Below are 137,451 nucleotides of genomic sequence, written 5' to 3' on the forward strand. Positions count from 1 at the left end.
CTATTGCTCCAGCCCCTGTGTCTGCTTTTATACCCATGTATGAAACAGTTTCGAGCGACAGCGTTTGCCTTGCATGCGGCTGACCTGAATGTGATTCCTCCATCCGTCTCGGAGTGCCCAGCAAGCTACCGAGAGTATCTCGCCCTCACAGCAGAGCCTGGCAAGCTACCGAGAGTATCTCACCCGCACGGCAGAGCCTGGCAAGCTCCCCGTGGCATTTTCAATATGCCAAAAACAGTACCAACAAGTCTCACCATGGAGACGTTACTGGTGCCCGCTCGAGCAAATCGATGAGCAACAGGATGACAGTGATACAAGTGATACAGTAATGAAGTAATGAAACAGTTTAGTCCTCACAAGGTCAGAGGGTGTGTAGGTCCTGTCCTCCTCTGACCCTGTGAGGGAGATGAGCCCAGAGCCCAGAGCCCCTTGCTCCAGGCCGCTCTGTGGCAGGGCTGAGGCGAGCGGGAACACGGAAGCTGTGGAGTCTCTCACTTCTTCACTAGCCCCTGCCTGTGACAGGCACGAGCCACGCGCCGGGGGTGGCAGAGGCTGGGGGCCTGGGAGCAAGCGGCACCTGAACACAGGCTGTGTGTGACACGTTGGGGACACACGGCCACACCGTCTGGGTGCCCAGGTGAGCCGGCCCCCCAGCCTGGCTCCGGGTTCGTGCCTGGTGGCTCCGGCTCTCCCCGCCCGCCTCTTGGCCAGCCCAGCCCCCGAGGCCCAGCCTCTCCGGGAGCCGTGGGTGGAGGGGGCGCTCTTCCATCCCCCGGTGATGACACAAGTCCAGATGGCAAGAGGCTGGGGGTGGGGGGGGCAGGGGTGCGTGGGGGCGTGCGGGGAGCCAAAAGCTAGTTTCACCCCCCCCGGGTGCTCTTCCCCCCCTCCCGCCTTCCTCCCTGGCACCGCCAAGTGGCCTCCGCTGCGAGGCCCGGCAGCGTGTCGGTGGGGAAACATGGGCCTCTATTGTGAAGTGTTCGCACAGATGGACCCCTGGCCCGTCTGCTGTGGCGGGCCCCCGGCAGACGGCATCTGGTGGGGTGAGGTGGGGGGAGGTGAGAAGAGGCAGCGAGGCACAGGCTTCTGTTCTCACTCCCGGCTTTTCCCTGAAGGACCCACAAAACCACAAAAGGGCATCTGTTGACATGGTGGGGGGGTGGAGGGGCACTCAGGGCTGGGGGGTGCTCAGGGCTTAGTCCTGGCTCTTTGTTCGGGAGTGATCCTTGGCTGCGCTCAGGGCACCGTACACGGGCTGGGGATGCAAGGCAAGCGCCTTAACCCCTGTGCTGCTTTCCCAGCCCTGACTTTTATTTTTTCTTTTTTTTTGGACTGGAGCGATAGCACAGCGCATAGGGTATTCATCTGGCATGTGGCTGACCTGGGTTCGATTTCTCCGTCCCTCTCGGAGAGCCTGGCAAGCTACCGAGAGTTTCTCGTCCGAATGGTAGAGCCTGGCAAGCTACCTGTGGCGTATTCGATATGCCAAAAACAGTAACAAGTCTCACCATGGAGACGTTACTGGTGCCCGCTCGAGCAAATTGATGAACAACAGGATGACAGTGACACAGATTTTCACTTTAATCTTATTTGGTTTTCAAGTCACACTTGGCTGTCCCCAGGGCTTACTCCTGGCTCTGCACTTGGGGATGTCTTCTGGCAGGGCTTGGAGGAACATGAGGTGCTGGGGCTCAAACCCAGGCCGGCCTTGTGCAAGACACGCACCCCACTTGCTGCACTCTCTCTTCAGCCTCCAGCCCTGTTTTTTTTTTTTTTTTTGTGGCCACACCTGGCGATGCTGAGGGCTTACTCTGGCTCCGCACTCAGGAATCACTCCTGGCAGTGTTCGGGGGACCATATGGGGTGCTGGGGATCGAACCCGGATTGGCTGCATACAAGGCAAATGCCCCACCTGCTGGTTCTTGTTTTTTTTTTTTTTTTTGGGTCACACCTGGCAATGCACAGAGGTTGCTCCTGGCTCTGCACTCAGGAATTCCTCCTGGCGGTGCTCAGGGGACCATATGGGATGCTGGGAATCGAACCTGGGTCAGTTCTGTGCAAGGCAAACGCCCTCCCGCTGTGCTATCGCTCCAACCCCAACCTGCTGTATTATCGCTCCAGACAACCCAGCCTCAATTAAACAAACAAACAACACTGTCATGGAAGTCACCTAGAGATGCTGGGTGGGGGACAGGTGGTGCTGGGAGTCAAACCCGGGGCCTCGCAGACGCTGGGCAGGACTGCCTCATCCACCTCCCCACTCCCGGGCAGTGTCCTGCTTAACTTCTTCAGGGCAGACCACCCCCAGGGGTAAGGGGCAGATCCCCCCTCCGTCCCCTGGACAGGGCCCGCGGAAGGCTGGCAGCCTTGAGGAGACAGGCCCTTCAGGTGGGGACCAGGGTGCCTGGGGCGCCGGGCCACCTGCCTCCCTGCCTTCAGGAGGCCCCTGAGAGCTGCAGGTCACCCCCGCTGCCCGCGCTGCCCGCGGAGCACCCTGGATGGAGACGCCCAGCCCGGGCGGCTCCAGGATGCCGTTTCTGTCAGCAGTTTCCTCAGGTCCTGGAATTTCGGGGCCGGAAAGGACCTCACGGTCCAGAAAGGAAATCCTGCGGCCCGAAGGCTCACGCCAAGGAGGCGGCTGAGGGCCCTGCAGGGACTGAGGGTAGAGGAGACGGTTTGTGGGACTGTGAGATGGGCTGACTCTGGCTGGCAGCTCCCCTGCGCACTCAGAGAAGGGCGTCGCCGCCTCCACCCCTCACCGGCGCCCTGACGGGCTGCTGGTGCCCTCTGGTGGCCACAGGTCTCCTGACAGACAAACCTTTTATTTATTTATTTACTTTTTTGCTTTTTGCTTTTTGGGGTCACACCCAGCGATGCTCTGGGGTTACTCCTGGTTCTGCACTCAGGAATTACTCCTGGCGGTGCTTGGGGGACTATATGGGATGCTGGGGATCGAACCCAGGTCGGCGGCATGCAAGGCAAATGCCCGTCCCGCTGTGCTATCGCTCGGGCCTGACAAACCTTTTGTTTTTTCTCTTTTTTGCTTTTTGGGGTCACACCCAGCTATGTTCAGGGGTTACTCCTGGCTCTGCACTCAGTAATCACCCCTGGCGGTGCTCAAGGGATGCTGGGAATCGAACCCGGGTCAGCCATGTGCAAGGCAAACCCCCTACCCGATGTGCTATCGCTCCAGCCCCTGACAAACCTTTAAAGGCCACTGGGAACAGCTGCTCGTCCTCTGGCCTCCCAGCCAGCCCCCGCCTCCTCCTCACCTCCTCTCCTGTCACCGAGGAGGGTCTGTTCCCCAAATGCCAACTCCCCCCTACCAAGTTCTGTAAACTTACACTTGTTATATTCAGGAAGTGTCTTTTATTTACTGTTTTTGGTTTGTGTTTTGCACTCACACCCGGAGGCGCTAGGGGCTACTCTTGGCGTGGTGTTGGATGCTGGGGGGGCCAGGCAGTTCCAGGGGTCGATGAAAAGTACGTGCTCCAGCCCTCTGAGTCACCTTCCGGCCTGATGACTCCTGGCTCTACCCTTAGGGATCACTCCTGGCAGGCTCAGGGTAACAGGGGGGCCTGAGATCGTACCTGGGTTGGCCACATGCAAGGCAAATGACCTACCTGCCGTACTGTTGCTCTGGCATTCCACTCTGTGTTTATCTTGTTTTAAATCCTAACTGGGGGGCAGCCTGCTACAGGTGAAATCCATCAGGGCCAGGGCGTATGGTCCCCTGAGCCCCACAAGGAATGATCCCTGAGCCAAGAGTAAGCCCTGAGTGAAAGAAAAGGAAAGGAAAGAGAGAGAGAAAGAAAGGAAAGAAAGAAAGAAAGAAAGAAAAAGGAAAGAAAGAAAGAAAAAGAAAGAAAAAGAAAAAGAAAAAGAAAAAGAAAGAAAGAAAAGGAAGGAAGAAAGAAAAGGAAGAAAGAAAAGAAAGGAAGAAAGAAAGAAAAGGAAGGAAGAAAGAAAGAAAAAGGAAGAAAGGAAGGAAGAAAGAAAACAAAAGGAAGAAAAAGAAAAAGGAAGGAAGGAAGAAAGAAAAAAAAGAAAAAGAAAGAAAGAAAAGAAGGAAGAAAGAAAAAGGAAGAAAGGAAGGAAGAAAGAAAACAAAAGGAAGAAAAAGAAAAAGGAAGGAAGGAAGAAAAAAAGGAAGACAGAAAACAAAAGACAAAAAGGAAGTAAGGCAGTAAGGAAAGAAGGAAGAGGAACAAAGAAGCAGGAGAGAAGGAACAGCAGGTAGAGAGGGTGCTTGCCTTGCACAGAGCTGACCTGGGTTCGGTCTCCAGTGTCCCGTCTGGTCCCCGAGCCTTCAAAGAGTGATTCCTGAGTGCAGAACCAGGAGAAACCCCTGAGTACTGCCAGGTTTGGCCCAAAACCCCACAAAAAATAAAATAAATGAAATAAAATTTAAAATAATTTTAAAGGGAAGAAAAGCAAGCAAACAGGAGGACCAGACAGAAACTCCCAGGCCACCAAGGGCGGCTCTCGGCCACTGCGCCGGGCAGGGGCAGGCCCCTGGTTGCCTCTTCCAGCCTGTCTGTCTCCTAAGCTGTCTCTCTTGTCGTATCTGCTCACCCTCACCCTCATACCAGGACACCCCAATTCTCCTCCCTGCAGGAAGCTGCCTTCCAGCCCGCGCCTCCAGCAACCCAGCCTGCACCTGTCCCCGAGCCCTCGGTGGGGTGTGAGCAGTCGGGAGGGAGGGGCTGGCTAGTGACCACCCCCACCCGCCTTTGTGAGGGGCCCCGTCCAGACACCTGTCATCCGAGGCCCCCTGGAGCTGAAGCAGGGCCCCACCACGATGCTCAGGCTTGGGGTGCTCGGGAGCTGGAACTCGGGGCGGAGCTGCAGAAGGCCACTTCCCTGGCAGCAGCACCCTCACGACCAGAATGGAAGGGATGCCAGCGTGGGGGGCTCCTCCTGGGTGCCACCCTGCGTCCAAGCCCGGGCACTGGCGGGGAGAGAGGCTCAGCTGCTGCTCTGGTCTGCAGGAATGAAGGGCTGGGCCAGTCACGTGACAAGGCCTCCGGGGAGCAGCTGGCAGGGCAGGGCGGCCCTCGGCTCATCCCCGCTTCTCGTGGTGTTGGAGATGACCCCCATAGCCCTGTGGCCTCACACAGGCAGGGCTAGTGCGGCACCGCCAAACCACAACCCCGGCCCTGGGGGTTGACTTTCTATTTATTTATTTATTTATTGCCACCCTGGCAGTGCTTGAGACCATCAGGGTGCCAGGGATTGAGCCAGGTCCAGCTGTGCACAAGGCAAGCCCCTTAGCTGGCTTTTCCTAACAGGCTCCCGTGTTGCAAGTTCCCGAGAGCTCGAGTCACGGGAACCAGGGTGCCTCGGGCTCCTCGAGTGGGGAGGAAGCACCGTCCTGCTCTCATTCCCCCTCGGAGCAGGGACACAGAGCAAGAGTTCAGTCTGTGGAGCGCCCCGCTTGGCAAACACAGCTGCAAGGGCGCTCCCCCTGCCCCTCTCTGCGAATAGCGCCACTCATGGGCTAAGAATCTCTCTGGCCAGCTCCAAACTAAAGCAGGCCCTTCCTCTCGCTGAGGTTTCTACTTTCACTTACTTGGTTTCGTTTTTTTTTTGGTGGGGAGGGGGGGGCGTTTGGGTCACACCTGGCGATGCTCAGGGGTTACTCCTGGCTCTGCATTCAGGAATTACTCCTGGCGGTGCTCGGGGGACCCTATGGGATGCTGGGAATCGAACCCGGGTGGGGCGCATGCAAGGCAAACGCCCTACCCGCTATGCTATCGCTCCAGCTCTTGGTTTCGGTTTATAGACATACCCGGCGGTGCTCAGGGTTTACTCTGCCATAAGCGGTGCTGAGGATTGAACCTGGGTCAGTTGCACGCAGAAGCTCCTACCCCACCATACTCTATCTATGGGCTGTTTTTTTGCGTTTTGGGAGCACCCCCAGTGGTACCCAGAGCTTACTCCCAGCCCATGTGGTGCCGGAGATGGCACTGAGGGCTTCTGCTTGCAAGGCAGGGCAACGTGCACACAGCCCTTTGAACTGACTCCCTGGTCCGAGCATGCTCCCCCCACCCCCACCTCGCCGTTCACACCTGACATGCGGCAAACCTGTGACTTGACCCAATCCGGGCACCACATACGGTCCTGAGCATTTTGCCTCCTGCCACAACCCAAACTGCTCCCCACCACCCCCGGCTCCACCCCCGGCTGCCGGAGCACCTCAGACAGACCCATCCTGGCATGTACCACATTCCTTCCATCCCATTCTGTCTGAAACCGGGGCTCTCGGCAACTCACGCCAGAGTGTTTGGCCAACACACTAGATGTGGCCATCAAGGCCTAGATTTCTCCCTCTTCCTTCTCCCCATCTCCCTTTTTCCTTCACCCTCTCGTTTCTCTGGAGAACTCGAACACACCACTGCCCACTGGATCCAAACCTTCTCTTCAACCCTACTACATGGATCAGTGTCTGGGCTGGGCTCAGCCAGCACGTACCCCTGACCGTAAAGATGAGTGGGGAGGGACATTTAAGACGGGTGAAACACAAACCCAGTTCCGGGGCCAAAGATCAGGAATTCTCCCTGTATGTGGCTAACGTTGTCTCAATCCGGGCAGCACATACGGTCCTGAGCACTCTGCCTCCTGCCAAAACCAAACTCTGCCATGGTTCGAATGGATTGTGATCTCCTGTATCAGAAACCTTTCTAGTAAGGGGGCAGACAGAGGGAACAGAATGAACTTCATTTCATCATTCCCTTGAAAGAATTTTTGGTGGTGCTGGTGAGACCCAGTGCCTGCTACGTGCAAAGGTGACCCACTGCGACCACACCAGTGCTGCTCATCCTCCGGACAGCCGCGCCTACTGACGCCTCGAATACTCACAGGCTGACTTTGAACTAGGGTTTATATTTATGGCAAGGTCTTTCCACCTCTGGCTACATGAGCAGTCTGACTTCTCTAACCTTCAGTTTTTTTTGGGGGGGGGTCACACCCGGCAATGCATAGGCGTTACTCCTGGCTCTGTACTCAGGGGACCATATGGGATGCTGGGGATTGAACTTGGGTCGGCTGCGTGCAAGGCAAACGCCCTCCCGCTGTGCTATCGCTCCAGCCCCTAACCTTCAGTTTCTAAATCCAGTTTGCCCTTCGCTGGTGGCTGTGGTGGGCAGGGCTCACCGACCTGCTGAGTGTGTGCAGACAGGCTGGCGACGCGTTGAAGCCCTGAGACGGCCTTCTCCTTCCAAGCCATTTCCTACGCCCCCTCACATCTTGCTTTGAGGGTCAGAGCAGTTAATGGACGCACAGCAAATTCTGTCGAGCATGCAGTCCACTTTCACACAGGGTCTGCTACTGTCAACTGAAGAAACGCTTCAGCTTTGTCGGCCTTGTCAACAGGGCAGCTGCGTCCGAGTATCTCAAATATTCTCCTCATGGAAGAGACCAACTGCTCTCACCTCGGGAGGGTCCTGTGGAGGCGGTCAAGCCCTACCACAACTTCCCCCATGAGGACCACCTGCCCTGGACACGTGGCTGTGCGTTTCAGAACACGAGGCCCGTGGTGTCACAGGGAAGCTGAGGAACAGACGAGCGTGTCCTACGTGAGCAGCCCTGATGATCTTGCCTCAATTTAAGACCAAGCACCCCTCACTAGGCGCTGTGTCTGTAAGGAACAAGTGAAAAACATTTGGCATGTTTGTTAATTCTAGTTCCTTTAATAATAATCTCTACGGCACGTAAGTTTGAAGCCTTTTTTTTTTTTAAGTTAATGGGTGGGGGTGGGGAGGTGGGGATTGCAGTGCAATTGCCAATCCACAGGACTTTGGTCTTGGCGTTTGTGGGAAAATCTGAGGCCCTGATTGCAATCTCATTGTACTGTGATTTCCTTTAGGTGTTTTGCGCTCAGTGAAACGTGTCCAATAAAACTTCCTTGTAACCCCCCCCCCAAAAAAAAAACCAACCAACCACCCCAGGACTGTGGACTCCCTCAGTCGGAGACAACAGACATCCTCCTCTCCACACGGAAAACACCCAAGTGACCCCCAAGGAACTGACCATGACCCCGAACTCCCCCCGCCCGGAGGGAGGGTAAGCAGGCAGGGGCGGCCTGCAGTTTGCTGTGCTCAATCCCCGGCACCACGGACCATCCTGAGCAGCTCCAGGAGTGGTCCCGGGCCCCCAGAGACACTGTGCCTCTCTCCTGTCACTCCCACGACAGCCTGCAGAAGGGACAGAGGCACCACAAGAGCTCTGTGAATAAAACTTTAATAATGTACAGCAGAAATTGGACAGGCTCATTCTTATATTAAAACAAAAGATTTTTTATATTACACATATTTACATTTGCATACTGAAGAGGTAAAGTGTCTAAGTGGCTATTTTACAGTCCTTTCTAATAAAATGTACAAAAACAAACAAAAGTACCGAGAATGCCGTTCGGGGGCCTCGATGGCGGCGACAGAACGGGCTTGGCCTTGGTCTGTGGACCGGGTCCACAGTGCGGCAGCCCCGGGGCCCAGAAACCCAGTCTTTCTGTTCCTCCCGGCTCCGGACTCCGAGCTCTGGTGTTGCAGAGAGGAGTGGGGGGGGGGGAGCTTCCCAAGGACCTGCCCAGGCTTCCCAGAGGTGGCGGCCGGGCTGCACGCGGGGAGGGGCTTGCGGAAGGGGGTCCCTGGCTGGCGGAGTGTTGGCAGCTCCCAGAGGCTGGCTGAGACCCCAGCAGGCATCTAAGTTCATTGTCACCGGTCACCTGCCAGGTTCTGCAGCAGGGCAGGGGGGCAGGAAGCTCCGCACGACACAATTGGTACCACGGGCAATCAGGGGCCAGTAAATTGGCCCAAGGGCGAGGGGAAGGTCTCCTCTGATGCAAGGACGCAGACGTCAGGAAATAAATAGGGGAGGCGACGGAGACTCCGCCCCCTCCAGGCTTTGGCGACTGGCTGGGCTGGAGGCAGGCGTGGGAGGGCAGGAAGGGGGCTCAGAATGAACGCAGTGATGGGGGTCAGGGGTCTCACGACCCACCTCCGGCCCCCATGCTGGGGTGGGACCCTTACTTCTCAGTGGTCCTAGATCAGAGTGACGGGCCTAGCCCCAAGGGCTCCCAGGAACACTGTCCCCGACAGACATCCACGCTCTCCGCACCCAACTCAGTGCCCGGCACCTGCAGACGGCTCCTCGGAGCCCCAGCACAAGGGCTCCCGGCCCTGGGGGTGGGGGTGGGGCGCAGGAGACCCAGGAGGGGCTCTGGGGGGAGGGCGGGGGACAGGCTCAGGAACAAGGTCATTTCCAGTGTGATCGAGCTATGTGCGTTCCAACAAGATTTTTGTGGTTGTTTTTGTAGTGATTTCTTTAAAAACAAACAGATCGAGAGGTAATCATCATACAGAGATGGTTTCCTTTTATAAAAACAATATTAAAAAAAGTTAAAATCCAGACCCTTTGAATAAAATTAAAAAGAAAAAAAAATCAAACCACTCCAGTTAAAAGTTATGGCTTCAAAGTTCTATATCTAAGATACGCTGACCAAGCCCGCACGGCGTCCAGCCACGGTGACAGTCCACTCCCTGGGGAGTGGGCGCGGCTGGCCCGGCCCTCTGGGAGGGCCCGACACGGCCTCACGCCGCCCTCCACCGCCATCAGCTAATCCAGTAACAGACCCATGCGGCCGCCACCCCCCACCCCTCCCCGGCCTCCCCCTTCCCCACCCTAAACCCACCACCACCAAAAATATACACTGCTGTTTCCAGAATGTGGGATATGAGAGACAGATGTGACATTCCGACGGAGTCCCAGGATCTGGGCTTCGAGCGCCTCGGTCCTTCCGTGCTGCTGGGGGCGGCTCACTGGCCACGGCACTCCACAGCGGCCGAGATTCGCTCCTGCCTGCTGTCACACCTCTCTCCCTCCAGGGACCCTTGGCGCGCAGCAGCCAACGGGGCCAGCTTTGGTGCCAGTCCGAGACGGAGGACTGCGTGGACATGGGGTGGGGGGGCAGCCTGCTGGGAAGGAACGGGGGTGCCGCCGCGGCGGGGGGCACACAGACGCTATCACTACTGACCCGAGGACCGGCACGTACAGACGCACGACGACCACCCCACCCTGTACATGCACGGGAAGCTCAAGCAGGTAAGTGCGCACCGACCGACAGACACACACGCGCGCACGCACACACACAAGCACACGCACGCACACGTGACGGGCGGGGCACAGAGCAGGCACACAGGGACGCACCTCGGCACATGCACACATGGCCGCACACAGGCGCAGACGGACCCCCGGGCAGCCCCTCCAGATGTCCGTGCGAGGTGGGAGGGGAGCACAGCTGCCTGGAGACGGGCCGTCTGCCTGGGTCTCGGGGGTCCCTGGAGGAAAGCCCGCGGCGCCGCTTAGCACTGGCGACACCTGCTCCTCTGGGCCCGGGGCCGCCACCCTGCGGGACCCCCCGCTCCCACCAGTTCAAGTCGTGGCACCGAGTGCTCCACCCCGAGGGCCCCGGAGTCTCCGTGCCTTGGGAGGTAAATAGAAAAGGTGTCTGTGTCTCAGGCCCAGGTGGGAGTGAGCGGGTCTCCCGGGCTCGTCCCTCTCGCGGGCCAGGGCGCTGGCCGGAGGGCTGGGCAGAAACGAGAGGTAGCCTCCAGCGTACGCTCCCACGGCAGCTCCGCAGTTCCCGCCGCCCAGGGCGACGCGGAGGGAGGGGCAGGCTAGATCTTCACATCCTCCTGCACGCTGAGCTGGGACAGGGTCTTCTTGATGCGCAGGGCCGTGAGGCGGGCCGCGCCGTTGGCGTACCAGCACTCCCGCATCATCTTCCCCATGACCCGCAGCGCCTGCGGGAGAGAGCAGCGTGAGCGGCCCGGCTTCCTCTGGGGCCAAGGCGGGAGGCAGCTCTCGAGACGCCCCCCACCCTGCAGCGCAGGGCAGGCAGGAAAGGACCCTGGGGAGCCAGTGTTCGGGGGCCATCGCAGTTGAGCTCAGAAGTCCTGTGTTCTGGGGGTGGCTGTGCTCAGAGGCGCCGGGGCTGCTTCGTGGCCGCCTGCGGCCAACCAGGACAGAAGGTCTGGCCTGAGCCCAGAGGTGCCGACCTGCCGAACCCGGCAGTGGGGGTGGGAGCACCTGTGTGGGGCTGGCCCCGCGCCCAGGAGCAGACGCAAAGCCTTGGCACCCCTTTCGGCTCTGGGCTTCCCGACTGAGCACGCACCCGCCCTGGAGCTCTGCCAACACCGTGTCCCACGAGCACGGGACCAGTGCAGGCACGCCGGGCGCAGCGACACACAGCAGCATGTCGCATTTTCCCTCTTTTTTGAGTCTGGCCACACCCAGCAATCCTCAGTTCTGACTCTGCGTTCAGAGATCACCTCGGGCGGGGCCGGGGGCCGTATCAGGTTCCAGGGACCACCCTTGGCTCAGCTGTGCACACGGCAAGCGCCCTACCGGGGGTAGGAACTCACTGCCGTTCCCTGTGCGACAGACACTACCGTCAGGCCGAGGAGGGTGTCAGCATTGCCTGTGGACAGGGGGCAGGGGGCCTCGGGCAGCCCGGGTGAGGAGCCCATTCTCCCAAGCAGGGCCCCGCCTCTGGTCAGAGAGCTGCGATCTGGAACTGTCACTCGGGGAGGGTCCCGAGGGCGCAGTGGAGGAAAAGCTCATGGGGCGAAGGGAAGAAGCCCCAGCGGCTGTGAGCGCGGCTCTGTGCGCCAGCGCCCTCTAGTGGCCAGACGCACTCGGCGCAGAGGCAGGAGCCTGCAGGCACTAGGTGAGGCTTCGAGAGCCCTGGGGAATTCCACATGTGTGGGGAACTAGGTCATCACTCTGTCTTCAGCTAATGACTTCCGGCAAATGCTACCACCTTCCCCTGCCTACCTCACTTTTTAAAACTTTGGGTGCTCAGGGCTTATGGGCTTGGGGGACTACACAGGGTGAGGGGGTCAGACCCTGGTCAGCAGCGTACGAATCCTACCTGCTGTGCAACCTCCTGCTCCACTGGCGCCCCATCCTCTGCCATCCTGCCCTCACTCACGCCCCCTCCTCTCGGGATTTTACAAAGGCCATATATTTTTTTTCTTTTTTGGGTCACACCCGGCGATGCTCAGGCGTTACTCCTGGCAGTGCTCAGGAGACCATATGGGATGATGGGAGCTGAACCCGGGTGGGTTGCATCAAGGCAAACGCCCTACCCGCTGTGCTATCGTTCCAGCCCCAAGGCCGCTTTCCTCGGGCAGTCTCCTCGACTCCCCTCCGGCCAGTGCCCCTCATCTACATCTTCGAGTGACCCCGCAGAGCCCTCGCTGGTCATCTGGGGTAAGGAGAGGGCTCAGTACTGGCTCAGGCTTGTCTCCGCCTCGTGTGCACCAACTCTCAGCTGTGTCCTGGCAACGAAGCCCTTTGCTCCTGTCAGTTACCCACGCCCAAGAGTATGACGAGGTACCCAGGAGCGGAGCCCATGGTCCCTTGGGATTCTGCAGGTAGCCAGCTCTGGGGCCGGGGCGATGGTTCAAGGGCTCTGCGTGTGGGAACCGTGGGTTCAATTCCTGGCACCACAGTGCCCTGAGCCCTACTGTGCGCTGCCCCTAATGAAAGCGCACACAGAAACAAACATAACACAGGACAGCGCTTCAGGCTCCGAAGATTAACCCTGGGAGGCTGGCTCTGCTGTTATCACTGTAAAGTCTGCAAATAAGGCAAATGGCCTGGAGAGATGGTGTAAGGATAAGACACCTGTCTCGCAGGAAGCCGACTGATCCCAGACACGCCAAGGGCCCCCCCCCTGCAGCACCAGCAACAGCCCTGAGCACAGCCAGGGGCAGCCCCTCAGCACCACCAGGTGTGGCCCAAACCGCCCTCCCCCACCCAAACAAACAGAAAACAACCCGGAAAGGCCGCGGAGTGAGGGATCCTCCTACCTCGTAACTCTGCCACCAGTTGGGGATGTTGGGCCGAAGCTTCTGGTCACACACGACCTTCCGCATTTCTTCAATGGAAGGGTCAGAGGGCACCAAGTCATAATATGGCAGCTGATACTCTTCGTGGACCCCTGGAAGGGAGAAAGGCATGACTGGAACAGAGCAGCTGCACTGCCGCTTCCCGCCGGGAGAAGCAGCTCCCCAGGCAGGGGCCCGGTCAACTCTAGACATGGGATAAGAGATACGCGAGATTAGCCCGTCACATCTTTTTCATACCACACAGCGAGATAACTGTCAAAGACTGGGGCCATGTGGAAGGCACCAACCGGAAAAGCTTCCGGCCAGACAAAAAGGAGAGCACAGGGGCCGGAGAGAGTGCGGTGATAGGGTGCTCGCCACGCACGCGGCCAACCCGGGTTCGATCCCGACACCCCACATGGTCCCCAGAGCCTGCCCGGTGTCATCCCTGAGCTCCAAGCCAGGCGTAAGCCCTGAGCACCATGAGGTGTGGCCCCAAAATAAAAAAATCCAAAAAAGGCAAAGGACATTCAAGCAACAATAACAGATAATTTCAATAGAAACAAGTTTTTTAGACTTTAAAAGGAATTTTGGATGCCAAAAACCTAACGCTGAATGACTTTGTAATTCATGGTGCTTTAATGAAATTCTGAGGGAAAAAATAAAAGGGTTATTGGGCACCCCAGCAGGCCGGCGGTGCTCAGGGGTCACTGTATTTAGGGAACGACACGGTGTCAGGGGCTGAATCGCAGCCGGCTGCCTGCAAGGGAAAGTGCCCTCACCCCACACTCGTCTCCAGCCCCGGGAAGCGCTCCTGAAGGAGGAGAATAGCGCAAACATGAGCTTCTCTCACGCTCGCTTCTGTGGGATCAGCCTGGAGGTGCCCAGGGCTGCCCCCTGCCTGCGCTGAACGCGCCCGGCTGTGCCCGGGCTGTATCCCGCGCCAGGGATCAGAATGAGGCCGGCTGTGCATCAGACATCACCTAACCCCCAATACAGAATACTGGCATTTCCCGAATGAATTTAAACTTAGACAACGATCGTGTCACCGTTAACAGAAAATAGAGCATTATAGACGTGGGTGTGTGCACGCACTCCCTCCAACACTTGGTCACTTAGTGTTGGACACTTTTTTTTGTTAACCTAGGCTCCTTCCTTCCTTCCTTCCTTCCTTCCTTCCTTCCTTCCTTCCTTCCTTCCTTCCTTCCTTCCTTCCTTCCTCCCTCCCTCCCTCCCTCCCTCCCTCTCTCCCTTCCTCTCTCCCTTCCTCCCTCCTTATTGAATCACTGTGAGATAGTTACAAAGCTTCCATGTTTGACTTTCAGTCACACAATGATCACACACCCATCCCTCCACCAGTGTATGTTTTCCACCACCACTGTCCCCAGTATCCCTCCTGTCCAGCCACCCAGCCTGCCTCCTTTGAGCTGCCATGTGCAGAGTGACATGATGTCAAGGGTCCTGTCTCGATTAGAGAGATCACAGAAAATGTCCTTCTTACTCTCTCACTACTCTTGGGCATTGTGGTTTGCAATACAGATACTGAGAGGCCATCATGTTTGGTCCTTTGTCTACTTTCAGCACATGTCTCCCAGCCTGAGCCATCCCTCCATCACTGACTCGGTGATCCCTTCTCTATCCCAGCTGCCTTCTCCCCCAGCTCATGAGGCGGCTTCCAACCATGTAGCACTCTTCCTGGCCCTTGTCTCTACTGTCCTTGGGTGTTAGTCTCATGTTATTTTATATTCCACAAGTGAATGCAGTCATTCTATGTCTGTCCCTCTCTTTCTGACTCACTTCACTTAGCATGATACTCTCCATGTCCATCCACTTATAAGCAAATTCCATGACTTCATCTCTCCTAGCAGCTGCATAGTATTCCATTGTGCAGATGACACCAAAGTTTCTTTAACCAGTCATCTGTTCTTGGGCACTCGGGTTGTTTTCCAGATTTTGGCTATTGTGAACAGTGCTGCAATGAACATGCAGGAGCAGATGTCATTTCTACTGTGCCTTTTTGCAACCCCGGGATATATTCCCAGAAGCGGCATCGCTGGGTCGTACGGATGCTCAATTTCTCTTTTTTTTTTTTTTTTTTTTGCTTTTTGGGTCACACCTGGCGATGCACAGGGGTTCCTCCTGGCTCTGCACTCAGGAATTACCCCTGGCTGTGCTCAGGGGACCATATGGGATGCTGGGATTTGAACCCGGGTCGGCCGCGTGCAAGGCAAACGCCCTACCCGCTGTGCTATCTCTCCAGCCCCTCAATTTCTCATTTTTGAGGAATGCCCATACTGTCTCCCAGAAGGGCTGACCAGTCGGCACTCCCACCAACAATGAAAGAGAGTCCCTTTCTTCCCCACATCAGCACCAGCACTGGTTGCTCACGTTCTTTCTGATGTGTGCCAGTCTCTGGTGTGAGATGATGTCTCATCGTCGCTGGACACGTCATTGCTAGGGCTCAAGGCCAAGGCCCCCAAGGGCCACAGCCTGTGGTTGTGCGGGGCAGGTGCTTAAGGTGCCAGGTTCATCTCGGGGCGTGGCACAGGCCGAGCACCCACACATCCCTGGCCCCAAGATATTTGTAATCAGTTGATGTTTGGGGCCACACCGGCGATGCTGAGGGATTACTCCTGGCTCTGCACTCAGGCATTACTCCTGCTGCAGTGCTCAGGGGACCTTATAGGGTGCCGGGATAGAACCTAGGTCGGCCGTGTGCAAGGCAAGTGCCCTACCCACTGCAGTATCTCTCTCCTATCTGTAGCTGTAAAGATATGTAGGGGTCATAGGAAATTCACAGAACAGCAGAACATACAAACCCACAAAGGAGCCACCCGAAAAGCCTAGTGAGCACTGCTTCACAGGACAAGCAACCTGGAACTGCCAATTAGGAAACACTGCTGTAGCGGAGGAAATGCGGAAGGGCACTGTGCACGCGAGTCTAAGAGGCAGGGCATCCGCCAACCGCAGCGATGGACACTGCCGGGAGGCTAATTTTAAAAAGCTGGAAGAAATGAGGAGAATCAGACTCAACTACGACCGGCAAGAAATGAATAGTAAGAACTGCGCCAACGACACGGCTCCGAGGTCGCGCCCTTGCTTTGGAGGAGGCCCTGGGCTCGACTCCCAACACTGCATGGTCTTCAGTACTGTGTGGGGACAAGAATGAGCACTGAGATGAGAAGTACTGAGCACCAGGTACGTATGGCCCAAAGCCCTCCCCATAAAAAAAAAAAAAAAAAAAACCTACAAAAAAAGGTTTAATTTTCTCTCTTGTTGCTATTTGGGGGCCACATTCCACACCGGGCTGGGTCCTGCGTCTCCCGCACGCAAAGCACGTGCGCTAGCCCGCTGAGCTGTCTCTCTGGCCCCAGTTTTACTTTTATTTTTTGGTTTTGGGCTACACCCAGCTATGCTCAGGGGTCAACCCTGGGCCCGCTGCATGCACGCCTCACCCACTGCACAGCAGCGCCTGCCCGCCTGCCCAATGCTTACTTTGGAAGTATGAGAAGTTACTCTTGAAGTGCTTATCTGTCAGAGCTCCAAACTTTCCCCTGCTCTTTGGTCCCAGTTGGTGGCGCTCAGTGGCTGTTCCTGTAACTGTCTGGGAAGTTACGTGGTGCTGGGGGCTGAACCCGAGGCTCCCACATGCAGACTTGGGCCCAGCTCCTTCTGCTTGTTCACACCCAGCTCTGCTCAGGGCTCACCTGGCTCGTACAGTGCCGGAGGTGAAAGTGAGACTGCATGCAAGGCAAGTGCAGCTTCTGCAATTTTTCCAGGAAGACCCCTACGGTGCCGAGCTAACGACACAGAATTTTTGGTTTTGGACCACACCCAGCTGAGTCCAGAGCTTACTCTCGCCTCTGTTCAGGAATCACTCCCGAGGGGCTTGGGGGACCACGCGGGGTGCTGGGGTTCAAACCCAGGTTGGACACATGCCAAGCAAGCACTTTACCCACCACACAACTAAGCTGGCTCCACACAGATTTTATTTGTACAGGGGTCACACCCTGGACTGGAGGGACAGCACAGCGGGTAGGGCATTTGCCTTGCACACAGCTGACCCGGGTTAAATTCCTCCGTCCCTCTCGGAGAGCCCGGCAAGCTACAGAGAGTATCCCGCCTGCACGGCAGAGCCTGGCAAGCTCCCCGTGGCGTATTCGATATGCCAAAAACAGTAACAACAAGTCTCACAATGGAGATGTTACTGGTGCCCGCTCGAGCAGATCAATGAACAACGGGACGACAGTGCGACAGGGGCCGCACTCTATAAAATGTTGGGGAATGGGCATACAGCCTACCTCTACCATTTGAACTGTCCCTTGTACAGATTTGTTGTGTGGGGGGGACGGGGGTATACCCAGCAGTGCTCAGGGCTTACCCCTGGCTCTGGGCCCAGGGATCACTCCTGGCGGGGCTCTGAGGGCCATATGAAGAGCTGTAGGTGCCCCACCTCCTTTTAATATCACATCAGCCACCCCCACCCCGTACAGATTTTTTTTTTTTGCTTTTTGGGTGACACCCAGCGATGCACAGGGGTTACTCTTGGCTCATGCACTCAGGAATTACTCCTGGCGGTGCTCAGGGGATCATACGGGATGCTGAGAATTGAACCCAGGTCGGCTGCGTGCAAGGCAAATGCCCTACCCGCCTTGTACAGATTTTAAAGGTTGACATTTTTATCTGATCTGGCCTCAGTCCACCAGTCTGAATCCTACTTCATTAGCTGTGTGACCGTGGACAAATGATCTGAGAGTGACACTAGCACCACTCCATAGGTTTCCATGAGAGAGCACTTGACTTTACACATGGCAGTGGGAGTAAATGTCAGTGGTACTAACATAAACTAAGCCCCAATTCCTTCATTCTAAGAAAAAAAAAAGCTTCTCACAGTTTAAGACCCGCATGACCAGATTTTCTGAACCAGCTTTGTTGTATGTATGTACATAACGACCCAAACTTAAGATGCGCAATTCCATTCATAATGCTCCGAGTCGGCCGCCTCCGTAACCTGGAGTTCACCACACATCTCTGAGCGGAAGAGAGGAAGTGACTTACAGAGATACTGCTGTAAGATCAGCGGCCTGATGCCGGAGAGACAGTACAGTACAGGGGCTAGGGGACCGGTTTGATCCCTGGCACGACCTATGAATGGTGGTTTGATCCCCGGCACCAACCCTGAGCAACTGAGGCAGGAGCGAGCCCCTGAGCACTGCTGGGTCGGCCTCACCTCTGCCCCCCAGAAAACAAAGACCCACCACACCCTCTGGCCTGGCATCAATGACAGAGGGAGGGAAGGTTCCTGGTCGTTCTTGAGTCTGATCACGGGGCAGAAAGGCTGGGAAGTCACTGTAAGAAGCTGGTTTACCAAGCTGCTTTCTGCTGAGCCTGATACTATCTTTCACTGGACTCTGATAAGAATCGGCAGGTGGAAATACCAAACCCGTTGGTATTTATAGCTATAAAACTCGGAGAAAATTCTACACATCAATACTTCCTCCTACAAACTAAAAAATTACAGTTTTATGAACACAACTCGCAAGCCGAGTATGTGAAGGAAACCCTGTGTAAAGGAGGCTCCCTGCACCGGTCAGTCCCGCGCGGGCCCCTGCAGCATTCCTGGCTCCAGGGCCAACAGAGATTTAACGTAAAACACAGCGGGGCCGGAGAGACAGGACAGCAGTAGGACACTTGCCTTGCACATGGCCGACCCATAGTTCAGTCCCCAGCACCCCATTTGATCTCCCAAGCCTGCCAGACAAGCTCAGTGGCCCAGTATGCCCTCAGTGCACGCTAGAGGTTCAGAGTTCAACCCCCAGTGCCACCACATATGCACAGTACAATCTTGACGGCCTCGCTGTCTGCACTCCTGAGTGGTGCAAGTGGTTTCCAACTCAGCGCCAGGAGGGAGTGGGGAATACAGAGAAGAGCCGTGACCCCGGCAAGCACCGCACCTAACGAGATGTGCGAGCACAGGGCCGGGAAGGGCCTCTGTGAGCTAAGCGTATCAGCACCACAGCCTGATGCAGGAGTCCCACAGCTGGGCATGTGTGTCCATCCCAAGTCATCAAAACATCAACAAAAATGTAAAGAGTGAGTGGCTGGAGCCAGATTACGAAGGGCAGGTGCTCACCTGCATGTGGTGGGCCCAGGGTGGATCCCCTGCACCCCGTGGGAAGCCCTGAGACCACCAAGCTCTGCCAGGAGTGATTCCTGAGTCAGAGGCCGCCTGGAGCATTGCTGGGTGTGGCCCCAACCCCACCTCCCCTGCCCTCAAAAAGTGAGTGAGTACAAAAAACCAAACACCGCCAACTGAGTCTCCAGACCCAACAGGAGATGAGGAAAACAGTCTTCTAGACTCTCCTAGAAGCTCCTCTGAAGACCAGACTGGGCACAGCAGCTCCGGCTCGGAGGCTGCGCATCTCGGGGAAGAGATGAACGTGTTTGGAGCTGGAGCAGCGCAGCCAGTGAGTACGCCATGACCTGGGTTCAATCCCCCGCACCCCCAGGGTCCCCTGAGCACCGCCAGGAATAAACCCTGAGCATCGCTGGGTGTGGCCCCCCAAAGCCAAAACAAAACTGAAAGCATAATGGGACCCAACTGGGTGTAAGAAGAGAGGGCAGGAAGCAGACTCAACCCCCAAGTGGCCCCAGGAAGGCGGAGAAACTCCGTACCTCCAGAGTTGCACCTTCGCGCGATCTCCCAGTACACCAGCCCCAGGGCGTAGATATCTGCACACTTGAAGGAGTCGAAGTGCTTCATGTTGATGGTCTCGTCGAGCACCTCGGGGGCCATGTATCTGAAATTGCCAAGGACACGCGGTCAGCAGAGAGGATGGCGGTGTGGACACTTCCCAGCAGCGCCGGGGACCAAGCCAGGCCGTGCGTAGCCAGCAGAGAAGGGCGTGTGTGATGGCGGGGCGGGGGGCGGGGCAGAGAGAGGGCGGGGAGGAGGGGGAGAGAGGAGCGAGGGGGAGAGGGAGAGCAAAGTGGGCCCAAATGACTTGCTTTGAAACCAATCTCCATTCAGGGACCCTCTGAAAGTGAGAAAACAACACCCAAGAAAGCCCCTGAAAGAAGGACCAACTCGATCACAAACGCCCCTAAGCCAAGCACTCGGGCGGGCTGCGCGACAGCCCCCCGCTTTCCAACCAACAAGATTCACTGACGTCTGGCCGCCCAGTGGCGTCTCGGAGGCCCTCCCGGCAACTCTCCTGGCCGGCGGGGTGGCGGCTCAGTGCGAGGGCCGGGGGCTGTGCTCAGGCCCTGCAGAGCCGAGGGTCTCCGGGCGGCACCCAGCAACGCTGGGGAACCATGCGGTGCCAGGGAAGCACCCGAATCCCTGCACTAGCTCCACGACCCTCAAGACTTATTTGAAGCCTATGGCCAGAGAGCACAGTGGGTAGGACCTTAGCTGGGGTTCGATCCCTGGTATCCCCATGTGGTCCCCCAGATACTGCCAAGAGCAATTCCTGAGCACAGAGCCAGGAGTAACCCCTGAGCATTGCCAGGAGTGACCCAAGAGCAAATGAGCAGATCTATCTGAAGCATGGCTTTACTTCCTGGCCGAGGCACTGGTGCTGGGTGTCACAGTTAGTCTGAGGGTACTTTCCAACTGGCCACTCTGTGCTGAGTTGGGGCTTTTCACTCTGCTTTGTGGTTCTGTTTTGTTTTTGGAGCAGGGGTGGCGGGGGTGGGGTTGGGTGGGGTGTATACGCTTGGCCCTGGGCTCAGGGATCACACCTGGTGGCAGAGGCTCTTCACTCTAGACTCCTAACCAGTGCTCCACGAGTCCCCCCCAGTGCAAACCAGGGCATGTCTTGGCGCTCACACTCTGGGGCCTGGCTCAGGTTCAAGGTTCCGGGAAAGGAAACGGAGAAGCACAATTCAGTGAGACTCATTTGATTCGGCCACAAGCGGTGGTGCCGGGGTCGCTCCCAGAGGTGACCCAGGACCACACAGGGTCAGGGGTCAAAGCACATGCAGGAGCACCTCGAGCTCTCTCCCCAGCCTGAGCTGCCCCACGACACACGACACGAGCCCAGTGATCCCTGGCAAGACGGGCGCCTCCTGCCCAGCCTGGCGTCTACACCGCCCTGCAAGAATCTTGCCCAACTCCTGCTGTGTGGCCCCGGCTCTGATGCCCGGCCCGCACCTCCTCCTCCTACCGTTTGGTGCCCACCCGCTGGTTGGGGGCGATGTCGATGGTGTCGGTGACGGCATCGTGGCGCACGGCCAGGCCCAGGTCTGCGATGGCGCACATGCCGTTCTTCTTCACCAGGATGTTCTTGGACTTCAGGTCTCGGTGAGCAATCCCGGGCTTCCCTGGCAGAGAGAAGGGAGCTCTTCAGAGCGCGGCAGGGCACGTGTTAAAAGCACAGAGCCCGACGCCAGGAGCCAGGCCGCGTCCTGGGATGCAGAGTGACCCACCTGAACCCTGTCCGCACAGAGCGACAGGCCAACCCCACACTCAGCTCACGGGGACGCGTGAGGATCCGCCACAGGAACGGCAGAGCGGGGTGCCCAGGGGGGGCGTCCTGGGCGGTGCCTTGCTGCTCTGCCGGCCTTCCCCACGCTCCCGTGCCGGCCGGGCAGGACCCGACTCCCCTGGCTGGCCCTCTGCCCTGGCCCGAGGGCTGTGGTCCCGGTCAGCGGGAGCACGGCTGTCCCTGCGAGAAGGCCCAGGCTGCCGAGGAGCCGGGGGACCGTCAATAAGCAAGGAGGCTCCAAACGCGTTTCCCTCTGGGCAAACCTTCCCGAGTCACCTGCCCAGGGTCCAGCCCAGCAGAGCCCCCAGTGTCCCTGGCAACGGCGTGGTGCCACCTCCTGCATCCCCAGCTCCACTCCCACGCGGGCTTCTGGGATGATTAATCCCTAGCAAGCACCAGGTCACCAAGGAGCAGAGTCAGGCCCTCAGGGAATAAATCCACGCGTGTTTACACTCCAGTCCCGGCGGGAGCGCCAAGAGGTGAAAGGCAGCCCTGGGGACCCGCCTCTCCCTGGCCTCAGCTCCGGAGGCCCAGCGACGAGGGCGCCAGCCACTCACCCTGCGTCCCCACGATCTCCATGTGCAGGTGGGCCAGCCCGCTGGCGGCGGACAGGGCCAGCTTGATCATGCCCTCGATGGTCACCGTGTACCGGTTAAGGTAGTCGAACAGGGAGCCATGCTCGTGGTAGTCCGAGACGAGCCACAGCTGCGTCCAGGTGCCGTTATCTGCAGAGGAACCACCGGGAGTTCAGACGGGGCGAGACCGCGCCAAGATAAGCCCCCCTTCCCTCCCGCCCTGCTGCCTTCCCGCCGAGCCAACGGGAGGGCAGCAGCTCCAGTGTGGGGACCCCTGAAGGGCTCCGAGTAGCCCAGATGTGGCATGGGAGGCACCAAGGAAGCTCCTCTGAGGGGCAGTGACAGTAGCATCTGCTCTGGGTCCTGGCAGGCCCGCTGGCTTGTCCCTGAGCCTCCCATGTAGCCCGAGCCAGCCCTGTGCCCTCCTACGGCCGCCCGCAGCCCGAGCGCTAAAGCAGTGGCAGGCGCGGCGCCTGGTGTGATAGCACAGCGGGGAGGGCATTTGCCTTGTGCGCGGCCAACTTGGGTTTGATCACCCGCATCCCACAGGGTCCCCCGAGCACCGCCAGGAGTGATTCCTGAGTGCAGAGCCAGGAGTGACCCCTGTGCATCGCCGGGTGTGACCCAAAAAGAAAAGAAAAAAGGCAGCAAGTCCTGCCCCACATAGGCGGTGCGCACTCTTTCACTCGCGGAGGAGGGGAAGGCGGACTTTCCGGAAGACAGTTCAGCGCGAGGGCAGCTGAGGGGCCTCAGCGACACGCTGCTCCTCCCCGGGGCTCTGCAGACACTGTCCTCTAACAGCCACTGGGCCACAGCAACAGGCTGTCCCCATGACCCGAGGTTCAGCACTGCTCCTGGGCATCAGGTACACGACCCTCCCCGAGGACGGCCGCCCCCTCCTCCTGGGGACGGGGCAGGGACTGTCTCCAAGCAGCACCGAGAGGGTCTGGGTCGGTTTGGGATGCTGCTGAACTAGAGAAGTTTCAATTACTATCCACTTTTTTGGTTTGTTTTGGGGCCACACTCCGGGGTCCTCAGGAATTACTCCTGGTGAGCATGGGCCATAGGGGACGCCGGGGGATTGAACCTGGGTCAGCTGCGTGCAAAGCAGTGACCTACCCGCTATGTTCTCTCTCTGGTCCTCACTATCTTATTCTTGGGGGAGGAAGCAGTTGGGTCACAGTGACTCCTAGCTCAGTGCTTGGGGGTTACTCCTGGCAACGCAAGGGGTGCCCTGACAGCGGCCACGAGCTGGGGGCTCCCTCGGCAGTGCTCGTGCTCCAGCCCTTCGAGCCACTACCTGCAGAGTAAAACAGCCTCTCCAAGAGGCCCTTCACCCATGCTCCGTACCTGCCCCTCTGGCCCCGACTGGGACCCCGGAGCCACCCGCGGCTGCCCTGTGCGTGCCTTCTCCCGGGCCAGCGCGTGCCCTCCCTGCCGCCCCGCCTCCGTCCCGCACCTGCGACCCCTCGCCCCGTCTCTCCGGGCAGCTCGCTACTTCCTTACTTCCTGTGACCGTGAGTCAGCCAGGTGTCCAGAAGCAAGGACCCGCGCAGACGCAGGTGAGGGAGAGGCCGTGGGAGCCTCCCGTGCACGGGGCCGGGCGGAGCTCCCCTCGCCCTCGACGGAGTGGGCAGGTCACAACAGGCTTTTCTGGGCCGATCCTGTCCTGGCCCTAATGCCTTTTTGGGGGTGGTGCTGGGGACGGAGCCCCCCCCACGGCAAGTGCCCTACTGCTGAGGCCCATCTCTGGCCCCGAGATCTGCTCCGTTGGTTTCTAAGGCACATTTGCTGGAGCCCCTCAGGGGTGACACTGCAGGTGGGCTTAAGGGCACGAGGGAAGGAAAATGAGCAGCTAGACTCGAGTTTTTCTCTAGTTTCTCTGCTTAAAACCTGGTCTCGCAGAGCCAGGAGTTACCCATGAGCATTGCCGGATGTGTCCCCAAAGACTCTAAAAAAAACCAAAACCCCAAAACCCACTCCATAGGCGCTTTTACTCGAGGAAGTCTGAAAACAATGGCCTTTTTTTTTCTTTTTGACTTTTTGGGTCACACTTGGTGATGCTCAGGGGTTATTCCTGGCTCTTCACTCAGGAATTACCCCTGGCGGTGCTTGGGGGCCCCTATGGGATGCTGGGGATCAAACCCAGGTCGGCTGTGTGCAAGGCAAACGCCCTCCCCGCTGTGCTGTCGCTCCAGCCCCAACAACGGCCCTCTCTGGACTCTCTTCCAGGCATAACTCCGAAGGCCAGCAGGGCCGTGCCGGGCCGCAGCTCTCCCGCCCCCGGGCACCCACGTCCGGCCCAGCCCGGCCCGTCACCTTTATTGTCGGCAGCAATAAACCCGAGGATGTTCTCGTGGCGCAGCATGACCGTCTGGTATATCTCGGCCTCCCGGAACCAGGACCGTTCTTCCCGGGAGGAGAAGATCTTCACAGCCACGTCACCGCCCCGCCAGCGGCCACGCCACACTTCTCCAAACCGGCCCTTGCCAATAATCTCCTGTAAAACAATGGTTCGGGCCACTGTGCGCTGGACAAAAAGGGGCAGCCCTGTGGACGGAAAGAGGAAGAAAGCTGACATTGTGCATCTGCCCGACCCTGCGGCTCCCACGCGCCTGTCGCGCGGGAAAAGCGCCCCGTCCTGCTACACTGGCCGCTGGTTGGGAGCTGGAGGTCCCTGTCACTCGGATAGGGCCAAAGACCCCCCGAGGCAGCCGCGGCTGGGCTGGTCCTGAGCCCCAGCCCTCCAGCCCGTCAGAGCGCTGGAATGACGGATCTGAGTCTAAACGTCTAACCGGATCCACCACCTCTGCAGCTAGCCTCGTGGGCCAACCCGCCCACGGCTGCTTTATGCTGACGGGGAGAAAATAGAGCAAAGACGGTGCCGCCCCCTGGGTCTGTTCGCTGGCCACCAGGCGGCGCTGCCGCGTGGCTCAGGAAAATCACACTGCGGGTCCAGTTTCCCACCCCGCTCCTCCGAGACCAGAGCTCAGCCGGTGGGGGGCACCTCAGGGACAGAACGGGGGCTACCAGCCTCACCCTACGGCCCAACCCAGTGCTGCTCTAGGGCCTTGTCACCTGGACCATATAAAGATTCTTTTAAGTGCCACCCCCCTTTTCAGTCTTGGAGACAGAGCCCCGCCGGGACCGCACGCTCGCTACGCGCTAGACCCCGCTACAGACGCACGTGAACCCATTTCCTCACAACCACCTTTAAGGCAGTGAAATCAGCACTACCCCTGCTCCACTCTATTTACTTTCAGAGACCACAGCTAGCCGTGCCCCCCACCATGTCTCACCCACGCCGGGTGTGTGCTTTAGCACTCGGGCCACATCCCCAGACCCTACTGTCCCTATTTTACAGATGAGAAGACAAAGGCTCAAGAAAGTTAAGTAACTCATTCAAACTCACATAAACAGGAAGTGGTAAAGCAGGAAGTGATGCAGCAGATTAAAATCTAGGACTGTCCGATTTTAAAGTTTATGCTTTTAACTGAGAGTATATAGAACCACCAAAATGCTGCTCCAATTAGACCCTCGCCCTCCAAGCCCCTCTGTGCCTACGCCAGTTCCGGACCTTCTTCAAGAAACTTCCAGCTGGTGTTCCTGCCTCACCTCTCCCTGTCACACGCCCCGCCTCACCCAACCCTGCCAACAGGCGGCCGTGAATGAACTCATCCTGCAGGGTGCAAGGGAATTCCCTTCACAGGGATACGTGAGCACTCACTCTCCCCCGAGGTCTTTCCAGTAGCTGCCTCTCACTTGACTAAACCAGGCCTGGCGCCGAGGGTCCCCCCCTGCCCCGGGGGACAGCTGCTGCCAGCCCCGGCAGGAGACAGTGGCTGGGCTCTTTCTCCTTCCCTCAACACAGAGAAAACCTGGGTGCCTTTCTGGCCCGGGAGGGTCCCTGCCCTCTCACCTCTCCTGAGGCTCCCAATGCTCCCCAAGACCTTTTTATCATTACTGTCACGATTATCTGGGTTTTGTTTTTGAGTCACACCCATCAATGTGCAGGGGCTACCCCTGGGAGAGGGTCTTTTTTCTTACCGAGAACACAAATCAGAACCATCCTGAAAACAATTTACCTCCAAACGAGGTAAATTCACAGGTACGTCTGACCGCAAGCTGAGTGAATCCTGAGACCTCAAGGACCCTGGTTCCTTCTCAGTTTTGGTTTGAAGTTTTGGGCCACACCCAGCGGTGCCCAGAGCTTACTCCTGACTGTGCTCAGGGATCATTCCTGGCGGTGCTCGGGGGACCACTCGGGGTGCTGGGGCACCCACTGGCTGTACCATCGCTCGGCTCCTCCCGAGGCGGAGCTGTCCGGCCCCACGCCCAGCCCACCTGGCTGGCAGCAGGAGGCGTGGCTGCGGCGGGGCGCCCGGGGCAGTGGGTCCAAGCCAATGATTCACCAGAGCCCAGCCCCGGCCCTCCCTGCTGCCCCCTCCCCGTGACTGTGCAGGGGTCAATGATTAGCTAGGCCAGCGCAGGCCCGGCACACTCCTGCTCTCCAAGGGCCCTGAGAGGGCGCACCCGCTGCTCAGGTGGAACCAGCCCCGCTCCCCGGGCACAAGGCGGCCAGGCCCGCTCCAGCCAGGCTCCTGCACTTGACTTCGGAACCCCAGGGAAGGGAAGACAGGTGTGAGCCCATTGTCTTATCTTACTGCATGCCCGACTCCAAGAGGCCAGGAATCATAAAGCCGAATGACTCAACGCTAGTGGCAACTAGTGCAAGGCCGATCTGCACCACCACGGTCCCGCCCTGCTGGGAAACGGCGAGGGGCCAATGACAGACGCGGGCCCCAGAGCCACACCTGAGCCAGAGCCTGACGTGGAGAGATCGTAGACGAGATCCTGCAGCGTCTTATCTTTGGAGAGGCACATCTCACACGAGGGGTCCTCCATGTCCAGCCTCTGGCGGTTGTGGTAGACGCGCTGGTGGTAGTTGATGACCAGGAAAACAGTGATGATGATGAGGAAGAGGAGGAACACGGGGCCGGCAATAATGCCCACCAGCTCCACGGGGCCCCACATGGAAGGACGCTCGGACTCCTTGAGGTGACCTGGGTCAAGCGAGAAAGGAGGAGAGACCAGAGTGAGATCAGGGACAGCAGTGGTCTGGTGGCCCCCGGCCCCCGCCCGGCAAAGACACCCACCCTGCCAGGCCCGTGTGCTAGAGCGCCCTCCGCGTCACTCTGCCCGGTCTCTTCCTCTCCTCTCATGCCCCCAGGAATTGTGAGGGGAAGAGGCGGCCTGCCAGGGGGTGACACAACCAGGCTCTGTCCACCGTCCTTTCCCAAATCCTGCGCATCCCAGCAAGCAACTCCCTGCACGCGGCTCTGGGGGCCGTCCCTGGGGGCCGTCCCAAGGGGCGGGGGCCGAGGAGAGCGGGAGGGCGCACTCACCGCTGGGCACGCGCAGGTCGATCCTGTTGCAGAAGTCGGTGTAGCAGCAGTGGGTGTTGCGCAGGTCCTCGGAGCTGAGGCAGTAGAAGGGCTTCCCGGCCGGGACCAGCTCCACCTTGGGGATGCAGGTGCGCACGTGGTGCTCCAGCCCGTCCAGGTTGAAGATGGACACCATGCAGGCGCCGTCCGTCTCGCACGTGTAGTTGGCCTGCAGGCAGCTGGTGCAGGCACAGAGCAGAGCTGCAGGGGAGGGGCAGGCGTCAGGGCGAGGCGAGAGCTTGTCCCCAGTCCTCCCCAGAGTCCGCAACCCCGGGCCAGAAAGAGGATCCCTGGGGGGGGGGAGCACGGCCGGCTCCCCGCTGTTCCCTAGCAAGGCCCTGGGGCCTGCCTTTTCCTTCTACCAGCTCTATTCCGTGACTCGAGAAACAGAAACTGTCTTTTGAACTTACCAATAATTAGAATTTTTTTCCTTTCCTTTTTGCAGGGCTAGGAACAGAATCCAGGACCTCATACGTACAACGCCACGGGCTCTAACACTGGGTTCCCTACCGGCCTTTACTGTCATTATTTGATGTCTGGGAGAGAAATCTTCCCTAACATGCAGCTGCTGAGTTCAAGGAGAATGTGGGCACGTGCCTTCTGCGGCCCCCCCTTCAGCCCTGAGACCCCCGGAACCATCCTCCTCCCCAGGCGCCTCTGCCCTCTGCACTCTGCCCTGAGCCCCCCAAGTTCCCCCGCCCCTGCAGTCCTTACAGGCCTTTGCAATTCCGTTTAAACATCGCTCCCTCTGAAACGCTTCCCCTGGCCAACCAACACTCCTCTGCCCTTCAATTCGTGTCCCCTCATGAGAAACAGAAAGAATGTCCTCCGGAGCAGATAATATTAGGGCCTACCTCATAAAGTTATTGAGGATTAGATGAGCTAATGCATAAAATGGGCTCAATAAATTTAGCCCACTCTGGAAGGCACCTGGGCATCACTTAGAGGATTTAGCCGCATTTCGGCCCCAACAGGCAGTGGACACGATCACCCCTGGAGGAGCGGCCGGCTGGTGTGCGTGACTCGTCAGCCTGCGCTGCTGATAGGAAATGACCGTACGCGAATCTGGCGCCTCCCGCCAGCTCGGCAGCCCTGGCATCTGGAATCCTTTATTTAACTGCCCAACAGGAATAGCACAGACAGCAACAGTTGGCTCTCCCGCACCGTCGCCCATGCGCGAGGCCGTCCTGCCCTCGGGCCTGCCGAGAGCCGCTCTGGCCCTTGCTCCCCTGGGCTGGCGGCAGGAGGGCCCGCCCGAGTCCTGCACTGGACTCGGACCTACGGGGGTATCAAGTGCGAATCTCTGACACGCAGGCCCAAAGTGACCCTTGCGGCCAGGCCCCAGGGAAATCGGTTTCGCCCCTTTAGACTGAACAGTCTGACGTTCTCTCCCCTCCAAAGCCCGGCGGGCACTTTGCCCGCTCCCCAAAGCCCAAGACGGGCCCTCAACGCCTCTGGTCTCCCACACGAGACACGGCCTGGCCTATGTGCAAAACATATGCTCGGCCTGTTGAGCTACCCCTGCAGCCCCGAAGCAGGCGCCATTTAGAGGAAGGTCCAGATTATAAGAAGAATCTAAGGGGCCGGAGCGGTAGTACAGCAGACAGGAGGTTCTTGCCTTGCACACGATCCAGGTTTGATGTCCAGCTCTGTATGACCCCCGAGCACCACCAGGAATAATTTCCAAGTGCAAATGATTTCTAAGTCCCCCCCGCCCCCCAAAAAATACTGGGGCCATACCTGGTAGTGCTCAGGGTTACTCCTGGCTCTGCACTCAGAACCACTCCTGGCGGTACTTGGGGGACCACATGGGATGCTGGGGATTGAACCTGGGTTGGCCACACGCAAGGCAAGTTAAGTGCCTTACCCACCGTGCTATTGCTCTGCACCGCCCCCCCCCCAAGATTTTAAGAGGTAAATTCCTTCTAAATTTCAATTCCAACTCCGGCAGACAGGCCTAAGGAAGCGCCTCATCCCCCTCCCCATGTATTTTCCTTTGCGCTCTCACTCTCTCCCCCTCCCTCTCTCACCTTCTTCCCCTCTCTCTCTTTCTTCTGGCTAACTTAAATGCCTACTGCAACTCTCAGAAGACTGTCCAGACCTCTGCCACTCTCCCTGGCACCTGACCCACTGGCCGCCGAGTGCCAGCAGGACCCGCAGCTACAAAGGGGCTCCCGGTGGCGAGCGGCACCTCTCAGGGCGCGAGCTGTGACTTCCGGCAAAGAAAATAGCAGCGGGTCTATTTTAGGAAGCAAGAAGGGAAACGACAACTCCAGGAGGGCTATTCTGAGCACAGCAGGACACAGGGCCAGACCGGCGGCCGCCTTTGGAGAGAAGGCTCCCCTGGAGCCCGGGGCCAGGAGGCTCACTCCAGGTCCTCCTCTCCCCGGGCTGTTCCCGGCCCCTTCAGTGATTCACTCTGGCGAGTGAACACACCCACTCGTGGCTCATTATTTTTGGGAAGTACTTAAACAATCTTAGGGTAAGACAGGAAAAAACAGAAAATGGTGAAATCTATGCTAGACAGGACCAAGATCGGAACTGGGAGCCGGGCCGTGGGGCTCTGATAAGGAACCAGGCAAGTCCCCAATCTATCAGGGTCTGGCTGCCCAATCTGACACCCGCCACCCAGGGCCAAGCGCCGAGGCCCTGGAGCTCTCCTGCTTCCACTGCACCTCACGGGTGAGAAAGACAGTTGGGGACACACCCCCCCCAGAGTCTGGCCTGCAAGGACCCAGGCACAGGTACTAGTCAGCCCCTTTCCCAACCCAGTGTTCTAACATGTAAAACAGGACGGTTAACAGTGACACCCCCGCGCCCCGCATGCAGGGGCTCCTCACGTGGCTCAGATGGCACCTCATGCGGCTCCCCGCAGAGCAGCGCCAGATACAGGACCCCTGGGTGCAGTGCTCAGAAAGACCAAAACGAACGAAAAAGTCACAGGACTGTGCAAGGATGTGAATTAACATATTCCAAAGTGCTCAGCAAGTAAATGCTCAATAAATCTTAATCCTGCCTCTAAATGTAACACACACACACACACACACACACACACACACACACACTCTCTCACGTCAAGTGTGTCTGTTCAACCACTAATTAGGAAGTGGCAAGTTGTAGCAAGATCCCGGCAAGAGGCTACTGCCGGGCCTCCGCTCTGCCCGTCACTGGTCACGTGGGCCTGCCCTGGGCCGGCGCCTTCCTTCCTCGTCAGTGCCCAGAAAGAAGGGCTGAACTATATGACCTCTACAACTGTCCCGCTGAAATCTGAATCCAGTTTTGTTTTTTGATTTTATTTTTGATTTTTAGGCCGTGCCTGTGTCCAGGGCTTCTGGCTCCGCGCGGGGACCACTCCTAGAGCTGCTCTGGGACCGCATGTGGTGCCAGGGACTGAACGGGACCAGCCACAAGCAAAGCAAGTGCCGCACTCCTCAACAATCTCTCTGGGCCCCAGTTTTGTTTTTATTTTATTTTATTTTTTTATTTTTTGCTTTTTGGGTCACACCCGGCAATGCACAGGGGTTACTCCTGGCTCTGCACTCAGGAATCACCCCTGGCGGTGCTCAGGGGACCATATGGGATGCTGGGAATCGAACCAGGGTTGACCGCGTGCAAGGCAAACACCCTACCCGCTGTGCTATCACTCCAGCCCCCCCAGTTTTGTTTTTAGTTTGTGATTTAGATTCACATCTGAATCACTGATGTACCTTTTCCTGAATTTCCAAATCAGACCTTAATGGAGGGGCCGGAGAAAAATCCAGAGGGGGCCCCCCACCCCCACGCTGGGTCCCCAGAACCACACGTGGCTGCCTTCCGGAGTGGCCCAGGAACAAACCCTGAGCACGGTCTCCAACAAAACAAAATCAATGTAAACCAAAAACAATATGAAAGGGCAGCACTCAGGCTATTCCTCTGCTAGTGCTCATTTCCACTGCAACAAAGGGAGCATCTAAGTATCTGAGCGGGGCCAGAGACCTAATCCAGGGATTAAGGAGCCTGCCTTGCACTCAGCAGACTCAGACTCAATCCCTGGTTTCAATCCCAGCACCGTATACAGTCCCCTGAGCACCAACACATGTGATCCCGCAGCACAGAGCTGGGAGTGAGCCCCGAGCACTGCTAGCGGGGGCGCAAAGGGTATCTGAAAACACCATCAATTTACTAACACAGAGTCACATTCACCCAAGGGTGAATCTATGAAAGCTCTACCTGGGCCCAGTGGTGACAGGAAGCTGTGAGTCCCACCCCAGTGCTGCCCCCGGGCACCACACCCAGCCCAGCAATGCCGCTCTTCAGGACCCCTGGCGGTCCCCAGCCAGCCCAGCCCAGCGGCAGCAACAGAGGGGCCCGGTGGGGGGCGAGTCCTCCCTGCACTAATAACAGCCCTCTTTGAATCTGTCCCGGCAGCCCACACACGCGCACAGAAAGTGCACGCTCAGCCCCTCCTACTCTCGTGCCGAGGGGGAGGCAGGAACAGAACCCTCGGAGGGGTGCAGGAGTCTCGCCGTGCTGCCTTGCTCTGCATGTGCCCAAGTTTCAAGTCCTGGCCCCACTCTGGTCTCCTGAGCACGGGCACCAATGGGCACGGCCCCGGGCCCCAAACAGCGAAGCCCAATCCCACAAGCAGAGCCTCCTGTGTGGTGTGGGCGGGGCCACAACTGGTCGTGCTTGGGGGCTCTGGCTCCCCACAAGGGTGAAGGAATTGTGGTGCCCGGCACTGCCCATGTACGGCAAGGCCTTGGTCCCCGAGCTCTCGCACGGTGTTCTGTTTCCGCCAGGTTAGCCTAACCGGGATACTTGGCAGATCTGAACGTGCTTCCTGGGTGGGATCCCAAGGCCGTCCCTGCAAACCTGACTCACGCAGGACGTGCTCTGGGGGAGTCTGACTGGCCCCAGCCTGGGCAGTCCCATCCGAGTGGGCCGTTACGGGGACAAGCTCACAGTCCCCTGCACTGGGCCCAGGCCTGTTCTCTCTCGCCCACTGCAAGAAGCTGCCAGGACATCTCGAGTGCAGGGAGGGCGACTGGGGATTCTCGAGACGCGCCTGAGACCACCCCACCGGGGACAGGCGGGGGAAGAGCGCAGGCAACAGCCCCAACAGGCCAGTGGCACACGGCAATGCCAGGACTTGGGGCTTATGTTAACTGCTCACTGGGGCGGGAACATGGTCCAAGAGCACGGGAGGCCATGAGTTACCGCCTCAGGACCTCAGGGCCTCGGGCACGGCCAGGTACGGCTTCAGTGGTCCTGAGTCCCATCAGCACTGCCGCAGAAGAATCTCATCAAGGTCTTTTGAAAGTCCAAGTGTTTCTCACTCATAAGCATTGTTTCCTCCTAAGGAAGTTCCGAACTCTCCGACTAGCCTTACCGATACACCACTGCCACCCCCCAAGGGCTGTGGCTGTCTCTGGTGCTACGGCCCTTGTTCCTCCAGACCCACCAGCACGGCGGCCACTATCTCCCACGATTCTCCTGCAAAGATCAAGAGCGACCGTTTAACCAAACAAGACTTCTGGCGGAAGAAAGAAAGGACTATTCCTCTCTACTCTGACTCTGGCTGAATGCTAGGGGGCCCACAAAGTCACGTGCTTAAAAAAAAAAAAGGCCATATAGGTCATACGCGATAAACTTTCAAAACAGGAGGAAAAACTTCGTTCCCGTTTCCACAACCACATAACAGATTACCCCAAGAGGCGTCCACATGAACTCTGGGGTCAGGAGTGTGTGTAGGGCACGTCAGGTGGTCTCCACGGCACAGAATCTGGGTCTTCAGATGCAAGGCTCAGCCGGAGGCTCCGCCACCCAGAGCTGAGGCACTGGTGCTGGCTGTGGCAGGCCTGGGCTCCTCCTCCCCTAAGCTTCCCCAGCAGCCCCTCGGTGGAGGCATGCTGACTGGTGTCCGGGGGGGCAAGGTCCCAGAAGAGTGAACTGGGCAGAAACCATCTTCTTTCTGGGGCGTAGCCTTGAAGTCACAGAGCAAGTCATCCCCCCAGGGTGGAAGGAGTCACATCCCCATCCAAGTTAAAGGGGGGTGTTGCTGGAGTGATAGCACAGAGGGTAGGGCGTTTGTTTGCCTTGCACGAGGCCGACCCGAGTTCGATTCCCAGCATCCCATGTGGTCCCCCAAGCACTGCCAGGAGTGATTTCCTGAGTGCAAAGCCAGGAGTAACCCCTGTGCATCACCGGGTGTGACCCAAAAAAGAAAAAAAAAGGGTGTGTGTGTGGGGGGGCATAGAGTCATCTGCCACGTAGTTCTTTTATCGGCTCGAAACATCCTGTGCCTTTCAGAGTTTTAAATTCACAGGCCACTGGGGCCGGAGCAACAGTGCAGCAGGAGAGGCACTTGCCTCGCACACGCTGGCCCGAGGTTCGAGGTTCGATCTCGAGCAGCACACTTGGTTGAGCCCTGCCAGGAGTGGCCCCTGCGCGCAGTCAGGGGTAAGGCCAGAAAACCACTGGGTGTGGCCCCCAAACCAAAAGAAAGACAAAACTTTAGAACCCAAATTCAACGTAAACCAAATACGAACACAGGACTGGTCTAAATCCAGCCGACTGGAGAAGTGTCTAATAGCCACAAGATGTGCGTTTCAAAGGCACTTTGGGATGTATATTTCCAAAGAATGCTTCCCAATTAAAATGAGAAATAATTCTTTTGGTTTCTTGGCTATCTCCTCTATCACTGAGAGCACCTTTTGGGAAATATAATTATACAGAGATTAATAGCCTCAACTCAGGGGTCAGACAGCCTAAGACCGAATCCTGACCCCATTACTTTGGCGGAGCAACACAGGGCAAGTTTCTTATGTGCACGAGCCTCAGCTGCCCAATTAATAAGTAAGGTGGGGGTGAGGCCTCCTTCCCGGATCAGGAGGCCCCTGGAATCTAATCGCTGGTGCACACAGCCCTCGGCAAACAGCGCACGGAGTTTAGCATACTGCAGCGTCAGGCATTCCGCGGGCTTCTCTGGAGGGTCTCCCAACTTTTAGTGCCTTTAAATAGCGCCCATCTTTCATTACTGAGAGAATCTCCCGCAGCTTAAAAACATCACTATCAGGGCTGGAGCAATAGCACAGTGGGTAGGGTATTTGCCTTGCACGCAGCCGACCTGGGTTCGACTCCCAGCATCCCATATGGTTATCCAAGCACCACCAGGAGTGATTCCTGAGTGCAACCCCTGAGCATTGCTGGGTGTGACCCAAAAAGCAAACAAAAAAACAAAACAAAACAAAAACCCACATTGTTATCCACACATCAATAAGTGCCAAGTCTTAATACTCATCAAATACTCAGTTAAAAGATTCTCTATCATCTCCAAATAAATAAAGAGGTTGGTTTGCTCAAAACAGTCTTCTCACTGCACTTACCTGACAGGCATTTTTGTTTTGCCTTTGGGTCTCTCCCAGCAGTGCTCACGGATCATGAGGTCTGGGGATCAAACTTGGGGCTCCCACATGCAAGGCATGTGCTCCAATCCTTTGGGTGTTCTCTTGGGTCCCAGGTCTCTGAAGCCTCTCTTACCCTACAGGTTTTCCCTTCACACTGCTAGTTCTCCATGAAGGAACCAGCCCATCTGTCCCATACTTGACTGTCCTGGATTTTACTGACTCATGGCATCATTTATATATTCCTTTTCCCCATAATTTCTATAAATCACCAGTTCTGGAAGTCTGGTCTGACTTGAGTTTGATCTTTTGGCTAGAATATTCACTATCAGTGTGAGTGCAGCTGCCCCTTAAAGCACCAAGGGATTAGGAATGCCAGCCTTCACCAAGGGATCAGGAACGCCAGCCTTCACCAAGGGATCAGGAATGCCAGCCTTCACCAAGGGATCAGGAATGCCAGCCTTCACCAAGGGATCAGGAACGCCAGCCTTCACCAAGGGATCAGGAATGCCAGCCTTCACAATGCCCCCCACCCCCACTGGGATCATGCACAACTTCTGACTGTCCCAAAACGTTACTGCTGACCCCTGGTACCAAGAGAGGACCACCAGGCAACCATGTTTCCTCATTAAAACTTTTTTCAAACCCCAAAGAAATATATAATAAGAGGTTGAAGGCTTTGATTTCCTGCCCCAGAGATAATTACTGTTACATGTTTGGTGTCTTTTCCTCCAGGGTCTCCTAGGTATACTATTTATAACAGGAATTTTGTTTTGCAACCTTGGCAATGATAATAAGAGAGATGAGAACCTGAATTGTTCACTATAGACTATTATTACATACGAACTCTGAGATGAGCCAATACAATCTCTGTCCAAATTCCTGCTGGAGGGGCTGGAGAGACAGTACCAGGGGCATCTGGCTGTGACACAGCTGACCCGCTTCCATCCCTTCTGTTCTCAGTACCACGTATGGTTCCGATGGCATCACAGGAGATACGCCTGAGCACCAGAGCGTTGCCCGACCTTTCCACCCTTAAAACAAAATCCCAATGGACTTTACTGTGATGTAAAAGGGGACATTAGAATCCACAGGGAAGAGCAAGTTAATCTGCTCTCAATACTGGTTAATCAGTGCCCCGAAAGTAAACACGACAAAGCTTAAGAACTGACACTTGCAAATCCAAAACTTACCACACAGCTAGCTACCAGAACCGGGAATACAGTATGATACTGGCGTTAAGCACAGACATACAGGTCAATGGGACAGACTGACATTTCAGAAACAAACCTACACATCTATGATCAACTAATTTCCTCCTTTCTGGGGGCCACACACCCCCCTCTTGGCTTGGAATCCAGGCTTCAGTGACCGAGCTCGGGTCCCCTGCAAGTCAAGCACGCAGCCCTGCCCAGCAAGCTCTCTCCAGGTCCTGATCAACCGCTTTGTTGCTGTTGTTTGGAGGTGGGGTGGGGCACACCCTGCAGTGCTCAGGGGACATCTGGGGTGCTGGGGATCCAACCCAGGTCAGCCATGTGCCAGGCAGACACCCTACCCACCGTACTATTGCTCTGGCCCCAAGATCAATTAATTTTTAACTGGAGTGTTGAAAATATTCAAGGGTGAAACTAGTCTTCAAAAAAATGGCCGGGGAATAAGAAAAAGAATGAAGTTGGACGCTTACTCCTAACACATGCAAGAATAAACTCAAACTCTATCAAAGACCTAAAATTTCTATAATTTTGTTTTAGAGGCACACCCTGCAGTGCTTAGGGGCCAGGCTGGAGGTGTTGGGGGAACATCTGCCACACTGGGATTTAAGCAACTGCCATGGCCACCGCTGCATGCTGTGAAGTGCCCGAGCTTCCATATCTCTTTGACCCTAACACGTCTACAGTTTTAAATAAAATAGGTTAAATCTTCATGAGTTTGAACTGGGGTGGGGGGGATTGTTTCTTATATTACATATCATATCAAAAACACAAACTAAAGAAAACTTGATCAAAATTAAAAATATTTGTGATGTGGCCGACCCGGGTTCAATTCCCAGCATCCCATATGGTCCCCTGAGCACTGCCAGAAGTAATTCCTGAGTGCAGAGCCAGGAGTAACCCCTGTGCATCACCGGCGTGACCAAAATAAATAAATAAATAAATAAATAAATGTTTGTATACTACAGGGCAGAATCAAGACAGAGAAAAGAGAAGAACAGAATGGGAGAAATTATTTGTTAATCATATATCTAATAATGGTCTAGTACCCAAATACATAAGGAAGTCTCACAACCAAACAACAAAAGTTAAAAAGGAAAGGACTTAGTGCACCAAAGAAATAGTACAGCAGGGAGGGTGCTTGGCCCACCTGTGCCGACCCCAGTGAGAAGCCCCCCGGCTGCTCCGCGCGTTGCCAGGTGCGGCTCTCACAGTAGAGCAGGGTCAGGTGTGCCCCAAGCACAAGAACCCAATAATTAAAACACGTACACAGGGGCTGGAGTGATAGCACAGCGGGTAGGGTGTTTGCCTTGCACGCGGCCAACCCGGGTTCGATCCCCGGCATCCCATATGGTCCCCCAAGCACCGCCAGGAGTAATTCCTGAGTGCAGAGCCAGGAGTAACCCCTGAGCATCGCTGGGTGTGACCCAAAAAGCAAAAAAAAAAAAAAAAAACACATACACAAATTTCTTCAAAGACACACAAATGGCCAAAAGCTCATGCGAAGGTGCTCCACGGCATCGCAAACGCCAGTCCCAGAGAGACTGGGACTGAGCGGCCACCGCACAGCCCTGGAGAAAGGCACAGGGAAGGGGCAGCCAGCGCGCAGAGCCAGCGCTCACCTGCCCGGTGTGGGTGAGGCCCTGGGTTCGAGCCCTGGCACCACCAAGAATATTTAAAAGTAAAAATTTGAAGAAGGCTGAAAAAAGAAACCCAGTGAGTGTTAATGGAGACTCTGAAACAGGAACCCTGATCGTTGGCAGGGCTGGAAAAAGGTGGAGCCGCTGTGGAAAATAGATGGTTTCTCACTAAACACAGAATTCCTGAAAACTGTTCAAACTCAAACATAAACACTCACGAAAGCTCTACGTGCAACAGTCAAAACACGGGAGCGGGCTGGGGAGACTGCTCAGAGGGCTGTGCGCACGCCTGGCGCGCACGAGGCCCAGGCTGGATCCTCTACACAATCCCCCAGCATCACCCGGAGAGACCCCCAAACCAGACCAAAACAACAAAGAAAGTGGTAACAGCCCGAATGGCCCTCGGAGAGTAAAGGGAAAAGCACAACGTGATATGACGACGGCGCCTTACTCGACCGTAAGGAAGCAAACTAGGCCGGGAAACAAGCTCAGCGGAAGAGAGCGTGTCGCACTGACGCTCGGCCTGGGGTTCCCTCCCCACCACTAAGCACACCCCTAGCGGCCCCCCATCACTGCACATTACAAGTTCTGAACCCCTACGGTGGTGTCCCAGCACGGTCGGGGGTGGCAGCCATAGAAAACATAATTACTGACTTTATTACAAAATGGATGAATGTTGGAAATACTAGGTTAAGTGAAAGAAGCCACATACTCTGATTCCATTTATACAAAATATCCCCAAAGCGTATGAGCAGTTGTTCAGTCTGGGTGGTGGGGGTTAGGTGGGGAGTTTAAAGGGCTACAGGATTTTCCTTGGTTTTACTTTGGTTTGGGGAGGGGGCCACACTCAATGATGCTCAGGGGACCGTATGGGATGGTGCCCTACCTTGTCTGCTGTCACTCAGGCTCCAAGGGCTATGGGATTTTCAGGTTCTGAGGCCACAGAGGTGACTTGAGGGCTGGAGGGCCTGCTCTGCAAGTTCAGGCTTCAGATTCAAGCCCCCAGGAGCACCAGGAGTGACCCCTAAGCACCTAGCTGGAAGTAGTACAAAACACTTTTTTTGGGGGGGGGGCGCTCCCAAGCAGTGCTCATGGGTCTGGGGGCCACTCCTGGCAATATTTGGTTGATCACAAAAGACAACTCCATACAGAGCTGCTTGGGTCCTGTGGGGTCTGGGACCACCAGGGTCAGCCTGAGGTGCCAGGCTCTCAGCTTGGGCCTCAGTGATGAGAGCACGTGCCCAGACCCTAGTCACTTCCCCGACTGGCAGCCCGATAATTTGAGAGAGGGAAGGTGGCTTTGCCAGAGTGGCTGGCTCAGCTGTTACCCTTTGTTTTGTTTTTCATTGTTCTGGGCCACAACTGGCTGTGTTCAGGACTTCGTCAAGGCTGTGAACTCAGGGATCACTGCTGGTAGGCTGGGGGATCATAAAGGATGCCAGGGTGCAGACTCAGGTCACACACGCAGGGCGACTGCTTCACCTGTGCTCTACTGTATCTCTGGCCCCAGTTTTTATCCATCTTATATACATTTCTACATTTTATTTTTAAAGAGTTTCCACTGCTTTAAGACAGAAAGAGGACCAGAAAGACGGTACAAGGGGGAGGGTGCCTGCCTTACACACAGCTGACCCAGGTTCGAGCCTCAGCACCACATATGGTTCCCCAGCACCGCCAGGAGTGATCCCTAAGCACAGAGCCGAGAGTCAGCCCTGACCACTGCCAGTGTCATCCCAGCCGAAAAAGAAAGAAGAAAAAGAAAGGGGGGGCTGAGCGATGAGGCCCAATGGGCCGGGGTGCACCTTTGGCACGTGTAAAGTCCAGGTTTGATCCCAGCACTACACCTGCCCCCCAGCACTTCCAGAAGTAACCAAGCCCAGAGGCAGAGGCAGGAACATGAGCAACTCCAGGTGTGGACCAAACACAAACAGAAGGTCAGAGAGGAAAAGGGAAAGTTGTTCAGTGACCACTATGCTAAACAGTGGCCAGAATGTTTATGGAACTCCTGAATCCGACCTCAAAATGCAGTTTCTGGCACGAAACTGTTATCAAATAAGATTGTGTTTGTTGCTGCCAGTGGACAGCCAGGACAGGGGGTGTCGGTCAGTAACTGGGAGCTGACACGGTGCCCGTGGCCGAGCACTAAGAAAACCCTCGTGGCCTTCAAGCAGCACGAGCAGGGGCCGAGAGAGAACATGAGATGCGGTTCTGCACGCGACTGAGCCCGGGCCAATCCCCGACTCGGCACGGGGTCCCCTGCGTACTGCCGGGGGGCCCCAAACCCCAAGTAAGTGAAGCTGAGCAGCAGATGCTATCAGCAGAGAAATGTACATTTTACCAAGAAACGTCCTTCCACCTTCAATTCTCACCCAAATCAGGCTTTTTGTGGCTTTGGGCCACAGCTGGCAGGGCCTGGGGACACCACCCGATGGGGTGCTGGGTGTGGACCTGGGACCAGGCAGTGCCCTACCCTCTACACCACTGTGCCAGCCCCAAATCAGGCTGGAAAGCACATTCAGGGGAGAGGAACAAAGGGCCCAACAGGCTCTGCCTGCTGCTGACCGGGGCACTGCACGGGCACCCCAAGCACTCCACGGTGTGCGCCCCCCTCAGTGGTCAAGAGAACAAGCCCTGTGGGGGCTGGAAGCGGAGTTCAACTCTGACACTGCCGTGTTCACCCGCCCCACCCCTGCACGGCTGAGGGCAGACCCGGCGGCCCTCCTGGCCTGCTGAGCACTGCTTGGGAGTCCCCGCCCCTCCCTCAAATCAAAGCTCAGAGGAATAGCACAGGGGCCAGCACACGGCCCACGCCAAGCACAGTCCCGGGAGCTCTGCTGCCTGCGGCGCCCCCCACCACAGCTCGGGCGCCTCAACCAGGGGCGAGACCCTGGGCGGGCACCCAGACTGTGTGCACCTCCGCTAAAGGGGGTGTGCAGCTTTGGGTCAGCCGGACAACAGAAGCAGGGGAAGGGATAAAAACGAAATACAGATGCTGGAGCGATAGCACAGCGGGTAGGGCGTTTGCCTTGCACGCGGCCAACCCGGGTTTGAATCTGAACATCCCACAGGGTCCCCCAATCACCGCCAGGAGTAATTCCTGAGTGCATGAACCAGGAGTAACCTCTGTGCATCGCTGGGTGTGACCCAAAAAGCAAACAAAGCAAAACAAAAAAACCATGAAAACAAAGACCTCTCAGGTAAACAAGAGTCAACAAAATCACAGTTCAAATGTGTGGTTGGTGGAACCTAAAACAAAAGCCGAAGAACAAACAAACAAAATGTGCTGGTAAGGAAGCACCTATGTGGGAAAAACATGAATGGACTTAATAAAGGAAGCTATTCGCATGGGGGGAGGCACCCACACATCTAATAAGACCCCTGATAAACTTGGTATTTAATTCCAACCTGGGAAAAGGCCTCCGAGCGGGGTCTGCCTCGGAGAAAGGTGTGTGAGAGCCAGCTCCATGCTCTCTGGCCTGCGAACGGCCTTCCCGACACTCTGCTCAGACAAACCCAACCCTACAGAGCTGTTTAAACAAGTTCACCCTTAAGCCTCAGGTCTAGAGAATGAAAGCTTTGTTCTCACTCAAAAGAGACGTTTGATGTTTATGCTAAGGAGACCTGTCATTGCAACTTAATTTATGGCTGCCTGTAAATACCTGAGCCCCGGCGGGGCCCACCTGGGGCTGAGAGAATGCCCGGGCAGGAGGGAGACCAGCATCGAGGGGGCAGCGTTAGCGTCCAGGCCCTGCTGTGGAGTCAGTACCTCAAGGCCCTCCCGCCACCTGGCATTTTCCCTGTTTTAGTCTCTTTTGAACACGTAAAGCCACTCGGTTTTCTGTCTCTCAACAGGCATTTCCGGTTCCTGGCTCATCCGAGCAGGGGCTGAGATCTGCCAGGGATGTTTCGCGTCGCTTTCCCTGACCTCTTTACGATATGACGGCCGAGGGCAGAGAGCGCTACGTCACGGCTGAGAAGAGGGACGGAAACGATTGGGCCAAGCAACTGGGCCAACGGAGGAGGAGGGAAAAAATCAGCCAAGGCTGAGAATAAAACTAATGAGGTTGAAATGAAGTTCATTTGACTAAAATAAAATGGGTAGATGTTACAATAACCAGAGACAGAAGAGGTAAGGGAGATTATTACGTTATAGTAGCTCACAACATACAAAAAATGTCTTCAGGGCTGGAGCAATAGCACAGTGGGTAAGGCGTTTGCTTTTCACATGGCCAACCCAGGTCTGATTCCTAGCATCCCATACGGTCCCCTGAGCAAAGCCAGGAGTAACCCCTGTGCATCACCAGGTGTGACCCAAAAAGCAAAAATAAATAAATAAATAAAATAAAATTCTTCGCAGCAATGGAAAACAAATTATCAAATGCTTCTTTTCAAGCAGGTCCAACTCTGGGGGGGGGGGAACTCCAAACAATAATAATGAGTTTTTTTGTTTGTATGTAATCAAAGTAAAGAGAAAGTAAAGTGAAATTTACAAACTACAAAGGCGGGGTGGGGGGCTGGGGGGCGGTGGGGTGGGTGGTTGGGAGGTTTACTGTGGTTCTTGGTGGTGGAATATATGCACTGGTGAAGGGACGGGTGTTCGAGCATTATGTAACTGAGACTTAAGCCTGAAAGCTTTGTAAACTTTCAACATGGTGATTCAATAAAAATAAATTAAAATAAATAAAATTCTTTAGCATTCTTGAGTGACTGGTATAAAAATTTATATTGAAGAGATAACAAAATGACAACAGGTCAGAAATAGAATTCTCTAAGACTGCTGAGAGGATAGGATAAAATAATCTAATTAAACAAATTAACTACTTAAAATATGTAAGGTTCTGTCATAAGACAATGTCATATGAAAACCTTAGAGATCAGTCCCTGGGGACCAGAGAGATAGTAGCATGGGTGGGGCACTTGCCTTCCACGCAGCAGATCCAGGCTCGATCCCGTGCACCCTCTAATGGTCCCCAAGCCCGCCAGGGGCGACGCCTGGGCGTGAGCACAGCCAGTGTGGCTTCCCCCCAAACCCAAACAAAACAAACCCAGTTTCTGGCATTCGTTTGTAGAGCGGGAAAGCAGGAGGACAGACGACTCTAATGAACATGAGCCTCTACACAGCAGCAAGACCCAGAGAGAAAGGCAGAGACAACCACGGGGGCAGAGCAGGAGCGCGAAGTGCTAAGGCACTCTGGCTCCCGGTAACCAGAGAGGTACAAGGACACCAAGGGCCCTGAGAGCCGAGGACAGAGGGAGATGAAGGCACGGGCGGCTGGTGGTGACGCCAGGCAGGATCTGGAGTTGACCCTTGGGCCCACCAGGTGTCTGCCTGTTAGCGCCAGCGGTGGGCTGTGGGACAGTGGCAGATGCAGGCAGAGGCTGGTTAGAAGTGCCACAATGATCACCATAGCACGGAAGTCGTTAGCGTATAGGGGACAGAGCACGGGCTTTAAAGTCACAGCGGCCTCGGCCTAGTGCCTAACAACTTTATGCCCAGGTTTTAAATATTTAGTTTGGGGATACATCCTTCAGAAGGCAGTTTCGGACATAGCTTGTTAGTTTTGCCATTCACGACCCCTTTTGCCCAAGAAACACAAAACTGGCAAATGCAGCCTGAAGCTTGTAGGGTCATCACGCAGCTGAGTTTGAATCTACTTTTTGTTGTTAAGCATTCAGAAATGAGGTCCGAGCAAGACAGCAGCTAGGGAGCTTGCCTTGTACCCGGCCAAACCGGGTTCGGCCTCCCTGCTGCCCGCCAGGAGTGTGGGTCCCGGGAGCAGAGCTGGGAGCAAACCCCCCCCAGCATCGCGGGCTGTGGCCCCAAATCCAGAATCAAGCGACCAAACGAGAAGCATCCGGAAACATTTCACTCCAGCCACCTTTTCCACAACACCCCCCGCCATCTGGGGTGTTCCCGCCCCAGTACAAGACTCGAGGGCACGAGCAGTAGTTTTCTATACAGGTCAGTCCTCAGGAAGAAAAAGGCTGAAAGCCACTGACACGGGTGGAGCGATGACCCACACGTGCTCAACACAGCAAGAGAAAATAAACACTCAGCAAGTCAGACGCCTTATTACTGCCGTCCCAGCGAACGAGAAAGGCCTGAATTCCTCATAGTTCTGTGGTTGTTCCAACAGGCAGAAGAAAAGCCAACAGGCATGTTACACTGCTGAAGAGCAAGGAAGGATCTCCTCTCTCTCTCCCTCTCTCTCCCCCCCACACCCCAACACACAGCCTGGTCCTGGGTACTAGAAATAAACTCGGACCGGGGAGAGAGCTCAGAGGTAAGCTCGTGCTTTGCACACAGGAGGCCTGGGCTCAACCTGCCAATGCACAATACTCTGAGCACTGCCAGGAGAGACACCCCCAAGCTTAGGGTTGGGATTAGGTGTGGCCCAGCCCTTCTCTCAAGAACAAACAGTTTGAATCTGATACAGTCTTAGGGATGACAGCATAGAATGTAATATACGAATGGACACCAAGAGACAGCAACATGTAGCTCTGAAGCAAGGCGAGTTGTTCTCTTAAAAACGTTTCAACTCCCTGACCCTCAGCTCAAACATCACAGCCATCTTAAAAAAAAATCACTCCTCTCTAAAGCATCCACAGTCTCCTTTCTCTAACACCCAGCACACAGTGTCCAGGTAAAACTGACAGCAAGAGATGAAAAGTCACACGTGGTCAAGAATGTTCTCACAGGCAAGCTCCACCACCAGGCTGTCCGGGCCCCGGTCACAAGGACCTGCAAACCTGTCTGGGGCTGTTTCTCCTACGCCCCTCGACTGCTCTCTTTCTCCTCACATCATCATCTGACTCACCACACGCACACAGTTTTTAAAACAACATCTATTTATTATCTCCCAGTTACTGTAGGTCAAAGTCCACAGCAGGAATGCGTTAGCCGGGGCTGCCCTCTCAGGCCCAGTGGGCACTGTTCAAACCCACGGGCGGCAGGTGGAGCCCATCACATGCAGGAGGAGAGCTAAGGGCCTCAGATGCGTCCTTACTGGCAGCCGGGGGCCACGCGGGCCACACAGGGCAAAACTCGGGGGTCACTCCTGGTGGCGCTTACGGGACCGAATGGGATGCTGAGATTGAACCTAGGTTGGCCACATGCAAGACAGGCGCCCTACTGAGGGTAGGTAAGAGAGAAGAGACCAGTCAAACGGTAACAGCTGGAATGATCACGCTGGACAGGACCTGAGGGTTAAAAGTAGGCAAAGGAACATTCTGGACAACTCTTTAGTATCAATATTGCAAACGACAATGCCCAAAAGGAAGAGCGAGAAAGCAAGAGAGAAAGGAGAAGAAAAGCGCAAGTGCCTGCCACAGAGGCAGGCAGGGAGTGGGGGTGATGGGAGGAGCCTGGGGACACTGGTGTTGGGAAACGTACACTGGTGGACGGATGGGGTTGGAACACGGTATGACTGAAATCCAATCATGAACAGCTTTGTAAGGGTCTATCTCACAGTGATTCAATAAAATAGTTAAAAACAAAAAACGACGTGCCTATCTGTTCTGTTAGCACTCTGGCCACCACCCGTGTCCACCCTGAATCGAGAGCATTCTCAGCAGGACCGTGACTTCTGCACGGAGAGGACTGTTTCTAAAGGCCTGCCTTGCTTAGCGCAGGGCCACCAGAGCAGTCCTCCTATCTGAAGGTCAACAGGTTTGGGACCTCAATTACCCTGAAAATGCCTTCATAGGAGCAGCATGCTTAACTGAGTGCCTGGGAGATGGTATGTGTACGCCAGGGCTGGGGGCAGAGATGAACGGCTTCCTATTTTCTTTCTTCTGTCACTATCTCACCTGCAAGAAGGTACGCTTCACAGGGGGCATTTGTGTCTCCCTTTGTTTACTCTGGACTTTTCAGCACCTCCAACAGCGTGAGGCACATGGAAGTAATTCGATAAATATGAAGAAATCTTCAGATCACCACAGAATGGTATTCAATATGTATATGCAGGTAAGTTTAGTTTAGCTGGAGACTGGGTATGGGACTTCTAACTATGTATTACAAGTCCAGCTCTGTGAAAACATCTAGGACCCCTGAAATTCTATGTGGTTTCAGTACAGCTTTAACAAAACACAGTTGATCCTCATTATTCATGGGTTTCTTCTCCCTTAATTTGCTTACTTGCTAAAATTCATTTGTAACCCCCAAATCAATCTTCTCGGTGTTTTCATGGTCATTTGCAGATATGCACAGGGTGGTAAAAAATTTGAGTCAACCAAGGCATTTGTTCCACGTGTAGTCACAGTTGCGACATCACGCCTTACTGCGGTCTCCTACTAGCAGTAGTGCCCTTTCCACGGTGTGTTTAACGCTAGGCTTTGCATCACTCTATCTTTTGCTGGTGGCACAAACCAGTCCCCAGAGTGATGCAGGAGTTCTAGCCCTTATTCCTAAACTCAAGAAGGCAGTGATGTACTTCCCAGAAAGAATACGGTGAGGGGCTGGAGCGACTGTACAGCAGGAAGGGCGTTTTCCTTGTACGCCAACCTAGGTCCGATCCCTGACTTCCCACGTGATCCCCCAAGCATTCCTGAGTGCAGAGCCAGTAACCCCAGAGCATCACCAGATATGACCCAGAAAGGAGAGGGAGAGGGAGAGGGAGAGGGAGAGGGAGAGAGAGAGAGAGAGAGAGAGAGAGAAAGAGAATATACAGCGATGAGATGTTACATGCAGGCCGTTCAAGTGCAGTATTAGGGCATCAGCGATCGCAGTGAATAGGCATCTTTAAATGGAAACACAGATAAAACACGGCACTGTGTTGAGTGCTCACAGGCACCTCACCTGTATCATCCTTCGGAGCAATGGCCCAGAAGTCACTCATTCCAGTGTTCACGTCCGTTTCCTGAACACAACCACCAGAAGCCAGGCCTGGCCTGGCCGGGCCCCACCTCGAGCTCAGGCCAGACACTCAGCTGCCCACACTCTAGCACATCACCCTGGTTAATTTCCTCACACAGCATTCATGGCTGCTAATTGGGTTCACTTATTTTCAGCCTAGACCACCGCAATTTTAAGTTCTGTGACAGTTGAGGATTTTTGTCCATCTAGTTTTCTGTTCATTCCCATGCCAAGAACCATTCTAGGCACACATCCAACCAAATTTAAAAATTGCCTATATGTAATTGTGTAAATTTTAGGGCAATACTTTAAAGGGAAAGGCAGTTACCTTCATTATATTAAGCTCAAAATATTTAGCAAGAAAAGCGCAGGCTTAAGGCTTCAGTGGAAAGGGGAAAATCCTCAGGAAGCCCCGAGCTGTGGACAGAGGCTCTGTCGCCGACACCCTGGGCAGGTAGGGTTACCTGCAGTGGAAACTTCACAGCTCAGCCCCGCTCAGGCAACCCAAGATTCGGGGAAAGATACATTCGGAAATGGTATTTCAGCTGGTGTTACATGCACAGGGGGTGGCAAAGCCCGCAAGCAGGGAACATGCAAGAGCAGAGATGATGCAACGCAGGTCAGGTGCCCAAACTTATTTAACCTAATGGCCCCTTTTCAGGAAAAAATTAAAAACCTCAGCAACCCCTTAGAAATCTCTCTCTTTTAAGCCAACAAACCGAACGCCTTGGCCCGGTCACACTCAAGGCTACCAGTAAGCTCCCCGGAGCGGCGGCACCCACTTTGGGAAATTACAGTGGGCGAAACCCTGTCGGGGACAGCACTGGAGGAGAGCAACGCCAAGGGCAGGGAGGTGCTCTAGCCTGGCCAAAGGGAGGTGCGGGGGCGAGGGTTCCAGGGACCCTGAATCCAAGCTGTTTCTTAAGTACCCTCCTGGGTTCTCCCCCTTACACACACACACACACACACGCGCACACACACACACACGCACGCACGCACGCACGCACGCACGCACGCACGCACGCACGCACGCGCAATGGGTCCCTGCAGCACTTGTAGCATTAGAAGGATGGCTGAGAAAGAGGGCTCTGGAAGGATTTCCTTTTAGAAATACTAGCTGAGAGGCGGACTGGAGAGATAGCAGAGGCAGGGCACTTGTCTTGTACCCAGCTGACCAGGATTCAATCCCTGGCACCCCACATGCTGCCCTGAGCCCCTCCAGGAGTGATCCCTCAGTGCAGAGCCAGGAGTAAGCCCTGAGTACTGCTGGGTATGACCCTACAACCAAAAAGAAATAACAAATAAAATAAATAATGAGAAAAAATGAGCTAAGACCCTCTGTTATCAACCTCTATGCTTACATGTAAGAATTCAAGACGAAGAGGCACGATTCCAGAATTAATGTTCCCTGCTGCTCTGAGCAAAAACTAAACAGAAAACAAGGATTTCAAATTTAAAGTAAGAGTCACTTCGGTATTCTAATTTAACCTTCAAAAATAAAGATCTAAAGCACCCCGAACTGAGAATTCCGTTCCACCTCGACACCCTGTACTCCTGAGTTATGAGAACAGACTGCAACGCAATTCAACTCCTGTTCCAAAACGCAACAAGCCACTTCAACAGGACTTGCTGAAGGAAGCAATGTGCCTCATCATCTCCTCGTTTACTGATTTATATTTTGGTAGCAAGGTTGCAATTAGCTCACCGGTAGAGAATAAACCTATTTATAACACAGCGGTCCACCTGAAAGACACAATCATCTAAAAAGGTTTTTGAAGGAAAATGAAGTGCAGCTTTTTTTCTGTACCGACGATAGATTCCCAAGGTCCTTCCTGATGAAGTCCTCAGCCTAACCTTCCTGTGCTCACACAGCCACTACTCCGGCCACCTCTCAGCCTCCATGTTCTTACGTAACATTTACATAGTGCCATAAACATACCCAGAATTGCATAAGAATTAAAGCATTGCCAAACCAATAAAGCCGTAAAGCAGGTCACTCCCTCGGACCATCTTTGATTAGCACAGGTATGCGGTCCCCTGCGAACCAGCCACAGGCCTGTCAGCAGACAGACCTCGGCTAAAGGAAATCTGAACCAGCCTACAAAAATGTACAAACGGAGACAGTGAGCGCAGCAGTGCTTAATTAAGCATGTGGTGTTTCTGTCAATCTTAAGAATATGTTTTTCTGCCCTATAAGATAAAAAGTAACCCAACATGGTTGTTCACTGAAGTCAGAAACTGTGTCTAAAAATACCTCCTAGCCAACTGGCTATCAGTAAGTCAGTCTCCCGAATGTCTCAATAAGAGCTACACAGACCGATTCCCGACTGGCCCCAGGTTGCACTGAGGCGGTCAGAGAAAGGTTAAGCGATTTGTTCAAGGACAACCAGTAGAGAGCGAAGTTCAGAGGCTAGAAACCGGCTTCCTCCTTCTACCTGGCGCTAACTTTTAGCAAGAGTAGCCATTTTATTATGCTTTAATCACATTCTTTTCAGCTCTTTCTAATGAAACGAACGCAAAGTTCTCCTTCCCTAGGAGAGTTCACTCTCACTGTACTTCAAACCCACGTCCACTCAACAAGAGTTAACCTAAAATCCGATTTTATCTATTCATAAAAAAAAAAATTAAATGTGCCTACTGAAGCCTCAAATGTCCCCCTTTTTGCTTTTGTAGTAATATATGAGTGGCATGTTCTGCGACTAATCAACTTTACATTTTTAAATACTAATGTAAAAATTCCAGAGCTAGGCCTTAAAAAAAAAAAAAAAACCACATGGTTTACCTATCAAATGAGTGAAATGCTTATAACCTGAAACTCATTCTCCTTCTCATGGGCTTTCACTCATTCTTAGCCAAATTACAGTTAATTCACAAATAAACAGAAGCACCTGGCCATTAGAGTGTGTCCAAGTACGCAGCACCCTGGTTCCTCCAGCCCACCTTGGGGAATGCCATAAAGGAACAGCGGAGGAGGAAAGCAATCAACTTCTTGTTATCCCAGTCTGTTTTCCCAGAAGTGACGTTTTACTTGAGGCCTTTTGCAACAGTGGTCTCTGTAGCATGCACTATTGGCAACTAGATGTGTCCCAGGGAAAAAAAAAATGTACTGTCTGGCCAAGAAGTTTAAAGGCCTTCGAAAATGTTTGCTGGACACACAACCTAATTTCCAATTTACCAAAAAAAGAAAATAACTTGCTATGATGCCCATCTATCTTTACCCCAGCAAACATTCATTTTAGGAAGGTTAGGGAAAAAAAAACAAACCAACAACTCTACCCCATTCATAACCAGTTGGATTATCATTTATTAGCATCCTTAACCAGGCTCACTACAAGAAAAACCCCACAGCCTACCTCAAATCAACAGGGAAATGGCTGTGCAAATTATAAGCATAGATATAGAAATACAGATATGGTATGTATATATTAGGCATGTATCGGGGGCAGGATAAAAATTCCTATAGAAAGAACATAAGGATTTATTGATACACATATAAAATGAGAAACGTGGAGGCTGTCTCCTTACTTAAACCCCACTAAAGGAATAACATTGTTACACATTCCAGAAACAGCCCACAATGAGGCCGGGCAAACAAGATTCATGAAAGCCATGAGCTTACCACAAATGTCAGGCTGTGTTCACACACCTTCACCATGTTTACCAGGGCCCCCAGCACCCCCTGCCCTTGCCACGGAGCAGAGACACCCCCGAGCACAGACCCCGGGAGCAGCCTCACAGGAGCATTTGCCCGTGAACAAAGACCCCCGCGACACCGCTGGGAACCGGCATCAGGGCTGCAGCTTCGTGAACTTGCTTTGGAGACCCCGAAGTGCGGTGGTGCCTCTCCGTGATTTGGCCCTGGTTTACGGAAGCCCGAACCCACCGAAGCAAACATCAGAGCCGGGGAGGCGGGGAGCCCCAGGACACACACGCTCCCGCTCCCACGGCTGGAAGGTTCGGGGGTTGCAGAGCAGTCCAAGCGGCGGGCATCGATCGGGCAAGGCGGGGCAAAGACCATCCCGATCGCCTCTGCCGGACCCACCCGTGGGTCAATAATCACCTCCAGGGAATGACCAAAAAGGGCCTTCATCGGCGAAGCCCAAGGCCAAATCACGTTGGAGACGCGACTCTCCAATATTTGAGGCTTTCACCTGCTCGTCTCAGCACCGCCCCCCCACCCCCCCAGCCTCGGCATCAGGCACCAACGCGCCGGGCAGAGGGTCCCACAAACATGAACACCCTTCCCCCCGCCCCCGCGCCGCCCCCAGCTCCAAGGTGCGAAGGGAGCGCCGGGCGCGGGGGCGGGAAGGTGAGGGGAGCGCGCGGTGGGGGCAGGGCGGCGAGCAGGCCGGGCCCGGGGCCGCGGGGTGGGATCTCGCCGCCCTCCCGGGCGCTGGAGGCGGGTCCAGGCATCCTCGGAGGGCTGCAATGAATGGGCCCCCGCGGGGGGTGGGGGCGGCGGGCCGGCGAGCAAACACACCTAGCCGCCGAGGAGCCGAGCCCGAGCGCGGCTGCCCAGGGTCGGAGCGTCTCCCGGGCCCCGCGCCCCCCGCCGCGGGGCCTGCGCGTCCCACCTAGCGCCGAGCAGCGCCCGCCGCGCGCCCGGGCGCGGGCTGGGGGCGGGGGGCGACCCCGCGCAACTCCAGGCGCGGCGCGGAGGGGACGCGGGGCTCCCCTGGCCGCGACAGGAGGGGGGGAGAAAGGCACCGGGGCAGGGAGCCGGGGGAAAGGTTAGAGACCCCCCTGCCCCTGCCAGCTGCGCTACGCAACGGCACCTCGGAAAAGCGAGGACCCCCCCCCAATCGCCCGAGCCCCACTATCTTGGCGGGAGAAAAAGGAGCCCCCCCCTCCAGGAGCATCTAGAGGGAAGGAACGAAGACCCCCGCCCCGCCCCGCCCCTGGATGTGCAGAGGGGCAGAAAGCCGGGCTCTGGGGTCCTCCGGGGAGGAAGCCCGCACGCTCCCCACCGAGCACGGGGGGCCGGGGGGCTGCGAGCGCGACCCCCGGGAGCCCTCCCGGGTCGGGCTCCGCGGGGAGGGGGGCTCGGCCGGCCCCGGGGCCCGGCGGGAGCGCCGCCGCGGGTCACCCCGGCTCCTCCGCGCCCCCCGCCCGGCCATATTGTGCGCGTGGGGAGGGGGCGCGCTGCCGTCCGGGGGCCGCGGCTCGCGGCCTCGCCCTCGCCCGGCCCCCCGCATCCCGGCCCCCGCCCCGGGACTCACCCTGGATCCCCCGGGGCCCGGCCCCGCCGCTGCCAGCGAGCAGGAGGACAACAAGGGGGAAGAAGGAGGAGGCTCCGGCCGACTCCGCCATAGTAACCGCCGCCGCCGCCGCAGCCCAGCAGCGCCCAGCGCGCGCGCGCGCCCCCGGCGCCTCCCCTCCTCCCGCCGCTCCCGCCTCCCTGCCTCCGCCCGGCGCCCGCACGTGCGCTCCCGGCGGAGCCGGCGCCGCCGCCGCCGCGCGCGCCCCCGAAGGGCGGGGCCGGGCGCGCGCGCGGCGCCTGCCTTAAAGGGGAGTGTCCCTGTTAAAGGGGCGGGAGGGCGGCCGCCGCGCCGCGGCCGGCCCCAGGCGTGGGGGCCCGGCCGCAGCCTCCGCCCGCCGCCCCGCACCCCGCGCCGCGCTCGGGTACCTCTGCGCCCCGACGCCTCGCCCCCGTGTCGAAGGTGCTCCGCGCGCCGCACGTGCTCCCGGCGTTCGTTCCCCGCAGCCCTGCTGCCGGGTCTCCAGCCCCCGTCGGGAGAACCCCGGGAGCCCGCCCGCCCGGGTACCCCGCACCCCGCCGCCCCCAGCACACAGCAACCTGTGCGACCCGCTGCTCTAGCGCCCCTGGGCAGAGCGTTGCGAGCGGTTCCCTCGGGAGCAGACTCGGTCCGAGAGGGTGCTGCGGGAGGCGCCGAGCTCTGCGGGCGGTAGAAGGAAGCCTTTGGAAGAACAGCCGGCCCGTGTGGTCTCAAGGCTCGGTGTGATGTAGGGTATACCGGGTGCGATTCAGCAGGTCGTCAAGGACCGAATGCGGGCAGGGGCTGGAGCTCAGAGGTAGAGCACTTGTCTTTGTGAGGACCTGGGTTTGATCCCTGGCACTAGAAGCAAAAAGAATCTGTGAGTTCAATCAAAAGAATGAGTTCAAAATGTACCTGCGCGAATTGGTGGCGGAGAACCGGCTCCCCAGCAAAGGAACAAAGAGATGGGGGCCATAGACTGATGGTCAAAACGGCCCATTTAATGCGAGCTGTTAGTGAAGAACATCTGAGGGGTTCAAGGCATGGGGCCGCACATAGGTGGGATTGTGTGATTCATCCTTTACAAGAGGCACTTCTCTTTGGGGGGATTAACTCAAGGAGACATTCTGTCTCCTAGGGGCTAGAGAGAGAGATTCATCCAGGGGCAAGAAGCGTTATATTGCTTTTCTCTTCCCCTAGCTACTAGTAAATATTAAACAATTAAGTTTACTTCTTATTAATACTGGCAGTTATTTGGATAAACACAGTAAGAGTCATAGATTCCAAAACTTAGTTCTCCGGGTTCTGAGGACAAGCCTGCTGGCCTTTACCGTAAATCCCAGACTAAGTCCTCAAGCTGGTTCAGCTTGTCCTTCCCCATGGGGGTCCTGTCTCCTAAGTCAAAACGGTTTGCATCAAGACTGTGCTTTTGTGCTTTCTAGACTGTTCCACTTCGATGCCAGGGTATCTTCGCCACTTGCCCTGGGTCTATCCAAGTCCAACAGTGAGGACCTCCCTTTTGGGGGTGTTAGGGACTATGCAACTGAAGCATGAGTTAAGCAATCCCAGGAGTAGATATAATTCAGAGCAAATCAGCTCCCAAATATTAGGAGCATAGCATTTACAGTCTTTCTGTGTTTCAGCAAAGAACATTGCTCTATAGTTAAATTCTGAAAAGGTTATAGAGGAAATAGAAAAGCAAGCCACACCATCATGAAATCCCGTTGATCGTCGAATTGCTTGAGCGGTCTCAGTAACCTCTCCATTCGTCCTATCCCTGAGATTTTAGAAACCTACTCGGCCTTCCCAAGAAAAGCAAGTAATTTACTAAAAATACAAAGTCCAGAGTTACCAGGAGGTCTGACTTATAAGTAACCAAGACTGACTTGGGGAATTGTGACAATGAGAGGTAAAGCACAAAGGAAAGGTTAAAGATAAACTCGGGGGATTAGGGTTGCTCGAAAGAGCACTGTAAGTTGCTCTGGAGGGAGGAAAAGGTGCAATTCACTGATGAAGCCTAAAACACTTAGGGTTAATATTCAACAGGAATTCATGTGGGACAAATATTTATGGAAAAGGCTAACTGTTGCACATTTATCAGGATAAAATGCTAGGAAGTGAAGTAGCAATAGTAGAAGACTTAAATGATCATCCATCCAAATAATGAAGCTTTATTTAAAAATTATTTATAAAAAATTTACAACCCTTGGGGGCTGGAGCAATAGCACAGTGGGTGGGCATTTGCCTTGCATGAGGCTGACCCGGGTTCAATTCCCAGCATCCCATATGGTTCCCTGAGCACTGCCAGGAGTTAATTCCTGAGTGTATGAGCCAGGAGTAACCCCTGTGCATCGCTGGGTGTGACCCAAAAAGTAAAAAAAAAAAAAAGAAATACAACCCTAGCCAGCTGAGACGGCCTCCAGAGCATGAGCCCTGCCTGTCGCCTTCCTCACTTCAGCGCTCCACAATGCTCCCACCCACCATAGATGATGAAATCAGTATCGCTGAGCTCGTGCTTCCCAGTGGTTCCAGTATGTGCAAGGCTGGCTTAATGGGGGACAAAGCCCCCCCCAGTGGTTTCTTCCCCTCCATGGTGGGGTGCTGACAGCACCAGCTCTAGGATGTGAGGTGGGCACGGACGGGCCAGGAGGACGTGGGCAACGGGGCCCAGAGCAAGAGTGGCATCCTGACGCTCAAGTACCCGCCGAGCACAGCATCGTCACCTACTGGGTCAACAGGGAGACGATCTGGCACCACACCTTCTACAAGAGCTGTGCGTGGCCCCGAGGAGCACCCCACGCTGCTGACGAGGCCCCCCTGAGCCCCAAGGCCGACCGTGAGGAGATGACCCAGATCGTGTTCGAGACCTGCACCCCCCCAGCTGTGCTGTCCCTGGATGCCTCTGGCTGCGTCATGGGTACGGAAACAGACTCCGGTGACGGGGTGCCCCACACGGTGCCCACCTAGGATGAGGGCTACGCACTGCCCCCTACCATCCTGGGTCTGAACTTGGCCAGCCGCCACCTGACCGAAGACCTCATCACGGTCCTCATGGGGCACAGCTTCAGCCTCACCACCTCGGCTGAGTGGGAGATCATGGGCGACATCAAGGAGAACTTGTGCTACGTGGCGCTGGACTTTGAGTGGGAGATGGCCACGGCGGCCTCCTTGTCCTCCCTGGAGGAGAGCTGCTCACAGCCAGGTGATCACCATCAGCCATGAGCGCTTCTGCTGCCCGAGATGCTGTTTCCGCTCTCCTTTCTGGGCAAGGAGTCCTGTGGCATCCATGAGACGGCCTTCAGTTCCATCATAAACTGTGACATGGACATGCGGAAGGCCCTGTGTGCTGAAACGGTGCCCTCTGGCAGCACCAGCATGTACTCCGGCGTTGCCTACAGGATGCAGAAGGAGACCATTGCCCTGGCCCCCGCACCATGAAGATCAAGATCATGGCGCCTCTGGAGCACAAGTACTCGGTGTGGATGGGGCCTCCACCCTGGCCTCGCTGTCCACCCTCCAGGAGATGTGGATCAGCAAGCAGGGGTATGATGAGTCTGGCTCGTCCATCGTCCACCACAAAGGCTTCTAGGCAGACTGCAACTCTGCTGCGCCATGCCCTTTTTTGACAATACCTAACTAGCTCAGAAACCGAGATGAGATTGGTATGGCTTGATTCATCATTGTTTGGGCCCCCCCACCCCGCCTTTTTTGTTTCTGTTTTGACACTTGACTCAGGATTTAAAAAATGGAATGGTGACGGTGAGAGTCACCAGAGCATCCCCAAGTTCAATGGTGTGACCGGGACTGGATTGTGCATTGTTCTTTAGCAGTCATCCCAGAGGCCCTTGATGCATAGTTTAAGGAATCTCCTGCCTTTTCCATGGCCTCCCCATAGTCCCTAAGAGCCAGAGAGCCAGAGAACATCACTGTTATGTAAATTATGTGATCCAAATTTTAAAAAAATCTTTGCCTTAGTGGGGCTGTCGTGATAGCGCAGCGGGTAGGGCATTTGCCTTGTACGCAGCCGACCCAGGTTCGAATCTCAGCATCCCATATGGTTCCCCGAGCACCGCCAGGAATGATGCCTGAGTGCATGAGCCAGGAGTAACCCCTGTGCATCACTGGGTGTGACCCAAAAAGGAAAAAATATCTTTGCCTTAGTGCTTGTTCCTGTGTTCCATTTTATTTGGACTGGTCACTGCTGTGGCCCCTTTTTGTCCCCCTACTTGGACGAAGGTTTTGTGCCCCCTGGAGGGCAGGGTGGAGGTGTGCTAGTCAGGGGCTCCCCGCACACGGCCAAGGGCAGTTCAATAAGGTGCACCCGAAGAACCGCAAAAAATCAAAAGATAGAATAAAAAATTAACAACCCAAGAAAATGTTCATGTGATATTGTTCAATGGAAGGCAAACTATTAAAGTAGTTGCCATATTCTTTCAATTTTCTTTGTCCAGTCACTGTATCACTGTCATCCCATTGTTCATCGATTTACTCGAGCGGGCACCAGTAACGTCTCTATTACACTCCGTCCTGAGATTTTAGCAGCCTCTCCTTACTCATTTTTCCCAATGATTAGAGGCTCTTTCAGGGTCAGGGGAATGAGACCTATCGTTACTGTTTTTGGCATATCGAATACGCCATGGGTAGCTTGCCAGACCATGCATGTTCTTCATCCAAAAGGCTGAAAATTCCGACCCAATATGATCGTTAGTTATCACCAGGGTAATTTACTTTTTTTCAAAAATCTCAGTATTTTCTAAATATTTTACAAAAATAAGCAAGCGTTGCTCAATTTAGGAAATGGTGCTTATTAATGGAGTCAAATGTCTTTCCCCACAAAGTCCGATTTCCTTGCACAAGCACTTGCTCTTGTGAAAAGAGGAGAGGTAGGACAGTGGTCGGGGGCTTGTTTTGTGTTATACATTCTTTACCCGCTCACCCCTGTATTCCATCCCAGCACCTCCGGGAGTGACTCCTGAGCCAGGGGTAAGTCCTGAGCACCAACAGGTGTGGTGTAAAGACCAAAGAGTGCAAAAGATCAAGATCTTTGGAGCCTATGTTCTGCATCTAAATTCTCCATGCTGAATCCTTCTTACTGACTGGACAGGTTTTCAAAGCCTGAAGACCTGGACGGGTTTTCAAAGCTCTCCCCACACTTTCATTATCTGAGATCTTGGGGCGGAGAGCCTGACCAAGGGTGGGGGGGTTTGCAAATGGAATCCTCACCTTATTAGTGTTGTCAACAGCTCTCATCCTCACATCCAGGAAAAACCAGACTGCAGACACCCTCCCCAGACAACCTGCATACAAACACACGCATGCCACGTCCTGCAGAGGCACCGTCTACAAGTCAGTGTAGCTGCATGAGTACACATCTTATTTTTATCCTACTCTTCCTGAACACTCCCTGAATCTCCACCCCCCCCCCTGCCCCCAGCAAGTGGGCACCTTGCTCCAGTCCATCCAACTGGTCCCCCAAACTCTGCTCCACCCTTTCTTCAGGCTCCCTCTGGAGGGGACACAGGGCTAAGGATTTAAATAAACAATTAATTGATTCCCTAGGGTTGCCCTAACAAAGCGCCATGAACATGAACGGCATGGCTTAAAACAACACACTGATGCGCCCAGTTCTGAAGGCTGGAAATTTGAAACCTAGGTGCCATTGGAAAAAAAATCTTGTCTCTTCTAGCTTCTGGCAGCTTCCAGAATCCTTGGCAGTTCTTTGGTTTGTGGAAGCAAGAACGAAGACCTCTCATGGTGCTGGAGAGATAGTATAGTGAGTAGGGCAGTTGCCTTGCATGCAACCGACCCGGGTTCAATCATCAATTTCCCACAGTGTCCCGTGATTCCACCAGAAGTGATCTCTGAGTGCAGAGTAACCTGTGAGCATTGCTAGGCGTGACCCAAAACCCAAACAACCCTTCCTCCCCCCAAAAAAACCCAAAACAAAATAAAAACAAAAACAAAAACAACCTAGAGACTTCATCACATGTCCTTCTTCTCCCTACGGTTGCATTTCTGAGTTCCCAGAAATTCTCTCTCTCTCTCTCTCCCTTTCTCTCTCTCTATATCAAGTACCAAGTTTGAAACGAGGACCTCACATATTCTAGCTAAGTACTCTGCCATTGGGGTCCATCCCTGGCCCCAATTTCTTATGAAGTCATTGGCTTAGGGCCCATCTTGATTCAATATAAGCCCAAGTAATTTTAACTTGACCATAAAGATTGTATTTCCAAATAAGATCATATTCATTAATTCTGAATTTCTGTGGGATACTATTCAACATAATACCTTCTCCAACCCCTGCTGGGACCATTCCTCAAAACAAGGGGAAGGATGGCCCTTTCCTAAGTGCTATCACTATGGCTGCGAGGCCAGAAATCCAGGGGGTACTTTTTGTGGTAGTTTTGCAGTTACATTTTTTTTTTTTTTGCTTTTTGGGCCACACCCAGTGATGTTCAGGGTTACTCCTGGCTCTACACTCAGGAATTTCTCCTGGCAGTGCTGAGGAACCATAAGGGATGCCGGGGATCGAACCTGGGTCCACTGAGTGCAAGGAAAACGCCCTACCCGCTGTGCTATGGCTCTGGCCCCAGCAGTCACATTCTTGACCTGACAGCTCAGAGAAACAGAACATCGGGTCCATAGACCACGTACCAACTCCATCAACTAATGCAAGAGCACTTGACTTCGGGCAAAATGTTTCACTTCCCTGCACTTAAATTGAACTTATCTGTAAAGTGAAGCCAATCAGAGAGGCTGTATGGAGAGCGCCTAGCACAGCCTCTGAGACATAGGAAGCAAAGTAAAGTAGTGAGGTTATGATGACGACTTGACCTTTATTACAACCCTACGAAGTGGTTGAGGTGTGTGTGATTTATGGGTGAGGCAGCCAAGATGCAGGGAAGGTAAGCCACTCGCCTGGCTAGCTATTATTAGGACAGCAGTCATACCCACAGGTCCTGCGTCTCTCCAACATCACAGCAGCTGTACTGATCCAGGAGCTGTCATCAGAGGTCACCCTCTTTTTTATTTTTGTTTTTGAACTATACCTGTCAGTGCTTAGGGTTTACTTTTTTTTTCTTTTTGGGTCACACCCAGCGATGCTCAGGGGTCACTCCTGGCTCTGCACTCAGGAATTACTCCTGGCGGTGCTCAGGGAACCATATGGGATGCTGGGAATCAAACCCGGGTGGGCCACATGCAAGGCAAATGCCCTACCCGCTGTGCTATCGCTCCAGCCCCGCTTAGGGTTTACTTTTCTCTCTGTACACAGGACTTACGTGTCAGGAATAGACCCAGTTCGACCATATGCAAGCAAGTCTATTAACTGCTGTACTATCATTTTGGCCCCAAGAGGTCATCTTTTTTTTTTTCTTTTTGGATCACACCTGGCGATGCACAGGGGATGCCAGGGGATTCTCAGGCTTCATGAGCCTGGCAGCATTTCCTTTTCTTTTTTTTTTTTCTTTTTGGGTCACACTCAGCGTTGCACAGAGGTTACTCCTGGCTCATGTACTCAGGAATTACTCTTGGCGGTGCTCGGGGACCCTATGGGATGTTGGGATTTGAACCTGGGTCGGCCGCGTGCAAGGCAAACGCCCTACCCACTGTGCTATCGCTCCAGCCCAGCACTTTCTTTTAAGCCAGGTTCCTTTTCACTGAGGTCCTTCCACATGCCCTTGGCCCTTCTAAGTACATGGTATTCTGATCGCAAAGAGCAGTGGCTCCCACCCCAGCCGTGCAGCTGTGTGAACTGACTGGCTCTGCCTGTGTCTGGGCTCCTGCAGGGCCAGCGCCAAGACTGAAGGTATGACAGTCACTCCCGGCCCTGCTCCTGATCTCCACCCGTAGGCAAGCTGATTTCACACGTGATAAGGGGACGTGATGCCAATGCAAAGGGGCCACCAAAATAGTTGAGAGGCTCATTTACTCAGAAGGTTTCAGCAACAGGATGAAACCCCAGCACTCCTAACGGGGCTCCCCCACCTCATAGGAGGTCCAAGACGTTCAGTTGCCTTCACATTGTTTTTCCTACCACATGGTCTATCCTTGATCCTTGCCTTGCCATGCACAGGCCTTTGAAGCCCTAACGTCACTACTAGGCCACACCCAGTGGAGACACTGGCTCACCCACTGACAGTAGCTCCTGCAGGAATGTCACAGTGCTCCGTGCAGCCCTCCAGACAGAGCCCCTCGGCCAGTTACTAATCGGTCCCAGTAGGGGCATCCTGTGTACCTCAGAACAATCTCTGTTGTTTATCAGCTTTCGTTCTAGTCTGTCCCTCTCTGCTTGGTCCTGTGCCTGCCTGTAAGCAATTTCTTCATAGCTACCCAGAGAACTACTGTGGTTTCCATCGAATTCCAGGTCATGTCACCTGCAGCAACCGCTGCATCCTAATGCAGTCTTGACAGGAGTCTGTCAAGAGTCCTGATCCTTAGGGGGTCACAGCAGTGCTAGGCTTCAGGAAGAGATTCACTATAGCACTGTAGCACTATCATTCCATTGCTCATCAATTTGCTCAAGCGGGCACCAGTAATGTCTCCATTGTGAGACTTGTTGTTAGTGTTTTTGGCATATTGAATACGCCACAGGGAGCTTGCCAGGCTCTGCCATGTGGGCAGGATACTCTTGGTAGCTTCCTGGGCTCTCCAAAAGGGACAGAGAATCGAATCCGGGTCGGCCATGTGCAAGGCAAATGCCCTACCCACTGTGCTATTGCTCCAGTCCAGGAAGAGATTAGAGAACTATCAAGATAGACTTTAAAATAATTTTTGGTTTGGGGCCACACCCGGCAGTGCTCAGGGTTTACTCCTGGCTCTGTGCTCAAGGAACACTCCTGGCACGCTCAGGAGAACCATGTAGGATATCTAGGGATTGAACCTCGGTTGGCCACGTGCAACACAGATACCCTACTCACTGTACTATCTCTCTGGCTCAAGACACCTTTAATTTATTCAGTCATTAATATTCAGACTTAGTAAGGAGCTGCAGAGTAGCCAGGCCAACACCAAGAACCTTAGCAGGATTTATGTCTAACCCTTCCCTTCGCCGTCACCTCAGAGTTGAGATCCCCTGCAACGATCCTCGAGCACAGCCCTGAGAACAACTAGGTGTCATCCCCCCCAAACGACAATAACAACAAAACCCAAGCCAACCAAAAACATTGTCACCAGAGTGATATTACAGAAGCTAAGGCCTTGCCTAGCACGTAGCCAACACCGACCGGCACCACCTACGGTCCCCCCAAAACCTCCTGATATGACCCTTGAGCGTAGAAGCGAGAATGGGCACAGCCAGATTTGGCCCCCAAATCCCAAAAGCCAGAAGGGAAATTTCAATCTTAAGATGATAAAAAAGAGAGTAGAGATATGATGCAGGCAGAAGTCAAACGTGCCCGTGGGCTGGGTGCAGCTGAGCACTTGCCTTCCATCCTCGCAGCCCGTGGCCTCTGGGTACGACCAGGTGTTGTCCCCCACAGCAACCACGACAACAACCACAAAACAGACCCATGACTGTAATAAAGATAAGGGAACCAAACAACCCAATTTTATAAATAAAAGTTTCCAGACTAGACAAGAGAAAAAGGGGAATGCCAACTGTGTACGTAAGGAATGAGGGAACGTGCACTGCGTTTTCTGACCTTAACAAGAAGGAATGGTTAGAATTTATTGAGTCTGGGGGTCACACCCAGAGGCCAGGGATCACACCTGGGCCTCTTGCGTCTGGCACGCACACTCGCCCTTTGAGCAGAGATTGTAACCTTACTGGCAATACAGGGGCAGAGAGAATGTCAGAGCTCCAGGGAGAGGAGGAGTAGGAATCCAGAGTGGCTGGGCAGCACGGGAGAAAGACCCAGAAGCATGACCAGTGGCTTTGGTATCACTGTAGCACTGTCATCCCAAGTGCTCATTGATTTGCTTGAGCGGGCACCAGTAACATCTCCGTTGTGAGACTTGTTGTTACTTGTTGTTTGGCATATTGAATACACCACTTGGAGCTTGCCAGGCTCTGCTGTGTGGGCGGGATACTCTCGGTAGCTTGCCGGGCTCTCCGAGAGGGATGGAGGAATCGAACCTGGGTTGGCCGCGTGCAAGGCAAATGCCCTACCCGCTGTGCTATCGCTCCAGCCCAGTGGCTTTGGTTGAGGGGAGAATATTCCCTTGCCAGGCCTGGAGGCTGGAATTGCTCAGAGAAAGTGTCTAGAAATCTAAGTACAGTCACAGCCGTGCCCGCTCTGTTCATTTGTTCGTTCGTCATAGGAGGTGGGTTGGCACGGGAGGGTGGGGGGCTTGCAAGGAGCAAAAGCCAAGGTGGGTGGGGGAGGAGGACGGATGGGAACGAGAGTGGGGTCTGTAGAGTCACAAAAGGCATGGTGAGGGGGCTGCTGGGGCCCGGTCAGGATTGAGCCTCTGAGCTACTCCAGTCGGCCTGGAAGTACTCAGCAGCCCACAGTGGAAGAAGAGGGCATGTTTGATCGGAGAGATGAGGGGTGGGGACCTTTGGCTAATCGGGGAATCAGGAATTTCAGGAAACGGGCAAAGTGAGAGCATGGTGGCGTGGAAGGGAGCTGAAGGGAATGTGTTGGTGGCTGAGGGGGACAGCTGCATTCTGAGGGGACCCAAGCCCTGCTGCAATAGTCTGGGGTGTCCCGGGAGGGGGGCTCTTGGGGACGGCCTACCCTGGAGGAACCCCCGGCCCCTCCTGGTTTCAGAAGCAGCCTGCTTTCTTCTCCCGCATCCTCGCCTCAGCCCTGCGCCAGCCCTCTCGGTAAACAGGCCGCTGCCCTGGGCCCCGATGATTCATGCCCGTTTCTCTCTGGGCTTGCCCAGCTCTCCTGCTCACTCGCCGTTTGCCGTGGGCTGCCCAGCCTCTGCCAGCCTGGCTGGCCCCACTCTGTGCCCGTCAGCGGGGCCCAGTCCAGAGCCTCATACCAGACATCGCGGGCACTCTCGTGTTGCAAGCGCCCTTTCTCCTGGCCACCTCCACCGTGCCCCGTGTCCCCAGAGGTCCTCTCCCCTTGGCCCCGTCTCTGGGAACAGGCCGGCTCTCTCCTGCCGCTGTCCCTGAGCTCAGTGTCTGGTTTCTAAACATGGGCGAGATTTAGAAATGCAGCCTGGCCCTGGGGAGGGCTTCCAAGCCATGCTCAAAGGCTCGGGGGCCACTCCCAGGGATACCTGGTCCACTCAGCGCTTGGGCAGTACCCCTTGGACAGTACTAGAGGCCATCCAGAACCCTCACGAGAGCAGCCCAGGGCCACATCCCGAGCTGGGGGTGGAGGGGGCTGCTCCAGGCTACAGAATCGGGTGCCTGGGGATCACCTGATACCGGGAGTCGAACTCCAGCATGCTCACACAGGACAAGCTGATAGTCAGGTGGCCCTGCACCCCGCCTCCACCCAGATTAGGGGGTTCCGGCTCCCACCTGCCTGTGCCCCTCTCTAGGTGAGTTCACAGGTGTTGCCTTCTGGCCCCTGAAGACTGCATCAGCCATGAGCAGGTGAACGGAGCAAGCAGACCGAGCCCTGGAAGCATGAGCACTTGAACTGAGGGGACAAAGACATGAGATGGTGGCAGACAGACGCTGCAAAGTAGTGCCTGGAAACCCCCTGCCATGTGGCAGCAGAGTAAGCGGAGCCAGGAGGGGAGAGGGGAGCAGAGGCAGACAGGGAGAGAGAGTGTAGGGGGGCGGAGGGGAGAGGGAGCGAGGTGTGGAGCTGCGCGTGGGTGGGCCTCGCCCACTGACAAATTGTTCTCTTCACAGACCAGCCCGCTGGCCTCTCAGATCCCCTGAGCCCACCGGATCCCTCACCCCCAGCTCCTCTAAGATCCTCACGCAGCTTTCCAGGAAATCCACTGCGTTTCCCCAGGTTTGGGTGTGTTTTTCCTTAAAGCCGAGGTGCCCTCGCTAGAAGCCCAGGATTCTGCCCAGCCTAGAGAGCAAGCCCAGCTCCTCCCCCTGCCATGCTCCTCTCCCTCCTCCTCCAGACAGACTAAACTCTGCCACTCCTGCGTCCCCCCAGCGTTCATTAAACGGTACAATAAGTAATGTTGATCAGCTTTGGGGCGCCCGCTTCAGATGGCCAATTTTGCCATCTAAAGTTGGACTGTCAAAAGCAGACTATAGATCGAACACGATGGCCACCCAATACCTTCATAGCCCATAGCAAACCACAACACCCAAAAGGAGAGAGAGAACAAAAGGGAATGCCCTGCCACAGAGGCGGGGTGGGGTGGGGGGCGGGGCTGGGGGGAGGGATGCTAGGGTCATCGGAGGGATGGACACTCGAGCATTGTGTGACTGAAGCACAAGCATGAAAATATGTAAATCTGTATCTGTACCCTCACGGTGATTCATTAATGAAAAAATAATTTAAAAAAAACTATATTTGGACTATCTTTGGAGCTCTTGTTTTATGTTCAATCACATCCGCATGTCCACCCATTACGATGCATCCTTGGAACATGCAAGAAGTGGCTATATGCCAGGCCCAGGGTGAGGCCCTGGGACCACTTGAGACAAAGTTCTTGCCCTTCAGGAGCTCACAGTTCAGGAATAAAATCTAGATTCTGTGCCCCTCTCCCTAGCCCCCTCATTTACACCAACGAAACTCAGACACACACACACACACACACACACAGAGGCAAGCGCCCTACCCACTGGCCTCTCCTTTCTATTTCCTTCCTCACACTAGAAGCCTGCCCTCTCTCCTGCCCGGCCCTGTGCCCACTCAGCCCTCTGGTCAGGAAGATGCCCTGGGAGCCTTGCTCAAACCTCTCCTCTCCTTCCTTTTGATCATTCTGTGGGACAGGAATTGACACTATCGTCTGAGTAAGTGTGCCTTTCTGCTATTTTAAGACCCCAGCACTTTGCAAAAACCTAGTGGAGAATACTGCCAGAGCTGGTGGGGGTGGGGCAGGGTGGGGGCAGGGAGCCAAGCAACCTGAGCCCAGGGCAACGGGCAGGATCGGGGAGCAGGTTAGCGGAACCTGCTGCAGAAGCCAGGGAACAGCCTGTCTTCCAGCGCAGTTCACCAGCCCGAGACAGACCACCTCCGTCTTGTTTTGCCATGCCCACCCTCATTCTTCCCCATGAGTTACTTAGGAACATGTAAAATCGTTGTGTTTTTGGAAACACACACACACACACACACACGCACACACATACACAGAAGCCTTGACATTCTTCTTGGAGCAGGTCCAGAGATTTATTTATGAAATTCCCAGGGGTTGGGAGAGACAGAAGTCTGGACTCCGCAGACGGAGTGCTGCGCTGTCATCTAATCAACATAACCACCAGCCCCATGTGCACTTACTAAATGCCCGATGCATGCCCGGGCCAGGCTGTGGGGCGGGTGGGGGGGTGGGGGGGTGGGGAGCAGGTTGGGGAGACATACATATGCACGGGGCCTCCTGCTCAGACAGCAGGAATCCCCCCCAGCCCCCTCCAGCAGGAAAAGAAAATCTGATGTGGTAGATCATATTGGGGTCGTAAAGTACTGCCCTTCCTGGCTCTCCCGCAGGCACCCCAGTGCCCCTCAAGTCTGCTTCTCTCCCTTTGCCACTCTGCCATGGTGTCCCTGCTGTCTTGCAGCGGATGGATGGATGGATGGATGGATGGGTTCCCCAAAGGAACGCAGGTGAGAAACTGGCTGCTGGATGTCATGGGCTACATCTACCTGAGTCCTTTGCAGTTTAGCATGCAACAGAAATGGGGTTTCTGTCTAGACATGGCAAGATCTGCAAAAATCTGGGTGTCTGTGCCTTTTGGAACGCTTTCCTAGCCCTCCCCAAGGAGGTGCTTCTGAGAGGAGCTGGATGGAGGCAGGTCAGGCTGGAGGAGGCAGGCAGAGAGGTGCAATTGTGCTGCCAGTGAAAAATGGGTAGAAGTTTCCTGCTTGCAAGGCAGCCTGTCAGATCTCTGCCCCTTATCGCCCCACCATCTGAGCGGTAACTTGGCAGGATGTGAGGCTTCTGCTGCCTCCTTTGATTCTGTAAAGTCGGGAAGGGGGAGTCGAAACGTGGCTCAGTCCACCCCCCCCCCCCATGCACCCTACCTCATAGGGTAGAACAGGATGGATCAGAGCAATGACTGATCTTGTGCAAACAGCATCGTTTTACTCCCAAGACCTTGGAGACAGGCTCCCTCCCACTTGAAAATAAAGAAACGCTCTATCAGAGATGAGACAGAAAGATAGATAAGCAGAAAGTCACTACTCTTATTGCAGAATTAGGGATTTGTGTGTGTGTGTGTGTGTGTGTGTGTGTGTGTGTGTGTGTGTTGGGGGAGAGTAAGGGGTATATCTAGCAGTGCTCAGGGTACCAGACAGTGCCCAGGATCAAACGAATCCAAGTCCTATGTGCAAATCATGCACTCCAGCCCTTTTAACCATCTCCCACCCTGGCTCTTCAGTCTCGACCCACTAGGCTGTTTCGGAGAAGAGTCCCCGAGTGTCAATGTCATAGCAGCACATCACAGGGCCAGAGAGACTCTGGAAGCATCTCCCTGACTCAGGGCTACTCCAGGCTCTGCCAGGGTCACTCCTGGCAGTAGGTGCTCAGGCAGACCATGCGGTGCCAAGGATCAAACCCAGGGTCCCTCACGCAAAGCTGATATTCAGTCCATCTGACTATCGCTCTGGCCTCCATATAGGACTTCTTGTTTTGTTTTGTCATTTTTTTTGTTGTTGTTGTTGTTGCTATACCTGGAGATGCACAGGGGTTACTTCTGGCTCTGCACTCAGGAATTACTCCTGGTGGTGCTCGGGGGACCATATGGGATGCTGGGAACCGAACCCGGCTCGGCTGAATGCAAGGCAAATGCCCTCCACGCTGTGCTATTGCTCCAACCCCTTGTTTTGTCTTTTAAGTGAAGCAAGATAGTTTTCACTGGACAAAATTTACTTAGGGAAACATGAGGGAAGAGGAAGAGAGGAACACAAGTTCAAGAGAGAACATGGCCTTGAAAGAGTGAGCCTGTTTTCGTTTGATTGGCTGGTTTTTGTTTGGGGGCCAGGCCAGCCAGTGCTCAGGGCTTACTCCTGGTTCTACCCTCAGGGATCACTCCTTGTGGGGTGCAAGTGACCACATGGGGGTGCCAGTAATCAAACCTGGGTAAATCATGAGTAAATCATAAGTGCCTTACCTGTCGTACTATCTCTCTAGCCCCAGAACTTTATATTTTTCTTTTATTTTTTTGCTTTTTTTTTTTGTCACACCCCAGCGATGCACAGGGGTTACTCTGGCTCATGCACTCAGGAATTACTCCTGGTGGTGCTTGGGGGACCCTATGGGATGCTGGGAATCGAACCCGGGTCGGCCGTGTGCAAGGCAAACGCCCTCCCCGCTGTGCTATCATTCCAGTCCCTATATTTTTCTTTTGGGCTTTGAGCCTCACCTGGTGGTACTCAGATCTTACTCCTGGTTTTGTGCTCATGGATCATGAAAGTTGGTGCTCAGGGGACCATATGCAGTGCCAGGGATAAAACGAGGGCTGGTCATATGCAAGGAAGGACCTTACCCCCTGGACTATCTATCTGTGTCTCTATGCATCCACCCCTAACCCCAAATAGGGCTTGTAAAATCTGTAGACATCCATCCAGAAAACAATCGAATAAGGACACGGGTAATTCAACATATTTAAATTTAGGGGCCAGGGATGGTAGCAGTTAGGGCACTTGTCTTGCATGTGGCTGACCAAGTTTTGGTCTCTGTCACCTCATCTGGTCCCCTAAACCAGGAATGATCCCAGAATACAGAGTCAGGGGTAAGCCCTGAGCACTGCTGAGTGTGGCCTCCCCAAACCAAACACATGTATAATTAATAAATAATATGCAATTTTTAAATGATTAATAATTTAAAATATGTATGTATAAATGTATGTACATACACATATATAATGATTTTTAAATGGAAGAACAATAAAAACAGTGTCCTTAGGGACCAGAGCGCTTTCTCTCCTAAGCAGCCTGGCTCTGCGGTCTCGACCCCCCAGGCTGTTTCGGAGAAGAGTCCCCAAGTGTCAGTGTCATAGCAGCGCGTCACAGGGCCAGGGAGACTCCGGAAGCATCTTTTTCCCTTGGGAAGCTCCGACTCCAGCAGTGTGGGCTGGGTGGGGAGAGGTGGCCTTCCGCAGCCTCTCCCGGTGAGGCAAGCAGGTGTGGGCGGGCACCCGCCGGGCGTCCTTCTGCCTGGGCCTGCATGCACACACATATAAATGTGCCGGGAAAGGGTCCCCCCATGCTGAAGGGACAGAAACACCCACCTGCACCCCTCGAGGCACACCCAGTCACCACAGGGTGCCTCCTCCCGAGGCCCCAAGGCCCAGCGCTACGGCCAAGCAGGCACCGAGTGGGGAGAAAGGCTTCCGAATAAAAGGATCCGACAGCAAATCCTGGCTCTGTTCCCTTCCTTGCTGTGCAATTCCAGGCCCACCACTTAACCTCTCTGACCTTTGAATTCTTACTTTGTGACACGAGGAAAGACTGGATCTTGCAACATCTGTGTGATGATCCAACAGAACTGTCCTTGACCCATCACCAAAGACTGTAGCCAGGAACATGGCCACTTCCTAAAGGTCCCTTGCTCAGACTGTGAGGTCAGAGTGTCGCCCGCCCGGGGACCTCGCCAGACCTGTCTCGTCACAGGGCAGTGGGGCCGCGGGTTTGCTCTGGGGCTCCGTCAGTCCTGCCCACGCTGCGAGTCAGGGGCCCCACGCCGCTCCCCAGCCTGGAGCCGACCTCACAACGCCTTGTGCTTTGTCTTAGGAACCTGCCTCTCCACTGTCCTGTCCCAACTTGCCCTACCTGTGGCTTCTCGCCAGCTTTTATTGAAAAAACAAAACAAATGCAATAAAATCTGTTTTCCCCGCCCTCCCCCCCCACTCGTGGCCAGACCTTCCCAAGTTGTTGTCATGGGAACCTACAAAGCCCCTGGGCCTGAGGGCAGAGTAGACTGTGAAGTAAGGCCCAAGAAGCCCACCGTGTTGGTGGGCTGACCACCATTCCCACCTGCCCCCCCACTGCACCGCCCCCCCCGATCCAGACTGCATAGGGAGGGGAGTCTATGGGGGCCGTTCCCTTCCTCCTTCCTTTCTTCCCCTTGGGTCTGCTGCCACCATCGTGGCTCTGTCATCCTTTCACTGCGGGGACTGTCAGCGCATGTCTTAGTCCTCTTTACATGTCTCCAGAGTAAGGATCGTTAACCTCACTCACAGATGGGAAACTGAGGCCTCAGAGTGCCTGATGCCATTTAGGCACTAACATGTGGAGCGAGGGCAGGGGCGACATGAGAACTGGACATTCTCGAGGCCAGACTTGACCCCTGGCTCTGCATGGCCCCCTGAAGCACCGTGGAAAAGGCCCCTCGAAATTGTGAAACCAGGGCCTGAAGCAATAGGACAGCAGGTGGGGCACATGCCTTGCACACGGTTGACTCAGGTTCGATTCCCAGCGTTCCAGATGGTCCCCCAGCACTGCCAGGAGTGATTCTCGAGTGCAGAACCAGGAGTAACCTCTGAGCACCAAAGGGTGTAACCCAAAAAGAAAAAAAAGAGAGAAAAAACGGTGAAACTATCACTTAGAATGCATCTTTTCTTGGGAGGAGTTAGGGCCACACCCAGTAGTGCTCAGGGCTTATTCCTCACTTACTCTGCGCTCCGGGGTCACTTGTGATGGGGCTCCGGGGAACCAAACATGGTACCAGGGATCAGACCAGGGGTGGATGCGTACAAGGCAGCATCCTACCTTCCTTGCTTTTTATCATCGCCTGACCCCACCAAAGTCTTCCGATCTTTGACATCACCTGAAGGGCTGAGTGTAAAGGAGCTTCCTCAAGAGGCGGGGGGGGGGGGGCCCGGGGGGAGGGGGTGGTGGTGCTGGAGCAATAGCACAATGGGTAGGGCGTTTGCCTTGCATGCAGCTGACCGGGGTTCGATCCCCAGTATCCCATATGGTCCCCCGAGGACCACCAGGATTAATTCCTGAGTGCAAGAGCCAGGAGTAACCCCTGTGCATCGCCAGGTGTGACCCAAAGAGAAAAAAATAAAAAGAGGCAGCAGGGGAAGGAGGAGGAGAGGATTTCCACAGAACCACTCCTCTCTGCTAAATTAAGGACTTTAAATTCCTCAAGTTTTGGAAATTAAGGCAGGTGTACGTGTGCACATGCATGTATAGCTCTCATGCACATGCAAGCGTGTGTGTGTGTGTGTGTGTGTATGTGTATGTGTGTATGTGTGTGCGTATGCGTGTGCATTGCTGGAATTAAAACCAGGACTCCTACGTGCAAGGAATGTTTTCTACCACTGAGCTACAGCCCCAGTCTCATATAGTTGTTCATTTGTTCATTTGTTTGTGTCACAGTCCTTTGAGTTATCTTTCCGATCGACCCCTGCTCCCACAAATAAGTTTCTTGATCCTACAGTTCTAGTTATAGGTTTCATCCTGAGGAACTACTATAATCAGACACATGCGTGAAAATTTGACTTGGGAATATCATCACAGTTTTAACTAAAATTATCAAATAGAGCAATGGCACAGCAAGTAGGACATTTGCCTTGCATGCAGCTGACCTGGGTTTGATCCTCAGTATCCTATGAACATCCTGAACATCACCTGGAGTAATTCCTGAGTGCAGAGCCAGGAGTAACTTCTGAGCATCACTGGGTGCGGCCCCATACCCAAAAATAATAAATAAGTAAATAAATAAATAAAATTATAAAATACTGGAAGTAAATGTTCAGAAATGAGAACTGTTCACTTAAGGTACATCAATAGAAAGGTTTATAGAAAAGCATTTAATGGCAGGAAAATATATTTATGGTATATAGTTAAAGTGAGGAAAGAAATTTATAACATGTATAATGTGATCTACTATTTATTTTTAAAATATGCATAAAAGAACTGAAAGGATATTTAGCAAAATATTTACAAGAGTTATCTCTGGATGATGAAGTTATACATATTTTCCTCTTGATTATCCTCATCATCAACATTTTCAAGGATGACTATATATTACTTTTATAATTAATATAATCAGAATGAGCTAATTTATAGCCTTATTTGTGCAAGGAGGTAGTGTGCAATGAGCTGGCTTCAGGCTTTGCATGCAGGAGGCCCAGGTTTGATCCCTGCCACTACATGGTCCCGTGGGGGAAGATCCCCACGCACAGAGATAAAAGCCCCCCAACTGCTAGATATGACCCAAAATTTATGAAAAAGAAGGCTCAAGATATGCCTGAGAAAACTTATTATTATTTTTTTTTTGGTGGTGAGGTGATTAGGTCAGAGTGGGTGGTATGAGGGACGATTCTCCTGGCTAAGTGCCAGGGGTCATGAGGAGGGACTATGTAACTGCAGGAATCAAACCCAGACTTCTTCTTTTTTTTTTTTTTTTTTGCTTTTTGGGTCACACCCAGCGATGCTCAGGGGTTACTTCTGTCTTTGCACTCAGGAATTACTACTGGTGGTGCTGAGGAACCATAAGGGATGCCGGGGATCGAACCTGGGTCCACTGCGTGCAAGGCAAACTCCCTACCCGCTGTGCTATCGCTCCGGCCCCTCAAACCCAGACTTCTTGCATTCAAATCTGTGCTCAGGATGCCAGAGTAATAGTTCAGCAGGTAGGACACTTGCCTCGTGCAATGCCAACTTGGGTTTAATCCCCAGCATTACATAGCTCTGCCAGGTGTGATCCCTGAGCACAGAACCAGGAGTAATCCCTGAAAACCTCTGGGTGTGGCCCCAAAACAAAACAAAAAATTCCAAGTCTTGGGCCAGACCTATAGTACAACGGGTAGGGCATTTACCTTGACGAGGCTGACCTATGTTCGATCCCCAGCATCACATATGGTCCCCCCAAAACACCACCAGGAGTAATTCCTGAGTGCACAGTCAGGAGTAACCCCTGAGCATCACCAGGTGTGACACCCCCCAAAAAAAAATATATTCCAAATTTGAGCTCCACCCTTTGAGCTGTCTCTTGGCATTCTGGTTGCTTTTTTTCTTCTTTTTTTAATAGATGGGAGCAGAGGGTTGGACAAGGTGGTGAATATACATCACTGTATCACTGTCATCCCCTTGCTCATCTATTTGCTCCAGCGGGCACCAGTATCATCTCCATTGTGAGACTTGTTACTGTTTTTGGCGTATTGAGTACACTATATCAGGCTCTGCCGGGCGGACGAGATACTCTTGGTAGCTTGACGGGCTCTCGGAGAGGGGCGGAGGACTCGAACCAGGGTCGGCCGCGTGCAAGGCAAACGCCCAACCCGCTGTTCTATTCCTCCAGCCCAAGGTTATATGTACAGCGTGAAAACAGAAAGGAGTGGAATTCCAACCTGCTCCCCCACCTCCAAAGTCCACTCTATCTCACTACCACAAATTTACTGGAAAACTTGAGGTGGCCAGACTAAGAGTGTGCCCATTGGAAGGGACAGCGTGGACAAAGGTTCAGAAGCAGAAAAGAGAGTGAGGGCCAGAGTGATACACACTGTACGGTACAGTGGGTCAGGCACTTGCCCTGCACACGGCAGACCTGGGACCCGTCCCCGCATCCCATATGGCCCCCCCGGAGCATGGCCAGGTGTGATCCCTGAGTGTAGAGCCAGGAGTAAGCCCTGAGCGTTGCTGGGTGTGACCCCAAAACAAATCAAAACAAAACAAAACAAATCCCAACCCTAAAGAAACAGACCAAACAAAGGCGAGGGGAGGGGAGGAGGCCGTAATCAGAGGCATGGCCAGGGAGGCGTGGCCAGGGAGGCGTGGCCAGGGAGGTGTGGCCAGGGAGGCGTGGCTATGGAGGCGTGGCCAGAGAGTGGCGCTCAGGACAGTTTGAGTACAAACCCACTAATGTAGACTCTGGACTTTAACCTGAAGACAGGGACATTGACTCAAGAGCATTAAAGCATAACAACTTGTATTAAACTAAATTAACTATTTTTTTTTTTTTGCCATACTCGGAGGTTGCTCGGAGTTTGCTCCTAGCTCTGTGTCCGGGACCTCTCCTGGCAAGGCTCTGGAGACCATATAGGGTGCTGGGGATCTAACCCAGGTAGCTGCATACAAAGCAAGCTCCTTACACGCTCCAGGCCGGCCCCTTCCCCCCAAAATTTGCATTTCAGAGGCATTCCTCAGGCTGGTAACAGATGGGCCAGAGGCGCTAAACTAGATGTGGGAGAGCCAGAAGCAGCAGCCCTGGTATCTGGGACCAGGGCAGGAAGGGGGGCACTGGAAACAGTTGGAGACAACTAGAGGAAGATGGGACAAGACTTTGTGACTTGAGCTGGAATGATAGCTCAGCGGATAGGGCGTTTGCCTTGCATGATTCCCAGCATCCCATATGGTCCCCTGGGCACCACCAGGGGTAATTCCTGAGTGCAGAGCCAGGAGTGACCCCTGTGCATTGCCGGGTGTGACCCAAAAAAGCAAAAAAAAAAAAAAAAGACTGTGACTGATGAGGGTGAGTCTAGGGAGAAGGTCTCTAACGGAGCTCGGGAATTCCTGGGAGGGGAATATCTGGAAGGGGGGAGAAGGAAGGAGACACGGATTGGAAAGTGGCCGGTGTGTGTTCAGGCCACTGTGCTGAGCTTAACCAGGAGGTATGACATGGGCCGGGAAGGAGCCCTGGAGCTCTGCATTTCAGGGAGAGACCAGGAGAAAGCCCGGCAAAGGGAAGGGAGAAGGGAGCTCAGAGAGGGACGCCAGGGGGTGGGCTGCACAGGAGTCTGGAGTAACCTTGGGGAGATGTTGGGGCCCAGGGAGACATGGGAAGTGATGTTTCCAGCAAACACAGGAGTAGGGGTATTGGGGGGAGAGATAGGTGGTTGGAAAGGGGTAGGGCTGAGACTTCTGCTTTTGCAAGTTGGTTTCATTGCATTTTTTTTTAATTTTATTTTTTGAAATAAATAGGGCTGGAGGGATAGCAAAGCGGATAGGGCGTTTGCCTTGAACGAGGCTGACCTGGGTTCGATTCCTCTGCCCCTCTCAGAGTTCCCGGAAAGCTACCGAGAGTATCCAGCCCACACAGCAGAGCCTGGCAAGCTACCTGTGGCGTATTTGATATGCCAAAAACAGTACCAACAAGTCTCACCATGGAGACGTTATTGGTGCCCGCTCGAGCAAATCGATGAGCAACGGGATGACAGTGATACAGTGATACAGGCTGTACCACTGAAAACTAAGAAAGAAAATCCTCCGCTGGGGAGGAACTTAGTAGAGCACTAAATTCTGCAGCAAGTTTAGAACCTTTTGAGAAACCTTTAGAGAAGGGTAAACTGAGGACTTGGTCACTGAGGGCCACCCTCAGGGCTGTCAGAGTCCCATGTCCCATGTCAGCAAACAGCTCCCGATTTCTCCAGGAAGAAAGAGCAGAAGCAGGGGAGACCCAGAAACACAACCCTCCTCTGAGACTACTGCCAAATCAGTGTTTGTGTTTTCACCGCAATATTATGGGATCCAGTTCCCAAAGCCCCACTTGAACCAGGACGGAAGTGCTCCTCCGGCAGACCCACCTGAATGAGTGAACATTAGCATAAAAAGGAGGGAGAGAAAAGGAATTTTATTCAAGTACACACAGAAACAAAATATCACCTAGTGGTTGGGAATCATTTGTAATTAGCATAGAAATTGTTCAGGAATATAAATGAGTTTTTCTGCAGTCCTTGACTATTGCTTAAAAACAGTACTTCTGTATTTTAAGAATTCCCCTTGTGGGGTGAAACCACTTCATATCTATTTTAAGACCTTGTTAAGTCTGCTTCAATGTAGTTAATTTTTTTTTTTTTCTGGAAAAGCTACTGGCTCCATCAGAAAACAGTTGCTGGCAAAGGTAGATTGCACAACCTAGCTCCACACAGGCGTTTTCCAGCTACTTCCCACTAGGGAGTGGATCTGATTGCCGGAGATTGTTACTAAGGGAACAGTGGGGTGTGAATATAAATTTCATTTCACAAAAGACCTAACTAAATTATCGATCCAAAAGGAGCCTCCAGCAAGCACGCGATGAGACTTTTGCCCATGGAAATGAACGCTTCCATCCGTTCACCTATGCCCGCGTGCACACACGGACATCAGTGGGCACACGGGCACAGACATATGCAGATGCACGTACATCTGCATGGGTCTGTGCATCCACCTTGTCCCACAGTCTTCCTCCTCTCTTCTCTTCCCTTCTCTCCTCGGATGGAGGGAGGGACCGTGATGCCAAACCAGCTTGAGGTTCTGCAGCTCTGAGGCGGGGAGCAGTCGGCGGGGCTGGGTTTGTGTCCGGCATCTGCAGTGGCGGGAGGACTTAGGAGCTAGGCCTGGCCCTTCCCCACCAGGACCGCAGACCTCCCCAGGAGGCCGGATGCTGGCTGCAGCTGAGGGTCATGCCCAGGACCACAAGGCCCTGAGTCAGGACTCCGCGGATCGCTGGCTTTGCCCCTCTGGCAGGACTCATGGCTAACCATGCGGTCCCAGGGAGCGTGTTCTCAGCTCTGACCTGTGCAAGGTGGCAGGGGCTCACCCGAAATTGTTTTTCTCTGGATCTTTCCCCAACTCTCATCTCAATCTCTAATTCCCTGCCGCCCTCCACCCCAGCTCTGCAATGAGCTGTCTCCTGGTCCTTAAATACATGCAAATCCTTAAAATCCAGTGTTGCTTTGAATATGGATGCATTTTATTATTATTATTATTAGTGTGTGTATGTGTGTGTATGTGTGTGTGTGAAGAATAACTTGACAGGAGATCTATGCTCTGAGCGTATTTTTCCAGTAGACAATACAGTATTATTAACTCTATACTGACCCATAGATTCCTAGGATTTGTTTCTCTTATACAAATCAAACTTTGTATCCTTGGACTAATCCCTCCCCTTGGGTCAGCCCCAGTTAACACCCTTTCACTCTGTCTCTCAAGTCTGATGATCTTTAATTTCTTTTATCAGTGGGCTGGAGCGATAGCACAGCAGTAGGGTGTTTGCCTTACACATGGCAGACCCGGGTTCGATTCCTCTGCCCCTCTTGGAGAGCCTGGCAAGCTACCAAGAGTATCTCGCCTGCACGGCAGAGCCTGTGATGTTACTGGTGCCCGCTCGAGCAAATCAATGAGCAATGGGATGACAGTGACACAGTGATCAGTGGTTTTATGTGGATTTGTTCTTCTGTCTCTGACTCACTTCACATGTCCTCCAGGTATATCTATGTTGTCACACGTGACTGAGTACTTATGCTGGAGCTGGATCGATCATACAGTAGGTAAGACACTTGCTTTGCAAACAGACAACCCAGGTTCCATTCCCAATCCCCTGAGCACTGACAGGAGTGACCCCTGAGCACCGCCAGATGGGGCCCCAAACCTAACCTCTCAAAAAAAAAAACTCACATTAAAATTAATAGCTGAATATGTTAGGAGAGATGAAGCCATGAAATTTGCTTATAAGTGGACAGACATGCAGAGTATCATGCTAAGTGAAATGAGTCAGAAAGAGAGGGACAGACATAGAGGGGCTGCACTCATTTGTGGAGTATAGAATAACATCACATGAGGCTGACACCCAAGGACAGTAGATACAGGGGCCAGGAGGATTGCCCCGTAGCTGGAAGCCTGCTTCATGAGCGGAGGGTAGAAGGCAGATGGGATAGAGAAGGAATCACTAAGAAAATGATGGCTGGAGGAACCAGCTGGGATGGGAGATGTGTGCCGAAAGTAGATAATGGACCAAACATGGTGACCTCTCAGTGTCTGTGCTGCAAGCCATAATGCCCCAAAGTAGAAAGAGAGTATGGGGAATATTGTCTGCCATAGAGGCAGGGGGAGGGTGGGAAAGTGGGGGTATACCCGGGATATTGGTGGTGGGGAATGTGCACTGGTGGAGGGATGGGTGTTTGATCATTGTGTGATTGTAACCCAAACATGAAAGCTTGGGGCTGAAGTGATAGCATAGCGGGTAGGGTATTTGCCTTGCACCCGGCCAACCTGAGTTCAAATCCCAGCATCCCATATGGTTCCCTGAGCACCGCCAGGAGTAATTCCTGAGTGCAGAGCCAGGAGTAATTCCTGAGTGCAGAGCCAGGAGTAACCCCTGTGCATCGCCAGGTGTGACCCAAAAAAAAACCAAAAAAAATAAAAATAAAAAAAAATTTAAAAAAACAAACAAACATGAAAGCTTGTAACTATCTCACGGTGAGTCAACAAAATTAAAAAAAATTAATGGCTGAATAATATCCCCCTATATGTATGTGCCACACTTTCCTTATCCATTTGTCTAGTGACAAGCATTTTATTTTGTTTGCATGTCTCGGCTACAGTGAATCGTGCTGCAGTTAACCTAAGAGGGTGGTCCTGCGGGGTCCTGATTTCAGTTCCTTCTGCTGTGAACCCCAAAGGGGGTGCCTGGGTCACAGGGTAGTTCTGCTATGCGCTCTAACATCACCCCGAGAACACTGCGAGGGAGCCCTCCCCACTCTGCTGCTGTCCACGTCGCTGTCCACTGTCCACAAGCTCTCTGCTCCCTGCCAACGAGAGCATCCCAAAGGTCCATCCGCAGCGTGTCCTTCATCATACCTCAGAGCATGGACACCAAGGTGGTGCCCGCTCCCTGGCAGCACTGCTGGACTCCCTCTTGTGGTTTTGAATGAGCTTTTTTTTCTGAGACCGGAGCCCAGAGACGGATGGGGGGCTGGAGCAATAGCACAGCAGGTAGGGCGTTTGCCTTGCACGCAGCCAACGCGGGTTCGATTCCCAGCATCCCATATAGTCCTCTGAGTGCGGCCAGGGGTAATTCCTGAGTGCAGAGCCAGGAGTGACCCCTGTGCATTGCCAGGTGTGACCCAAAAAGCAACAAAAAAAAACCAAAACATAAAATAAAGGGTGGGGGCATGAGATGGAGCAGCATGGGTAACACACACCCACTTTCCCCAGGCAATGCCGCCCCGACCCCGACTCCACAGGGCTGCACCAGGGTCCCCGTTTCCCCAGGGCCTTGCAACACATGGGTATGACTCACTCTGCTCATTCTGTGATCTGAATGGCCACAAGATGCAGTCAGTTCATTTGGGTGGGCATACCTGACTCAGTGCTCAGGGGTCACTCCCGGCAGTGCTCAGGGGAACATGAAGTGCTGGAGATGGAGCCCGGGCTGCCGCATGAGGCTCCTCGCTAGCCCTCAGGATGCTTAGATGTGCATCTCTCTGCTCACCGGTAGGTTCTAGCTTCCTTTTAGGCTGCTGGGCCCTCAGGACTTGGTTGTGAATTGACTCTTCCTGTCTTTTGCTCACTTATCTTTGGGAATCTGCTGATTTACGAGAGTTTGTCATATATTGTAGATATTAATGCACTCATGCTTTGGGGATTGAATATATCTCCTCCAAATCTATAATATTTTTAAATTTTATTACTTGTAGATGACATTTTAAATTTATGGTGTTTTGGTTAAGTTTGACAGGTACAGGGCTGGGCAACAGATAGTACAGCAAGTAGGGCACTTGCCTTGCCCATGCCTGATGCGGGTTCGATCCCCACACCACATATGGTGTTCCAAGCCCACCAGGAATGATCCCTGAGGAGAGAGCCAGGAGTAGGCCCAGGGTATTGCCAGGTGTGACCCAAAAACACACAAAGAAATAAACAGAGTGGACAGGTACTATGATATAGACTGTTTCTTTGACAGATTGTGTTTTAAGGGCAGTACTTAAGTTTTTCCCACCCTTTCATGACAAAGATGCTCCTTATATATTTTTTTCTTGGGGGTTGGTGTCACACCTGGCAATGCTCAGGGGTTACTCCTGCACTCTGCACTCAGCTCCTAGCAGTCTCGGGAGACCATACGGGATGCTGGGGATTGAACCTGGGTCAGGCGCTCTAGCCCAGTTACATTTTCTTTTGTTCTTCTTATATCTTTGTCTTTCACATCTTGGTTCTTACCTTAGTAAATCCACATCTGGGGTGGGTGCAGTGCTGGAAGACATAGAAATGTGAAGGGTGGCCTTACCACTGGCCGCTCAGCAGCATCTTGGCTCTCAACTGACTCTCTCTCTCTCTCTCTCTCTCTCTCTCTCTCTCTCTCTCTCTCTCCCCAACTCCTGAGCGTTCTTTCTCAGGGGCCTCCTGGCTCTCTGTTCAAGGTTCCTGCCTGGTGGTGCTTGGGGAACCACATGGGGTGCTGGGATATAAACCAGGACCACGGTCACATCTGCCTGCTAGGCAAATGACTTAACCTTTTACTCTCTGGCACTCACTCTTTTTTTTTTTTTTTTGCTTTTTTGGTCACACCCAGCGATGCTCAGGGGTTACTCCTGGCTTTGCACTCAGGAATTACTCCTGGCGGTGCTTGGGGAACCATATGGGATGCCGGGGATCGAACCCGGGTCGGCCGCGTGCAAGGCAAACGCCCTACCCGCTGTGCTATCGCTCCGGCCCCTGGCACTCACTCATTTTTTTGGTTTTCAGTCACTCCCAGGGTTTTGGGGTCTGGCTCAATGTTCTGGGGTCACTTCCTGTGGTGCCTGGGAGACCATGTGGGTCCTGGGGATCAAACCTGGGCCTTTAGCATGAAGAACATGAGCTCTCTCCTTTGACTTACTTCTTTGGCCGCAAATACACCCTTTATTTTATTTTATTTTATTTTATTTTGCTTTTTGGGTCACACCCGGCGACACACAGGGGTTACTCCTGGTTCTGCACTCAGGAATTACTCCTGGTGGTGCTCAGGGGACCATATGAGATGCTGGGGATTGAACCTGGGTCGGCTGCGTGCAAGGCAAATGCCCTACCCGCTGTGCTACCACTCCAGCCCCCACCCTTTATTTTATGTTTTTTTTTTTTGTTGTTGCTTTTTGGGTCACACCTGGCAATGCACAGGGGTCACTCCTGGCTCTGCACTCAGGAATTACCCCTGGCTGTGCTCAGGGGACCATATGGGATGCTGGGAATCTAACATCCCATATGGTCGCGCAATGCAAACGCCCTACCTGCTGTGCTATTGTTCCAGCCCCCCACCCTTTATTTTAAAAGGATATTTTTGAGGGGCTGGGAGGGGGTTACACCCAGAAGTTGCTTAGGACTTTCTCTTGGTTCTGTGCTCAGGGGTCACTCCTGACAGGGCTTAGTTTGACCGTGTGCAGGCAAGTGTCCTACCCCCTGCACTATCTCTCTGGTCCTAAATGCGATCATTTTATGTCACCCTCATTGCATATCAATTCTCGAGTGGGTCTGGTTCTCTGTCTGGGCTCTGCCCATCCTGTCAGTGTATCTGTGCATCGGACTGTTATTATTCTATTTCTATTCCTAGGACTTTAGGCTTTTTGAAAATCTGCTGGCACAAGCCTCCCCTCTTTGCATTTCTTCAAAAGTGACTTGTCCAAGGCCTAAGAGAGAACTCTGAGGACCGAGCACAATTCTTGCATGTGGGAGATTTGACCCTGAGCACCAAATGATCACCAGAGCCCTGCCAGAAGTGACCTCAGCGTGCCCTGGGTCTCCTCCGCACTCCCCCCACAACCCACCCAAAGCTGAAAAACAAAAAAATACGGACTTAATATCTTTTGACTTAGGAATATCTTTTACATATTTTTTTGACTTAGGAATTCTGTTTCTTATCATTTATCCTACAGATGATACTTGAATAAAGCAAAATGATGAACCTACCAATTTCGTCATTGCAGAATTATTTATAATGGTACCCAATTGGAAACAACCAAAATTTCTAAAAAAAAATAGAGGGCTGGTTTAATCAAGGTACACTCATGGAAACTATTCAAAAAAGAACGTGAATGCGCTCGCTCCAAGATGACTGACCGAGGGTTGGAGTGATAGCACAGTGGGTAGGGCGTTTGCCTTACACGCAGCCAACCCGGGTTCCACTCCCAGCATCCCATATGGTCCCCCGAGCACCGCCAGGAGTAATTCCTGAATGCATGAGCCAGGAGTAACCCCTGAGCATCGCCGGATGTGACCTAAAGAGCAAAAAAACAAAACAAAACAAGATTACTGACGGATATTCCCTGAGAATGCAGCCTGCCAGCGAGGCCCTGACTTCCTCACCGCCCCCTGCTGGCAGGTCATCTCAACTGCAGGCGCCTCAGCGTAAACCATCCTTTAAGAGGGGCTGACAGTGGCGGGTGATACGCTTTGCATACTGGTATACCGTTGATTTTTCTCAACACCAGTCAAGCGTCTTCTCCAAAGGAATCATAAATTCCAAATTAGTAGGGTCAAACCTAGTGATATTTTCCAGGCATAAACTTGAGACCCAAACCATAGCAAACCCACTTATCACAAGTATGCCACCTGACTGGCCCAGGGTCCAGGCCTCTGCAGGCGGGGAGGGGATAGGGAAGGTGGAGATGCAGCCAGCCCCTGACCCCTCTTCCTCCCTGTGGCCCTCTTCCCTGGGTTTGGGGCCCCCTAGCGCCCCGTGATTCCTGCCTCTAGGTTCCTCCCCGCTCCTGTCCCCTCCCTTCCTCACACTGGGCTCTAGGCCCTGTTTCTACAGGCTCTGTGCAGCAAAATTCCTGGAAGTTACAAAATCAGCCCCCCCCGCCCCCCCCCCCCGTGGGGAGCATGCTCACTTCTGGGTTCTGGGAAGCAGTGGGGGAGGGAGCTGGAAAAGGAAGAGGGCAGAGAGGCAGACAAAATGTGCCCATTATGCCCAAGCCTGTCAATTTCCTCTCTTCATCTCTTTATCAGTGTTTGTGACCAAGCCTCTTATCAACAGGAAGCGCCTGCCCAAGGGGATTGGGGGGGGGAGGGATGTTGGGAGACGGGACCTGGAATTCTGGGCAGTGCGCTACTGCTGTCCACTCTCCGGGTTCCAAGGACCCAGGCAAGAGCCAGAGTCCGTTTGCCAAGATACCCACCTGGCCATTCCGGCAGTTTCTAAGCCAGGCCCACCCGAGGACGTTAGTCCTATGAGTCGAGAATTGTCTCTATCCCCGAATTCCACCAAGCCCTAAACCCTTCCTTCCCAGCTGACTCACTCATAGACAACTCAGTGCTGGTCACCCCAACTGGCCTTTCCAGCGTGTCCACGTCTTAAAGGAGGCGCCCGAGACAGGCCTGCAGCCTGGAAGCCTGGTGCAGACATTTCCAAGAATGGGAAAGGGCTCTAGTACTGATGGCCACTGATAGAGTTGTTCCCCCCCCACCACCTGTTTCTTAGCTGCGGGTTTTTAAAATATCAACTACGGGGCCAGAGAAACAGAACAGTGGGTAAGGCTCTTGCCTTGCACACAGCCAGCGGGGGTTCCTGGCATCACATACGGTCCCTGATTCCTCCGAGGAGTAAGATCTGAGCACAGCGGGGCGCAGCCCAAAGCCCCGTATCCCCCTCCAAATGTTGATTATGGGGGAGGTGGTCGGGGGGACAACTCCAGTGGTCGAGAATGTGCCCAGCGCCCTGAGTTAGCTCCCTGGAACCACAGGACCACTTCCCCCAGAACCCCCATGTACAAAAAAAAAAAGGACTTAATAAAGTTTACATATCTTTTGACTTAGGAATTCTGCTTCTTATCATTTATCTTACAGATAATACTTGAATAAAGCAAAGTGATGGCCCTACCGATTTAGTCATTGCAGCACAGTTTATAATGGTACCGAATTATAAAAATTATATTAAATTATTTAAATTAAAATGATATAAAATAATTTTATATTAAAATTATACAAAATTATTGAGAATTTAAAATTATATTAATTATAATTATAAAGCAGCTCTGCTTGGAGCGGTCCCTGGGATCGTGAGACAGACACTGTCTCCCAGACAGACAGACCCTGGTCTCTTCCCGGGAGAGGAGCGGAAAATCAGATCTCACCGGGGGCTAAGATCCAATCTTCTGCTGAGCAGAAATGCCCAAGAGGGATATCTGGTCCCAGCAAAGCTTCGAGGGTGGCTGAGAGGAACAGGTTTATCGAGACATCTTTCTCCACACTGGCAGACAACTGATAGGCAGAGATAAGCTGAACAGAGAGTTCGGGAACTGGCTGTTCTGGGGAAGAGGCGGGAGAGGCTGGGAGGAACAGGGCCGCCCCCTCGCCGCTCCATCCTTGCCCTCTGCCTTCAGCCGTGCTCTGCTAGGAGGGAGATTCCAAGGCGCCTCTCGCCCTGCCCCTGTGTCTCCCTGGACAACTCCCCCCCCCCCCCCAGCTCCTGCAGCGAGGATCTAGGTCAGTAAGAGTGGGTGGGTGAGAGAGAACAGAGAAGAGACTCATCCAGACGTGACACCCCACAGGGCAGCAATGACAACACTTGAACCTGAAAACGGCTTGAAAATAGACTGTGTCTATGACATTATGCAAATCGTATGCAAAGTCAGAAGCCCTCTGTCTCTATTTCGAGCGAGCGAACTGAATGTGGCCCTGTGGAAGCAGCTCGTTCCAAGAGTCGCCCACCCGGAGAGCTGCTGGCGTGGTGAGCACCAGAGCCTCCCCAGGAGCCTGGCTGCGGCCGCGCACCCCCGCCCCCCGGCCCTGCCGCCGCACCCTAGGGCTGGGGCCCTCACCTTTCCCTTTTCTGGGTTTGCTCATCCGTTTGGGGTCGAGGATTGTGGGGCTTGACCCGGCAGTACCCAGACACCTCCTGCCTACCGAGCTCCCCCCGGCCCTTCTCGCTGGGCTCCCCCCCGCCCCCCGGCCTGTGCTGCGGGCTGGAGAGAGGCCGGGGAGGAGGCCCGGTGTGGAGGCTGACGTGGTGCACAGTGCTGGGCGAGCAGAGGAGGCCCCTGGGCCCCCCCCCCCACCCTTCACCCCGAGGGCGCCTGGACAGACACCCCTCGGGAGGGCCTAACCCCAGACAAGCTCTTGCCTCTCTGTGCTCGGGGGTGTCCCCAGCAAGGCAGGCAGGGTCCCTGTGTTCCCCCAGAGCAAGGACCCCCAGGCCTGGGCTGGCCCTGAGACAAAGCTTTGACCGGTGGCCAGGCTGTGTCCTTCCATGTCTGCAATCTCCCTGCAGTCCTGTGGGGCCTCAGGTGCGGATGGAAGGACGGGGTGCAGGCGGGCGTAGGGGGCTGGGGGGTAAACGCCGCATGGCCGGATGCTCTAACTCCATGAAGCAGGCGCGAGAGGCCCACTGGGAGCAGCTCCTGTGTCTGCTGAGGCCCAGGGGCCGGAAGGCGCAAGCTGGAGGCTCACTTAAGGACTCAGGAGTCGGGGAGGTCTCTGGCCCAAGGACTTGGGGTACCATTCCAGCAGCCCCCGCGGGGTCTCTGGCTCCAAGGCCCTGAGGTGGCAGGGGGGCGCCCAGACTGGGCTCCTGGGCCTCGGGACCTCCTCGCCCCTGCACTCTGCCCCCCTCTTTCTGCAAGCAGGGGGGGGCTCTCTGGGCACAGGGGACCAGGCTCTCCCTCCCACTCTGAGGCTGAGCACTGCCACCAGGCTCAGTGGGACTCCCAGAGGGCACGACACAGGGCAGGCCAGGTCCCAGCAGGGCTGTGGCACTGTGGGAGGCCAGAGAAAGCGCCTCTCTCCCTGTGGGCTCCAGGGGACAGGCCCTGCAAAACCAACGCAGCTGGGAGCACACGCAAGGGGGCGCCCGGGGCGGCGTGAGCGGATCCCCACCCGCCTGACAGGCCTTAGGGTCCCCCTGGCAGCCTCGCCGGGAGGCGGCCGCTAAGCAGTGTTTTGACCAGCAGAGGGCGGTGTGACCGGTGCAGCCCACTGGCTGCTCCCGGCCCAGGGTGGGAACCGAGATTTTAGGCTGTGCGGAACGGAGGAGTTCTGAGCCCCTCTCCGGCCCCGGCGTCCAGAAACAGTGGCTTGTCGCTTAAGGCCTCAGCTTGACACTCTGCAGCCCTCTCCGAGCGAGGCTGCGCAGCAGATCCGGGTCAGCCGTGCTTTACTGAGGACATACAATGAGCCAAGTGTGTGCTGGACGCTCCCGCGAGCACTGGGACCCGAGAGGCCCTTCCCTGGGGGCCAGCGCCCTGCAGCCTTATGCAGGCTGCTCTCAGGGCGTCCGCTGTGCCCCACCCCACCCCTGCCGCTCGGCCCTCCGCCTCAGACCTTCTCCTCCCCGGGGCTGTCCAGCCGTGGGGGCACTGCCGTCCGCGGTTGCCTGTGGCATCTCCAACGGAGACATCTGTCCTGAGTTCAGGACTTCCTCCAGCGGCAGCCCTGCCTCCGGGGCTGGGGGCTGCAGCCGGCAGATGTGAGCAGATGTGACCGGCCCCGGCACCCAGGCCTGGTGACGGCGGGGCTGCACACCCACTCCACTTCCTGGCTGCCTCTTACACAATGCTGGGAATCGGACGGGGGAGGCTGCAGGAGAGGGTGAAGGGAATGTTCGAGAAACTCCAACTGGGGTCACTTACAGCCAGGGGCTGGAGTAGGGTGGCGGCGGGGGGGTTGCGGGGGACGACTGCCTCCTCACTTCTGCAGGACTGGGAGTGGGACCCTCACTCTTGTCCCAAGAGCCGAGAGCCACGAGGCCAGGATTTGCGAAGCTTGGGGATGTCCTTGTCCCTACCTGAGCTCCTAGTGACCCCAACCAATCCCCAGGACTCCCTCTCCGGCCCACCTCATCCAACCCCACCCCACAGGCGGCCCTCCGAGCGCCTGGATCTACAAGCCCGACGCTTCCAAACACTCAGCTTGCCCGTTTCCAGACTTACAGGCTGCAACTAAATTTCTTCTGAGCCCGGGAGGTCCTGCAAGAAGCCCCCCTTGGTCCTTCTCAACTGGGGTGGAGAAGGCCGAGCCACAGCTCGGGTTCGTGGCTGGCTTGTGGGCCGGGAAAGCCGAGGGCTGGCCGGGAACGGGCCTGCGGACCGAGCCTGCCCCTGGCCTCTAATAAAGTTATTTTCAAATCTCCATCTTGAGGCACAGTGCCAAGGGCTGGGGCGTGAGGAGCAGAAGCAGCGAGGATGACTCAGCTCCACACCAGACTACTAGAGCTCAGGAGACCTTCAGGGATATTCGGGCCAGACTTTCAAAACACAGGTCCTGGGACACAGAAGGCCCCGTTCTTCTCACACCAAGCCAACACCCAGGACCCGAGTTTCTGCCTCCGGCCGGTACGCCAGCAGTGCTGGCTTCGCTGTGGTTCTAAAAGGCTGGCCCTTACCCCTCTCTCCTGCCCCCTCTCCACCGCCCCGGCCCTCGCTCCCTCAGCAGGACCCTTGGGGTTGGTAGGTCAGTGGGCATGGAGGGGCTTGGGCAGGATCGGCCCCCCCCAGCCCGGCCAGACAGCTGGCATTCAGCGAGTAGGGCTCCTGGGGAGAGACAGGGGGCAGAGGGAGAGAACCCAAGCTACGTGACGTGACGTGAGGAGTCTGGAGCTTGTGCCAGAGGCCGAGAGGGCCAGGGCAGGGAGTCTGCAAGGCCGGACCCTGGTGGTTCTGGCAGGACCAGCGGGATCTCGGAGGGCAGGGGGGAAATGCAGACCTGGGCGGGGGCTCAGACTGGATTCCAGGCCAGGCCGGCCTGGCTCAGGGGCTCTTCTGCATCTCACCCTGGGGTTGGCAGGGGGGGGCAGGGGACGCAGCGGCAGGGGTGGGGGTGGGGTGGGGAGGGAGCCAGGCGTCAAGGAGCCTGCAGCAAACCAGACAGTGGAGATCGGGTTTCAGCCCAGCTGTATTTTCGGCTGGAAGGGCTGGGCGCTGGGCAGATGAGCCACCCACCCGGGGGTGGGGGGGGCACCCCTCCCCAGCATACACACTCGCACCCCCCTGCACAGAGGGGTCCCCACCCCACCAGCTGTTCCCACCAGACGCAGGTGGGGGGGCCAGGGGCAGGCTCCGGGCTAGTGGATCACTTTGGGCTCCTGCAGGCTGTGGCTGAGTTTCTGCAGCGTCTTCTTGACGCGCAGGGCGGTGAGGCGGGCGGAAGGGTTCGGGTACCAGCACTCCCGCATCATCTGCGCCAGGCCCGACAGGACCTGGGATGGCAGGAAACAGGCGGAGAAGAGGGCATGGTCAGGACACTTGGGGAAGGGGAGGCCGGCAGGTGAGCAGTCGCGGGAAGCACGCACGAAGGAGCGAGAGGAAAGAAGGGGCCGAGGTTGAAGAGGAGGAAGAGGCGAGGCAGGACTGGTGGAAGGGAATGTGGGGGTCAGCAAGGAGGAGACAGGAAGAGAGTGGGCGAGAGGGGTGGGCAGGGGGAGGATGGCATTCGGGGACCCAGGATACACAGATCCTTGTCTCGACTGGGACCTGACCTAGCCTGGGGGTCCCCACTGTCCAGCAATCCCAGGCCTCCCCCAGCCCAGCCTGGGAACGGAGACGGGAAAAGCATGGTGGGCATGGCACTGAAACTGTGTGTGTCCAGGGAGGGTCGCCCCAGGAACTCAGGGGTCCTGAGCTCAGGGGTCCTCACGTTAGCCAGCCCTACCTTGGCCTCAGAGCTTGGTTCTACTTCCCATTATGAGCCACTCTGTTTGCTGGCTGTGACGGCGAGTGCAGGGGTTCAGAGTTGGGTGAGGGGAGCCCCTACATGCTGTGCAGGACGAATGGGCCCAGATGCACCTATGCACACACACACCTGTACATATGTCTGTGCATACACCTGTGGATACACCTGTGCACTCACTTGTGCATATGTCATACATCGGTTCAGATGTCTGCGCATACACCTGTGCATTCAACTGTGCACATATCTGTGCAAACATCTGTGCGTACATCTGTGCACACATCTGTGATTACATATGTGCACTTATCTATGCACACATGTATATACTTTTTTTCACTGCCTGTGCATTCACCTGTCCACACACCTGTGCATACATCTGTGCACACACCTGTACATACGTCTATTCACATACCTGTGCATACACCTGCTCACACACCTGTGTATACCTGTGTGTACGCCTGTGCACACACTGTTCTTATCACTGTGCTCTGAGCACCTGTGTGCCAGGTCCAACGGCAGGTCAGCAGGTTCTCAAGGTCAGCAAAATAACAGGATGTGCAGAGATGAGTGTACAGGGCTGCTTGGTAACTGTGTACCTGCATACAGGGCACCCCTACATGCTCATCCACACGTGTGTGTACATCTTACAAAATATGTGGAGTGTTTTGAGACAAAAAAAAGCAAATAAACAGCAGCAACAACAAGCGCCGAATAACAGGAAGTGCAGCGGGGGGAGAGGGAAGGCGCAGGGGTCCCTAGGGGCGCACAGGCCAGGGCCTGGGAAGGAGGCCCAGGGAGGCAGCTCAGACTCGATCCCCCAAATCTATCCCAGGTGAAGCAAAACCACCTCCCCAGAGTCTTCAGTTCCCAGCCCTGGCCCCCTGATGGGGTCAGACCGCACCCCCTACTGAGCCCCCCAGGCCCCGTGGAGGGCTCACCGGGTCTGCAGCCAGCCGGTTGGGGATGGTGGGGGTCTGCTGGTCGACACACACCACCTTCTTCATGTCCTCAAAGCTGGGGTCGTTGGGCACGGCGTCATAGAAGGGGGGTCGGTAGTCCTCCACGATGCCTGGGACGGGGAGGAGAAGCACCAGGCCCCTGAGTGATGACCCCAGGAAGGCTCAGTTAGCCCAGCAAGAGCCACTGTGTCCAGGGGCTGGGAGACAGAGACCTGCAGACCACCCCCGAGAGGGCCACAGGCGTGACACAAGCACATCACCCATGACAGTCATGCTGTTTGCTTCGCACTGACCATGTGCCAGGCCTGGGGCATAAACACCTTCCGGCATCTCCGTCCCCAAGTGTGGCTCTAACTCCAACTGCATCTCACAGTTGGTGCTTGGGGATAACCCCAAAGCCAGGCCCCAGGCACAGAGGGCAACAGCCACCCTGAGACCCGCACTACCCGCCCGGGTTCCTGGGTGACACCTGCTCCCTGGCTGTCTGCAGCTGCTGCCACTGGCTGGGGGCTGTCCCCCAGCCTGTTCTCATGGTGGCCCCGCTCTCGCCGGGGCTTTCTGAGAGCCAGGTGCTGTTGTGAGTGCAGAGCATAGAATCCTCACAACTCAGGACCTCAGATATTCCTGGCCCTGCCGTAGGCAATGACACGAAGGCCACAGAGGGGAAGAAACGTGTCTGAGATGACTCAGGCTAAGTAAGGACCGAGCCAGAGTTTAAGTCCAGAAAGTTTGTCCATGCTCAGCTCTCAGCTAAGGGTGTGGAACAAGAAGCAGCAGAAGACACCCCTAAAAAGGGGCTTTCGGGGCTAAAGGGATAGCACAGCGGGTAGGGCGTTTGCCTTACATGCGGCTGACCCAGGTTCAATCCCCGTCATCCCATATGGTCCCCCCAGCACCGCCAAGAATTCCTGAGTGCAGAGCCAGGAGTAACCCCTGAGCATTGCTGGGTGTGACTCAAAAAGCAAAAAGCAAAAAAAAAGGTGGGGGGCTTTCTTCCCAGGTCCAAAGAGCCTCCCCCCACCCCCGGGGCCACAAGAGCACTGAGCAGTCCCAGCCCATGCCACCCTCAGAGGGAGTCCGGAAAGGAGGCACGTGGAGCTGCAAACGGCCCCGAGAGAAGAGGCCAGCCTCAGGAAAAGTGCCCCTGGCCACGGCCATGCTGTCCCGAGCTCCGAGGAGCCTGCGCCAGCTGCTGTCCCGGTGGCGGCCTTCCAGCCGTCGCTGTGCGCTCTCGCCCTAATCAGCACTGCACAGAGGCCCGAGCGTGTCTAATGGGCCTTTAATCAGGGCCGGGGCTGACACCAGATTACAGTGTTTATAATGCGCCGCAGATCTGTGTGGGGCTGCGCGCTTCCCTCCGCCCCAGGAGCCGCTGCCGGCCGCCTGCCCGCCCGGCCTTCCTGCAGGCCTGCGCCTGGCCCAGGGGCTCGCGGCTCCCAGGTACCGGACCAGCAGCGCCGACATGGCCTGCGGCCCACCGAGGCTGGAAAAAATAAACGACTCTGTGTCCTGCTGGAAATCCACCTTCTTCAAGTGAAGAAACAGACAGTGTCCCCCTACCCCCACCCCACCCCACCCGCAGCCCCTAGGGTTACTACTGCCCGCCCGGATCATTCCGGAACCCCTGGGGGACCCAGGGTCACCCACTTTGGGAACTACTGCTCTAGCACCAATTCCACGAAACCCCACCTGCTGAGGGGGTGTGTGACTCTGAGCCTCAGGGGGGGTCTCCCAGAGGGACAGGGGACTCTACTGAAAGCAAATGAAGCCCGGTCTGGGCAGGACCCTGCTCCTCCACCCCCACCCCCCCACTTCCGGAGCACAGCAACCAGTCTCCGAGGGTTGAGCCCAAGCTGAGGGCCTGTGTCCCGAAAACCCCTCCCTGGACAATCTCCACAGACGGGCAAGCCTCCCCACCCCGTCCAGTGACACCCATCAGCCACCCCCCCCAGGGCTGGGCAGGCACGTGCTACAGCCGAGAGGTCCTGCAGCTGCTCTCAGCACGTCCCAGCCTGAGTCCTGGTGGCACCCACAGAAACAAGGGAGCAAGAAGCAGGTAGCGCAGGTACTTTCGGGTCACGCATTTTTGTGATCAAGGAAACCGACCGTAGGGACAGAGACGCCGGGCTTCAGTGTCTGCCTTCAGTCCCGGACTGCCTCTCGGCAGTGTCATTCTGCTCCCCAGTCCCCCCTCATCTGTACAACAGGGATGAAAAGTACTCCAGTGACTGCAGTTTGTTTTTACTATATTTGCTTTGTTTGGGGGTCACACACCGCAGTGCTACGGGCACTCTAGGGCCTGTGCATGTGGGTCACTCTAAGCGGTACCAGAGGTCCAAACACCGACACGTGAAGCATGCACACAGCCCACTGAGCTCTCTCTCTGCAAGTGGCTGCAATGATTCACCTGAGTGGGCTGGAAGGACAGCTCAAAGGGCAGTACATGCTTTGCATCTAGAGCCCCAGGATAAATCCCTGGCCCCATATGTCCCTCAAACGCCACTGAGAATAGTCTGAGCCCTGCAAGGCACGGCCCAAGAACAAAACAAAAGCACAAAAAAGCACAAATCATTGGGACTCCTATTTAATGAACTCCAGAGCAGCTTGACACTGTCTTACGTACTGACTTGGCATTTCCTTGCTAGGAGAAGCCTTTCCTCCTTATTTTATGAATGAAGGAAAGTGAGGCAGAGAGAGGTTAGGTCATCATGGCAGTGTAGAGTGAGGAACCAATCCTGGCTAGCCAGTGTCTCAGTCTCAGACCCAGCTCTTACCCACTAAGTGATACCATGTCCTGCCAACACAGGGTGTTTCAATAAAGTCATGTTATGTACAGGGACTGGAGAGAGAAAACAGGGGCCGTGATGCTTGTCAGTATATGGTTGACCCTGGTTCAATTCCTGGCACTGCAGATGGTCATATAAGCCCCATTGGGAGTGGAGAGCTGGTAGTGACCCTTGAGCACAGAACTGGAGTAGCCCCAGGCCACCAAGGTATGACCCCACAATCCCTTTCCCCCCAAAAAACATGTATGTAGTACAACATCTAGAACATTCTTGTTTGGTTGGTTTTTGAACCACATCCGACCCATGCTCAGGCTTACTCCTGGTTTACTCCTTGCATTGGGGTCATTCCTGGTGTGCTCGGGAGACCATCTGGTACCAGGGATCAAACTAGGGCCTCCCACATGCAAATCATAAGCTCCATTCTGCTGCGCTAGCTCTCCAGGCCTGGCACATATTGAAGTTCAAGTGTTAGCTGCCACTAATACGCGTGTGGTCATTTATCCAAGATTCCTAGAATCACAGACTCAGGTGAACCTTAAAATGTCACTCAGCTTAGCTTAGCTGGTAATGGATCATTAAAAGGAACCAACAGGTCAGGCCGCCAGCTCCTCAGCCCATGAGGCAAGCAGTGGCAGGAAGCTCCCGTCTCCCGTCGGCCTGCACAGCCACGAGCCCCGTCCTTTTCCCCGACCCTCTCCGAAGTGGGTCCTCACCATTGACAATGGTCCGTCGGGCGATCTCCCACAGCACGAGCCCGAAGGCCCAGATGTCGGTCCACTTGTAGGACTCAAAGCAGTCGGTGCGGATCTGCTCATCCAGCACCTCAGGGGCCATGTACCGCTTGGTGCCCACTCGAGGGTTGTTGCCGATGTCCAGGTAATCGCTGCTCTGGGAGTGCATCACAGCCAGACCTGTGGACACCAGGCCTGTCACGTCTGCCCACAGACGGGGGGGGGGGGGGAGGGCCCGGGCTGGGGTTCACAGGGTGAGGTGGGCAGGCGAGGTGGGCAGGGGAGGGGAGGAGAGGCCTTTCCTGAGGACAGCGGTGGGGCGCTGGTCGCCTTACACTTCGACTGGAGAGCACCTTCTCCCTCCCGAGAACCCTGCGGCCCAGGAGTGGGCCTGGCCAGCACTGTTATGCCCAGCTCACAGGCCGGACCCCAAGTTCTGGGGAGAACGGGGACATGCAATCTGAGACAGCCTAGACGAGAACCCAGGCTGTGGCTGCTTCTTCCAAGGGGCTGGTGCCATCGAAGGAGCTGGGGGCTTGAAAGGGTGCTGATACAACTGGCGCAGGAGAAGTACGTTTGAAAGCAAGTCTCTACCGCAGTATCAGGGCACTCAAAGTCAGAGAACCTAGGACACGTGCGTGTGCGTGTGTGCATGCGTGTGTTAGGAACCCCCGCCCCTCCGAGAGGGTGCGCCTAGGCCACGCCCACCGGCCAATGAGAAGGCCCCGCCCCACCCACCTGGCCAATCAGCCTTGGGCCCGCCCTGCAGTCCCCGCCCACTATGAAAGACACATCCCTTTCGCCACTCCGCGATCCCGCCCGGGACTCGCCCCTACCCGGCTCTGCTCACCCAAGTCGGCGATGCAACACTGCAGGTTGCTCTTGACCAGCACGTTGCGGCTCTTGAGGTCGCGGTGGGCTATGGCTGGCTTGCCCTGTGTACCAAAAATCTCCACGTGCAGGTGCGCCAGGCCGCAGGCCGCGGACACCGCCAGCCTCAAGGCCAGCTGGGGCTCCAGCGTCTGCCTTTGCAGGAAGTCATAGAGGGACCCGTGCTCGTGGTAGTGCGTGATGAGCCAAAGCTGCGTGCTGGAGTTGCGGGAGGTCATGTCCGAGGCGATGAAGCCTGTGGGCAGAGGGGTCACTTGGCGCAGTCGAAGGGCTTGGGATGAGGGAGGCTGAACTGAATTGGGATTGGGGTGGGGCAGGACAGCAGACTGGGTCAGGGACAGATGGCCAGGATGAAGGTCAGTGCGGCTTAGTCAGAGAGGCGGGAGGTAGGGGCTCGGAGGGCAGGCACTCTGGGTGGGACAGAGCCCCGGGCCTGGTGTCACACAGCCCTCTCCCACAGCCCCCGTGCTTGCCTAGGATGTTGTCGTGTCTCAGCAACACCGTGTTGTAGATTTCTGTCTCCCGGAACCAGGACTGCTCGTCCCTCGAGGAGAAGATCTTGACTGCCACACTCTCGCCGTGCCAGAGCCCGCGCCATACCTCCCCGTAGCGGCCCTTCCCTGATGGAGACAGAGGGAGGGTCACACCCAAGCCAGGGCACAGAGACCCCCAGAAGAGCTCCCCACCTTGACACTGCACCAACCCATCAGCAGAACCCCCGATGCACCAGTGGTCGACCCCCAACCTGCAGGCAGGCCACCCCCATCAGCTTTTCACTCACCCCAGCTCCTTGTCCATCTCAAACCCACTCCCTGCCCAGGCCTGTCCCCACCTGTGACCTCTTTCACCCTCCCTAGTTCCTGGGAGCCCTGGGACCCTCTTCCCCAGGGTTCAGGAGCAGCTCACCCACACATTCCACCAAGGCCACCTGCCGAGCCACTGTCCTCTGCACCAGGAAGGGGAGCCCCGAGCCACTGCCCGTGGTGCAGTCACTGTCCAGGAGGTCCTGTGGGGACCCAGAAGCTCTGAGAAGTGTCCCCACCCATCCCAGCCCCTTCTCCCTCTGTGGCCTGGGTCCCACACACAGAGACGCCTCATACACGTGGCTCCCGGCCCAGCCACTGTGTGCCCTTCTCAGCTGTCCCGCCACCCCGCCCCCGCCCTGATTCTGCGGTCTCTGTCCCCTCCACCGACCCCGCCGTGCCCAGGTCCCCCCAGGCTCGTACCCCCAGCATGCTGTCCCCCTGCTCGGAGATCTTCAGGATGAGGCTGGACTCGCCCAACTCGCTGAGCAGGCCCCGCTGCTTCTCCTGCCTCCGCCGGACGTGCCACAGGCCCAGGGCGCCCAGAGCCACCAGCAGCAGCAAGGCCAGCACGGGGCCCAGGATCAGAGGCAGCTGGCCGGCTACCTCCCGGTGGTCTGGCGTCTCGGTGGCTGAGGGAGACGCAGGGCGCTGAGCCCCCCCAACCCCCACCTCGCCAGGGCCGGTCAGCACCAGGGCCCCGCCTTCCCTGTCCCCCTGGCCAGCACGGGGAGTGCGGCGGGAGGGGGTGCAGGGAGGTGAGCTGCAACTTACCCTCGAGCACTAGGGACACGTTGTGGTTGCAGAGGGGGCTGTAGCAGCAGTAGTGGTTGACGAATGGGGTGGGGCGCCCCCTGCAGAGCTCCTGGTGCTGGTTCCCGCAGCCCCGGTGCTCCTGGGGCTGCCCGCCCTCCTCTCGCACCAGCACCACGGTGCACCAGGACCCCTGGCATGTCGACCCCCTGCAGTGTGGGTTCTCACACGTGCACGTCACCATCTGGCCCCGAGGGGGCTTCACGGGGTTGCCTGGGGGACATGCTGGAAGCTCAGCCACTTTGTGTTTGTTCTGGGGCCACACTCAGCGGGGCTCAGGGGTGACTCCTGGTGGGCTTGGGGGGCCGTATGGGACGCTGGGGGGGTCAAAGCAGGTCACACCCTCCCCACTGCTCCGTCTCTGTCTCCGGCCCCAGCCTAGCCACTCTGAGCCCACCCACAGTCCCTCCCCGAGAGCAGGTGACCTGAGCCACGTGGCTCCATCCCCAAATCGTCCTTCTCTACAGAGCCTCCCCCTCCCCCCGCCCCGCAGAGACAGCTGAGGGCCAGGCCGGCCCCTCCTGGAGAAGCCCCCCCTTCTCCCCTCAGTTCTAGGCCCAGTCCTGGCTCCGGATCTGAGCCCCAGGGCCGTCCCAGCTGTCCTCCCCATGTCCTCCTTCTCTCTCCTCCTTCCCCCATTCCAGTCAAGAGGACAGCAAAGGAGGGTCGGGGGACAGCCAGGTCCCATCCCCCCTTCTGCCCAGTTCCTCAAACCCACCCCAGCGAGAGCCGGGCGCAGACGGCCCTTCCTGCCCCCTGGGATACCTGTGCCCGGTACTCACCCCGGCTCAGACCCAAGGCCGCCAGCAGCACCAACAGCCCTCTCCGGGGGGGCTCCGAGGTCATGGTCCTGAGGGGCGGGAGAGGGTGGTGAGGTCTGGGAGATGGGATTTCCGTGCGGCTTCAGTCACTGCCCCTGGGTCCCTTTCACCCAGAGGAAATCACTGGCACTCTTTTTTTGGGGGGGCAGGGAGGCCTCCTCCCCACTCTGTCTGCTTTGGGGCGGGGCCTGCAGGGGAAGTCCCGCTTCACTTCCCCATGGAAACCATCCTGAGAGGGTTAAGGGTGGGGAACCACGTTCCAGTGACCAAGGGCTCGGCCTCCCAGCTCCCTGCTGCGGCCTCCGACTCGGGGCGCCCAGGGCCAGGGGTAGGGGTGAAGTGAGGCCTCGGCCCTCCAGCCCTCCACCCCTGCCCCTTCCCACCCAGCCTCCAGCCTGCCCACCCCTTGTCCCAGTGCCCGCCTGCCCCGCCCCCCAGTCCTGGCTGCCTCAAACATAAACAGGCTCCTGTCTGCACTTCCTGCCATTCAGGGTCCCGCCAAGCTGGGAACAGGAATCAAGATTGTTTAGATTGGGGTCCAGATAGAACAGGCAGGAGTCACGCACCGCAGGCGCTCGGGACAGAGAGTCTCAGGGCAGGGGGCGGCTCTGGGCGCTGGAGGAGTCCCCCGGGGCACCCATGGGACGGAATTCTAGGGAGGCCCCTTGTGAACCGCAAAGCCCAACTCCTTTGTTGAGGCCAGGTGGAGTGGACAGCTCAGGCAGTGGAGGGGCCGTGTCCACTGTCAGGCAGGCCTCAGTGGCAGTGCCTGGGGACATCAGCAGTGCAGTCTCCAGCCCTGAGCCAGGAGAGAGCCAGAGGGCGGGAGCAGGGGTCTGACGGGCTCGGGATGCTGATTCGCTCACCCAAACCACATGGCGTCCCCACCACCTCTGGGCCCCCAAGCGCAAATAAACAAGGCTGAAGAGAAAGCCAGAAGGACTGGGGCACACGCTGTGATGCAGGAAGCCCGGGGCTCAATCTCCAGGACCGCATGGTTGCCTGGGCACCCCCCGTGGAGGTCAACCCCCTCAGAACAAGTGAGGACCAAGCCAGGAACATACACCGGACTCTCAGGGCAGTGCTCCTTCTCCTCCGTTCCCCGGCCCCAGGCAGCCCAGTGGAAGCTGCCCCTGGGAGCCATTCTCCGGCCCTTCTCTCTCCTGGTAGCCCTGGGAAATGGCAGGGTGGGGTTGTGCCACGGGAAGGGAAGTGAAACTCGCTTAGATTGAATGTTTGACCTCCAGTGGCCGGCTACAGTGGGGTGTGGAGGGCAATAACTTCGATCTACGGTTATCCACAGCCCCGGACCCAACCCAATCAGTGCTTCGAGACACGGGGGGCTCGGGCCACAGCAAGCAGGATTTTCCGGAGGGTGGCAGGGGCAGGGAAGGGCCTGGGCCCAGCTATCCGGGCAGGGGCGGCTGGCACGAAGGAGGGGGAAGACCACTGGGCTCACGGTCTAAGGATGGTTCCCACGAAGTCCGTGATGCTGCCGCTGAGGGCAGGATGGCGGGGGCGGGGAGGGAGGGTGTTCCATGGGCCTCTCGGGGGGTGGCAGCCCTGGCCTTCCTGCCTGGGCTTCCTCTGCCCCAGAGGCCCGGGGCCAGGGGAGGAAACAGCCAGGCCGCGGCAGCTGTGTCCCAGCCTCCGCCCACCTCCTGCTCCTGCAGGCAGGCCCTGAGCAGTGGAACTGGCCGAGAACCTTCCCAGGAGTCTCCGAGCAGCTGGGTTTGCCCTCTGGGGTGGGAGCAGGAAGTCATCCTCGGCAGCCTTTGCTTGCTCAGAGCACAGTGACGAAGAGGGTTGGGCAGGAGGGGACAATTGGGTGACAATGGGGAAGAGATCCTATGGCCTTCTGGCACCCCTGACCGGGGCAGTGTAGGGCTCGTCTTGCACCTGTCTGACATCAGAATCCCTGGAAGTGCACATTCTAGGGCCAGAGTGACAGTACAGTCGGTAGGGCGCTGGCCTTGGTGCAGCTGACCCAGGTTTGACCCCTGGCACCCCATAGGAGTCTCACCAGGAGGGATCCGAGGGATCCCTGAGCCAGGAGTAACCCTGACAGCCAGATGTGACCCCCAAACAAAGAAACAACTAAAGAAATGCCCATGCTAGGGCCCATTCAAGGGGCTGAGGGCACACAGCCTGCACTTAGTACCATGTGATTTGCTGAGCACCACTGGGAGCAACCACTGAGCCATGACCCAGGAGTGCTCCACCGACCCCCCCGACTCCCCAAGCCTCCAGCACGACAAAGGATGCTCCAAAAACTGAAAGAAAGCAAAAGGGGGGTGGGGTGGGGTGTTGCACTCTCTTTGCTCTCACTCCCAGTCCAGATTTTGATTCCATCCATCTGGGACTGGCAAGAAGTATGTCTAAGTTTCCCCCAGATGATCCCGGTCAGTTTGTATGGGAAACATATTTTGAGAAATGTCCCAAACGCTTTTCATTTCACAGGCTTGGTGGGGGTGGGGTGGGGCAGGGTGCCAGAGGCCAGGATTTTCACTCTGCCCTCGCACCCCCACTCTACCGCAGGAGCAGAAACACGAGAGTGAACCGCCACAGCTAGGAACTTGGAAAAATGGGGGTGGGAAGCAGGGGGCTTTGGTCTGGACGCCTCCAGCCCCCAGGACTATGCAGACCCCCTCTCTGGTCTGATTCTGAGAACACAGCGGAGTAAATTTGTAGCTCGGGATTTTAAGTGGGCCCGGAATATGGTTAAGTACAGGAGGGACTGGAGTCCTGGTCAGCCCCGACTCAGAGCACGATTTGTCCTGAAACCCAGCTCTGGCACACACAGACTTCTGTCACTGGTGGTACCCTTTCACACCTAAGAAAAACTCTGGATGACCACCTGCTGCGGATGGACGCATCGCTGTTGTTGGCCAGAGATCACACACGAATCTCAACAAATTTCAAATATTAACTGAAAAATCCTGACTGGCAGGAGTGAGCCTCCTGAGAGCTCCTTTCATGCCGAGCGCTCGACAGGAACGGGTGATCTCACATACCTTCCAAATGCCGAGGGGGGAACTGAGACCCGGCTGTGAACCTTCCTGCCCTTCTTCACTCCCAAGTTTCGCTCAGCTTGAATCACTGGCACTGAATTCTTTCTTGCCTGGTCATTTTGCTTGTTTGCTTGGGGGCTACTCCCTGCTTGGTGCTCAGGGGTCACTCCTTGCAATACTCAGGGGACCGAGAGGTCCCTGGAATTACAACAGGGACTGAGAGGCTCCTGGAATTACAACAGGGACCGAGAGGTCCCTGGAATGACAACGGTGATCTACATGCAACGCACGTGTTCAGCCCTTTGCGTTATCTCCCCAACCCTGTGTGGCCACTTTATCCAAGTGTTTGGTGTTTCAAAGAAGGAAGGAGAAAGAGGGCCTGAGAGATGGGCCACGCTGCTGATCTCATCACCGGGCACCTCACATGGGTTGGTTTCGACGCAGCGACAAATCCCACCAGTTTGCTGAGGCCTGATCTCAGCTGGGGCGCTAACCTAGCGACATGCTCAGAAGGTGCTTCCCCGGACACTGAGAAAACTCACTCTTGCGCCAGCAGCGGCGACTACACTGGTGGCAGTGCTCACGGGCTGGGGTGCCTGCAGTGAGGTGGGGGGGGTGGGTCCCTAGCACCCCGTGTGGACTCCCGGGCACCTCCAGGAGTGCTTCCTGAGCACCCCAGCATGGCTGGGTGTGGCCCCCAACAAAAAGCAAGCAAACCAACAGCAGAGCAGCTGTCCCTGGGGCCTGAGTGCGGTCCTCCCTGCACTGGTCCTTCACAGGGGGGCTGCTGCCTCCCACCTCAACAGGGGCTCTGATTCCAGAGGCTGCGTGGCACAGCACAGGCTCAAACCCTGTTCCTAAAGCTGCGACAGGACCAGGGACTTAACCTTGCCGAGGGCTCGGCTTCCCTCCGCCCCCCAGAGGTGAAAGGGTCTCGGGGATCTTCGTGAGTCCGATGAGTACTTAGCAAAGGGCTAAGGAGGACACGAAGCCCTCACCCAAAGTTGCCAACACCCCAACGTGCCCTTCTCACCACTGTTTAAGTCTGAATTGTTTAAGTTTGCCTTGTTCAAGTCTGAGTTGCAGGATGGGTACAATCCCTCTTCCGAGAGCCTGTGGCCAGAATGACAGAAGAAATGATACTGTTTTCGGGGTCTGTGTAGTAAGTGCTAGATAACTGGTGGCTATTTTTTTTAAGATTTTTTTTTTTTTTTTTTTGCTTTTTGGGTCATACCCGGCAATGCACAGGGGTCACTCCTGGCTCTGCACTCAGGAATTACTCCTGGCGGTGCTCAGGGGACCATATGGGATGCTGGGATTAGAACCCGGGTTGGCCACGTGCAAGACAAATGCCCTACCCGCTGTGCTATCACTCCAGCCCCAACTGGTGGCTATTTTGACCACTGGCTGAGATCAGGGTACAGGTTCAGGGCCAGAGGGACAATGTGGCGAGTAAGGAGCTTGCCCTGTACGCGGCTGACTTGGGTTCGATCCCATGCCTGGTGCACCAGCCCCGCCAAGAGTGAGCCCTGAGCCCAGAGTCAAGAGTGAGCCCTGAGGACCACCGGGTCTGCAGCCCCCTGGCAGAGAAGAGCAGGTAGGACTGACAGCAGAAGCGGCCCCGAAGGAGCGGGTGAGCCTACTGTCCACGACGTCCCTGTCCTCAGAGCAGCAAAGAGCGGGGGCGCCCTGCCGGCGCGGGGGTCCGGGGCACACCGAGAACCTGGGGGCCGCCAAGAAGGGACCTCCCAAAGGGCTCCCTGGGATCCAGGCGCGCCCCGTCCCTCCCGCGGACCTCGACTCACCTCTGGGCCAGGTCTGCGGCGCGGGCGCGGGCGCGGGGCGCGGGCGGGGTGGGCGCCCCGCGAGGCCGGGGCCGGGGTCGGGGCGCGGCCCGCACGGGACTGGCCGCCCAGGGCTCGCTCGGCGCGGCGGGCGCGGCGCCTCCCGGGACTGGGAAGGGGCCGGAGCAAACTGTTCTTATTCCAGCGTCTTCCTGCCTGGCCCGGCTCCACCACTCCCTCCTAATAAACCGTTTCCTATTGCCCAGCTCGCCCACCCGCCGCCGCTCGCCCCGCGCCGGGGCTGCGGGGCCGGACCCTCCCGCGCGGCTCCCACCCCCGCCCGGTCTCCGGGACCGCGGCGGGCCGCAGCCTCCCTCCCACATCCGCCTCCCCGAGGGGGCGGGCCCGGCCGCCGGCCCGGGGGTCCCGGGGGCGCGCGCCGGGCCGTGGGAGCCGGCTCCGAGGCGCAGTGGGGCGCCCAGCGGGTCGGCCGGAGCGCGGGGTCCGGGCGGGGGGCTCCTACCTGTCCTTCCCCCCAGCGTCAGCCCGTCCTCGCCCTCCCGCCGGCGCTGCACGGGCTGAGTCTGGGACTGGCTGAGGCCCTAAAATTTTTTGGCTCCTCCCCCGACCCCCCTTCTCCGCATCCCAACTTGGGTCCAAATCCTCCCACAGGCTCCATCTCCCCTCTCCCCCCTCCCCTCTTCGCAGCCTCTCTGGCTCCGCGCTGTGGGTAAACAGGACCAGATTGGGGGGAAGGGGGCTCTGATTCGTGGGGGACAGTTGGAGCCCCTCTAGCCGCCCCCAGCTGCCCGACAGGGACGCTGCACCCCACTCCACCTACGCAGCAGAACTGGAGGGACAGACTGGGGGCAGACTCAGCCAGCCCCCTCCAGGAGGCCTCTCACAGCGCCCCTCCAGAGGCACCCCGGGCAGCCCCCGCTCCTAGGGAGAAACGAGCTCTGATCCCACACTCTTGCCTGCCCTCCTGGCTGGACCCCACAGACACTGCGGACTGGAATTCCACTGTCCCCTGAGACCAATGAGACCTCTCTCTGCCTCTGGTCCCCTGCCTGCTAAAGGTGCATAATAAACCGTGTCAGGACCCCAGACATACTCACAGACTCTGCATGTGGGAGACCCTGGTTCTATTCCCCACACAGCATGACCCTCTGAGCAGCAATGGGAGTGGTCCCTGCAGCAGCCACCGGATATGCGTCCCCCCGCCCCCAGTAAATACATAAACCAATCACTGGATGGAGGAGGGTTGGAGGTTGAAGAAGGGTGATGCTTGTGTCAGGTCACGGAATAAAGCAGCCTGCTGAACCCCAAGAACAGGTTAACTTCAAATGTCAGTAAAAGGCTGGCAAAGGGGCGTCCTCAGACCCCAGTGGATAGAGGGGGGTGTTAGGTGTGGGGGATGTGGCTCAGCGGTAGGGCACAGGTCTGGCATTAAAAGCCTGAACGAGAAGACAGGGTAAGAGAAGCAGAAGCAGCCTCTGAGGGGCCAGGCTGTAAGCTGGGCTTCAGGGGCACCGACCCTTGGACAGGGCTGGAGGCTGGGGGAGACAATGGCCAAGGGCTGACAGGAGTCACTGTTGGCTGACCTCACTTCCTCTGTCCCCTCGCCCCTCCCCCGCTGGCAGCTGCCTCACCCCTGGGGAGCACTGTGCATTCCAGAACCCAGACACACCCAAGCCTCAGTGTCAGGACAGAAAGGGTGTCGCAGCCAATAGGAAGTACTATGGGATTATGCTATCTGCTCCTTCAGATTATAGTGGCCGCTCCCGCGCTCCGTGAGCTGAGAACCCAGAGGGTGGCCGCGTGTCCATCCTTCACACCCACTCTCCCTGCTGCTGGCTGGGGCTTCTGAGTGACCTCTCTCAACCTCAGCCCGTGCATCTCTGTCCTGGAAGCTGGGGCTTCCCCCAGGCAAACACCCAGCCTGGGACAGCCTCTGAGAATTAAAGACACTGAGGCAGGAGCTGAGGGTGCGCGGAGGGAGTGGAGAGAGGGGGCTTCACCTGAGAAGCATCCATGATGTGAAAAAAAGTGGAGGGGCAGGCTGGAGCGATAGCACAGCGGGGAGGGCGTTTGCCTTGCACGCGACCGACCCGGGTTCGATTCCCAGCATCCCATAAGGTCCCCTGAGCACCGCCAGGAGTAATTCCTGAGTGCAGAGCCAGGAGTAACCCCTGAGCATCGCCGGGTATGACCCAAAAAAAGCAAAAAAAAAAAAAAGTGGCGGGGCGGTGGGAGGAGGGAAACAAGGCTGGTGGGGGTCTCCCCACCACCCCAGACCACTGAGCTCTCTGGACCTTCCCTGGGGCTCTTCGGGGCTCTCTCTGGGCAGCCCCCACTCTGCAGCACACACAGGGCCCAAGGCAGGCGTCTGATGGGTAGCGTTGGCGACAGCACTGGAGACGGAGCCCGTGAGGAAAGGGAGAAGGAATTACAGACGGTGTCCAAGTCTACCCGAATTAATTACGCAGGAGAACCAGCTGCTCCCCGTAATCAGTGAGGACAGAACAAGAGGGAACAGGCCCGAAGGGCCATAGTTTCAGTTAAGAAATTCAGAAGGATTCCTAGCAGGGAGAGAGAGGCAGAGGCCTGGGGGGTCCTGGTGTGGGAAAACCTGCTGGACAGAGGCCACAGATCAGGGAGTGGACACCTTGACCTTTCAGGCCCAGCTGTGAGGGCAGAGTCACAGGTGCTGGACCTGAGCCAAGGCACAGGGTCCCAGGCTTCGTGTTGATGTTCTGCGGCGGCACCGTGGCATCCTTAAGAATGTTTGAGCGGGCTGGAGCGATAGCACAGCGGGGAGGGCGTTTGCCTTGCACGCGGCCGACCCAGGTTCGATCCCCGGCATCCCATATGGTCCCCCAAGCACCGCCAGGAGTAATTCCTGAGTGCAGAGCCAGGAGTAACCCCTGAGCATTGCTGGGTGTGACCCAAAAAGCAAAAAAAAAAAAGAACGTTTGAGCAACAGGCCCAGCGCCGGCGTTTTACTCTGGCCCCCGTCAGTTAGGTGGTGGACTCTGTGCTTGCGGAGAAGATGGGGCGCTGGACTTTGCTCTAGTTAGGTGGGGATGACCGAACCAACCAGACCACCTGGGGACTTCTCAGCCGCGAGAGACTAGGGACTGTGGACTAGACTCCAGCCCTCGATGGCCTTCCCGGGCCTCAGTTTCCTGCCCTGTGCACTGAGGGGCTCTATGGACCTTCCCAAAGTTTTTCAGGCCCCCATAGAATCTTCAGTGACTCCAAGATTCAGGGAGCTTCCTGACCCCAGGCCCTGTGACCCCAGCTCAGGGAAGAGGCCGTCTGACTAATGCCTACTTTGGGGAGCAGGGCCAGGCACAGCCTAGCCTGGCTCCTCAGGAAGACGCTGGCAGATGGCATGAGATGCCAGACTTGGAGTCACCTCCCTCTTCCTCTCTGGCCCCTCCAGGATGTCCCCTGACTGGGTTCCTCCCTCCTTGCCCACCCAGAGGCCTCGGGGTGACTCAGCTCGGGATGGACCGGCCAGAGGACGGGATGGCGTGCCCCGGCAGGCTCCCAGATCCCTTGGTGCCACACACAATGCCTGGGGGTTGGCGGGCATGCAGCCTGGGCTCCCTGCTGCTTCCCCAGCGGCTCAGCAACCCCTGCATTGCCCCACCCCACCCCCAGACCCCTGGAGGCTCGGACTCTGCTCTCCCAAAGAGCCCCCAACCTGAGGAATGAGCCGTGGCAGGGCTCACGGCCCCTGTGTGCGGACTCCCCCTGTAAGGGGGAGGCGACCAGTCTCAAAGCAGAACATCCTCAGCGGCTGGAAAGCTCAACAGCAGGTGGGTGGCTTGGAGGGAGTTCTGAGCCCCCATTGTAGGGGGAAAACAGGCTCCAGGAGGCTGGCAAGGGCAGGGCCTCTTTCTCCCGGCAGAGAGATGCACACACAATGACCGCAGCGGCTCCAGTTTAAAAACAAACATGAAAGAAATCCTCAGGAAACTTGCACTGAATGAAATTGGACTCAGCAAAAGTTGAGAAACCGCTCTCAGGCCCTCGAACTGAGGCCGGCCCCTTCTGAAAGTTCCCCTGTATCTTTTCTCTCACGTTTACTCAGGGCAACTCTAAATAATATGTTGACGTGGCCATTGCCAGGTTGTTCACCGTGGAACTGACAAAATTGCAAGTTGATTAAAGTGTACATAGTGATTTGATATGCATGTGTATTATGAAAGGATTCTTCCCCTCTACTTAATGAGCACATCCATTGCCTCGCGTGTTTATCTTTGTGTGTATGTGAGAGCTTTTAAGTGCCACTCTTAGATTCAGTTATGCAGGATGGTGTCATAGGCTATGGTCACCTGCTCTCTGTTCTTCAATTTAAATATATATATATATATATTTGCTTTTTGGGTGACACTCGGCATTGTACAGGGGTCACTCCTGGCTCTGCACTCAGGAATTACTCCTGGCGGTGCTCAGGGGACCATATGGGATGCTGGGAATCGAACCCCGGTTGGCCGCGTGCAAGGCAAATGCCCTACCTGAGGGTTCTTCAGACCCTCAGTCCTTACTCATTTGAGCTCCAGGTTCATGCCCTTTCTAGCCTGCTTCCACATCCTTACCCTCCAGTCCTTGAAACCTGTTTTTCTCTTGTAGTTTCCATGATGTTGGCTTTGTTTATTTTTTTTATTTTATTACAGAAAGAGACTCTCTGAGAGTCTCTTGCCCGAACGCCTGGCTGTCTTCCCCGGGGCCCCTCGGAGGGGATGGGCTCCAGCTTCCCTTCCCGCCCCGAGCAGAGCTCCCGGCAGCCGAAGACCACCAGAACCTAGCCACAGCCATGCTCGAGGCCCCTCTCCACACGTTCGGACAGGCCTCACGCGTGAAGGTACTGGCAGAGGAACCCAGGTGTGTGTAATCCCATCAACGGCCAACATCCAGAGACTTAAAAGCAAGCTTCCAGAAGCACACAGCCACAAAGCGGCCACGCAATAACTACTTCTCCCTCTCGGAGAAACTAGCAAGCTTCTGAGAGTTTCCTGCCCACATGGGACAGCCTTGCAAGCTTTCCATGGTGTATTCATATGCTAAAGCCAGTAACAAGCTGGATCTCATTCCCCTGACCCTGAAAGAGCCTCCAGTGCGACATCGTTGGGAAGGCCGAGTAGAGAGGCTTCTACCTCAGGGATAGGACGAATGGAGAGGTTACGGAGCCCGCTCGAGAAATCGACGATCAACAGGATATCGTGATTTGTGATTCGTGATTAAAAAAAAAACTTTTTTTTGAGCTACAACCATCAGTGCTCAGGGATTAGTGCTGACTCTCTGTTTAGGAATTACTCCTGGAAGTGTTCAGGGAACAGTATAGGGTGTCAGAGATCAAACCCAGATTGGTGGCATACAATGCAAGGACCTTATCTGCTTTACTGACTCTCCGGCTCCCAATTTTTAAAATTTATTCTTTAAATATATATACATGTATATATATCAGGTTATTTGGGTAACATAGGATCTTAGACTTGAGCTGCCCTCAGTTATGTGCTCAGGAATCAAGTAAACCTCTACATTACCTCGATCTCTTTGGCCCAGTAGACTTTATTTTGGATTCTATATATAAGTGATATTATTAAGTATTGGAAATGTTTATTTATTTATTATTTTTTTTTTTTGCTTTTTTGGGTCACACCTGGCGATGCACAGGGGTTACTCCTGGCTCTGCACTCAGGAATGACTCCTAGCGGTGCTCAGGGGACCATATGGGATGCTGGGAATCGAACCCGGGTCGGCCGCGTGAAAGGCAAACGCCCTACCCGCTGTGCTATTGCTCCAGCCCCAGGAAAATGTTTATTGAAACATCATGATTTGCTATAGCACTGTAGCACTGTCATCCTGTTGTTCATCGATTTGCTCGAGCGGGCACCAGTAACGTCTCCATGGTGAGACTTGTTACTGTTTTTTGCGTATCGAATACGCCACAGGGAGCTTGCCAGGCTCTACAGTGCAGGCGGGATACTCTCGGTAGCTTGCTGGGCTCTTGGAAAGGGCCGGAGGAATCGAACCTGAGTCGGCCGCGTGCAAGGCAAACGCCCTACCCGCTGTGCTATCACTCCAGCTCGATTTTTAGATATTTTTTCTTCTATTGCTCATGCTCTCTTGCTCCCTCCTTTAATGATTATTTCTTCACCGTATTTGCCTTCCTGCTCTTCAGGGATGCCAGTGATCTTTACTGATATGATATTATTCCTCTTGGACTCATCCCATGGTTCTCTGGTATGCTGTTCATTTCTTTTCAGACTTTTTTTTTTTCTTTCTGCTGTTTTATGTCTGGAGTGATAGTACATCAGGTAGTGCATTTGCCTTGCACGGGCCAACCCAGGTTTGATTCCTCCGTCCCTCTCGGAGAGCCCGACAAGCTACGGAGAGTATCCCACCCACACAGCAGAGCCTGGCAAGCTACCCATGGCATATTCGATATGCCAAAAACAGTAACAACAAGTCTCACAATGGAGACATTACTGGTGCCCACTCAAGCAAATCGATGAACAACAGGACGACAGCGCTAAACAGTGACAGTGCTGTTTCCTGGCAGTTTCCCCTTATCTTGGAGCTCCTGGTTCTTGAGCTCAGCTCCTGTTAGATTCTGCTATCCAGAGCTTATGTTGACTTTTTATATCCCTTACTATGTTCTTCATTTCTGTCAGTTCTGACCGTAACATTGTTTTCATTTCTACTCTCATACTTTCTTGTGCTTTGCAGCTACCTGTGCTATTGTTTCTTTGAACTCATTGATCAGAGTCATCGTGGTGTCATTAAAGACACTGTCTGAGGACTTACTGGTATTGCTTATGTCTCCATTGACATTATTTTTGCTCCTTGAACTTGGTGGGCTTCTATGTGTTTTCTCCATTGCTTTCTTTTATGTGTGTTCTTATTGTGCTGGGGGTGAGTCTTTGTAGTTAGACCCCCTGGAAGAACTGAGGGATTAAGCTGCAGATTTCTCTCTTCTTCCCTGCCCGGGTGGGGCAGCAAGAAAAAAGTCAGGGGGGAGCTGAGGTGTGGGCCTATAATATGGTGCAGGTCAGAAGTACAGGCTTCTGGGACCCACCTAGCAGGGAAGGGCTCTGCCTCCAAGCCTGGAATAGACCCAGAGATGTCAGTCAGGGGCCAGCCTCACCTGGGATGGTGGGGCATCAAGCAGAAGGTCAGACCAGGGGCTGGAGCAATAGCACAGCGGGGAGGGCGTTTGCCTTGCACGTGGCTGACCTGAGTTCTATTCCCAGCATCCCACATGGTCCCCTGAGCACCGCCAGGAGTAATTCCTGAGTACAGAGCCAGAAGTAACCCCTGACCACTGCTGGGTGTGACCCAAAAAGGAAGAAAAGAAAAGGTCAGATCAGTGTGATCTGGAAATTAAAAAATATTATGTTAAAATTTTGCTAATATAGTATAAGTAACTTGGTGACAGTGGTGTTTCAGTTTTAGCATTTTTTTTTTATTTTTTAAATTTTTATTATATCACCATGTGGAAAGTTACAAAGTTTTCAGGTTTATGTCTCAGTTATACAATATTCAAACACCATCCCTTCACCAGTGCCCATATTCCACCACCAAAATCCCCAGTATACCCCCTGCCACAGCCCCCCCCAACTGTATAACTGATGAATTTCACTTCATTTTCTCTCTACCTTGATTATATTCCATATTGCAAAACAATACTCACTATTGTTGTTGGAGTTTCCCCCCAAGGAAGACAGCCCTACTAAGGAAGCATTTGATAATTGGTTTGTCATTAAAAGATTGTATGTTTTCAGTTTTTAGAAATGTGTTCCAGTCCCGCAACCCGGAGCCGTGTTAGTTGCTTCTCAGTGTCTCCAGGGCTCCATCCGGAGAAGGTGTGCCTGCTGTACCTCCTCCGTCTGGATCCCTGGTGTTGTTGGCCCGGATTCGGGTCCGGAGCATTTCTCCGGCCACGTTGCTCACCAGACTGCCTGGCCTCTTCTCTGTTGAAGGTGGGAAGATGGTGCCGAGGGTCTCAGTTTTAGCATTGATGTAGAAAGTTGCTATACACCACCTCCACCAAGTGCCACGACCCTCCACCATTGTCCAGTTGTACCATTGTCCATATGTCACCTCTAATCTGATCTTCAGTCACCCCATACTCCCTGCACTGTTAATATATTTTGTAACCCAAGGTCAATCTTGAAGTTTAAACAAAATTGGGCATTAAGACCTATTGAAGGGCTGGAGCGATAACATAGCGGGTAGGGCATTTGCCTTGCATGAGGCTGACCCGGGTTCGATTCCCAGCATCCCATATGGTCCCCCGAACACCGCCAGGAGTAATTCCTGAGTGCAGAGCCAGGAGTAACCCCTGAGCATCGCCAGTGTGACCCAAAAAGCAAAAAAATAAAAATAAAAAATAAAAAAACGACCTATTAGTATTGAGAGGGAAAAAAAAGGAAAGAAAAAAAAAGAAGAAACAAACAAAAGAAAAAAAAAGGCCTATCGAGTAAAAACTGTACATCACTTTGAGAGATCAAAGAAGATACAAAGTAACGGATACATATTCCTTGTTCATGGATGGAAAGAATAGAGATCATTAACATGGTCATCTTATCCAAAGCAACTTACAGATGCAACACAATCCCCATTAAAATTGCCATGGCAGTTTTTCAGGGACATAGATCAGATCCTTGTAAAATTCGTGTGGAATCATAAAACTCCCAGAATAACTAAAGCAACCCTGGGAAAAAAGAAGATGGAGGCATTGCGCTCCCAGACTTTAATCTTTACTACAAAGTTGTAGTAATCAAACTGTGTGTACTGGAATAAAAACAGGCTCAGATCAATGGGATAGACTTGAGAGCCCAGAAGGAAACCCTCAGATGTGTGAGCAGGGAATTTTACAACAAAGGGGCACCTTTTGTTGTGTGTAAAATGGAGTGGGGGGATCTCTTTAACAAACAGTCCTGGGAACACTGGGTAGCCACATGCAAAAAAATATTTTAAAAATAGACTCCCATTTCACACCACACACCAAGTCTAATTCAAAACAAATTGAAGACCTTGATAGCAAACCTATTTCTGTAAAGTACATCCAGAAAAACATAGGCAGGACTCTCCAAAATTTTGACCTCCAAGGCATTTTCAATTATATGACATCTTTGGCAAAGACAACAAAGCAAAAATATACAAACGAGACAGCATCAAACCCCAAAGCTTCTGCACTGTGAAAGAAATCAGGCCTGAAATAAAGGGACATCCTACTGACTGGGAGAAAATATTCATTGATCATACATCAAAGGGTTAATATCCAAGACAACTAAAGCACTTTCTAAAGATCAGCAACAACAAAAGCCAAACAACCCCATCAAATTGGGGAGGAGAGATGAACACACTTCTCCAAAGATGACAGAAAGATGGCCAAGAGGCATATGGAAAAAGTGTTTATCCTCATCGATTATTGGGACTGCAACTCAAAACAACAATGAGATATCACCTCCCGCTGGCGAGAAGGTCTGTATCAAGAAGTCTGAGAGCACTAAGCTGTTGGCGGGGATGGGGATGTGGTGCTAAAAGGAACTCTTACTGCTGGCAGGACGGTTGCTTGTTCAGCATCTTTGGAAGTCAGTTTGAAGACTTCTCAGAAAATTAAGAACAGGGTTCCCACACAACCCTGCAATTTCACCCCAAGATCAAGAAAGTATTCCACTGAAAGGACCTGTGTTCATTGAGCATGAGTTACAATAGCCAAGACCTGGAAACCACCCAAGTGCCTGAGAGGAGTGAATAACGAAAATATGGCACATGAAACAATGGACTACTACTCAGGGTGGAGAAAAGACAAAATCTTGCAGTTTGCTGGAACTTGGATGAAACTGGAGGAAGTTGTGTTACATGAAGTGCTCCAGAAAGCAGAAGACTGAGTTGGAGCAATAGTACAGTGGGGAGGACACATTCCTTGCACACGAATGGCCTGGGATCAATCCCCAGCACCCCATAGGGCTCCCCAGCACTGCAAGGAGTAATCCCTGGGGTGCAGAACCAGGTGTAAGCCCCGAGCACCTTAGGGCCTGATCCCAAAACAACAACAACAACAACAAACAACAGGGGAAAAAAAAGAAAGAAAAGCACCAGATGGTCTTGCTCTCATGGAAACAAACCCTGAGATGGTAGAACCCTGAGGTGGTAGAACTCAGATGGTAGATCTGAGGGTGAGAAGTGGTGGGACTGGGGGGAGGGGACCTCTGAGGGTGGTGGAGGGACCCTAGCATGGTGTGGCAGCATTGCAATGACAAGATAATAATATTGAACTCATTGTAAAAAAAAAGTGATAGATTGTTTATTGGGCTTTTGTTTTATTTTTTGAACACCTAGAAATGCTCAGGAATCATTTCTGGTGGGTTTCGGGGGCTATATGGGATGCTAGGGATCAAACCCAGTTTGACTTCACGCAAGGCAAGAGCCCTACCCACTGTACTATCTCTCTGGCCCCAATAAATAATGTTTTTAAATAGAAGTAATAGAAGGGTCGTGGGGGAGGATCTTTGGCACTTTGCTGCTGACGGTGATGGAGGTTCAGTGACTATTTTTTTTTTTTTTTTTGCTTTTTGGGTCACACCTGGCGATGCACAGGGGTTACTCCTGGCTCTGCACTCAGGAATTACTCCTGGCGGTGCTCAGGGGACCATATGGGATGCTGGGAATTGAACCCGGGTCGGCCGCGTGCAAGGCAAACGCCCTACCCGCTGTGCTATTGCTCCAGCCCCGGAGGTTCAGTGACTATTATAACCATGTTACTCCAACTAGAGTAAAATAAAAGATGCTGTAATATCAGATTTCTTTGTTCTTTCTCCACTCCCCACTGCTTCACTTGACCGGCCTTAAAAAAAAAAAAGATGCTGTAATAAAAACATCTTTAAAAAATAAATTTAAAATGCCGCACGCATTATTTCAGTCATTTAAATTCCCTCCATTCTCTCTCCTTCCAAGTTATTGATGATGGTATTATTTTTTTAATATACAAGTAGCATAGCTTTCCTCCCTGTTCAATTTGTACCACGTGGCATCTCTGAACTCCTCGGTAAGAAAGGACAGTGACATCCCAGCCTTCCCTAGAGCTGAAATCTACTGGAATTAATAGTAGATGTGCTGGCAGTGGGGAGGGTGTTTGCCTTGCTCACGGCCGACCCTGGTTCAGTCCCTGGCACCACACATGGTGCCCCCATCACTGCCAGGAGTGATCCCGGCACACAGCCAGGAGTAAGCCCTGAGCTTGTCTAGGGGTGGTCAGGATGCCTCTCTCCTGCAGATAAAGAGACACGCTGGGCCGGGCACGCGGCTGAAGGCTGAGCACTGCATGCAGGAGATCTGGGTTTGCTGCCCCGTACCACGCGGGCTTGGGTGGTGCCCGGGGGACTCTCCACCGTAGGCCAGCACGCCAAGGCCCTGTTCCCCCTCGAGCATGTATGCCACTTGCGTGTGTCTATGTTTCTTTGCTTCCTTTTCCAACTCCGGAGAATCCCGTGTCCTCTCTTGAGCACACATTCCCTCTTTTTTCTCTCACATCTTTCTGCTCAAGTCTCATTGCATACAAACTGCCTCGAATCATCCTCACACAAAAAATCTTTCCCACTCTAAAGAAAAGCAGGTCCCGGGGCTGGAGCGATAGCACAGTGGGGAGGGCGTTTGCCTTGCATGCGGCCGACCCGGGTTCGAATCCCAGCATCCCATATGGTCCCCTGAGCACCGCCAGGGGTGATTCCTGAGTGCATGAGCCAGGAGTGACCCCTGTCCATCGCCGGGTGTGACCCAAAAAGAAAAAAAAAAGAAAAAAAAAAAAGAAAAGCAAGTTCTGGGTTTGCTGGGGTGAGAGTGGGCAGAGCTGGCACCAGGCAAGCTCTGGGGTTGGTACTGGAGGGACCCTTCCGGGGTGGCTGGGGAGAGGAGTTGAAAGGGTCGAGAGGACCATCTCTCACCGGCCGGGCCTGGCCTTTAGCCATGGAGGGGACCCCAGGATTTGAGGGTAGGTAATGGCTCCGCTGGGAGACGGGACGGCTGCAAGGGGGCCTGGAGGCGCGTGAGGCCAGAGGCCAGCGGGATTTCCTTCAGCTGCAGCCACGCTGCTGGGTGGGACCGGATTGCTGGAGCTGGACACAGGAATCTGCCTTTGTTTCCAGCTGGAGGGGAAATGCCACAGGTCCTGCCCCTTTCCTACCCCCCCAGCATCCGTGCCAAGCTCTGCCCTTCCCGAGAGGCCCGGTGCTGAGGGCCAGGCAGGCTCCGTCCCTGGGAGCCCCTATTCTCGGGACTCTGACCCTGCCTCCCCCAGGCACCGGCACTGATGGGGGAGGGGTCCGAGGCTGGTCTGCAGTAAATAGCCGCAGAGCAGGATGTAGGTGCACCCTGCTCACCTCTCTCCTTGTGATGGAGGTGGCTGGTCACGGTTAGGGCAGACCTAGGCCTTCCTCAGCCCCCGGAACTCCTGCTCTAATCAGACACAGGACAAGCTGACGGGGGGTGGGGGTCACGGAGAGCTGGGGGCACAGGAGATGGCCAGGAGCCCCAGGGAAGCAGGAGCCTGTTTTTATTTTCCCTTTGTGTCTGCACCTGTATGTTTGTCTTCAGGTGTGTGGGCAGAGGGGGGTGGCAGGGGGAACTGCACGCAAGTAGGAGCTTGCACGTCGGTGGGCCCGTGTCCGGTACAGCTGTGAGCCTGAGGGTCCCCGTCCCCTGGCCAGACAGACGTCTGCAGGGACACTGCGTGTGTGACTGGGGGAACTCACGGAGAGAGCCGGCCCCAGCCTTGCCCTCTGTCCCGCCTCAGACCTGCTGTCTTAGTAAGCAAGGAAGGCCGCGGCGTGCTGAAGGGGAGGAAGAAAGGAGGAATGAGGGCCCTGCTCCTGCCTTGAGCCCTGGCTGGGGGTGAGCTGACAGAACGAAGGTCCTCAGAGGGGTGCCACGGAGGGACTGTGACAGCAGAAGTAGGGGTGTTTTCAACCATTCGGACAGATGGCTGCTGGGGACTCAGTTTGGGGGACAGGGGACACAAACCAGGGAGCCCCACCTGTCCTCACGTCTGTGGGATCCCTGGCCCCTCTTGACCCAACTGAGGTTTTCCTGGGGCACTCTCTGGAATAACTGGGGACACTGTTTTGTTTTTTTTTTTTTTTTAATGTAGGAGTACTGGGGCTGGAATGATAGCACAGCGGGTAGGGCATTTGCCTTGCATGCGGCCGACCCGGGTTCGACTGCCAGCATCCCATATGGTCCCCCAAGCACTGTAAGGAGTAATTCCTGAGTGCAGAGCTAGGAGTAACCCCTGGGCATTGCTGGGTGTGACCCCCCCAAAAAAACAGTAGGAGTACTGCTATTTATTCAGCCATTAATTAAGCTGATTGAACTGGGCATGAATTCCACATTACTTTTTTTTTTCCTTTTTGGGTCACACTTGGCGATGCACAGGGGTTACTCCTGGCTCATACACTCAGGAATTACTCCTGGCAGTGCTCAGGGGTCCATATGGGATGCTGGGAATTGAACCCAGGTTGGCCGCATGCAAGGTAAACACCCTCCCCGCTGTGCTATCGCTCCAGCCCATGAACTCCACGCTATTTTTTTATTTTATTATTATTTTTTTTTGCTTTTTGGGTCACACCCAGCGATGCTCAGGGGTTACTCCTGGCTTTGCACTCAGGAATTACACCTGGCGGTGCTCAGGGGACCATATGGGATGCCGGGGATCGAACCCGGGTTGGCCGCGTGCAAGGCAAACGCCCTACCCGCTGTGCTATCGCTCCGGCCCCCTCCACGTTATTTTTTAAGAAAATTTTTAATTGGATATCCATGAGATAGACCATTACAAAGCTGTTCATAATTGGGTTTCAGTCATACAATGATCCAGCACCCATCCCTCCACCAGTGTACATTTCCCAGTACCAATGTCCCCTGTTTCCCCACCACCATCCCCCACCCCCCCACCCCCTACCTTTAACTCCCTCTATGGGAGGCACTTTCCTTCTTGCTGTCTCTCTCCTTTTCCTTTTGTGCATTATGGTTTGCAATACAGGTGCTAAGAGGTCACGGTGTTTGTTCAGGGCATTCGGTACTTTTATCGGGACAGCAAGGCTGGAGAAGCTTTTCAATTGGGTGGCCACTTTGGGGTATGGCTATGACTGCTGAGGCTTCTGGAAGTACAGGGAGAAGGGGAAGGTAGCTCATCCTGACCCTGAGAAAGCCTGGAGATTTCAGTCTCAAAACCCGCATACCAGATTTTCAGCAGATTACATCTTGGTGAGGACCGTCCTGAGACGGTGGAGTCAGGCCAGGAGTATGGCAGTGATTTTTTTCTTTTTGGGTCACACCTGGCGATGCACAGGGGTTACTCCTGGCTCTATACTCAGGAATTACTCCTGGCGGTGCTCAGGGGACCATATGGGATGCTGGGAATTGGAATCGAACCCAGGTTGGCCGTGTGCAAGGCAAACGCCCTCCCCACTGTGCTATCGCTCCAGCCCCAGGGAAGCGATTTTGGATTGTGGAAGCAAGCAGCTGCCAGGGGCTCTGTTTGGGCGGGCCCCAGGCCAACCCACCCCCCTTCAATTTCTGGGGACACTTTTGAACCGAGGGCAGCCCCTGAGAGGTGGTGGGAAGTAACAAAGGCCCCGAGGCATCCTGCGTCTTGCTGGGGCCTGGCCTAGGTTTTCTTCAGACATTCACTATTTCCAGGGGCCGGGGAGACAGACACCATTTCTGCTCATGAGTGAGTGAGGGGGAACTTCCCCCCAAGCCAGGCCTTAAACCCTGCGGTTCTTTGTGGCAAGGTGGTGTGGACAGACACACCAGCACACCACACATAGGTGGCCGGTCACCAGAGCTGCAGGAGGGGCAAAGGGCTGAGGCCCTGAGGTCAGCCACAGTCGTGCAGGGCAAACCTTGGGGGCTGGCAAGGAGAACTGTTTTCCTTCCGGGGGCCGCCAACACAGCGTTCTAGAATCTCCAGGGGGGCCTGGGGTCCCAAGGACAGGCATCCACTGGTCTCCTCAACAAAGGCCAGACGGGGCTCAGACACCCCGTAACACACACACACACACACACACACACACACACACACACACACACACACACACTATTCATCTTACTATGAGCCCTACAAGCATCGAGGAAGCAGCCGTGGCCTTATCACTCTTGGTTGTCACCGAGGATGACGTGGCCAGGAGAGGTCCCTGGGCACGGAGATGCTGAGAGGCATCGCCAAGCTCAGGACACTGTCACAGCTGGGGCTGGGCGTCGGGTCATTGGCCGACTGGACTCAGCTTAGAAACCCCAGGAGCTGGGCAAAGTCGGGGTGAGATGGGAGGTTGGCCCTGGGCGCTTCAGACTTTCCTCTGGGTGCCTAGGAGGGGGACTAAAGGTTTAGGGGGCCAGAGGGAGATGGCATGGTCCCAGCAGGAGATGGCGGGGCTGCAGGTCGGTTTCTTGCTGTCCTGGAGGGGGTCGAGCCTTCCCCTGAGCAGGGGCGGCTCATCTGCCGGAGAATGTTGTCCAACTCTGGGGTCCAGGAGCCGCCCTCGCTCAGCCTCCCAGCAGGACGGAGGGAGCCCCTGAGGCTGTTTCTCTGGCCCTGAAGGGGCTGTTGTGACCTCTGGGTCCCCAGGTGGGTTGGAATGGGAGGGAGGGGTCCTGCCGCTGGTGGGAAAGATCCAAATGCCACTGAGCCACCGAGTCCCTGGTGCCCTGGGCAAGTCACTGAACCCTCATGCTCTCCGTTTCTTAAACTTATCGTAGGGAGTTTTTTGGGGGGGTAAATGGGATCATGACGACACTGGGCAAGGGGGCACGTTGTTGGGAGTGCTCTGCTTTAGCTTGCAGGGCTCCACGCAGTCACGAGGCAGTGACCTCCTTTCTTTTTTTTTTTTTTGCTTTTTGGGTCACACCCGGCAATGCTCAGGGGTCACTCCTGGCTCATGCACTCAGGAATTACTCCTGGCGGTGCTCAGGGGGACCCTATGGGATGCTGGGAATCGAACCCGGGTCGGCCACATGCAAGGCAAACGCCCTACCCGCTGTGCTATCGCTCCAGCCCTGTGGCCTCCTTTCTACATATGAGAGCCCTGGGCTTCAACCACATTGTCCACGTGCACAAGCCAATGCCCAGGTCGAGCCACGCCTGCTCCAAGCCTGGGACGTTGTTTCTCTCCCTCTGCCGGGGGAGGCCAGGCCTGACTTCAGGAGCTCTTACTTCTGCAGCAGTGGGAGAGGGGAGAAACCTCGGCCCCAAAGGCCTGGAAGAGTCCCAGGGACCGTCCTTAGCAGCACTTGGCAATTTACACAGCCTCCCCCCAGATCAGCTGCTGGTTGTTATTGGGTTTGGGGCCACCCCTGGCGGTGCTCAGGGACAGTTCTTGGCCCGGTGCTTAGGAATCCCTCCCGGCAGCCAACAGCCTTGCTTTCCTCCACCAAACAGGAGAGAAATTTAAATGGCTTGTAAAGATCACACAGGAAAGGGCACAGGCCCCAGGAAACTGTTGCAGTCTCACTGCTGCCTTCGAACCCTCTGGGCGAATTGCACACTACCTGGGTTAATAGGGACTTTCACCTGTGTGCATGCATATGCATTCACAAGCTTGCACACACACACACACACACACACATACACACTTCAAAATGGATGTAGGGCTTTGCGAGCTGGATCCCTGGCACCACGTGGTCCCCAAGCACTGAGTCTTGAAGGCCACTAGTGAGGCCACAAAAGAAAGCAAAGCAAAGCAGAAACTAGATTTAGGGGCCAAGGGGAGAGTTTGAAGGGCTGATATGTGTGGCTCATACATGTGAAAACCCCAGGTCTGATCTCTGGCACCATACAGTCCCCCAAGTACCGCTGGGTATCACTCTCTCTCCCCAAATTGGATTTAGTTTTTAATTTTTCAGAATATGGTCACCCAGAATCAAAAAGTGCTTGTACAGAATTCCGAGTACTGGGCTGGAGTGATAGCACAGCGGGTAGGGTGTTTGCCTTGCACACAGCCGACCAGGGTTTGGTTCCCAGCATCCCATATGATCCCCCAAGCACCTCCAGGAATAATTCCTGAGCAGAGCCAGGAGTATCCCCTGTGCATCGCTGGATGTGACCCAAAAAGAAAAAAAAAAAAAACCCAACAAACCAAAAACCAGAATTTTGAGTAATTGGTGTTGAGTCCACCAGCAAGGGGCATCTCTCCTGGCTCCGTTCACAGGGGCTTCCTGTAACGAACTCATTCTGGGATCGCAGATGTGGGTGGGGGAGGGAGACTTGGCGGGGAGAGCCAGCTCATGTCCAGCGGCCACGCTGGCAGTGTGCACCTTGACATAAACTGACAGAAGGTCCTTCTTTTTTGGGGGTGGGTCACACCCGGCGATGCACAGGGGTCACTCCTGGCTCTGCACTCAGGAATTACTCCTGGTGGTGCTCAGGGGACCATATGGGATGCTGGGAATCGAACCCGGGTTGGCCGCTTCAAGGCAAATGCCCTACCCGCTGTGCTATCGCTCCAGCCCCGACAGAGGGTCCTTAACCTTTGTGATCCTCTCCCAAAGCCCTCAGGAGGATGGATGGATGTATCCTCGGCCCATTGGGAAGAAACATCAGACCTTCCCACCAGAGACTGTCCAGCCAGGTCCCCTCCTGCTGAGGCAGGACCCTCAATAAGAAAAGTCTGGAGACATCCTGGTCAGGGGGACCGATGCAGCCTTGGTGACTAAGTGTCACGTGATGTCCCAGGTAGAACTCTAGAGAGAAAAAGGCTTTGGGTAAAAAGTAGAGAAATCTGGGGCTGGAGAGATAGCACAGCGGGTAGGGCGTTTGCCTTGCACGCGGCCAACCCGGGTTCAAATCCCAGCATCCCATATGGTCCCCTGAGCATGGCCAGGGGTAATTCCTGAGTGCAGAGCCAGGAGTAACCCCTGTGCATCGCCAGGTGTGACCCAAAAGAGCAAAAAAAAAAAAAAAAAAAAAAAAAAGTAGAGAAATCTATATGAAGTAAGTGTTAGCTCTTTTTTGTAACAAATGTATTCTATGCATATTGATCATAGAGGAAATGGGGAGGGGTGAAGAGATTGTTCATTGTTCAGGGGGCTGTAGGTTAGGCTCTTTTTTTGGTTTGAGGGCCGCATCCAATGATGCTCAGGGGTTGCTCCTGGTGGTTGGGAGACCCTATGCAATGCCAGAGATTGAACCTGGGTTGGCTGCGTGCAAGGCAAGCACCTTACCTGCTGTACACACACTTTGCATGCAGCGGTGTGAATTCCTCACTGTCCCCAGCACAACTGGGAGTGATCCCCAAGTACCAAGCGAGGAGTAGCCCCCAAACACTGCCAGGGGCAGCCCAAAAGTAAAACAAAAAATTAAATACTAGGAGAATCATCTCGGTGTGGGGCTTACTCTTGGCTCTGTGCTCAGGGATCGCTCCTGGTAGTCTCCGGGGACAGAACTGTAGTGGTGGGGCTAGAGGGTGTACTGTGGGTCGGGCATTTGCCTTTCCTGCGGCCACTCCAGGTTTGATCCCCAGCATTCCGTCTGGTCCTTGAGCACTGCCAGGCATAACTGAGTGTAGAGCCAGGAGTAACCTCTGAGCATTGCCAGGTATGGCCCTATAACAAAAAACAAACAAGCTCCCCCCCAAAAAAAAAGACCCCAAACTAACCAACAAAACAAAAGAATTATAGTGGCTTGGGGCCAGAGAGAGAGTACAGTAGGGCATTTGCCTTGCACACAGTCAACCTGGGTTCGAACCCCAGTACCACATCTGGTCCCTGAGCCCATCAGGAGTGATCCCTGAGCACAGAGCCAGGAGTAAGCCCTGAACAAAACCAGGTGTGGGCGCCGCCTACCACCCTGGGAAAAAAATAATGAAAAGTGTCCTCCCCATACTGGTCAGCTGTTCCAGGAGGCCCTGGCTGAGGCACCATGATGAGGGGCGGCCACAGTGCCGACTGGCTTCACTCTTGATCGCTTTCCAGACTGACCGTTCCTGGCTGTGTGACGTCGGGCAGTTTTGTGACCTTTCTGTGTCCTGTGTCCTCAAGGACAAAAATCCTCACAAGAGGATGGGGCTGGGGGCTGGAGCGATAGCACAGCTGGTAGGACGTTTGCCTTGCACGCGGCCAACCCGGGTTCGATTCCCAGCATTCCATATGGTCCCCTGAGCACCGCCAGGAGTAATTCCTGAGTGCAAAGCCACAAGTAACCCCTGTGCATCGCCAGGTGTGACCCAAAAAGCAAAACAAACAAACAAAAAAAGAGGATGGGGCTGGAGTGATAGCACAGCGGGTAGGGCATTTACCTTGCATGCTGCCAACCGGGGTTCGATTCCCAGCATCCCATATGGTTCTCTAAGCACCGCCAGGAGTAATTCCTGAGTGCAGAGCCAGGAGTAACCCTGAGCATCGCTGGGTGTAACCCAAAAAGAAAAAAAAAATCCTCATAAGAGGACCAGGGAGATAGCACAGGGGTAAGGCACTTGCCTCGAGTCCTGCTGACCTTGGTTTAAATCCTGCCACCACGCTTGGTTGCCTGAGCAGCACCGGGGCTTGATCCTGAGCACAGAGCCAGAAATAGCAGTTCTGGGTGTGGCCCAACATAAAAGTTCCTATTCCCCCCCCCCCAATCCACAAATCCTCATAGGATCACTGGGAATGTTCAATATATCTAGCAAATACCTTATAAATAGTTTCACTTATTATTATGACAAGCAGATATGTCTTATGCAACAAGTGTGTTGAGAAGAATGTTCAGAATCTCCAGCCCACAGAGTCGGGGATGGGTGACCCCCCCTTCTTCCTGTTCTTCCAGGAGCCTGGAGGTCACACCCACAAACTGCCTCTGGCGTCATATAAACTGATTGATGGCCAGGGTCCAGAAATTCACAAATAAATCTTGGAAGAGAACAAGTTGCAAAGATGCTTCAGAACCCCAGAGTCAACATCCAGTTAAAAATTTAACACCAGCTTTATCACCCTATTTAAAATCTTAGAATTCCTGGAGCAATATCTCATACTTTATGCCACTGATGTACCAAGAGTAGCACACCACATCTGACAACATTTGATGTAAAGTAGAAGGCAACCGATCATGATTTTATATATATATATATATGTACACATATAATACATTAGTGTGTAAGGCTCAACCTGTAACAACATGTTCGCAATCTCTTACAAGGGCTAAATGGCTCAAAGGTGAGATACAACAATTTTCACACATTTTCCTAAGGAAATTTTTGATCATTTTTAGTGGATTACTCATAGCAAGCAATACAAACTAAATGATTTAGGATCTGCCTTTGGGGCAGGTTTGGGCGGTGGTGGGAAAATTTGAAATAATGGTGGTGGGAAGGTGTAATGGTGGTGGGATTAGTGCTGGAATATTGAATGTAATAAATTCTCATGAACAACTTTATAAAAATAAAATTTTTTAAAAAATATGTCAGGATCAGAGATGTTGCTCAGGGTTGGGGCCTGAGTCCTTCACACTCAGCTTCACTCCCAGACACCACGTGGTCCCTGAGCACTCCTGGGAGTAGCCCCCAGTCTCCCTGAGTAATGCTTGAGAGGCCCCCCAAAATGAAAGTACAGAAAAATTCAAAACTTGTAAATAAGCTCCTCCCCCCACCCCCCAAGAACCAAAACCACACACTTACAAGTGTCCGGGCAAAGATATTTTAGATCACTGGCTAATAACCCCACCTATGGGTCAAGCAGGGTAATTAACTTGATCTGACTTTAAAAAACAAAACAAAAAACCCCCTAGGGCCCAGACTGTAAATTTAACTTGCAATGCGACTGTCTAAACTTGCATGCTCCTTAACCCCTGTACTGCCTCTCTGATCCCTTATCTCTCTGTCTCTCTCTCTGTCTCTGTCTCTCTCTCCTAAATATATAACTTCAATACAAAGGGGCCAGAGCGATAGCACAATGGGTTAGGTGCTTTGCATTCGGCTGACCTGGGTTCTATCCCCGGCATCCCATATGGTTCCCTGAGCACTGCCAGGAGTGACTCCTGAGTGCAGAGCCAGTAACCTAACATCACTGGGTGTGACCTCCAAACAAAGCAAAACAAAAAGCCTCAATATATATTAATAACCTTAATATATAGTCTTTATATGTGTATATATAACTTTAAATAGATATATTTTAGGGTACTCCCAAGAAATGCTCAGGAGGCCCAGGGAACCACATCTAGTAGTACTTGATCAACCGGGCCAGATGGTTCAATGCTCAGGCCCAGTACTGTGGTACTGCTTGGGTCCAGCGAGGGCCACACAGACCACACTCAGTGGTGTTTGGGGGACCACAGGCTGACCCCGACTGAGAGCTTGTGCATGCATGGGCTGCTCTGAGACCCCGGAGCTGTCTCCAACCCTTAGTACAGTTTGGTGTGGTTTCATATCTGAACAAAACCCCTCCTTCCTCCTGCCTGATCCACGTGCGGATGACGCCGTGGAGGTCTGCAGTAACTCCCGCCACCACGGATCAGCCAGTCCCTTACAGATGGATTTGTTTCTCTTCCCCGCTTCTGGTGACACAAGCAGTGCTGTCACCTGCTGGGAGTCTAACTGGGGACACTGCTGTCCCCAGGGCTCGCCAGGCCGACTGGAGGGGAAGGACAACTGGAGACACTTTCTGTTCGTGCACTTCAAGAAGGTCAGTTTCCAGTGATGTTTTCCCTCTTTTTCTGAAAAGAGGGTGGTACTCCAGCTCAATTTGGGGACCATCTGGGTGCCTCTGACGGAGAGGGGATGGAGAGGCCCCTCCCGTCTAGAGGGCGCTGACCTGCACCAGGTCTGGCCTAGCCCATATGCTCTGTGCTCTGTGCCCTCCTGACCTGGTACTGCCACCGCGGGAGTGCCAGGTGGTGCGGCTGCCCTGCAGGCCTGGGCGCGGGCTTGTCCTGCCTGGGCATTCGCGGTGCCTTGGACAGGATGATCCTGGGGCTGTCCCGGGGCTGGAGCCACCCTGAGCACACACTCAACAGGCCCTGGGGGCCCTGGAAAGGGGTGAGGACCCGGGGGTCAGGGGCAGCCGGGGAGGGCTGCGGGCAAGGGGCAGGCGGTGGGGCAGTGCCCAGCATCTCTGGCACAGACTTGCTCCGGGCGCCCAGTGCTGGAGGGTCACCTGGACACAGGGTACGGCAGGCGGTAGTGAGGAAGGGACTGGCCAGGCTGGTTGTGACCGTCACGAGGTGGTCCAGGACACCGCCCTCCTCAGGAGACGGGGCAAAGGAGAGGCGCAAGGTGGCCATCAGTCGCTCCAGGATCGATGGGGTGGCTGCTGCCGGGGTTTTGGCCCCGGCCGGGGTGGGCCACTGGGGCTGGAAGTGCTGGCTGAGCTGCTCTGCCCGGGGCCGCCGCTGAAGCCGCCGGATTCTCTGCACGGTGGCGAAGCTGTCGGTCAGCACCGCCCACTCCAGAGCTGTCTTGCCCCGCGCGGGATCCACCGCCGCCAGGTCAGCCCCTGGAGGAGGCCCGGGGGTGGGACATGGTTGGGGTTTGCAGAAGAGCAGGTTTCTGTGGAGGCGGGGGGGGGGGGGTGCCCACACAGCAGTGCTCAGAGACTAGTGCAGTGCTGGGGGACCCTGTGGGACTCAGGATCGAATCTGGTCCCCCAGCATGCGCTCCAGTCTCTTCGTTACCTCCCAGCCACAATAAGTTCGTTTTTCTTTTCTTTTCTTTCCTTTTTTCATTTTTTAGATCAAACTCAGGGCTTCACACAGACAAGGCAAACGCTATACTGCTGAGCCAAATTCCTAATAGAAGGGCAGATTTGTGTGTGTGTGTGTGTGTGTGTGTGTGTGTGTGTGTGTGTGTGCGTGCATGTGCATAGGGACACGGGGAGGTGATCCACACCCGGCAGTGCTCAGGCTACTCCCAGCTCCATACTGGAGGACCACACAGTGTCGGGGGCCAAACCCAGCCTCCTGGCTACAAAGCACGTGCTCCCACCGTCTCTCCAGTCCCATAAGGGAGATTCTATTTGGGGGGCCATGGGGTAGGGGTCGGACCACACTCCTGGAAATACTTAAGAGACCAGGGTTGAACCCCGGTCGGAAGCCTTACCCGACCTGCTGTACTATTGCTCCCGCCCCAGGAGGGAGGACCCTCACACCAAGACTGGCTTCATTTTAGCTCAGAGTCAGGGTCCCCTGGTTGCAGCTGGAATCCGGGGCCCCAGTGGTCCTGCCCCACCCCCAACCCCCTGTTTAAGATGAAGAAACTGAAGATGATGAGGGGGAAGACTCTGGAGGGGGCTCCCGGGGTCTCTGATTCATCCTGGGGCCAGGGGAGCAGCAGTCACTCTGAGACAACGCGGGCGAAGTACGCCCTCCCCCCTCACCCCAAGCCTAATCTGATAGGAAGGAGAAATCTTTCCCAGGCTTGGGGGCATTGCCGGGCTCTGCCCTGCAACAGTGCCACTGATGCCCCCTCATAGCACCGGTCCCGGGCCCCAGCCTAGAGCTGGCGGTCATCCCAGGGCAGGACGATGCCTTGTTATATTGCTCACACCACTGGGGCACAGACCTAGATCTCCAGCTGCTTGCTTGTTTTTGGGGTCACACCGGTCATGCTCAGGGGTTGCTCCTGGCTCTGCACTCAGCAGTTATTCCTGGCTGGGCACGGAGCACCATTTGTGATGCCAGGGAGCAAACCCAAGTCGGCTGCATACAATACACTGCCCTACCTGCTGTACTATCATTCTGGCCCCATGCTTTTGGTTTTTAGGGCTGTAGCCAGCTGTGCCAGGGATCTCTCCTGGTGGGGCTCAGAGGACCATATGGGATGCAGCGACGGAACTGAGTCAAGCGCTTGCAAGACAAGTGCTCTACCCATTGCTCTATCTCTCCGGCCCTAGATCCCCAATCTTGTTCCAGCTGCTAGCCTTTTGGGGTTTTTTTCCCCACGTGGTTCAAGTTATCCTCTCAAGCTTTCTCTGCCGGAACCACCAGGCCCTGTGTCGAGGGAGGCAGGGATGACTGCGCTTGACTGACAATGAGAAGCCCGGATATCTGCACTACTGACAGCCTCCAGAGAGTGGGCGCTGCCATCTCCACATCAACGGCACACAAACACCTACCCTCCACACATGTGCGTGCACACACACATGCACACACATGTGTGCACACACTCACACGTGCACACACATGCACACAAACACATATGCTCACACATGCATGCACGAACACATACACACATGTGAACACCTGTGTGCACACACATGCACACACATGTGTGCACACGCTCACACATGTTGCACACATGCACACACAAACACACATATGCTCACACACATGCACACATCCACACACATGTGAACACATGCATGCACACACATGTGCACACACTCACACATGTTGCACACACATGCACACGCACACAAACACACATATGCTCACACACATGCACGCATGAACACATGCACACACACAGCCTGATAGCCGCCGGCCCCCACCTGCCATGAGGAGTGCAGCCACACAGTCTGCGCGGTCCCGCACAGCCGCCTTCATCAGCGCCGTGAGCCCCCGCCGGTCTCGGCGCTCCAGGTCCAGGCCTGCAAAGTAGTGGAGCAGGAGACACACCAGAGGCGCGTGTCCTGTGGGCCACCCGGGGTGAAGCTGGGTCCCTGGCTCCCACGCCCACCCGCCGCAGCAGACACAGCCTGGGGTCTGAGAAGTCTCAGGTGGTGGCCCGGGGCAGGAACGGGCATCAGAGGGCGGGCCGGCCACCACGCACCTGCTTGGGCGGCCAGCATGAGGGCCGTGTCCCCTTCTTTGTCCTGGTGGTTCACATCGAGGAAGGGGCAGCGGCTGAGCAGGGCCACGATGCTCCCAAAGCCGCGGCAGCAGGCCACCATGAGGCCCGTCTGCCACCGTGCAACGAGCGTTCCTCAGGGCCGGGGGAGGGCCCCGGGCCCCTCCACCCCCATGTCCCCCCCTGGCCCACCCTCATCTCTCCCTTCTCCCCAAGAGCCCCGGGTAGGGGGGGCCCACCAGGACGGAGACCAGCGGCCTTGGGAGCACTGGGGTACTCACCCGCCCATTGCTGTCCACTTGGGCTGCGTCCTCCGGGGACACCCCGGCCTCCAGCAGGGCTTGGAGCTGGGCTGGGTCCCCACGGACACAGGCCCCATACAGGCCCCCCAGCTGGCAGCCAGACCCCCGGGGTGCCGTAGCCATGTCCCACCGCTCTGCAGAAGCTGCTCTTCCTTCCCTCGGCCTGGGGGTAGGAAGCTGGCCCCCCGCCTAGGGCAGCTGGTGTCCGCACACAGAACAGAGGGGTGCACTTCTCCCTGCGACCCAGAAAGGGCCCCCCGCAGCTGCAGCTGCAAGTGGTCCGATCCGTACTTGAACGAGGGCCTAGGAGTGGGGTCCCAGTGGGGTCCAGACGGGGCCCCTTCCTGTCTATTTTCCTGTGGGACTAACCTGGGCAGTCCTTGCTGGGCTGTCCACACTCCGAGGGGGCGACAGATGGCTGGGCTTAGGGAGAGAGCCCTGCAAACACCCTGGGCTGAGCTGCTCAAGCCGGGTTAAAGGGCCCGGCACCGGGAGGGGCCGACGCTCTCCGCCACCCTAGAGCAGCCCAGGGGCTCAGGCGCTCTGGCCCTCGGCCCCCAGGGGCTGTGACGGGGGGACCCTCACCGGCCCCAAAAGTTGCTCATCTGGGGGACCCGCTGCACTGGAAGGGAACGAAGGGCTCACAGGGTGGAAAGCTGGCTCCAGCCAACAATTCTGGTCCCCTTCTCGGTGCCTCCGAAGAAAAGATTTAAAATGTGCCTAGTTGGGGCTGGAGCGATAGCACAGCGGGCAGGGCATTTGTCTTGCACGCAGCCGACCCAGGTTCGATTCCCAGCATCCCATAGGGTCCCCTGAGCACTGCCAGGGGTAATCCCTGAGTGCAGAGCCAGGAGTAACCCCTGAGCATCACCGGGTGTGACCCAAAAAGGAAAAAAAAGTGTGCCTAGTCAAGGTTTCCTCTAATGAAGGGGGGCTTTAAGGAGTGAGGGTGGAGAGTGAGGGTCCCAATAATGCTGGAGTCTCATTAAGACCCGGGGGGGGGGTCCCTCTAAGGGTCTACTAGAACCGTATTTATTTATTTTAGGAGGGGATGGAGAACAGATGGGGCGAGGGGGTGAGTTGCCCATGCTCGGTGATGCTCAGGGCTTACTCCCGGCTCTGCCCTCAGGAATCACTCCTGGTGGTACTCGGGGGCTGTGTGGGATGCTGGGGGTTGGAGTCAGGTCAGCCAGGCGCCAGGCAAGAGCACTACCTGCTCTACGATCTTGCCCACCCCAAGAGACCTACATTTTCCCCCTCACTGGGGTGAGATTGAACCCAGGGCTTCTACTCAGCCTCTGGACCTCTTTTGGAGTTTTTCAGTTTGTTTGTTTCGGGGGTCATTAAAACAGATCTGTCTCATTAGGAGTACAGAAATCATAAAGCATAACTGTTTTTGAATATTTACTTGGCCAAATTCAATGTATTGAGCATGACACAAATTAAACATGACACAATCAATACAGAGTTAACTATTTAAATTAATTAGGCCTAACTATCTATTGAACTCATAGTAGATTTGTATGAAATTATTTTTTAAATTGATATTCGTTCTTAATTGAGTGAGTCTATTCCTTTGTTTATACTATTCCACCCTCAGACTGTACATAATCTTTCTTGTTTTATTTTGCTTGATTTGATGTATCTCTTTTATCTTTGGACTCACGGCTCCTGGTCCTTCTTTTTTTCCTTTACCAGTTTGTTCAAATACCCTTAAAAATGTACATAACAGGGGACTGGAGCAATAGTACAACAAGCAAGGAGCTTGCCTTGCATGTGGCTGACCTGGGTTCAATCCGCAATACCCCCAATGGCTCCACAAACCTTTCAGGACTGATCCCTGAGCACAGACCCAGGAGAAAGCCCTGAGCACCAGCTTGGTGTGGCCCAAACACCAAAAAAGAAAAATAATAAAAGTGAAAATGTGCATTTCATTTAAGAGGTTCGTGTTGGTCTACGAACATTTGATTAGTACCTTATAAATCGTGCTACACGGCTCACTCTGTTTCAGCTCTATCCTTGTAGCTTTTAGTCTGTGTACCAGTTAGGGGTACACATTTTTTTTTTCAATTTTTCATTATCTTCTTTTTTTCCAGGGTATTAGGTGGCACCCACACCTGGTTTTGTTCAGGGATTACTCCTGGCTCTGTGCTCAGGGATCACTCCTGATGGGCTTAGGGACCAGATGTGGTACTGGGGTTCAAACCCAGGTCAGCTGTGTGCAAGGCAAATGCCCTAACTGGTACCAGCACAGGTTTGAGTGACCAAAAGCCCCCTCGGTGGGGAGGCAGCTTGAGCCAGCCCCGAGCTCCTTTCAGGGTTTCTCCGGAGCGCGGGCGCTGGCGAGTGAAGACTACACTTCCCAGACACGCTCGAGCCTGGAATGAGGATGTGGGATCGGCTTTTTTCGAGACATAAATTTGGAACAGACCTAATAGCACGGGACATCCGTTTCGCTGTTACAGATGATGACAGATGCAGCTTCCTGATTCACGCGCTTCCTGGCTGTTGTTTTCCAGATCCCAGGCAGAAGTCATGTGCCTCCGGGAGCTGAGAGTTATTCCTGGACCTGCAGCCTGCTTCTCCTGCCTTTCTGTTTAAACGAGCAAGACCCACTTTGTGACCCACAGCACCCCCGCCTCCACACACACACACAAGCTTAAACAAACAGCGGGCTATTCTTCACCAAGATAACAAAAGGCCAGGGAAGAAAAAACTGTTGGTTCAGCGCTTCTCGGAGGCTCCCTGCTGGCAAGAGGCTGCTGTACCTTTACCCTTTGCACAAACATGGTCTCGGGGCAGGGGGAGGTGGTGTGGGGAGGGGGGGTGGGGGAGCAGCATAGGTTGCTATGTGGCACTGTGAAGAAGCACGCTAGGGACGCGTCAGACGTCACTGAGCAGCTGACCTGATGCCTCCCCACAGCCACACTCTCTCTAGACGGCTGTTCCTCAGGTGTAACCGCATAGTGCGATGAAATGCAAGCAGCAGACAATGGGGGGGGGGGGTCCTGAGGAAATCTTTAGTTGGTAGCACTGTCGCACTGTCGTCCTGTTGTTTATCGATTTGCTCGGGCGGGCGCCAGTCACGTCTCCATTGTGAGACTTCTTGTTACTGTTTTTGGCATATCGAATACGCCATGGGGAGCTTGCCAGGCTCTGCTGTGCGGGCGGGATACTCTCGGTAGCTTGCCGGGCTCTCCGGGAGGGATGGAGGAATCGAACCCGGGTCAGCCAGGTGCAAGGCAAACGCCCCACCTGCTTTGTGTAGAAAAAAAATATGTGAGGTTTGGGTCTGGGAAATGGCTCAAAGTGCTCCTGTCCTGCTGATGGGGGTCAGGCCCCCCAGCAGCCACTCCGCGTGGTCCTCTGCTGACTGCCAGGAGTGACCCTTCAGCAGCAGGCCCAAAGAGACCTTGGGCATCACCAGGTGTGACCCCTAGACAAACAAGCGAACAAAAACATGTGGCTGGCACCTTTTATCTGTCCTCCCCCTCCTTCCTGCCATCCACAAGGTTCTTAGCTGCTCTTCCCGTGACGCCTTCCCTACTTACTAAGCCACTTACCCACTCTTCCCTGCATTGTGCTGACTTACGCTGCAGTCCTTTCATGCCCTCTGCAGTCCCTTCCTTGCTCGTGTTCCGTCGTGGGGCCTGGGGAGAGTGCCTCCGGCTGCCAGGCGCCCGGTCCTGGCAGACAGCTCTCTCTCCACCCTCGGCACCTCAGAGAATCCCTGCCTCCTTGCCTCCTATTTGGGATGACTCAATAGTGCCTTAGCACAGAGTTATGAAGTGCCATTACTGGACTTTTCCGATGGTGAATCATGTTCCCCCATATCTGAAGTCACTCTTGTGAATGGACCATGTTCCACAGGGTTCAACATTTGCTCAGGATTCCGAGATATTTGTTAGTTTTTCTTGCTACTGTAACTCAAAGCGCTCTCTCTCTTTCTCTCTCTCTCTCTCTCTTTCTCTCTCTCTTTCTCTCTCTCTCTCTCTCGCTCTCGCTCTCACTCTTGCTCTCTCTGGCTTATTTTTTTCTCTTTCTCTTATTTTTATTTTTTTGCTTTTTGGGTCACACCCGGCAATGCACAGGCTCTGCACTCCTGGCTCTGCACTCAGAAATTACCCCTGGCGGTGCTCGGGGGACCATATGGGATGCTGGGATTCGAACCCAGGTTGGCCGCGTGCAAGGCAAACGCCCTACCCGCTGTGCTATCGCTCCAGCCCCTTGTTGCTGTGTTAAGGTGTGAATTTTCTCGTGCTGCTCGGTTTCTTTCTGCAGACACGCAGTCTCCCTCTTATGAATACAATCTCATCCTCATGGTGCCGCTTCACGGCTGCCCGCTGACCTTTAGATCTGGCTCCGCTTCTGCCTTCTCTCTTCTGGCAACACCCCCACCGCCCTCTCAGTAGGTGTCGAATTTACCAGACTGATCAGGATTTGAATCCTCCGGCTTGCAAGGCCGCCAGGCTGCACCTGCACCACCAATGCCCTGGGCTGCCCAGAATTGATTTTTGAACCAGCTGCCAGATGTGGCTCATGGGAGGTGACACTTCATCCTCCGGCACACCTCCTGTTGTGGCTTTCTGTGACGGGCCGGGCGGAAATGATGGCCTTCCACTCAGAAGCTCCGTCAGAAGTTGCCCTTCTGCTCACCCGGCCTGTTGCGACACCCTCCTCGCTCTGTCAAGCTCCTTCCTGTCAGGATACAGCTGCCCCGACGTGCAGTCCAGGCGCACTGGCCCCTCCGGTCCCACCACCCCAGCCTCCGCAGCCTGGGGTGCCTCGCACCCCCGCCTGGCGCTCAGCTCTGCCGCAGCCCCTGCCTGTGACCCCACCGAGACGCGCACAAAACTGCAAGGTTAAATGTTTGGTTTTTGCTTGGGGGCCACACCTGGCAATGCTCAGGAGTTACTCCTGACTCCGCAAGACAAGCACCTTACTTGCTTATTATCTCTCCAGCCCAGTTAAATTATTTATTTGTTTATTTATTTAAAACGTAGATTTATAATATATTTATTTTTTATTTTATTTATTTATATTATTATTTATTCATTTAGTTTTGGTTTTGGGCCCAGTCTCATTCCTGGCTCTGCACTTAGAAATTAGTCCTGGTGAGCGTGGAGGACCATCTGGGATGCCGGGAATCGAACTTGGGTCGACTGTGTGCAAGGCAAACTACCTACCCGCTATATTATGGCTCCGGCCCTCAGTTACATTATTTTTAAGCCATTACATTTTGGGATAGGCCCACTGCACTGCACTGTAGCACTGCCATCCCGTTGCTCATCGATTTGCTCGAGCGGGCACCTGTAACGTCTCCATTGTGAGACTTGTTACTGAATTTGGCATATCGAATAGGCCACAGGTAACTTGCCAGGCTCTGCCGTGCAGGTAGGATACTCTCAGTAGCTTGCTGGGCTCTCTGAAAGGGACCGAAGAATCGAACCCCGGGTCGGCCATGTGCAAGGCAAACGCCCTACCTGCTGTGCTATGACTCCATGCGTAATAGGATTGTTTCATATGCTTAAGATTTTTACTGTATTGGGGCTGGAGTGATAGCACAGCGGGTAGGGCATTTGCCTTGCACATGGCCAACCCGGGTTCGATTCCCAGCATCCCATATGGTCCCCTGAGCACCGCCAGGGGTAATTCCTGAGTGCAGAGCCAGGAGTAACCCCTGTGCATCGCCAGGTGTGACCCAAAAAGAAAAAAAATGATTTTTACTGTATTATATTCTGTGTTGGACTGGCGTGATAGCACAGCGGGTAGGGCGTTTGCCTTGCACGCGGCCGACCTGGGTACAATTCCTTTGTCCCTCTTAGAGAGACTGGCAGGCTACCAAGAGTATCCTACCCGCATGGCAGAACCTGACAAGTTACCTGTGGCATATTTGATATGCCAAAAACAATAACAACAAGTCTCACAATGGACACGTTACTGGTGCCCACTTGAGCAAATCAATGAACAACGGGACAACAGTGCTACAGTGCTACATTTTGGGATAATGTGTCTGTAGCAATATATAACCAGATGATGTATTTTCATCTCATAAAAGTACTGGGATTTGAGTAAAACTCCACTGAATAGGTAAATCAGTGGGAAGAGAATGGATAACCTTATTAAATCAAATCTTCGAGTCTTTAAACCTTCTGTGGATTTAGATTCTTCCATTGAGCAGTGCCAGGAATCGAACCCAGTGCCTTTTTTCTCACAAGCTCCCTACCACTGAGTCACATATCTTGTCCCTAAAAGTTTATGCTTACATTTAGTATGGATTTCTATTGTTTACATTTCTTTGGATTTTTATTTATCTTGCTTTGGGATCTAGATACTGTCCTACATTTATTCTGGAAATTTTCACATTCTAGATTTTTCAGAACTTCAATTTAAAACGTTCTGTAGGTGGGCCAGAGGGATCACACAGCAGGTAGGGCACTTGCCTTGCCTACAGCTGACCTGGTTTGATCCCCAGCATCCCATAGGGTCCCCTGAGCATCACCAGAAGTGATTCCAGAGTGCAGAGCCCAGAGTAGTGCCTGAGCATCACCAGGTGTGGCCCCCAAACCAGTAAATAGATAAATATGCTGGAGGGCACAGAGAAACAGTACAGGGGCCTCCCTAATGACCGGGAATCCTCTAATGACTAATGCCCCTTTTCGGGGTGTTAGTGCTCTGGACATACTCCTCAGTCTGTGCTCAGGCATCACTCTGGAGGTGCTTGGCCACCATCTATAGTGCCAGGCATAGAACCAGGTTCAGCCACATGCAAGGCAAGTGCCTAGCCCCTGTACTCTCTCCAGCCCTGGAATTGCACCTTTACTTGTAGTGCTTGTGTGTGTGGTCCCCAGGGATCGCTCCCCTGGCCACAGTGCTCACACCGCTTTCCATTTTTATTTTATGTTTTTGCTTCCCTCCCTCCCTTCTGACCAGGGGCTGTGCACATGCCCGGCGGTGGTACTCACACAAGTCTCGCAGCAGAAGCTGCTGTGCCCCCGGCTTTGCTCTCCTTTGCTGCAGGGTCTGTACCCTCACTCACTGGGACCGACCCACACCTCAGCTGAGGCCCAGACTTATGGCTGAGGGCTGGAGCTATCGTCCAGTGGTAGGGTTTGATAGTACAGCGACCAGGGTTCAATCCTCGGCTTCCCATATCGTCCCTGAGCACTGCCAGGAGTAATTCTTGAGTGAAGAACCAGGAGTAACAATAACCTCTGAGCACCACCGGGTGTGACCCAGAAAGCAATAAAATAAAATAAAATAAAATAAAATAAAATAAATGGTCGTGGTGCCCAGACAGGTCACACTCCCTTTTTCACGGCATCTCTAGAATACTAATTCTGCTTCTCCTCAAGGCTTATACCTCTCACACCCCTTTTAGTTATTCATTTTTGGTGGGGGGTTGAGGTGCACCGTGCAGTGCTCAGGGGTTATTCTGGGTTTGTTCAGAGGAATAACTCCTGGGGACCGTTTGTGGTGCTGGGGGTTGAACTGGGGTCAGCCACGAGAAGGCAAACGCCTTACCCCCTGTACTAATTTGTGAAATTCTACTTCACAGAGCTGGAAGAAAGGGCTGAAAAGTTTAAGTTTAAGAAGTTTAAGAAGAAAACTCCCAGAATGACCACCAACTGGGAGCTCTTTGGCACTATTGTGGCAACGTGGCAAGATGCCGTCGTTGACAACATCGACGAGGAATACGGTAGTCTGGTTCAGCACCTCCATGACTACGCAAGGAATGCTGAGAGTTTAGTGGGAAAGCCACAAACAGACACCTGTCTTTGGAAACTTTTTTTTTTTTTTGCTTTTTGGGTCACACCCAGCCATGCACAGGGGTTACTCCTGGCTCGGCACTCAGGAATTACTCCTGGCAGTGCTGGGGAGACCATATGCGATGCTGGGGATCAAACCCGAGTCGGCCACGTGCAAGGCAAACGCCCTCCCCGCTGTACTATCACTCCAGCTCCACATCTTCAGAAACTCTTGAGCTCGTTCACCAACATGGTTTGGCACGAGCCTCAGGCAACCACAAGCTAATGTCTGAGATTACAAAGCTGTGCAGAGATTCGATAAAGGAAGACTTCAAAGAGAGCAGCAGTGTTGGCTGATGCGGCAGAAGCCGGGAAAAGTATTTGCAATGCTCTCCTGTCCTTCGCCAACTACAAGACCAAGATGACTGCCCTCTGACGTCCTGATGGATCTATCACATCTTACAGAAAGACAATGGAGAGGATTATTCACGACTTCTACTTGGATCTCTTTGACAGCCACGTCCACCTGCCCACATACCAAATTCCGAAGGATGGGTATGTCATTCCCAACATCCTCCCTCTCCCTTCTGAAATCCGACACGCCATTTTGTCAGTAAAGACGCGTACAGCACCTGGTCCAGACAAGGTCAGACCCGAACACCTGAAGAATCTGCCGCCATTACTCGTCAATACACTGGCTCGGCTCTTCACACACTACCTGTCTGAATGGAACAGACAGGTTCCGTCCCAATGGAAAACCAGCAGAGCCATTCTGTTGTTCAATAAGGGAGACATCCACGACATCAGCAACTATCGCCCAATCTGCCTATTGTCCCTCGTCTACAAGTCGTTCAGTCGAATCATCCTAAACAGAATAGGCAGAACACTAGACGAAGGACAACCATGCGAGCAAGCCGGGTTCCGAAAAGGGTTGAGCATGATCAACCATATCCACAAGGTGCCAAACTCATTGAAGTTTCACGAGAGTTCAAGATGCCGCTCTGTCTAATGTTCATCGACTTAAAGAAGGCCTTCGATTCTGTTGAGACTGAAGTGGTCATCAAAGCCCTGGCCAAACAGGGCATTTAAACTCAGTACATCAGGATCCTCCGTGAGCTGTATTAGGGATTCACCACCAGGATCTCACCATTCTACAAGGAAGGGATCATTGATGAAAAGAGAGGGGTGCGGCAGGGTGATACCATTTCACTGAAACTCTTCAGTGCCACCCTTGAGAACATCATGCGACGACTGGAATGGGAAGGAATGGGAGTGAAGATAGGCGGTCGGCAACTACACCACCTCTGCTTCGCTGATGACATAGTTCTAATAATACCAAATATTATACCAAAATTTGTGCTAAGTGGCACAAATGCTGGCTGACTTCGACCGTGAGTGTGGAAAGGTCAGACTGCAGCTGAATTTCACCAAGACAATGCTTATGAAAAACAAACTAGTCCCCGACGTTCCATTTGCTTTCAATGGAATGAACATCTCCGAATGCAGCAGTTATGTGTACCTGGGTCGAGAACTCAACATGAGGAACGACTTGGTGCCAGAATTGCGCAGGAAGAAGAGAGCAGCATGGAACGCCTTCAAGAGCATCAAAGAAGTGGTTAAGAGACTCCACTGTTCTTCCTGCACTAACATACGCCTCAGAGACCTCAGCCCTACGCAAACAGGATGAGAACTCTATTCGGGTATCCCAAAGAGGAATCGAAAGAGCTATGCTTGGAATATCACATTTCACTCACATGAGAGAAGGAATCTGGAGTTCCGACCTCCATTGATGATCAAGAATCAGGGATGTTGTTTCATTTGCCAAGGCGTCAAAAATCAGATGGGCCGGACACGTAATGCGATTTAGAGACAACCGCTGAACTAGAGCTGTTACTGACTGGATTCCACGGGATGTCAAAAAAACATGTGGCTGCCCACCTACGAGATGGTCAGACTTCTTCGTCAAAACCCTGAATGAACAGTTTGAGGGTCTTCATGTTCCTGGAGCGAACAGATACCATTGGGCTACACTAGCACACAACATGGACGAATGGAGATATTACTGGCGGCCCCTCAAGCAAATCGAAGATCAACAGGATGACAAGTGATACAAGTGATACACAGCTAAAGAAACTATCATTAGAAGTGCCAGAGTGATAGTACAATGGGTAAGGTGTTTGTCTTACACACAGTAGATCCGGGTTCAATTCTCAGCTTCCCAGCATCCCATATGCTCTCTTGAGTACTACCCAGAGTAATTCCTGAGCACATAGTCAAGAGTAACATCTAAGCACCACCAGGTGTGGCCCTACTCCCCAAAAATTATTTTTTAATTTAAAAAATAAAACAAAAGACTGAATGGGAGAAAACATTTATCCAGAATACACCTGAAAAAGGGCTAATATACACATTAGGTATATAAAGAACTCATAAAACTTAACAAAGAGGCCTGAGCGATAGTATGTCAGGTAGGGCACTTACCTTATACTCACTTATCCAGCACTGCCTCCCACCAAAAAAAACCCAAACTCAACAAGGAAACCAGAAATCTTATCAAAAAATGGGGACATGAGCTGAACAGAAATTTCTCCAAAGAAGACAGAGATGGCCAACAAGCACTTTATTTTCTTTTTCATTTTTTTTCTAATTTATACATTAAATTATTATTATTATTATTTTGTTTGTATACCGGTCATATTCACGATTTACTCCTGGATCTGCACTACTCAGGAATCACTCCTGATGGTGCTCAGGGGACCTTATGGGATGCCAAGGATCGAACCCAGTTTGGCTACATGCAAAGCAAGCACCCTACCCACTGTACTGTCCCTCTGGTCCCAACAGGTGCATTTTAAATACTTATTATCACTAATTATCAGGAAAATTATCAGAAACAATAGCACAGTGGGTAGGGCGTTTGCCTTGCACGTGGCCAGCCCCGGTTTGATTCCTCCATCCCTCTGGGAGAGCCCGGCAAGCTACCGAGAGTATCCTGCCCGCAAGGCAGAGCCTGGCAAACCACCTGTGGCATATTCCATATGCCAAAAACAGTAACAACAAGTCTCACAATGAAGACATGACTGGTGCCCCCTCGAGCAAATCGATGAGCAATGGGATGACAGTGATACAGTGACACAGTGATCAGGAAAGTGCAAATTGAAAGGACAATGAGAGCTTATTTACACTTGTGGAATGGCCTGTAATGAAAAGTGCTGAAACAGTAAGTGCGGATTGGGGTGACCAGAGACAGGAACCCTCAAAAGCTGTTGCTGGGAATCTGAACTGGTGGTCTCTGGGCCAACCCAAGTGCCCAGTGACAGTTGGGTGGATTCGGAAACAACCCGAGAGCCCAGTGCCAGTGAGTGGATAAAGTCGACGGGGCCTTCGGGATGCCTTGCCATTAGAAGGCCTGGAGTTTGATCCTGGTGCCCTGGGAGAGTTCGGCCAGCTCTGTTGTCTGGGACCCCTGGGGAGAACTACAGACAGAATGTGCACAAGCACCATAGCTCAATGAGTGGGATCCCCAGTGAATGTTTATGCAAGAATCCCAATTAAACAAGGCACTCCCCAGCAAGCACTGTGGCTGAGGGGGTGAGTTCCACAGTCAACCATATGTGAGCCCTGACAATCACAACAGCTACAAAACATAGCAAAATAATGTAAAAGATGTGGTATGCACAACAGAACATGACTCAACTATCAAAATAAGATTTAATGTGGGCCTGACCACTAGGACAGAGAGTAGAATGTTTGCCTGGCCCACGGCTGACCTGGGCTCAATCCCTGTATGCCACAAGGTCCCCCAAGCACTGCCAGGAGTAATTCCTAAGCGCAGAGCCACGAGTAAGCCCTGAGCATTGCCTGGTATGGCCCCTAAAACAAATAAAACAAAAAAGATAGGATATTTCCTTTTTCAACAATATGGATGGAACGGAAGTGATTGTGGTATGTGAATTAGGAGAAAGAATATCAAGAGGGGCTGGAGCGACAGCATAGCGGGTAGGGCATTTGCCTTGCACAGGGCTGACCCAGGTTCAAATCCCAGCATCCCATAGGGTCCCCTGAGCACCACCAGGAGTAATTCCTGAGTGCAGAGCCAGAAGGAACCCCTGTGCATCACTAGGTGTGACCCAAAAAGCAAAAAAAAAAAAAGAAAGAAAAAGAAAATCAAGATGCCATCATTCATATATGCGATGTAAGGAACAAAGCCAAGGACCAACAAAATCAAATGCAAACAAACCCTTGAGTGCTTCAGAACTGCATGTTTGCAATTCTATTTTTCTACCTCAGTTCCTGTCTTTCTTAAGTTCTAACCTAGGAAATTCTTTGTTAAGTTTTGGTTTTGTGGCCTCACCAGGCAGTGCTCAGGGCCGACTCCCAGCTCTGTGCTCAGAGATCGCTCCTGGCAGTTCTCAGGGTGTATAGGATGCCGGGGATTGAACCTAGGTCTGTTGCACGTAAGGCAAACACTCTAGCCATTGTATTATTGCTCCACGACCCCTGCCCTGCCGAACCTAGTGCATTCTTATTATCTGGTCGGCTCTTCCAAACTTATAACATAAATTACACTTCAATTAAAAAATTATTTATTATTTAATTAATTTATTTATTTATTTTTCTTTTTGGGTCACACCCAGCGACGCTCAGGAATTACTCCTGAGCATTAATTACATATGGGATGCCGGGGATCGAACCCGGGGCGGCCACATGCAAGGTGAACGCCCTACCCGCTGTGCTATCGCTCCAGCCCCAATTATTTATTATTTTAGAGCACTACAAATATGTTTATGATTGGATTTCAGTAATACAGTATTCCAACCCCATCCCTCCACCGGTGTACATTTCTCAGCACCAGTGTCCCCAGGTTCCCTCCCATCACGCCCCACTCCCCACCCCCTGCCTGCCTATTTAGCAGGCTTTCTCTCTCTCTCTCTCTCTCTCTCTCTCTCTCTCCTTTTGAGCATCGTGGTATATTGATACTGAGAAGTTATCAAGAATATCCCTACCGACTTTTAACCC

The 137,451-nt window shown here is 54.5% G+C and overlaps 3 protein-coding genes and 1 pseudogene across 5 annotated transcripts; 1 reads left to right on the top strand and 3 right to left on the bottom strand.

Moving 5' to 3' along the window:
- Positions 1 to 8,225: 8,225 nt before the first annotated feature.
- ACVR1B (activin A receptor type 1B) lies at positions 8,226 to 51,882 on the bottom strand. The gene is made up of 9 exons (XM_055126516.1): positions 51,708 to 51,882; positions 27,363 to 27,602; positions 26,772 to 27,020; positions 24,277 to 24,507; positions 21,940 to 22,107; positions 21,062 to 21,218; positions 19,569 to 19,693; positions 12,876 to 13,006; positions 8,226 to 10,802 (listed from the first exon to the last, which is right to left on the bottom strand). Exons 1-9 carry the CDS (start codon positions 51,796 to 51,798, stop codon positions 10,677 to 10,679), a joined length of 1,518 nt encoding a protein of 505 aa, XP_054982491.1. The 5' UTR covers positions 51,799 to 51,882; the 3' UTR covers positions 8,226 to 10,676.
- A 2,133-nt stretch (positions 51,883 to 54,015) lies between these two features.
- Positions 54,016 to 55,967, top strand: LOC101540179 (actin, clone 302-like; annotated as a pseudogene).
- Positions 55,968 to 86,224: 30,257 nt separating this feature from the next.
- Positions 86,225 to 100,751, bottom strand: ACVRL1 (activin A receptor like type 1). 3 transcript variants are annotated; one of them, XM_055126482.1, is made up of 10 exons: positions 100,734 to 100,751; positions 94,782 to 94,849; positions 93,961 to 94,212; positions 93,610 to 93,818; positions 93,290 to 93,389; positions 92,857 to 93,003; positions 92,343 to 92,618; positions 91,475 to 91,672; positions 87,955 to 88,085; positions 86,225 to 86,546 (listed from the first exon to the last, which is right to left on the bottom strand). In XM_055126482.1, the coding sequence occupies exons 1-10, from the start codon at positions 100,742 to 100,744 to the stop codon at positions 86,412 to 86,414; spliced, it is 1,527 nt and encodes a 508-aa protein (XP_054982457.1). In that variant the 5' UTR covers positions 100,745 to 100,751; the 3' UTR covers positions 86,225 to 86,411. The 3 variants fall into 3 exon arrangements, with proteins under 3 accessions (XP_054982457.1, XP_054982458.1, XP_004601545.1); XM_055126483.1 differs by lacking the exon at positions 100,734 to 100,751 and adding an exon at positions 100,139 to 100,186; XM_004601488.2 differs by lacking the exon at positions 100,734 to 100,751 and adding an exon at positions 99,637 to 99,955.
- A 20,675-nt stretch (positions 100,752 to 121,426) lies between these two features.
- ANKRD33 (ankyrin repeat domain 33) lies at positions 121,427 to 124,759 on the bottom strand. The gene is made up of 4 exons (XM_012933856.2): positions 124,664 to 124,759; positions 124,365 to 124,494; positions 124,084 to 124,224; positions 121,427 to 122,091 (listed from the first exon to the last, which is right to left on the bottom strand). The coding sequence occupies exons 2-4, from the start codon at positions 124,483 to 124,485 to the stop codon at positions 121,427 to 121,429; spliced, it is 927 nt and encodes a 308-aa protein (XP_012789310.2). The 5' UTR covers positions 124,486 to 124,494; positions 124,664 to 124,759.
- Positions 124,760 to 137,451: the final 12,692 nt, after the last annotated feature.

The sequence above is a fragment of the Sorex araneus genome, chromosome 2 (genome assembly GCF_027595985.1).
Source record: "Sorex araneus isolate mSorAra2 chromosome 2, mSorAra2.pri, whole genome shotgun sequence".
Lineage (NCBI taxonomy): Eukaryota > Metazoa > Chordata > Mammalia > Eulipotyphla > Soricidae > Sorex > Sorex araneus.

Excerpts from the sequence above, each read along its gene's own strand:
- ACVR1B (XM_055126516.1), bottom strand. The coding sequence starts at position 51,798 with ATGGCGGAGTCGGCCGGAGCCTCCTCCTTCTTCCCCCTTGTTGTCCTC. Across the intron at positions 27,603-51,707 it reads CGGGCCCCGGGGGATCCAGG|CTCTGCTCTGTGCCTGCACC; the intron begins GTGAGTCCCGGG and ends CCTCCCCTGCAG. Across the intron at positions 10,803-12,875 it reads ACTGGTGGCAGAGTTACGAG|GCGCTGCGGGTCATGGGGAA; the intron begins GTAGGAGGATCC and ends TCTCTCCCGCAG.
- ACVRL1 (XM_055126482.1), bottom strand. Across the intron at positions 93,819-93,960 it reads CGTGTCCCTAGTGCTCGAGG|CCACCGAGACGCCAGACCAC; the intron begins GTAAGTTGCAGC and ends CGTCTCCCTCAG. Across the intron at positions 93,390-93,609 it reads AGGGGGACAGCATGCTGGGG|GACCTCCTGGACAGTGACTG; the intron begins GTACGAGCCTGG and ends GGGTCCCCACAG.
- ANKRD33 (XM_012933856.2), bottom strand. The coding sequence starts at position 124,485 with ATGGTGGCCTGCTGCCGCGGCTTTGGGAGCATCGTGGCCCTGCTCAGC. Across the intron at positions 124,225-124,364 it reads CATGCTGGCCGCCCAAGCAG|GACACGCGCCTCTGGTGTGT; the intron begins GTGCGTGGTGGC and ends GGTGGCCCACAG. Across the intron at positions 122,092-124,083 it reads GGCTGCACTCCTCATGGCAG|GGGCTGACCTGGCGGCGGTG; the intron begins GTGGGGGCCGGC and ends GGCCTCCTCCAG.